General features: G+C 43.3%; 1 protein-coding gene across 1 annotated transcript; it reads left to right on the top strand.

Moving 5' to 3' along the window:
* The first annotated feature begins 30,818 nt into the window (after positions 1–30,818).
* KCNU1 (potassium calcium-activated channel subfamily U member 1) lies at positions 30,819–120,258 on the top strand. The gene is made up of 27 exons (XM_080982340.1): positions 30,819–31,045; positions 31,919–32,014; positions 34,672–34,733; positions 39,398–39,488; positions 43,704–43,815; positions 44,859–44,934; positions 47,233–47,308; positions 47,426–47,596; positions 49,035–49,126; positions 51,800–51,910; positions 53,204–53,309; positions 54,872–54,954; positions 56,170–56,239; positions 56,626–56,778; positions 59,617–59,729; positions 60,232–60,300; positions 61,608–61,694; positions 63,618–63,727; positions 68,185–68,287; positions 94,583–94,682; positions 101,207–101,431; positions 103,364–103,538; positions 111,478–111,564; positions 112,960–113,081; positions 116,400–116,600; positions 119,486–119,586; positions 120,045–120,258. The coding sequence occupies exons 1-27, from the start codon at positions 30,863–30,865 to the stop codon at positions 120,214–120,216; spliced, it is 3,147 nt and encodes a 1,048-aa protein (XP_080838466.1). The 5' UTR covers positions 30,819–30,862; the 3' UTR covers positions 120,217–120,258.
* Positions 120,259–144,179: the final 23,921 nt, after the last annotated feature.

Here is a 144,179-nt window from a genome sequence, read left to right as displayed (position 1 = left end):
TTTGCACTTTCCGTCTGCATGGAGGGAGCCTGCATCTGACAGAATGGTCCTGTCAGGAGGGGCTTGTCCCCCACAGCAGGGAAGCCCTGGAGTCCCAGGCATCTCTCCCAGGCTATCCAATGGGCCATCGACCCCTTTTGGCATGTTCCTGTCTCTATATCAGGTGAGGCCCTGACTTGGAAATAAATCTGACCCTGTACTTTCCCACTGACTTCCAATCCTCCCTTCAATGCTCCAAATCATCAAAATCCTACCATTTATTAATCTCTGGGGTTTAGGGGTGTCCTCTGCAAATCCATAACAGTATTTTGCCTGCATAGCTTTTACTGCTACTGTTGCTATGAACCAGTGTATGATAATAAAGTAAGGAAGGCTTATTTTTTTAAACTTCTCAGCTTGTGGTCTGATTCTTTCTGAAGTGGGCAGTTGACTTCATAGCTGGACTTCCTCCAAACAAGGTTTTGCAGACTTCCGGGGTGGCGCCATCGGCAATGGCGGACTCCCTCTGAACTGGAGGGACTAGCTCCGTGCGAAACGGGTCTTTTCCGCTACGGCGAAGCGGGGACCCTTTTAAAAATCACAGGCGGATGAAGCCTGTGACCATGGGACTCGGCGGGCACCCTTAGCGCCCCCCCAACCCGCAAAGGAACCCACTAACGGGCTCCAAAGCGAAGAGGGGAAAGTGGCGCGGTGCTGTGAGTCAATTGCTATTTCCGTGGAGCGAAGCCGCATAGCCGTTGCCGGAGAGCGCTGCCTTTTTCCTGGGACAATTTGGCTTCTAAAATAAGCACCCGTGAGTACTTAAACTTTGAACAATTGGACTTTAAATAAGGACTTGCGAGCAGAAAGGAATTGGACTTAAAAATTTACTTCAATTTGGTACTGAAACGGGAAAGTCTAAACAGGAAGTCAGCCTTCCGTTTCTTTGTAGACAGAATAAAGCAAAGACAACGTAAACTAGAGCTCAGAAAATCGCTTCTAAAGGATTGGCTTTCATCATTTAAAATCCTCGAACCCCCCTTCGGCAGCAGGAGAAGAGGGGGGATCTTTTTCGGACTGTTTAAACCTGCAGAAGTGAGTTTAAAGTAAAGTAACTTTCCACCGTCCTGATCCTGGAGCGGGGTGTCAGGACTGACGTTTGAAGCTCATTGACCAGAGACAAACGTTTTTGACAGATAGCTAAAAGAAGAGAAACATAGTGATTCCACTGTTTCCTTTCGTATTTTAAAGGAACAAATATTGACAAAATATCTCAAAAAAGAAACTTTGTTGTAAGAACAAATAGAAGTTTTCCCCCTAGAGGGAGACTGGGAAACTGTAACTAATTCCAGGGAGCTTGCAGCTGTCACAGATTACAATCATGGGAATAGGCTTGTGACCTTGTAGGACAATGTATTCAGAAGCTCTGTTGTGTGCTCTCTGCAAAACAAATGCTCTACTGGAACAGTTAACTGAGAAGACGGATTTGATGACTAATGCGGTCAGAATTTTTGAACAGGCAGTGGGAAACTATATGGAGCCCACCCAGGAATTTGGAGTGTGCCCTGACAGAACAGATGAGAGAAGAGGATGTTGCGGAATCTTGGGCGCCAGAGATGGAGGGAGCTGCGGCCCAGCAGGAACATGAGCTTTTGGATTTGACAAATGAACTTGGAAAAAGCCAGATTAGGAAAGATAAAGTTTGGACTGGTTTGGAAATGGGGGGTTGGATAGACCCCCCTATGCAGGGATGTTTGGACTTTCCGAGTCTGGCAATGGGCTGTGAGATGTTTGGAGCTGTGGGGGCTCTCAATTTGGGAGGGATTCTGAAACATGTTTTTAAATACCACATGGAGTTTAGTCTGGACTATGGAAAAGGGGCTGATTTGTTGAAAAGGGTCAAAAACATTACCAAGCTGGAGTTCCCAAGAGTGAAAGGTGAATATGAAGAAGAGCTGCGGAAGGGACATGGAAGAGACTTAAGGGCCTCGGATATAAGGTTACCAGGTTAATGCGCTAGATCGATGGGATAAAAAGGACTGACAAAACCCGGGACCAGGAGGAAGGGACGCTGGATGAAGATTGGATTGTTTCTATTTCTTTTTTTTTATCACTAGGATTGTTTTATAAAATTGATGACTGTTAGAAAAATGTTGGAACGAAATTACTTGGCTCTAGCAAAAATGTTTAAAGAATTAGGCAAGAATATTATGGTTATGAGAAGTGGGTAAAAATGAGATTTAAGTTTTAAGTTTTAAGGTTTTTTATAAGATAAGATGAAAATAGATTAAGGTAATGCAATGACAGAATATTATGAAATATGGAAAGGATTTGCTGCGATAATTATTAACTGGGATACAAAAAAGGGAGGTGGAGGAGGTCAAAGAAAGAAGGTAATGAAAGTTGAAGATTTGAGAATGATGGTTTTATTTTTATCTGTTTGTGGTGTATTTTTGTTTTTTGAATTTGTATTGTTGGATGTGGCTTGTTTTTTTTTTTTTTTCTTTCTCTGCTTGGCTTTTTCTGTAATTTTAAAATTTTTTTCAATAAATATCATTTAAAAAACAAACAAACAAGGTTTTGCAGACAAATTCCTAAGCTTTCAGTTTTGCTGTCAAGGAGGGGATTTTAAACCTCTGTTAATCTCACATTTGTCGGTATCTGGAGGGATAAATTTCCATTAACGTATACTCTTCTACCTGTTAAAACCAATTCACACAGTGACAAGATCTTGAAACTTTGGGAAATTCTCTTGAAAATGAACTAGAACATGTTTGGGAATGATGAGTCTGTAGGTTGACATTTAATGGAATGACCCCATGACTTCAAGGTGTGATGTGTACACAGCCTTAGAGTTAAGAGAATAGAGGCACAGAAAGGCCATATTGTTCAACCTAGTAACCAACCAGATATTCACAACAGTAAATATAATCTGGGGACCACAGCTGAGGATCTGCCAAGCTATCAACAGCTGTGGACAAGTCAAGCCAGTTAGCCAAGTCACATGCACCAGTGAAGGATGATGCTAATAATAATAATAATAATAATAATAATAATATTTCTATGCCACTCCCCTCCTCTGGGCCTCAGGATCCTCCTATCTTCACAGTTCCTATTCATGCTGAGTGATGGGCAAGTATCCTGGCAAGAATCTCACCATCATCTGACAGGCATCACTCTTGCAGGGCACTATAAGGCTTGCTTGCAAAGTGGCACTTTGTGACATCATCTGGCAAACAGCTGGTGGGTGGCTGCTGGGTTGTCAGGGAGCTGAATTAAGAAAAATAAAACCAACAGGGTCAAAGGGTGCTGGGATGAAGCCAACGTGGGTCAGGCCAGGGTGTGCTGATGTCAGGATTGAAGAACCTTCATATAAGAATCTGCCGCTGTCTGAAGAGCACATTCTAGCAGAGGCTGAAGAGAGGGAGGAGGGAGAGAATGGAATGCAGGTTGCCAGGGAAACAAGCAGACAGGAACTAGGTGTAGTAGGGTCGGGTGATAGAGCGAGGGAACCTGCAGAAGGTGACAGCTTGTCAGAAAGGGAATCTGAACCAATCAGGCACAGACTTCGCTGCAGGGGAGGCCTACAAGACAGACAGAGAGAGAAGCAGCGCAAGAAGAAGACGTACTTCCCGTTGCTTCTTCCGTAGTAAGAGAAAGGGAAACCAGAGCCCAGTTGAATCATCTTAGGCTGTTATGGAGGCTGCACGGGAACAAGCTACAGGACTTTCTGTTTGTTCTTTGCAATAAATCATCCTTTTTAATTAGCCAGATTTGTGCGTTTTAAGTGCTGCTGACATCCTTGTTCTGCATCTTGCTCCTCCACCTGTTTCTTTAGCTGTTTGATAGAATCATAGCATGGCAGAGTTGGAAGGGATCAAAAGGGTCATCTAGTCAAACCCCCAGCAATGCCAGGAACCTGCCCACAGCCAGCCCTGGCTGGGCTCCAAACTCTGACCATCTTCTTACCAGCCAGATGCACAGACCCCTTGCAATTCTGCATGGGGTGGAGATAGGGGAGAGAAAAACAGTTTGTCCTCTCTGTCTCGGGACATTGATCTGAGAGCCACACCATGCAGTCCTGTCAATATCTCAAGGGCCATCAGAGGGAGCCGTGAGGGAGCTTGTTTTCTCCTGCTCCAGAGGTGTTCAGGACCTGAAGCCATGGCTTCAAGTTACAAGAAAGGAGATTCCGACTCAACTTCAGGAAGAACTTTCTGACAGTAAGAGCTGTGTGACAATGGGAAGGAATCCCTCAGAAGGCAGTAGACTTTCTTTCCTTGAAGGTTTTTCCGCAGAGGTGGGATGGCCACAGCGGCGGAGCAAGCTGATCAGATGCCTGGGGGTGGGGCCAGCTGGGGCAGGACACTCTGCAGGGCCTCCGAGGCGTCTGCCTGCCTCCTCCCACTCAGCCCCCCCCCCCGAGCTAAGGGGGAAGCAGCGGGCGGACCATTTGGGGCAGTGTGGAACCTGTGTGTGCCCAAACCACCACATCACTCCCAGGAGAGATGCATGGTTTGGACGCGCTGCAGGCCACGCAGTGAGTGCTGCCCGGCATTTTGTCACCCCCCCCTCAGTGATGACATGTGGGCCAGACTGCCCCCACTGCACCCCCTTCCTCCGCCCCTGGGGCCACATGCCCCCAAGCACTGCAGTACAATAAGACACATATGCCAAGAATGTTTTAAGAGGTGCCCTGGAAGTGTGATCCCTTTGAGCTCGATAGATTTAATATCACAGCTTCGAGTGTGTAAAAAAACATGCTGACACATTTTCCTCCCACTCTGAGCAGCTGCTGGCATTATGGAATTAGGTAATGCATTGGTCAAGCCTTGTGCTGAACCACTTCATCAGAAAAAGCCCAGCGCTTGATTGTTTTCGCAATCCCCATTGCTGCAAAGCTGTGCTCTTTACAAACAGCTCGCCTTGGTGGGTCTGGTGAGATCAGAGATCAGCTCAGGAAATAGTAAGGGAGATCATGCTAACAACATTTACTGCATGTCAAAGACTCCATGACACTCTTTGGGAACACCAGCAGAATGCATGGGATGCAGAACACTGATTCAGTACTGTTCACTTCCTCACTTATCCTCACTAGCCTTGTTCGTTTCCTTTTATAGCTGTTTAAGTAGAATCTGATTGACTGTTTGGCTCACTTTCAAACCCTCAAATGCTTTGAACTGCATGGCTACTTTGCAACACCAGGATACAAGATCTCTTGAGGCCTCTGCAATCGGTGCCCCCACCTGTTGGTTCCAAGGGCTGATCTTCATGCACTGAAGGGATTTTTGTCATTATAGATAGAGGGGAAAGTGAGAGAGAGAAACATAACTGAGTGATGCATTGCAATTCCAACTCCTGCTTAAAATGGCACAGAAAATTGGAGTGTTTCTCTAAGGCTTCATTCTATCTTCCTGACATTTTATTACCTGTTAATTTTTGTGTTTTATATGATCTTTTGCATGATGTAAATGCCACTTCTGGGAATTTAGCAGAATCTAGTGGAAGTGTAACACTCATTTCTGTGTTGTTTCCAGAAAAAAAAAAAATCCATTTGCAACCCTGGAATCCTGGAATATCACATGATTTTTGTGCTGTAAGTTTCCCACAATTTTCATGGATCATGCCCCCACCACTCGTATATGGTATGTGGATGGTATTTTTAAAATATTTCCTGGTGAAACAAGGGGGGGGTGGAAGTGAGTGTGTGTGGAAACGGTGGGGGAGTGGCGAGACATCTGATGACATTTGTTGCTGTGTTGGGCAACTCCCACTGATGTGAATGAAATTCAGCACAGCTTGATGGTATATTGATCAAAAAGCCACAGTTCCAAAGCTCAGCAGGTACTGCAGTGGAAAAGGCAAGTTAAAGATCAGGGCAGAAATGGTAGCATTATAACCAGTAAAAACAAAAAAACAAAAACCACCTAATGAAATAAACCCCATGTCTGAATGCAGCATTCTTCAGGATCTGAATTTGCTCATGGAAGAATTTGGCTTCCTCCATTTACAGGACATACGGCTGTTGCCAACTTCCCTCTCACTGCCAATGGATCTGCCCACTAATACTTGAGAAGTTTCTAACTGGGATTCAGGGCTGTCTCTACCATGAGACAGAGTGAAGCGGTTCCCCCAGGTGGCAGGCGCTGGTTGGCAGGAAACGTGGCAAAGTTTTTGAGGACAGAGTGGTGTGTCTGCCCAGCATCCTCTAAGCTGGCCTGCTACATAGAATTGTAGAGTTGGAAAGTGTGGGATGTGAAACACATAGCAGTCAAGTACAAATTCCTAGAAAGGACATGCTAGGAGATGATCTGTACCAGCCAGGAGAAAACTTCCTGTTTCCTCCTGAACTGAGACAGACTTCTCTCTGCATGTGACTAGAGGCGGGTGTGGTCTAATCTGACGCTCTCTGCCTGGGAACAAGAGCAAGGCAGGGAACACACCTCTTTCTCTTTCAGTTCTTCTCCATTTTGTTTTTCTATGTTTTTCTTATGGGATAGTTCCACATGTGTATATACCTTTGTGACATAAGTCTGCCTCCAGAGATCTAACTGTGAACTGAATGAATGTGAGTAAACTACTTTTATATTGACTTTAATAAGATTGTCGGGTTTATTCCTTTTTAAGAGGGACAAGAAGGGATCTTACCAGGAATCCTTATTTAGAGACAAAAACTAGCCTGCAACAAGCAAACCGCTGTGTGTTTAAAAAGGGAATGTTTAGAAATAGAACTTGCTAATGCAAGTTAGGAGGGATATCATTAAATGATATACCCTCTCCTGCCTCTCTGAACATTCCCACAGAAAGGACCCCAAGGGTCGTCTAGTCCAACTGTTTGCATCACATGAATCCTGTCCACACCCACCCCTGGTTGGGCTTGAACTACCAACTTTCTGGTTAACAGCCAGACAAACTGACCCACTGTGCATGCAGTGAAAGACTCTGACCTGTCTGTAACACTGAAATAATATTCCATTGCCTGTCTGATAGTTTCTCTTCATGGAATGGATAGATATGAGGCACTACCATGTCCACCTCAGATGGCAAAAATGTCTTGGGCTCACTCTGCTCAGACTGGTCACTGGGAACATATCAGATTGATTTGACTGTCTTTTAGTCTAGTTCTGAGTTCTGTGTTTCTGAGGCTTACCAATAAGGATTTAAACTGGGGCAGGAACCTTTTTCAGCTCAATTGTCATGTTTCCTTCAGGGTAACCTTCCAATGAGGCACAGGCCAGAGACAGAAGTGGAACAATGAATGTTAGTTTACACTCTCCTCTCTCTGTCTCTCACGTTTCTCTATCCTCCATCAAGAGTACAAGGAAACAAAGCTCAACAACTTTGGTTGGCCCTCATGCATGTTCACTTCATCAAATCTGGCCCTCTTTGAAAAAAGTTTAGGCACCCCTGACGAATAAGCTAAACAAGCTATAACTTAGGGGCCCACTCTTTTGGGAGCCCCAATATCTTTTTTTACTATTAATATACTTCTTCTTAATTGTACTTCAGTTCAAGAATTACTTTGATAAAATACATATTTTGTTATGTGCAAATGGCTTTAGATACCTATTAAGTCCATAAAATACCATATAGCATATATTCAACACAAAAAACAGTGACAATTTGTTGTTGACAAAGGACAGCTGGACATATAAAGGGCCCCATTACCTTCAGTAGCTTAAGGCCTCATCAAACCTAAATGCGGCCCTGCTGCCAACTGAGGTGAGGTGGGAAGTGACCGGAAACCAGGTCACTTGTTACAGAACTCCTACTTCAAGGACATTTGCCAGGCACCTGTGTAGCTATTTTGGGGGCATGTGAAAAAGACAGTTTTAAGAGTATCCCTTTCAGGAGTTTAATCATTCTGATTAGCTGTTTCAGTTTTCTGTTACTTTTAATAGCTCCAGACTTAATATTGTTTTTACTAGATTTTATGCTATTTGTTTTACATTGTTTCAAGCCACCTTGGAATCCCGTGATGGAGGACACTATACACATTGATTAAACAAACATGTAGAGGAAACACTTAATCTCATTTTGGAATTATCAGGTGCAAAACAAGTCATGCAAAAATAAGATTGTATAGCCACTGTTAGAGCAAGAAAGTGGCTGTTTGGGGCACATACAGAAAAGATCCCACCGGTTTTGTGGCTGTGAATACCATTAAAATCAGCATCTCTCAATAATTTGAGGAGAATGGAAGGTTCACAGAGTGCAGGATGTAGGGCAGGGCAGGGGGATAATAGTCCCAATTCTCTTTCTCCATCTGCAAAAAGAAATAAGAAACTATACCATTTGCTCCAGCCAAACTTTTTTAATTGCATGTTTTGAGGTCTTTATTCTAAAGGGACCATTTAAATGTGAGATTTCCTTGCAACAAAAAGAGTAATCATGATAAATGCATCCTTCCCACTATTATTTTTCCTCGTAACTCCTGGCCTTATCCATGCACAAGATCTTTGCAGAGGCCTGAAAATATGGCAGGGTTGCAATGAGGGGTAGGCAAGCAATGAGTGGGGCAGAGAGAGAGAGAGAGAGAGCGTCCTGAGGACTCATAGGGTGCAATTTGTGGGCTTCAACATCTCAAAAGTTAGTCTCTGTGGATGTTTGGAATATAACCACCATTCTTAGAGTACATCGGCCCTTCACAATGAATGCCACATTAATACAGTAATGAGGCAAGCAGGGATGGGGCCTGATGCCAAGTCTGTATGTAAGAAGAAATCTCCTCGCATTAAAACCACAAGGCAAAGCCATTTCCCCTAATTGCAAACCTACCTGTATGCAGTGGAGCACCTGCCAATGGGAGCAAAATGGTGCCACTCAAAAATAAAGCAGGGGTTTCTTTCTACATAGCCTATATGGGGAACCCTCTAAGTATGTAGTATATAAGTTTGCAAATCAAAAGGAAAACAAGATCAGCAAATAAGCAGCTTGACAGGTGCCTGTGATTTTCCAGGGTATATTGAATGTTTAGGTAGCATTAAGGGAAAACAGACGGAGTGGGAGATTATTTTCTGATTTAAACTATCCTTAATTTTTGAATACTCAAACCATATCCCCATGCTTTATTAACGTATTGACAGACAAACATAAAACCCATCAGGTGTTTATTAAGGCTAGAACTATTGCCTGTTATGACTTCTTCACCCATCAAGATGACTAGAAACTAATGATGAGAAAGCTGCATTGGATGCCATAAGGTCATGGAAGATTGGATTTTGTGCAGTGGGCAAGACTCTCACAGGATTTGCTGTGTGGGTGGGGGTTTTGCTTTCTACTTGCAAAGCTGCTGGGCATCAGCGTTTGAAGCACCACTTCTGAGCCACTGTGAACCCTTCTCTGTGGTGCCTGCGATGCCTTAGGCATTTGGCCCCTTATTATTCCTGGCATATATATATATTTTTGTACCCTCATTAGGCTTGAGAGGCCCCATCAGATAAAAATACTATTTCCAAATCAGCCTGATTGAGGCAATCAAGCTGCTTGCACAAGGCTTTTTAAAATCCTTCATTAGCCTCAAGGATCCCTTTTTATATGAATGCTGCAGCCAAGGAAACTCATTGACCAACTCACATCGACCCTAAAGAGCCAAAATGATGGGCTGAAAGGGTTCAGAGATGGTTATGCAGACTGGAAACTATGCCAGTCAAACCACTGGAATTGTTTTGAATGTGTTCATCAGAATACACTTCCTTTAGATCTGCATATCCATAACTTGATCTAAAACTGCTGGGTTTACATAGCCTCCAACATTTCACAGATGAAAATAGGGGTGCATTTGCAATGCTCTTAAGATGTTACAGCTTATTGATCTTCCAGAACATGGCAGGGGTTGCATCAGCTAGCAGTAGGGGGCAGGAAAAGGGTAGAGAAATCCCATTGCTTAAGTACCAGGGTGATGAGGAGTAGTCATCCCTGAGACTGGGCCCAGGCCCAGACCCTTCAATAAAGTCAGCCCACCCAGGGCCAACCCAGAGATTACCTGACCCATGATGGATCCATTCACAGCAACTCGGGCTTTCAGAGGATCTCCTGGGTGCTGTGGCTTTCCCAATCGCCAAGACCATGTTAAAAACTAGGCTGTGGGACAGAGATTGCCAGGAACTACCGTATTTTTTGCTCTATAAGACTCACTTTTTCCCTCCTAAAAAGTAAGGGGAAATGTGTGTGCGTCTTATGGAGTGAATGCAGGCTTGCGCAGCTATCCCAGAAGCCAGAACAGCAAGAGAGATTGCTGCTTTCACTGCACAGCGATCCCTCTTGCTGTTCTGGCTTCTGAGATTCAGATTTTTTTTTTTCTCGTTTTCCTCCTCCAAAAACTAGGTGCGTCTTGTGGTCTGGTGCGTCTTATACAGCGAAAAATACGGTAATCTCAGCTGCAGAAAAAATATGTTCCCCTCTTTATTTTCAACTCTCTTGGGCGCAAGAATTTAACCTGAATTATTTACAATTTTTGTTTAACCCACAAGAAAGAAGGGCTTTTCTGCTGGCTAGGTTCAATTCTAATCCTTCTAACCTCCTTTGGGGTAGGTTTGCGGGTATGGCAGAAGGAGATAGGATCTGCCCATGTGATGCCCACCTGGTGGAAACTCTAGCTCACATGGCCCTTAAATGTAAAATGTGTGATGATCTCTGCCAACAATTTCTAGACCATCTATGTATTCCAACATGGAAACCAGAGATAAAGGTTATACACTTCTTATTACAGGGGAGAGACCAGGAGCTCACCAAGACAGTAGCTAAGTTCCTCTATTTGATGTTTTGTCGCCGAAGGATGCTACAAGATCCTGCCCTTGCTGGAGACCCACAGAGATGAAATAGATTGCTCGCCTCTTCTTCCCTTTGGCAAATGACTGTACTGTTGAAATGGTGACAAGATCGCACTGGCCTATTTATTCTGAATGTTTGTATGTGATGCCAATAAAGGTTTGGTGATGATGATGGATCCATCCCCAAAGCAATTCAGGGGCAAGGCTAAGGGTTTTTTAAACTCCATTTTCAACACATGGTATAAGGCAGGGATAGGAAAAAGGAGACATAGCCATCTCCTTCTCCACCCCTCCAACCAAGAGCAGGAAGATTTTGTCCTGGGGGTGGGGGCCCGCAGCAAGTGACACTATGCAGGATCAAACCTCCCTGCTTACCAACTGTAATGTAACTTAGAATAGATGCATACTTTAAAACAGATTTTTTATTTGTTTACTTATTTTTTCAAATGCAATATGGCATGCGTAGACCAGATGCACAGAAAACAAAAACAATCTAACGTGGCAAAATTCAATTGTGCATAGAGTCAGAAATCTGAAGAGAGTCTGATTACATAAAGATCGGGGGGTGGGGGTGGGGACACTGTCAGCGCTGAAATGCAAGACCACAGATGTCTTGGCAATATGTCTTTCCAGAAGGAGTTCTGAGGACTTGATGGTACTAGAAGCCCCTTCCTGCCTAATGAAGGGCTCCCATGGCTCTATAAAAGGACCCTCTGATTTATCGCCTGAGAACTCAGTTTTGCTGTATTGCCTTCTCAGCTAAGACTATGCACCACACTGTTTGTTTTTTTAAAATCATATTTATTAAAGTTTCAAAAAAGGTTACAAAAATAAGAAAAAGGGGAAAAAAGAAAAGAAAAAATACAAAATACAGAAAAATAAAAACACTTAAAAACAAATCAATCTTTCCATGTCTTGTCTTTCATTTACTTGTTTCCCTGACCTCCTCACACCTTCCTTTTTTGTATTCCAGTTCAATTAGTTAATTCAGCAAATCCTTTCCCTCTTTGTTTTTATCTTAATCCTTTAACTTAATATATTATAACTTTAGATTCTCACCTGTTAACAATCCATTTTTACATACTCCTTTGTAACATTGCTGCTAAAACCACTTAACTTCATTCTGACATCATTCTAACATTCATTAATTTTGCAGTATTTCTGTAAATAGTCTTTAAATTTCTTCCAATCTTCTTCCACCGACTCTTCTCCCTGGTCTCGGATTCTGCCAGTCATTTCCGCCAGTTCCATGTAGTCCATCACCTTCATCTGCCATTCTTCCAGGGTGGGTAAATCTTGTGTCTTCCAGTACTTTGCAATAAGTATTCTTGCTGCTGTTGTAGCATACATAAAGAAAGTTCTATCCTTCTTTGGCACCAATTGGCCAACCATGCCCAGGAGAAAGGCCTCTGGTTTCTTCAGAAAGGTATATCTAAATACCTTTTTCATTTCATTATAGATCATCTCCCAGAAAGCCTTAATCCTTGGGCACGTCCACCAAAGGTGAAAGAATGTACCTTCAGTTTCTTTACATTTCCAACATTTATTATCGGGCAAATGATAGATTTTTGCAAGCTTGACTGGTGTCATGTACCACCTGTATATCATTTACATAATATTCTCTCTTAAGGCATTACATGCCGTAAACTTCATACCTATGGTCCATAACTGTTACCAGTCAGCCATCATTATGTTATGTCCAACATCTTGTGCCCATTTAATCATAGCAGATTTCACCGTTTCATCCTGAGTATTCCATTTCAACAGCAAGTTATACATCTTTGACAAAATCTTGGTTTTGGGTTCTAACAGTTCTGTTTCCAATTTTGATTTTTCCACCTGGAAGCCAATTTTCTTGTCCAAATTATATGCCTCCATTATCTGATAATAATGAAGCCAATCTCGCACTTTATTTTTTAGTTTTTCAAAACTCTGCAATTTCAATCTGTCTCCCTCTTGTTCCAAAATTTCCCAATATTTCGGCCATTTGTCCTCCATATTGAGCTTTTTCTGAGCTTTCGCTTCCATCGGTGACAACCACCTTGGGGTTTTATTTTCGAGTAGGTCCTTATATCTTATCCAGACATTAAACAATGCTTTCCTGACAATATGATTTTTAAATGCTTTATGTGCTTTGACCTTATCATACCATAAATATGCATGCCATCCAAATACATTATTAAAGCCTTCTAAATCCAAAATGTCTGTGTTTTCAAGAAGCAGCCATTCTTTCAGCCAGCAAAAAGCTGCTGATTCATAGTAAAGTCTAAGGTCTGGCAGGGCAAATCCACCTCTTTCCTTTGCATCCGTTAGTATTTTAAATTTTATTCTAGGCTTCTTGCCCTGCCAGACAAATCTAGAAATATCTCTCTGCCACTTCTTGAAGCAATCCATTTTATCCAAAATTTGCAATGTTTGAAACAGAAACAACATTCTAAGCAATACATTCATTTTTATCGCAGCAATACGGCCTAGCAGTGAAAGCTTCAAATTTGACCAGATTTCTAAATCTTTTTTCACTTCAGTCCAGCATTTTTCATAATTGTCTTTAAATAAATTGACTATGCACCACACTGTTGACCTTCTCAATGTGACAATCTAATAATGTGAGTGTTGAACGGAGACGTATATGTCCAGTGATGGGTAATTTCCAGGTGAGCACAGAACCATTAGCAGAAAAACAATCAAATTTTTATAAAGCAAATCCTACATTGCATTAGGAAATATCAATAGTACAGCTAACCCTGGGTCTAACAAGGCTATGCAGATGCTGCAAAAATCAATGCCAAAGGGGGCATTAAAGGTAAAGGGACCCCTGACCATTAGGTCCAGTCGTGACCGACTCTGGGGTTGCGGTGCTCATCTCGCTTTATTGGCTGAGGGAGCCGACGTACAGCTTCCGGGTTATGTGGCCAGCATGACTAAGCTGCTTCTGGTGAACCAGAGCATCGTACGAAAACACCGTTTACCTTCCCACCGGAGTGGTACCTATTTATCTACTTGCACTTTGATGTGCTTTCGAACTGCTAGGTTGGCAGGAGCAAGGACCGAGCAAAGGGAGCTCACCCCGTTGCGGGGATTCGAACTGCCGACCTTCTGATCGGCTAGTCCTAGGCTCTGTGGTTTAACCCACAGCGCCACCCACGTCCAAAAAGGGGAATTAGCAGCCATTATTTCCAAATTTTGCATATAAGAGGAAAGAAAAGATACCAAGAGACTGGCATTTTAGGGGCACTACCTTTTAAGTATAATTGTTTAATTCACAGTGAAATGGAGAATGCCTGTGTATTTTTAAGGATGGGGATTTCCTGTGGCATCATACTGAGATATTTCTGAGCTCTAACCGAGTCAACGATTAACTAAGAATATTAAACACCTGAGCATTTAGCTTTGGGTCACATAAGGATCACAACTGCAAATTCTCCATCTCGAAGGGAGTTGCCAGTTAGTCTTTCTCTGGATGCCACAAAGACAACAAATAATGTGATAATGGCTCTCTAGGAGCTCCTTAGGCTGCATTCAAACCAATGCAGGCAGGAATGGGAAAGAGACACAGTTTTGATTTCTGGAAGAAGTACAGTTATTTCTTTTAAGACACTGAGCCTGTGCTGGACATGCAGAAGGTATTGTATGCAACTATTTTGGATGTGCTCACTGGAAGGACAGATCGTGAAGCTGAGGCTCCAATACTTTGGCCACCTCATGAGAAGAGAAGACTCCCTGGAAAAGACCCTGATGTTGGGAAAGATTGAGGGCACAATGAGAGGAGGATGACAGAGGACGAGATGGTTGGACAGTGTTCTCGAAGCTACCAGCATGAGTTTGACCAAACTGCGGGAGGCCGTGGAAGACAGAAGTGCCTGGCGTGCTCTGGTCCATGGGGTCACGAAGAGTCAGACACGACTAAACGACTAAAGAACAACAACAATTTTGGATGTATCACTATTTTTTTTTGTTCTGTTTTGGAAAAAAAAGTTCTGCAAGTAAAGTTTTGAATAACATTTATGGGTCTGGACATAGTTTATTCCAAACAGAGCCAGTTTTTTATGCATCCAGTTGCTCCAAGCTGTGCAATATTAATATCTGCAATACTACCAAGTCAATGCTGTACTGTTTTCCATATCAACTTCTTCCTGAAGACAGGTTTAACCAATGTAGCATCCTGATGAAAAATGAATGCATGCCTATGTTCTACCTCCACTGCTGGGTGCAGTATACCTTTGAAACTGAATGCCAGGTGCAGGGATTCACAAGTGAGGAGAGTAGTGTTACGCTCAGCTTCTCCTTTCAGGCTTCCCATAGGCAACAGGCTTGCCACTGTGAGAACAGGATGCTGAAGTAGATGGGCCATCGGCCTGATCCACCCAGCTGTTCTAATGTTTGTGTCAGGGACCGTGCTGAGGAGGGCTGTACTGAGGAAGAATGGTGGGAGCCACCCCCTCCCCTTATCCTGATCCTGAATCTTCCCAGGAGCAGGAGGACAGTATAGATTTGGAACAGTGGTTTGCAGAGGAGCATAGTTCAGAAGGCAGAAGCTGGAAAATACTGGATGGGGAGCATCTAGCAGAAGAAACACTAGAAGAGAAAGGGTTAACTGATTCACAGTCTCTGGACAGCATTCAGCCCCCATCCCCAAAGACACGGAGAGCTCAGATAGTTTTAGAATAGAAAGCAGAGAGGGTACAAGCTCAGATTACAAAATGTAGGAGTGACGTAGATTAATAGGTATGCGGGGGAGTAAACCTTAATTTGGAGCACCGCCATTTCTAGGAGAAATGTTCTTTTCTCTCTCACTGTGATTATTAAATAATCTAACTGGTAAGACATTCCTTTCATTTGATCTTATCATTCACGGCCACAGGGGAGGAAGCCAATTCCCCGAAGCCTGCCACTATAATGCTATATTTGGTTGAGTTTTTTGTTGTTTGTTCACCTGTTGTGAACAAGGGGTTCACCCATTGTGATAAAAGTGGGTCTTCTCTCCTCCACCCCAACAATTAGAAAAAAAAATGCATCTTGAATCCATGTTTCGTGGTACTAAACCTCTTGAATATTAAAAGAGCATTGTACATAAAATCACTGCTGAGTGGACATGGACAGTGAGAATCAAAAACAAATATTAACAAGTTATCAGCTAGAAATAAATAACAGAAAGTCTGTTGGTGTTTCCTTATATCAAGGCGCAAACAAATATTCAAGCCTACTTTTGGGGGGAAATGTGAAATACACAGACCTACCTTATTAAATGGGTTCTTCAAAAAATGAAAAATACCTACCACTGTGTGTAGAGATGTGCAGATTTTTCTGCATGCTGCCAGTGACGGTAGAAAGAAAGTTTTAGTTTGCTAGCACTCAACAAAAACTGCAGGCGTTCTTCAATGGGGCTAAGGACAGCAGAGCCACCTAGCTGTTTTCTTTATTGAGTGTGACCTTGCAAGTGAAATTGACTTTGGGAAATAATTCATGATTTTGCAATGAAAAAATCCAGAAAAACAAAGCTTTGATGTCCACTGGTTTATTTATAAATGTTTGCAGCCGTATTGGTCCATTAAAATTGTTGGGGGGGGGGGAATCAAAACATCAACAGGAAAACCTTAAAAAATCCTTTCATTCTAATAGTCAACTCTTCTGCAATATAATGGCTATGTTAAGCCAAAACAGCCACTGCCAAAGCAACAAGAGATGGTGATATCTTGGGTCACGGTATAACATCCCCCTTTAGCTAACATTCATCATCATCATCATCATCATCATCATCATTTATACCCCACCCATCTGGCTGGGTTCTCCCAGCCATTCATGTGTACAGTTGAACATGTAAAAAGTGGTGGCATACCTATAAACTTGGATACATGTGTACCATTGTATATGATGGGGGTTCTTGATTGCATGAAACCTGAACATGCAAAGGGACCTCTTTTAGGCATTCCATTGAATGTGTGGATGTTGAAGTATGACCAAGGAGCTTTGGGCTGTCCTGTCCATGAGGCAGAGAAGTGAGGAGAAGTGGTTGTGGAACCCAGAAGCTGCCACCACAAACCCACATCACCCTGGTAAGCGAGGGTTTAGCCTCAGGTGGATAAATGGGACAGGCTACCTCTGAAGGGAAAGTTTCAATATCAGAGGACATAGCTGGTGAGCATGCCTCTGCTCCTCATGCACATGTTAAGATAAATATCTGTGCTTTTGTCTGAGATCAATGCCAATGTCTTTAGTTTCTGTTGAATGTTTCTACTCTGCAATAGACTGGCTTCCATTGGTTGTTGTTTGTTTGTTTGTTTGTTTGTTTGTTTAATGTGATTTTGCTACTTGGTTAAACATATATGGAGGGGAGAACGGATTGTCCAATAATATGTGACTTTGCATTCATGCACATGTGCTTACTTACGCATGCACTAAAGACAAGGTGTATTTGTCCCCATTCAGTGAGTTCAATAATGGCAGCTTTTTCCCCAAATTCAGGCTGTGTGTCAACTGAGTCCTTTTTTGTTTTGTTTCTACCAAGTGTTTGTGTGAAAATGCGTACACTGGTTGATTTGTACACGGCAACCACAGTGTATACCCATATAGCAATTCATGTGTACAGTACAACGATTGCGCAACTTGACTATTTGTGTACACAGGAAAATGGTTTGTACACTCACTGAATATAATACGTGACAACTGTTAATGTAATGAGATTTCTGGGATGGCATTCTTTGATTGGTATCATTGTTACAGCCTGGTGGAGAGTCATAAGAGCACCTGTTTGTCCTTCTTTGGCAGGGAATATCATCATCTTCACAAGGAGAATATGAAACATGAAAGAGAATATATATATATAACACTATAAATTCCCCACACCAATGCCTTTGATGCTGTGTCATATCAGGAGCCTTGCCTGCATTAACCGGAGTAATGGCCTCTCGGAAAAGATATTAACAAGAAATTTTCCTCTTGGAGCTGGTGGCATTAAGATGAGGTGCCCTGGCTATTACACTGTCAATTTGTTTAATGATTATTAGAGAAGTAGGTGATTTCTATTAAAGAGAACTGACAGACTGCCCATTAGATATAGATGCATGTTTATTAAACTGGAAACTGGGAAGGAACAGAGCCGACTGGGTTATTTGCTTCCAAACTTCGGGCTAACCTCTTTATTTTCTAATCTAGAAAGTTTAGGTGTCTTTTTTCTTTCTTAAGTGACTTGAAAGGAAAGTGCTTAGCCACATGACTTTTATGAATATATGGAAGGATGCTAAGGGTAGGTGTTTATTTTAATCTGAGTGCCAAAGAGGATGGAGGATAATAAGAAGATTCTAACAGAAACTGGGAATGTTGTTGTTGTTGTTATGTTAAATTTTCAGCTGAGCTGAGCTGAAAATTTCAGTCTTTTTTATTTATTTATTTTTTGCCATTTGATGGATGAGTGGACAAGATGGGGCAAACCTCCAAAACATGGGAGGGGGAAGAAAAAATAATTAACTAACATTTTCAGTCAGGATTGCTCTTACTTTACTTTACAGCATTCTCTCAAGACATCTTTTCTCTTGTTGTGTACAATGCCCTAGTAATGACACCATAGCACAATTCCAAGGAGAAGTATTACATGTGTTTCATAAGCAGGTTTAGAGGGCAAGGACCCCATTGCTCTTCCCCACACCATAGACCCATATTTATCCAAATGAGATATTAAAGGACTGGAATCCTTTATCTTCATTAATAATAATTAAATTTCTAGCGCTCCTTGAAATCTTTGCAGAGTATGTCCTTCTGACAATAGACGGCTCATCAATATATGCTCATTAGGCTCTACAGGTGCTGTATGGGATGGGAGACACATTTTTTGATGACTTCATCTAGGAGCTGTAAGTGATCTGGCTTTTTTCCCCTGGGGGTATAATATATAATAATAATTTATTATTTATACCCCGCCCATGTGGCTGAGTTTCCCCAGCCACTCTGGGCGGCTTCCAATCAAGTGTTAAAAACAATACAGCATTAAATATTAAAAACTTCCCTAAACAGGGCTGCCTTCAGATGTCTTTTGAAAAGAAGGTAGCTGCTTAGTTCCTTCACATCTGAAGGGAGGGCATTCCACAGGGCGGGCGCCACTACCGAGAAGGCCCTCTGTCTGGTTCCCTGTAACCACACTTCTCGCAATGAGGGAACCGCCAGAAGGCCCTCGGCGCTGGACCTCAGTGTCCGGGCAGAACGATAGGGGTGGAGACGCTCCTTCAGGTATACTGAGCCGAGGCCGTTTAGGGCTTTAAAGGTCAGCACCAACACTTTGAATTGTGCTCGGAAACGTACTGGGAGCCAATGCAGATCTCTCAGTGGTCCCGGCGGCCACTCCCAGTCACCAGTCTAGCTGCCACATTCTGGATTAATTGCAGTTTCCGGGTCACCTTCAAAGGTAGCCCCACGTAGAGGGGATATGCATACCCCCAAACGTTTTGTGAATCTTTGTACTTTTGTCCATTTACTGTATTTATTTTTCCCAATTTGAACTATAAAATGGTGGTTTTCTTTTATATATATATAATAATTTTTATTGGTTTTTACACATATTTTCCAGCATAAAATATCATAAACATTAAATCAAATCTTTAGCTATCATAGCCTAAGACTTCCTTCAACCCCATCTAATGGTTTTCTAAAATCATTTCTAATTCTGCATTTTATTACTATAAATATTGCTATAAATCCAAATCCTAAACAAACTCATACTTAATCCCTTTTGCAGTAATTTATATAATTCTCCTCACAAAACTTCTTGTAACCCTACAAACGATGTCAATTGATTACAATTGTCTTTCAGATACATCATGCACTTCTTCCAGTTCTTCAGGAAAGTCTGGTCCTGCTGGTTCCAAATTTTCCCCGTTAGTCTCGCCAACTTGGCATAGTCCATCAATTTTGTTTGCCACTCTTCTTACGTCGGTATTTCTTCCTGTTTCCATCGTTGGGCTAAAAGTATTCTTGCTGCAGTGGTCACATATAAAAACAGGGTTTTTTTATCATTCTTGTGGATTTCTGTACCCACAATGCCAAGTAGAAGAGCTTTTGGGGTTTTTTTGCAAATGTATATTTCAACATTTTTAAAATTTCATTATAAATCATTTCCCAGAAGTCTTTTACTTTTTTGCATTCCCACCACATGTGATAAAACGTAACCCCCTTGAGTCAAAATGAGAGTACCCCTAAACATTTGTTTTTAAGAAAAAAAGCATTGGATTTAACTGAAGAGGAGGCAGAGCTCACTACTGACAATGAGTCTTGCCCTAGTCCTTGCTCTGCCCATGGCAATGGCCCTGTGGTGAATGCAGAGGCAACCAGCAACTCCAGTTAATTGAATTTTAGAATTCAAATTCTGGAGCAGAAAATGACAGATTTTAAACTATTGCTTCTCAGATCAATTGGGGTGGGTGGGTGAGACTTTTCAAATCAATTGGGGTGGGTGGGTTTGGATAGTGCACACAGCTCTTATGGCAGCAGTATCTGTACATGTGTCCTCCTCTACTGATACCTGTAGAACCATGTTCCCAGTGGCGTTGCAACGAGGGTGGGGCGGGTGGGTCTCCCTGGGTGCCATGCCTGGGGGGGTGACAAGGCACCCCATGGGGGCTCGCCCCACGGCGGCAGCACGAGCAGCCATTGCGCCACTGCAGCCGCAAGCAGAGGATCCCAGCACTGTCCATACGGTGCTGGAGCTACGCCGCTGGCAAACCACTATGTACAGGGCATGTGCAGCATCGCTACATACAGCGCACGCGTCGTATGTAGAGACACCGCACATGCGCCCTACGTAGCAACGCCCTGCCCCTGGTGTCACGACGTCTTCATTCGCCCCTGGGCCCGATGTCATGTCACGAGGAGCCAGGGGGACGAGCCAAATGCCTTCTGAACACTGAGGGGTTCCACCCCCTGGAAAACAATTGGGGTGCCCAAAACTGCCTTGGTCCCCAGGAGTCGGTGCCTATGGGTGAATCGGAGATCTGGGAATGGATGGAAAAGGAGCTCTCCAGTCTCACCTCACCCTTCCATCTTCTGGTGCAACCCTTGCCACTGTCGCTGACAGCCTGTGGCATTGTGAAGCATGGTAAAATAACAGAGCTACCTTTCCATCACCTGCTGTTAAACCCAATTCACTTTTAACTAGTAATAAGTTTCTCTGGGTTTGTGCTGTGAGCCTTTTACTTACTATACAGGAGAAACTTGGGCCTTGTGGTCTCTCATTTTCTTATAACGTGTATCTGGAAAGAAAGATTCCCTGCTTTGCTGTAAGCTGCAGAAATGTAGGTTAAATACAGCCAAGGAAGGATGAAGAGCATGCACACCACACTAGGATACTCAAATAGCATTTATGCCTCCACAAAGATTACCTCAAATCTCTATTTAGCAGAGTAAGACCAGCCTTTGAAAGACTAGATCAGAAATAATTCAGTAGCAGAGGAGATAACACAGAGCATAGGGCTACACTGGGGTGGCCAATGTGGTATCGTCTAGCTCCTGTTGGACTACCACTCCCATCTGCCCATGGCCAGAGATGGTGGGAATGGTTGTCCAACGACAACTGGAAGGCACCACATTGGCTATACTACATTATATAACAGCTGACACTGCTTTCCCTATGAATCCAGGTAATGGCTAAAATAAATACTGTGCCTATAAACTGAAGAATATCTTTGTGGAATTGTGTGTGTGTTTGAGTGACAGAACTTTTACTTATCTGTTGTCTTCCCTGTAGCCCTACCTAGGCATTCGAACTGTAGTAGAGGCACAGGGCCTTCCATCCTAACCATAGAGCATAAATAATTTGAAGGGAGGGTTGCCAGCACATTTGACTCTAGACTCCTGCCCACAATTGGGCAGGGGCATAGCATGGGGGGGGCAAGATGGGCCATAGCCCCAAGCACATTATTTTGAGGGGGCACAAGCCAGGTGTCTCAACGCAGAGATCCCTACCTTCCACTGGGGGTCTATGGGCCACAAAGCCTGGTCTGGCCATCGTGTCTCTGCCCCCCTTGCTGACTGGCCACCCAGCCAGTGTTGGGGGGATGTGTCTGCCAAGAGCCATGCCAGCCGGCTGGTCTCCTCCCTGTGTGGGTGGGCAGGCAGCATAGTGCGGCTCTATGGATCCTCTGTGCCCCACACCTGCCCGGCTGCGGCAAGGGTTAGGCTGGTCTGGCGGGTTTTGTTCACCCTCCACACCCAGCTCCTGGTCTTTGTCATGGGCCAGGAGTCAGCTTCACTCGCTGAGCAGCAGCCTGAAGGAGCAGAGGGTGAAGTGACTCCACCTGCTGCTGATCAGCCTTCTTGCTCCTGATGAGACCCTGCTGGCTCCAGCTTTCTTAAGCAGGATTTCCAGCCTCAGTCAGTTGCTGGAAACAACACTTGTTGTTCCTGACCAGATCTTCCTGCTTCTTGTGATCTAGGACCAGGGGTGGAGATACCTGCCCCGGCACCAGGAGCGGTGGGGGGGGGGGCTAGCCGGCCCTCACGGCAAGCGTCCCTGGCTGCCTGCACATCAAGTGTGGGGGAGTGCCGTGCCGCCCCACCTGCTGCCCGTGCGGCGAGTGTTGATGGGCACCGCTAGCTGCCCGCGGCAGCATCGTCCCTAGCGGCCCACCGCCCGTGCAGCAAGCATGGGTGTGGGTGTGATGCGGTGATGTCACCCGCCTTCATGGCTGACACCCGGTGCGCACCGCACCGCACCACCCGCACCCGCCTTCCTCTGCCAGTGTCTAGCACCAGGGCCTTGCAGAGCCAGGCAGAGGCCCGGGCCAGGTAGATAATGTGCCCCCCTTGTTTTTACCCTGGGGATAACTAAAGTCTTATAAATAAGTATATAAATAATTTTCACAAAAGTTATGCTGACAAATAATTTTATTTCAAGGCTTGAACCGTATCTGCATATAAAGACAGTGCATCCCCTGCAATTGTGAATATGCTGACCGAGGCCCCCTTTGGAATCGGGGGCCCGGGCCAAGTGGCCCATATGGTCCCCCCCCCCCGGTCTGGGCCTGTCTAGGACCCTTGTCTTTCTTGACCCCTGGATTGTCTGACTACGTGAATTGAGATACTCCTGACCTTAGCACTGGACTGGACCTTGTATATGGCTTCTGCCTCCAGGCAGGTACCCTCTGAGACTCGGCTGGCTTCTCCCTCCACTGAGCTGTGCCATGGCTGGCAGGACAGGACTGCTGCAGTCTTGCCTTCTGTATGCATGCATGCGGACACTCCAGATGCTAACAAAGGATGGAACACCACTGCAATTGGGGACAACAAGGGGGAGGAGTGGTGAGAATGATTGCGCACACCTGCTTCCGCAAACAGAACTTAAGAACGTCTCAATAGGGGTGCATTCAAACATGGGAAATATTGTGTTGGTTTTCCTGGTCGTGATGGTAACTTTTGGTCCCCTTTTCTAACAATCCTTTCACACTGCAGTACCTGTTGCTTTGTGGACCTGTGGCTTTTTGACCAATATACCAGCATGTCGTGGTAAACTTCATTCGCACCAGTAGATGCAGTGTGCCACAGTGGGATTGGACAACGTCACTACTCCCCCACCCTTTTTGCACATGCATGCTTCTCTGCCCTCATCAATATGGCAGAAAAGAACTGTGTGCCGATGTACTGCCCCAAATTTCGTCACTTTACTTCTCCAATTTTGTGGGTTAATGTGGTTGGAAAACGGGTTATTTCTGGAACCAATTAACGTGGAAATGAGCACTAAACTTCCGCTATATTCTGCTAGATTTTCAGAAGTGGCTCTTACGTGTGAAAGCTCAGAGATAATGTAGAAAGTAACAATTAGGGAGACATGGGGGGAACAAAATAAACTGCTGTGCGCTTGCAACCTAGGGTTACACCCATACCATTCAAACACATCACAACATGTTTGTAACACTATTTCTGCAATGTTAAAGTAAAGGTAAAGGGACCCCTGACCGTTGGGTCCAGTCATGGACAACTCTGGGGTTGCGGCACTTATCTCGCTCTATAGGCTGAGGAGCCAGCGTTTGTCTACAGACAACTTCCGGGTCATGTGGCCAGCATCACTAAGCCTCTTCTGGCAAACCAGAGCAGCGCAGGGAAACGCTGTTTACCTTCCCACTGGAGACGGACCTATTTATCTACTTGCACTTGACATGCTTTCAAACTGCTAGGTTGGCAGGAGCTGGGACTGAGCAATGGGAGCTCACCCTGTCATGGGGATTCGAACTGCCGACCTTCTGATTGGCAAGCCCTAGGCTCTGTGGTTAGACCACAGCCCCACCCACGTCCCATTTCTGCAGTGTTATCAACATTAATCATTATCATTATGAAGTTGAAGAACTCCTTGTCTCCATCACTGCAACCTCCTTGGCTTCACCCCCATTTAGCCACCAGGTACACAAACACACATTCTGCCACAGGCCTGGGAATAATGGCAGGGGAAAGGAGAGGCCTGGGGAAAGTCCCAAAGACTAGGGAGGTCTGGAGGACAATATTTGTCCTCGCCTGGCCAGAGGCTCCAACTTGGGCCCCAGATTATGGATGCCCAGTGGTGCAAATCATAACATGACATTATGATGTCACACCACACCATGACATGATGTCAGGTTGTGCATGCCGCAGTGGCACCTGGGGAGCTCAGAAGTCATGTCCGGGGCACCCCCCCCATATGGTTGGCACTAGTGGATGTGGGGTTTATTGGTTTAGTATTCCATCTTATAATGCTAGCACCATTTTCTAATGTTCCCTTTACACTGCAGTAACTGTTGCATTATGGATCTGTGACTTTTTCATTGATATACCACCAAGTCACACTAAACTTTAAGCAGCAGGGGTGGGGATGAGGGTAGGAGGGGGAATTGTATGCCAGGATACTGCCCCAAATTTCAACACATGAAATTGCAACACAAAGCTCAAAGTGAACTGCGTTGCAAATTGATCCCTCACCTCTGTAAACAATTAACATGGAAATGAGTGCTAAACCTCCAGTAGATTCCACTAGGTTTCCAGAATTGGCATTTTCCTTGTGTGAAAGTTCACATAAAAAATGGAAAATATCAGGTAAGGGAATGCCAGGAAAATGGAATAAAATGCTGCCTGAATGCAGCTTAAGACTAATGAAAACACGAAAAAGCCCTTTCCAACCTTAGTCCTTTATTTCTCACAACCTACCTTCAATCACATTTGTGAGATAGAGTTTGAGTCTAATAGGAAGAAAACAAAGGCTACATACACACCATAGACTTAAACTGCAATTGAATCACACATCCCGCTTATCAGAATCCTGGATACAATATTTTTTAAGGGTGCAGTGAATTGTAGCTCTGGGAGGGTTAAACTACAGTTACCAGGATTCCTTGGGGCAGAGGTGGGGCGCTTTAAATGTGTGGCTGCCAAATACAGTTTATCTGTGAGTTAACTTTAAAAAAAAGAAAGAAAAAGAAAACAACAACAAAACTGTCCTTGTTACTTAATGGACAATTTCCATTTGCATGTACTGAAATCAATGATTATACAAGCAGCAATTCATTTCTGGAAAGATTGCTAACTACTGATTGTCTTTTATATATTGAAGTAAATGCAAAGTCAACTGCGACACATCCCTCCGCGCATCACCAACTCTGCAGTAAATACAACCTTGCAGCATGAAATCAGAGTAGGAGTAGCACTGTCTCTAATAAATCACACACATTTCCCTCTACACCCTTCCTGTTTGTGTTTTTGCTGTACAAATTTGTGATTTGTGACTGACTTGTTTGCACTAAGAAGTGAATGCTGGTGGCACTTCCTTTTAAAGGCAGGAGAATGCTGCCATCCAATGGTGAGCCCTATATATCAGCCTGCCTTCACCAAAACAAACTGCAGATGATGGCTGTGACTATAAACCAAGAATGGTGCCCATTTTTGTGCTTGCATTGGCATTAAAATGCAAGTTATCGGGAGAGCTACGGATACTGGTGGTTGAATAAGCAGACCACTACAACATTAAGAGATAGGAGGAAGTGTGGCCTGATTGTGGGGGAGATACAGCTGCAAGATTTGGAGGATTGCTGTAATGAGTGTTATCTGAAAACAGAGACTATGCAAATATAACAAAGACTACATTTTTTAACTGTTGCTATATCTGTATTGTCCCTGTTATACCTAATTGCAAATTCAAATGTATCCCTTTGACTTCCTTGATATTGTATGTGGGCTGGAACTGGTCTGTGACCGAAATAAAAAAAATCTTTCTTTCTTTCTTTCTTTCTTTCTTTCTTTCTTTCTTTCTTTCTTTCTTTCTTTCTTCAGAATTAATGTCTTATTACCTGCCCACTCTCGAGGTGACTTGAGAGACAGGACATTTGGTTTAAGGTTATATTTATTAATATAACATTAGGATCTACAGTCAACAATCCAAACTTAAAAAGTGCAGGCAGGTGGAATCTGTCTGAAACAAGGTGGGGGAATATCCCTCCTTTCATCCTGGGCAATATTTCCCTGCCTCACCTCTTTCTGTAAGAAACGCTATCATCTGCGTGAAGTTGCCCGAGCCTTAGGATTGCTTTCTGAGGCCATGCTCTGTGTCTCATCATTTGGGTACGTTTGGCCACTTCTATGCTGTCTAAAAGGAGGATAAAGATTTGCGGAATATTTTCCTACACCTTGTCTAAGGTAATGAGGAGTTTAACATTCCATGATTCTTTGCCCCCTCCCAATTGTTGCAGTCGCTTAACATCTTATCTACTGCCTTCTAGGATTCGGTGGTGAGGTTCTGCTGTGATGATGATCAACTGGTGCCATGATATGTCTTTTAAGCACCAGGCCTTTGGCTATTAAATAATCCATGGCCTGTTATATTCGTGTGAGGGAGGCCATTGTTGTTATTATTAGTATGCTATTTATCATTATGCTCTGTATTATGCTTTTTAATATTCCATAAAGTATGTTCTTAATATTGTACACCTCCTTGGGATCTTTTGATAAAGGGTGGTATAGAAATCAAACAACAACAATAATCAGTTTACTGTCCATGTTATCAATAACCAGACCTTTCAGTTCCCTAGGATGACAAAATATTTAAAAAAATATAACAATTGTCCAATAGCACCTTAGAGACCAACTATGTTTGTTCTTGGTAGAAGCTTTCGTGTGCATGCACACAAAAGCTTATACCAAGAACAAACTTAAAAAGGTAAAGGACCCCTGAGAGTTAAGTCCAGTCGCAAACGACTCTGGGGTTGCGGCACTCATCTCGCTTTACAGGCTGAGGGAGCCAGCGTTTGTCTGCTCTGCAGACAGTTTTTCCGGGTCATGTGGCCAACATAACTAAGCTGCTTCTGGTGCAACAGAACACCAAAACCAGAGCAGAGCACGGAAATGCTGTTTACCTTCCCGCCAGAGCGATACCTATTTATCTACTTGCACTGGCATGCTTTCAAACTGCTGGGTTGGCAGGAGCTGGGACCGAGCAATGGGAGCTCACCCCGTCGCAGGAATTTGAACCGCTGACCTCCTGATCAGCAAGCCCGAGAGGCTCAGGGGTTTAGACCACGGTGCCACCTGCGTCCCAAGAACAAACTTAGTTGGTCTCTAAGGTGCTAGTGGATTATATATACAGTGGTACCTCGGGTTACATAAGCTTCAGGTTACTTATGCTTCAGGTTACAGACTCCGCTAACCCAGAAATAGTACCTCTGGTTCAGAACTTTGCTTCAGGATGAGAACAGAAATTGCACGGCAGTGGCGCGGCAGCAACAGGATGCCCCATTAGCTAAAGTGGTGCTTCAGGTTAAGAACAGTTTCAGGTTAAGAACGGTCCTCTGGAATGAATTAAGTATGTAACCAGAGGTGTGTGTGTGTGTGTGTGTGTGTGTGTGTGTTGACTGCATCAGACCAACACGGCTATCTACCTGAATCTAGAACCCTAGGATGACAGTTTTCACTGCAGTGCCCCATGGAGAATCAGGAGGTTACACGGGTGTGCATACATTGCATATGAGCAGATCCACCATTCAGTGACTCATCTTTATAGAGATGGTGGTGTCCACCTTTCTACTGAAGGATGGGATTTATTTATCAAGGATACACATAGGGGCCTGTCTGACCTTGTGCTCTGCAGGTGGGTAGAGGGTAGCCCAGCTTAAGATCTTGTGGCACATAGTATGAGCAGGGAAGGAGTTTAGCTTAGCACCCCTGATGAGCACCCAAGGGCACCATCTCAGTGTAGGGATGTTCGTTCAATCTACCCCGACTCCTCACCAGGAACAGAAGAAAAAGACCTTGAGCACTAGAACAGGCTTCCTTCGAAATGCTGGGATACAACTCTTGGATGCCCACCTCAGCTTGATTTCAAGTGAGCAGACATAGAGGGGTACTAATCCATTAACTATCTAAATCTGGGACCCTGAGCCAGGATTGGGTTGCCCAGATGAAGGGCTGGGGAGTTCTCAAAGCACCTTCATCATGTTAGGCTTCCTACAGTTTCCTAGATTCATTTTCTCTCAGTGCCTTGATAGTTAATAAAGTTGTGACGTTGAATCCCAGTCACGTCTTGCTTCTGGGGTGGGGACCACCCGTGTATTTGCATGCATACAATCTAATTCTAGAAACTTGCTTTTCAGCAGATGTTGGCTTGAGCATGAGGGTATTCCACAATGGAGAGTTGATGATAATTGTGCTGGGTCAGCTGGAAAGGACACACATGTGGAAATATAAAGAAGAAGAGTCGTATTGCCAAAGTTACAAAATGGCTACTGTCGGCACATTGCTTTATTCACACGGTAACACTGACTTGAACTGGCCCCCTTTGGCTTTCACAGTGGGGAGGAGATGCATTCAGTAATAGCTATATTTAAAGGCCACAAAATATTGCATTCTTTGCCCATCAGCCCTCATGCTAGGGAACTGTTTTGCTACTTGGTTTTCCTGGGCATGTGTCCCCTTTTCAGACAAAAATCACCATTTCCCCACTCAACTGTTCTGATTGCATGAAGAGAAACCTGATTGCGTTATTATTCATCCATTGGTTTCATAAAAGATTTTTTAAAAACCTCTCTATGAACCCTAGAGATTTTGATGAAATTATATTCCAATGGGGAGTGAACAGCTGAGATAACTAGCTCCATCTGATCCCAGCAGCTGCAGAAGTGAGGCTTGAAGCAGGGGAAGGAGGAAAGAGGGATGTTCCGTTATATCAAGCGATATGTAGAATATAGTGCATCATCCTTTATGTCTCCATTGTCTGTTCCCTCTGCCCAAGGCCTAGCCTGAGACTCAAACTTGTTGTGACACACAGGGGGCTTGTTCTGGCATGGTGGGAGCTACCGGGGTGGTGGGCCCGGGCACAATTGGGGGGGGGGGACACAGTTTTGGGAGGAATGCCTGTTGCCTCCTCACGCTGGCCCTGCACCCTAGCCATGTGCCACTTTGCAAGAGCAGCTGTGTTTTGTTTTGCTGCTGGTGAGTTTGCCCAGTGCAGTGCAGGGGTCTCAAGGCAACTGCAAGTGGGGGTGGAGGATGGTGGAGGGGCTGCCTGGGCCAGAGGAGGGCCATGGCAGGGTGGTGGGTGGGGAGGGAGCTAGCAGCGAGAAAGAAGCACAGAGTAAGGAGGAGAAAAATCAGCTGCTGCTGTGGAGGCTGCTGTAGCTTCCCTGCTCTTGTGAAGGAGCCAGTTGTGGGAGCAGGGGGGAGGCAGGTGGTGGTCAGGGGGAGTGGCAGGGAGGAAGCATTGAGAAGGAGCTTCTGCAATCTGTGCAGCCCACTCACCACCTGTTCCCTTAACCTTCCCTGAGCCTCTCTCTTACACTCTTACAGAGACTGAATCCATTGAATGAGTGCATCCAAGTCCTACCTGTGTAAAGGTAAAGGTAAAGGTAAAGGGACCCCTGACCATTAGGTCCAGTCGTGACCAACTCTAGGGTTGCAGCGCTCATCTCGCTTTATTGGCCAAGGGAGCCAGTGTACAGCTTCTGGGTCATGTGGCCAGCATGCCTAAGCCACTTCTGGTGAACCAGAGCAGCGCATGGAAACGCCGTTTACCTTCCTGCCGGAGCGGTACCTATTTATCTACTTGCACTTTGATGTGCTTTCGAACTGCTAGGTTGGCAGGAGCAGGGACTGAGCAACGGGAACTCACCCCGTTGCGGGGATTCGAACCACTGACCTTCTGATCTGCAAGTCCTAGGGTTAAACCACAGAGCCACCCGCGTCCCTTACCTGTGTAGACATACCCAAATAGAGACTTAATGCAGGGTTGAGGGACCCCGAAAGTCACACTTCCCTGCTCGCTTCTTCGCCTCTCCTGTGAGGGGTTCCAGCTGCCTCATTGTCCAGGTGGCAGCATCATTCATTGACTGCGAGGAGCCTCTGGGTTGGGGTGGGACAAGGGAGGAAGGAGCAGCACAACTGTCAACACCAATGTGATTGCCTGGTGTGCACCTCCATCCCAGTTTCCCAGTCCACTAGGGGGGCACAACACTTCCCCATGCTGGGCACAGGCAACCCACGCTATGCCCCTGGTGACATAGGAGATCTGTCAACTCTTTTTATTTTTACTTCTAACGGATCTGAGAGTTGCTGAAGGATTGTGAAAGGAGTGCTGGGGTTAATTCTTCCCATATTCCATTTGTCAATTGGTGTTGTTTACCAAAGTTACTATGGGTCCCTCTTGAGGAGAACATTCCACTCCCCTGAGTCTCACATGGAGATACGTTGGGCTCACTCTAATGGAGGAGGAAGCCTTGACAGACTTCCTCCTGAAGGAGGAGAAGAGGAGATGTTTGTACCTTAGTGGGTCAATCAGAAAGGGGATGGGTCTGGCCCATAAAGGCGTATTCCAGCCAAGTGAGACCACCACACCTTGATTGCTGCGGTGTCTCATCCATCCACCCTGGGACAGTGTGGGTTTACCCAGTCACCCTTTCGGGGCTAAGTAGGAAGCAGCAGCTGAGACAACTTTCTTTGTGTAATCCACATTGTTCCTTTTCAGTTGGTTTTCCATAAACATAGCTGATGTCTACAGCTTGCTCTGTGAATGACATCATATGTTGGCAGTGACATCACAAAGATTCTAGAAAGGAAGGGTATTTCTTAGAACATCCCAAGTGAACAGTAGGAAAAAAGCAGAAGAGACAGCACAGGAATGAGATATGTATTATCATGAAGTGGGTGGAAGCTGGGATGAGGAAATTGGGAGCCACTGCACTGAATATGTTCAGCTGGCCTTTATGTCCGCCTGTCTGTCCATTTTTGTGGGAGGCATCCTCCTCATCTTGATGTTCAGAGTAATTGAATACACATTGAAGTCCTTGTTTAAATTTGCTGGATTTAAGGTAAACACACAATTGGATGCTGAGCAAGGAGGGTTTGCATGCCTGGACAATATACAGCAGATGGAACTAGTTACAGCAGGTTACTAAGAACCATCCTTGGGGAGGCATCTTGGTTCTTTGGGGTGGGGGGTGCTTTCTCACTCCCCAACCACACATCAGGGATAAAATATTGGTGCGATTGTACTCAAATATACATTTCAATTTATCTTGTGTGATGTTCTGACAACATACAACAACATACATGTGCAACAGTAAACAGCTCATGAGCATGGCCTTGGGAAATATAACCGAAAAGGCTAAGAAAAATGTAAACAAATTGAAGAAACAGAAAGCTGGGACTGGCTGTGAATTATCTAGTTCTGCTGCTCATGATTGCTATCCAGTTGTTTGTTGTATGTTTTTAAAGAATTGGGGAGTGTTAGTGGAATTTGCGTAATTTTCTCTATTTGTTTTTATTGTTAACACACCAACACGCTGAGGGGTTTCCAATATTTCCAGAAACTACACTTCTCTCACCCTCTTTTACACTTGTGTCTGTTATTTAATATTCGGGCTTGGTGCTCCAATAGGAGATCTGCCTTGCTCACCAGAACGATCAAAATGAGCAGATGTGTGCTTAGTTTTAAAGCCATTTTCCCCCCGCCCAGTTTCCTCAAAAGATTCTGCCCCTATTTAAACACCTGGTCAGTGTTCTCATGTTTTTACAGAGACAGCTGTGCAGATTTCCGTTGTGTGGCGAAGTGGGGATGTGGAGAAGTAGCAGGGGCATACACCAATAATCTGAGAGATGAGAGCACGCTGCTTGCCTATAGCACAGCAATGTGGATTGTGGCCCTTTTCAAGGACTCAGCTCCTTTCTTTCCCCCTTAATAGACTCGAAGGATGCCTAGGTTAAATCTGTGGAAGAGACACTTTCAAGTTTGGGTGGTCAGGATGATCTCTGCTCAGACTGTTGTGGGACGTATACTGGTGAGTTGTTTAATTAATATGTACGCATTGGCAAGGGAAGTAAAATTATTATTATTATTATTATTATTATTATTATTATTTATTTGAATTTATATACCACCCTATACCCGGGGGTCTCAAGGCGGTTCACATAATAAAATCAAGCTATAAAACTACAAACTACATAATAAAAATAAGAACAACAACCCAATAGCTTCCCCCCCCCCACACACACAAAAACACATTTTAAATTGGCATAGGATGTCAATCAAATCAACCAAAGGCCTGGTTAAAAAGGAATGTTTTTGCCTGGCGCCTAAAGGTGTATAATGAAGGCACCAGGTGAGCTTCCCTCTGAAGAGCATTCCACAAATGGGGAGCCACTGCAGAGAAGGCCCGTTCTCATGTTGCCACCCTCCAGACCTCTTGAGGAGGAGGAACATGAAGAAGTACTGATTATTTGAATATACATGATACTGCAGTAGGAGAGGAGGCAGGGCTGCAAGATGATAACCACCCCCATACACAGTTCTTGTGTTCAGGCACCACAAAACACCACCACTCATGCAAAATCAGAAGGTACAGGCAGATTCAATAAAATCTCAAGGTTTTCCAAAGTACAAAAAGAAAAAGAACGTTAGGAGAAAAAACCCTATCCAGAATACTGCAGTCGGAAGCAGTGTCCGGGCAGAATTCATCAAAATGTCTGGGAAAATCCAGACATATGGCAACCCATGTCGGCTGTGTTGTTTTTGCCGATTTCCCATAAAATAGCTCAAAAACATCAACCCTGGGTATGGCACTCCACACTGTAACTTTATGTTGCAGGTTAAGTTTGTTATTTCAGTTAGTGATGTGTGAGGTTCATTGTGGTTTACATTGGGGATTGGCTCAGATATAAGCTGGACTACTTTCCCACCAGGGATGCGGGTGGCACTGTGGGTTAAACCACTGAGCCTAGGACTTGCTGATCAGAAGGTCGGCGGTTTGAATCCCCATGACGGGGTGAGCTCCCGTTGCTTGGTCCTGTTCCTGCCAACCTAGCAGTTTGAAAGCACGTCAAAATGCAAGTAATGTAGATAAATAGGTACTGCTCTGGCGGGAAGGTAAACGGTGTTTCCGTGTGCTGCTCTGGTTCTCCAGAAGTGGCTTAGTCATGCTGGCCACATGACCCAGAAGCTGTATGCCAGCTCCCTCAGCCAATAAAGTGAGATGAGTGTCGCAACCCCAGAGTCATCTGTGACTGGACCTAATGGTCAGGGGTCCCTTTACCTTTACTTTCCCACCAAACCCTAAAAAATAGCTCAGCTTATTTCCAAGCCAAGCAATATTTGACCTCCTCTGCTTTGAGGTCAGCATTACATGATATGGAAGCCCACATGCTCCACCAAAATCTCTGTTGTCGAGAGTTCAAGGCCTATAATGACAATGTACTGCAATATATGGACAGATTGCGCTCTCCCAAAAGATCACAAACTTACATTCCAGTCCTAAGCCTCATAGATTTTACTTCCAGCTAAATGTTCTTTGGATTGGAGCCGACCACTTCTGATCTTAAATAGCATTTGCTTGGAGGTAAGCTCCATTGATTTCAGTGGAATTGGCTTGTATTCTGAGTAATAGCATTTTAAGATCAGAGTGTACCAGAGCATTCACACCAGTTTTTCCCTCCTAGTAGATGCCTCATATTCTGGACAGAGTCAGTGATTAGTGCACCACTTCCAACTTCAATTGCAGTCATGCTGTCAATCACATCAACCTCCCCCTCCCCAGAGTTTTATGAATGCAAACATGTGCAACCTGGACATGCTACAATTCCTGAATTAGTTTTAGAAATTATAATTTAAAACCAAGATTCAGAAAGAGTGGACAGCAGGGCAAAGTTAAAGAGAGAAACAGTTTTTAAAAAATGGAACCAGGGGAAGTTACAAATCCCAAATTCATATAAAGTGTGGCAATGAAACTGCTAGCACATTTGGCAAGCTAAGCAGGGTCTGTTATGGTTTCAAACTGGATGGGGGACCATGTGTTGAGATTCCTGCATTGCAGTGGGTTGGACTAGATGACTCTTGGGGTCCCTTCCAATTCTACAATTCTATTATTCTATGTGTGCTGTGTAAAATTGAATGCACTGTGTAAAATTGAGGGTTGTTTTATGTTACCCTAAGATTTTATCTGATGATGGTTGCAAATAATAATAATTTATGTTGTGACATCTGTGTACATTCCTGGACATGTTTAATTTCATGTGCTGAAAAATATATATATAAAAACAAACAGTGCTTGATACAGATTAATCCATTTGTACCATTCCTGCATAGTACGAACTGTGTGATGAACATATGCTTGGAAAGAGACGGTGTATCATCACAAAATAAAGTGTCCAGTAATCTGCACATGAAAGCCATAAGGTGTACATCCAACCAACATTTTAGTGAAGTTTAAAGGAAAGGATGGGGAACTTGTGCCCTCCAGTTATTGTTGGACTTATTTTTCACCAGCCACAGCTAGCATAGGCAACACCCAGGGATAATGGGAGTTAGAGTCCAAGTGGGTCTGAAGGGCTACAGAGTCCCCATCCTTGTTTTAAAAAGAGAGTAAAATGGTTTCGCATCTTGATATTTGAATGGCATGATTTAGAATCAGCTGGATTTTCATATCAGTTTCCACTGTTTTAGGTCATACTGGTGTTCCTGTTTAGCATTGGATCACTCATCATTTACTTCATCAACTGTCAAAGGTAATTATAATTCAGAAATCTATCCTAAAGTGTATTTTTAATTTGTTGCTTTTTTAAAAAAAACAAGTGATATAGGTATTCAAAATATTTGTATCCTCTTTTCTCTTGAAATCACCAAGATGGCAAAAACACAAGCAACAGGGAAGGATAATAATAATAAAATATAAAATATAACATAATAAAAATAAAATAATAATAAAAAGGCAATGTTAAAATTCATATTGAAACTCTCAGTAATCCATCAATCACATTAAAAATCAAATGCACAAATTATATTGGGAAGGAGCACTCCAAGAAATGCTCACTAGAATTATATTTGGAGGCAAAATGCCCCCAAATATCTATCTATGCGGTGAGCAGAGGTTGAAAGGTGAGCAAAACATGGAGCCAGGTGGTCTTCCCTTGGGGACACAGAAAATGCCTTCTCCCCCCAACTATTTGTCATATTTCTGATGTTAGAGGAATCTGTAGCAGGATTCAGGCTGACCTCAGCCCTCATAGGAAGCTCCCTATACCAGTCAGAACCATTGGGACACCTGGATTGCTATAGTTCAGACAATGGTTGGCAGCAGTTTTCCAGTGTTTCAGACAAGAGTCTTTCCTAACCCTGCCCAGAAATGGTACAAGGCAGCTCCCTATGTTTCTGAGCCAGACCATTAGACCATCTAGCTAAGTCTTGTCCACAATGGCTGGCCTCAGCTCTCCAGAGCTTCAGGCAGGAGTCTCTCCTGGTCCTACCTGGAGATGCCAGGGACTGAACCAAGGGTCTTCTGCATGCATGGTTTTGACCTTTAAAGCCCTTCACGGCCTAGGACCCTCGTAGCTACAGGACTACCTCTCCCGGTATGCCCCACGGAGGACCTTAAGGTCCATAAATAGCAACACCCTAGTGGTCCCGGGCCCTAAGGAAGTCAGATCAGCCTCAACCAGAGCCAGGGCCTTTTCAACACTGGCTCCGGCCTGGTGGAACGCTCTGCCTCGTGAGACCAGGGCCCTGCAGGATCTGATTTCTTTCTGCAGGGCCTGTAAGACAGAGTTGTTCTGCCTGGCCTTTGGCTTGGAGCCAATTTGATTCCCTTCCCCTCTTTCTTTTTCCTTTCTCCTCCTGTGATGAGGCTGCATTTTAATGTTTTAATGTTGTATTTTAATCTTGTTTTTTAAGTTGCATTTCAATCAACTTGTTTTTTATTGGTTGTTAGCCGCCCTGAGCCCGGTCTTGGCTGGGGAGGGTGGGGTATAAATTATTATTATTAGAATCATAGAATCATAGAATCATAGAGTTGGAAGAGACCACAAGGGCCATCGAGTCCAACCCCCTGCCAAGCAGGAAACACCATCAGAGCACTCCTGACATATGGTTGTCAAGCCTCTGCTTAAAGACCTCCAAAGAAGGAGACTCCACCACACTCCTTGGCAGCAAATTCCACTGTCGAACAGCTCTTACTGTCAGGAAGTTCTTCCTAATCTTTAGGTGGAATCTTCTTTCTTGTAGTTTGGATCCATTGCTCCGTGTCTGCTTCTCTGGAGCAGCAGAAAACAACCTTTCTCCCTCCTCTATGTGACATCCTTTTATATATTTGAACATGGCTATCATATCACCCCTTAACCTCCTCTTCTCCAGGCTAAACATGCCCAGCTCCCTTAGCCGTTCCTCATAAGGCATCGTTTCCAGGCCTTTGACCATTTTGGTTGCCCTCCTCTGGACACGTTCCAGTTTGTCAGTGTCCTTCTTGAACTGTGGTGCCCAGAACTGGACACAGTACTCCAGGTGAGGTCTGGAGTTATATTTTGCATAATTATTATTATGCAAAGCAGATGCTCTGCCACAAAGTTATGGCCCTTCCCGATGCCAGAGATTGGGTCTTTTGCATGTGAAGCATAACAACAGAAGAAGAGCTCTTCTGGCTCAGTCTCATCCAGTCTAGGATCCTGTTCTCACTTGGCCAACCAGGTGCCCATGAGGAACCTGCAAGCAGAACCTAATTGCAACAGCAATCTCCTTACATGTGTTTAACCACTGAGCTGGAGGTTACTCTTGTTCAGACAGGCTCATATGTGAGTAGACAGTGATACTCTTGTTCTAGGCCATGTAGGGTTTTAATTAAAGCAACAACCTCAATACTTTGAATTGATATTTGGAACTTACTGGTAACAAACACAGAGGAGACAGTAGTGGCACTATGTGGTGTGTTTGCACAGTGTGTATGTTTCGGCTTTCACATTCAGATTAAAGTACTATATTCCATACTTTATTCAGAAATTTAAAATACAAGGTATTCTATCAAAGTCACTAATACTCCAAATTGAGGACCCACATGAGCAGCTGGGGAATAAATGGTGAGAAAACAGCTACTGTATCTGTTAGATACTTGCAACTGAAGCATATGGTCCAGCTAAAAGATATAGGGTACAGGCTACATCTTGAAAAGTGGGATTTTTTTTTCTGGGTTGGAAACAGCAACATCATATTGAAAAGCACAAATCAAAATGGCTTTGGCAATCTTGTTCTGTCATTCTGCACTTGTCAAAAACACAAAATGTGGAAACTGTCAAAGGTGCCAAATGGAATGTGAAATTCAACTTGTTGATATTTGGGAGGGGACATAGCATGGTGATGCAGCATGAGGGTGGTTTTCCTCAGTTGCTGCCAGTTCTGAATATCTCATTAAACCCAAATTTGCTTTTAATGACAAATCTTGCACCAGTCTACAGTGGTACCTCGCAAGACGAATGCCTCTCAAGACGAAAAACTCGCAAGACGAAAGAGTTTTTCATTTTTTGAGTTGCTTCGCGAGACGAATTTCCCTATGGGCTTGCTTCGCAAGACGGAAACGTCTTGCAAGTTTGTTTCCTTTTTCTTAAAACTGTTACAGTAATACAGGGTGCATTGCTTGAAGAGGTGCAGTTGCGACTTGACTTTCGGGAGCAACTCATAGCACGCAGTGTGGTAGCCTTTTTTGAGGTTTTTGAAGATTTTTTTGAAAAAATTGAAACCGTGCTTCGCAAGACGAAAAAACTCGCAAGACGAAAAAACTCGCAGAACGAATTAATTTCGTCTTGCGAGGCACCACTGTATACTGGTTGAAGGAAGAGAGTCAGGCATATGTCACACCTTAATATGCTTTACAAGCATATGCTTTGCAAACAAAAGGTCCCTGGTCTGATCTCTGTCATCTCCAGATGAGTATTTCCCTAACCCTTCCTCAAATCCTAGAGACTAGATACAGCATATTATAGTTCCATTGTTCCCATGAAAAAAGGTCAATGTAGTGATGAGTGTCATAAAATGGGCCAGATTAACCACAGCATAGCATTCCACTCAGACTTCCATTATCAAAACAAGGACCATTCATTGCCCATGTCTCCAATCGCTCATGACTCTACACTGGCTGCTGTGTGGTGCCCTATTCAATAGCCTGGCTTATATTAATTTGAAAAGCAACTACGGCATGTTGGCCTCCTCTTTGGTTAAAATTAGTGCAGTAGCAGCAGCAGCAGCAACAACAACAACAACAAATCCAGCTCCTCCTGTGATGAACCCCCAAAATCCACCTCTCTCCTTACCTAATCTAAATTACAGAAAGCTTCTTACTCTTTATACAGAGCCAGGAACTTCAGCTTATCTCAGGCACCTGCCCCGTCTCCTAGTAACTTAACTGTTTCAGATGGATTGACTTAAAGCAAAACAGCACTCCCCCTCCATTGTCCTACAATATATATCATAGAATCATGGAATTATAGTTGGAAGTGATATCAAGGGTCATCTATTTCAACCCCTGCAATGTAGAAATCAGAGCTAAGGGATCCCTGCCAGGTGGCCATCTAGCCTCTGTTTAAAAACTCCCAGTGAAGGAGAGTACAGCACTTTCTGAGGTGCCCCTTCTCAGTTTCTGAATTCCCACTGAATGGCCTTTGCCCAGAAACAGGAGTCTTCCATGTTTTTTTGCTAGCTTCACTTCTAGAATAAGTGTTAGTGCTGGTTCTGGCTCCAGATGGTGACGAACCTATGACCAAAAAAAATGGGGGAAATCATGCCAAAGTCATATTTGGGTCTGCCAACTTGAATCAGAATGGTGCCTGGCATCCTATCATTGACAAAGATTGCCACCCCCACCTCTGGAATGCTTGCATTGGTTGTGGTGACAGTATCTTGAGATGTGGTCGAATCTATGCCAGAAGGCTGGTGAAGTCATGCTAAAATCAGGTTTCAGTCCATCATCTTGATTCAAAATGGTGCCCTAAATCCAAACATTGACAAATACTACCACCTCTTCACCTCAGGAACCCTCATGCTGAGTTTGGCGATAGTATATGAAGTGGCATCCAAATCCAAAGAGAGCAGAGGAACAAACAGACAAACAAACCACGTCCCACAATATTTATTTCTATCCCAAATTTCATCCAATGAGCTCAGGGTTATGTATTTTAACCTTTTAATATTTTGTTGGAAGCTGCCCAGAGTGGCTGGGGAAGCCCAGCCAGATGGGCGGGGTATAAATAAATTATTATTATTATTATTATTATTATTATTATTATTATTATTATTTACATAGAACTCTGGTCTCCCTGGTCTCAGTCCAAAAATCTAACCATTAAACCACACTGACATGGGAATTCATATCGGCCTGTAAACAATAATGAATCCCTTTCCCTCTCTTCTCCAGTGTTAAACAGTTCTGTCTCTCATTTGAAGACCAGACAGTTTTTGTTGACCTCTTCTTCAATTTATTCTTCCTCTTTTACTTTGGATTGCGGGTAAGAAATATTTTTCTTTTATAAATTAATAGGGAAAGTCATGGCCATGCATAAAGGAATGTGCAGATGTTAGAATAACATATGGCAAAACTGAGGAGATGTATCTCCCCCAACACTGCCCCAACACTCTCAGTAGCAGGTGAAGTACTAAACTTTTTTCCCCCCAAGTGGCTGGTGAAAAGTCACTTCATGAAATGCATGATGGGAGACATCTGTCAGCAGGGCTGGCCCATCCATGAAGCAGGGTGAAGTGACTGCCTCAGGTGGTCAGATCCACAGGGGCAACAGATTCTGCTTCTGCCACTCTGGTGCAGTGACATCTGCAGTCTGTTCCTTGGAGGCCAGGTATTCTGCCTCCTCAGCAGTCGCCCACCCAAGCTGCCTCTGCTGCAGCCTCTCAGTGACCAGGAGGTGCTGCTGGTCTCATCCCACCCAGAGGAAAGAAATAACAGATGCTGCCCTGCAAGGGGACAGCTGACCTAGAACCTCATCAATGTGATCAGGAGCCCAGTTCATCCACAGCTCATGTGAAAGAACCTGTGCAAATGAAGCCAGCCTCTGTATAATTGGGAACCCCCTTTGGCTTCATATACACTCGCGCGCGCGCGCACACACACACACACACACACATATATATATATATATGCTTTATTGTTCAAACTTGCATCTGTACATCAAAGACATAAAGGTAAAGGTAAAGGGACCCCTGACCATTAGGTCCAGTCGTGACCGACTCTGGGGTTGCGGCGCTCATCTCGCTTTATTGGCCGAGGAAGCCAGCGTACAGCTTCCAGGTCATGTGGCCAGCATGACTAAGCCACTTCTGGCGAACCAGAGCAGCGCACGGAAATGCCGTTTACCTTCCCGCCAGAGCAGTACCTATTTATCTACTTGCACTTTGACGTGCTTTCGAACTGCTAGGTTGGAAGAACAGGGACCAAGCAACGGGAGCTCACCCCGTCGCGGGGATTCAAACCGCTGACCTTCTGATCAGCAAGCCCTAGGATCAGTGGTTTAACCCACAGTGCCACCCGTGTCCCTGGTGGGAAAGTAGTCCAGCTTATATCTGAGCCAATCCCCAATGTAAGCCACAATGAACCTCACACATCACTAACTGAAATAACAAACTGAACCTGCAACATAAAGTTACAGTTTGGAGTGCCATACCCAGGGTACTGCTAGGTTGGAAGAACAGGGACCGAGCAACGGGAGCTCACCCCATCACGGGGATCTGAACCACTGACCTTCAGATCGGCAAGTCCTAGGCTCTGTGGTTTAACCCACAGCGCCACCCGCGTCCCCTATCAAAGACATATCTTCCTTATTTTGCATATGTCAGTTTTGTCAAAATGAAAATCCAACAAAAGAATGGACAGTTTGAAAGCACGCAGTGCAAGTAGATAAATAGGTACCACTCTGGCGGGAAGGTAAACGGCGTTCCCGTGCACTGCTCTGGTTCGCCAGAAGCAGCTTAGTCCGCTGGCTACATGACCCAGAAGTTGTACGCCAGCTCTCTCTGCCAGTAAAGTGAGATGAGCGCCGCAACCCCAGAGTCTTCCACGACTGGACCTAACTGTCAGGGGTCCCTTTACCTTTACACTATATTTAGTACATATTTTGACTTCTCATCCTTTCCCAATTTTTCCACTCTAATAAACCTATTGCCTCAATATATTAGTCATGAAATAATAATTTTCATACATATATAAATCTGTTTTCTCCCTTTTAATCTATATTACTTGCAGAGGTTACTCAAAGGCTGCTACCAATTTCAGATTTCAACAATTATCCTTTAAATATCTCCTTAGAGGTTCCCAGTTTGAAATGAACTCCTGTTTTGACTTATCTTTGATCTTTTCTGAGAGACTGTCTAATTCAGCATAGTCTACTAGCTTTAGATTTACGAAAGCTACTAATTTAGAAATCTACTAGATTTAGATCTACTAGCTTTCAGATTTAGTGGGAATTTTGTCATTCTTCCAATGTTTTGCTATAAGTATCCTTGTGGCAGTGGTGGCACACAGAAAGACTTTTCTTATCTTCCTAACAATGTCTGGACCTGGAATGTCCAATAAAAATGATTCTGATTTCTTCAGAAAAGATGCATTTAACATTGTTTTGAGCTCTCTCTCTCTATATCATTCCAAAAGGTCTTAATCTTTTTACACACCCACCACATGTGGAGGAGAGTTCCACCTGGTTCTCCACATCTCCAACATGTATTTGGAACATTTTGTACATTTTGGAAAGCTTACAGGGGGTTAAATACAATCAATATAGCATCTTTTAGAGGTTCTCCCTTAATGTAAAACATGCCGTAAATTTCCAATTAGCTTTCCATAGATGAGGAACCACTTCTGGACTTTTTGTGTGAAAAAGAAAATGAATACGCAATATTTGGGCTGGGAGATTGAGATAATACTGGTTTGTAGAAAGTAGAATAGTTTGATGTTATCGTGGGGCAAATGCTTTGAATAATTCTTTTTATATAACTTACAGGGGGAGAATCAGAAACGCTTTTTCTTTTCTTTCCCAAAATTTATCTCCCCATTTTCAGACCATCTTAGGTCAACCAGATGTTTTTTAGATTAAATGGCTGGTGGCAGATGTTGATAAATGCATCAGTTATAGGGTGGCACTTTTTGCTCAAGCAGCAAGAAAGGGCAACCTTTATGGATAGTGCAACTGTCAAACCCTAAGGATGCTGACCAGAAGGAATGTTTTTTTTAAAAAAATAAAAAATAAAAAATCTGGAAATTGTAGATTTGTCTTGGTCCAGTGCATGCAACGTCTTTCATTCTGAAGCTGTGTGATTTGTGCTTATATTGTATTGTGATGGCCATTAACCATAAACAATAAAAATCTATTGGAATAATTCTTTTTATATAAATAACAAGGGGAGAATTGGAAACCCTTTTTCTTTTCTTTTCTTTTCTTTTCTTTTCTTTCTCTTTCTTTCTTTCTTTTTTTCTTTCTTCTCCCTCTCTCCCTCTGCCACTTTATCTTGTTGAATCAAGAAAAAGCTTTATGGAAATAAATAAATAAATGGTGGAAAAATGAAAATAGATTCAATTTATCCCCCATTCCTAGCCGGAAATAATCATCATCATAAGAATTTTATTATTTGTACCCCACCTGTCAGGCTTTGGAGAATGGCTTCCTCCCCCCTTTAGACGAGCAGCAGCAGAACAAAGCATTTAGAGACCCTTACCAGTTTAAGAGTGTTTAATGATCACAGCAAAAGAACACAGCAGCCATTCTTGGAGCTAAGGTGCTCCCAATTAAGTTTTCCTCCTCCTCCCCCCCAAGTCACCGTCACTTCCCCTTCTTGCAACCTGATCTCGCAACCACTGAGCCTTCTGCATAGCAACCTTATCAGCTCTCCTTGCCTTTGGAGAGATAGGCTGGGCACTGTCTAGAGAAGGGGAGTCAATTATCTCTCTCTCTTCCTATTCTGCTTCTTCTAACTGTTTCACACTCAGCTCTGCCCAGCTGCTGTTTTCTGAATCGTGTCCCTCTGCAAACCAATTCTCTAAATCTATACTGCTCCACTGTTCCTGAGCAGCTTCAGGATCCTGGTAAAGAGCAGGGAGGGGGAGGGTCTCACCATTCCTCTTCAGAGTTGCAATCCTCAGTCTGCTCTCTGACACTGCCCATCTGACTAGGTTGCCCCCCCCCCCACTCTGGGCAGCTTCCAGCATATACAGTGGTACCTTGGGTTACATACACTTCAGGTTACAGATGCTTCAGGTTACACCACTAACCCAGAAATAGTACCTCGGGTTAAGAACTTTGCTTCAGAATGAGAACAGAAATTGCGCAGCGGTAGCAGGAGGCCCCATTAGCTAAAGTGGTGCTTCAGGTTAAGAACAGTTTCAGGTTAAGAACGGACCTTGAGAACGAATTAAGTTCTTAACCTGAGGTACCACTGTACAAAAAGTAGAGGATAGGTCAAGGATGCAGGATTCAGTATAATAACCTTCTCTGTACTAGCTTTTCATATGAAGGGCTAAAATCTGAAGCGAAATGGTGGGTGATCACCAGCTGGAAAGCAGGCAAGAAGAAAGGCTTTGAACAGCAACTTCACCCAGTCACCCTCCCTGAAATGGTGTACATAGCTAGTTTGGGAGGATGGATATTGGATGAGTGGGTGGGCGGAAAGACAGCTAGACAGATATGGTCCTTGTGTCATCTGATTTTGTGCAGTTTTTCTAGTTCTTTGCAGCAAGTGACAAGTTGACCTTCTGGGTTGAACTCAATTCCATTGTGGACTTCTTCACCATTACTCCGGTCTGTATCTCTTTCTATTTAGGAAGAAACTGGCTTGGTGAGTACACCAATATTTCCATTAACTTGCATAGAAAACAGCATAAATTCCCAAGAAAGACTGAGGTAGGGAAAATACCACTCAGTCTCTCTCACTCACACACACACACACACACACACACACACACCAAGGACCCTCTTACCCCAAGGACGGTTGACTGGAGCAAGCTTCTGTCCCCATGAGGGATATGGTAGGCTTCTCCTTTCCACAAATTGCTGTAATTGGAGTGCTCTGAGAACATAATTGTTGTGGTTAAAAGTTAGATCTGCCCATCAAACCTAAAGAACCCCCCCTTCCCTGTCAAGCTCTGAGCATTTCCTCAATCTGTTTGGTTTTGTTTTTCAGTAGGGAAAAACCACAGGATTTGAGGGAGGAGGCGAAGCAACCTGCTCCGGTACCCGGAGCAGCGCACGTCCCAGTGGGCGTGGCATGCCACCTGTGGGGGCGTGGCACACGTCCTGGGGTGTGTGGTGCACATTCAGGGGGGTGCGTGCCATTTTGTCACCCCAGGGTGACACCCCCCTTTGGAATGGCACCCGGAGCAGACACACCCCGCCCCCACCTTGGAACACCCCTGTGTGAGGGACAGCTGAAGCCCCGGGTTACTCAAAAGCTTAGGCTTTCCCTGCTCCAACTTTGGGTGCCTTTTTAATAGTGCAGCGCAACACAGAAATATGTGAACTTTCTGAAAATCAGCCCAATTGACCTTGTATTTCAGGATACGAAAGGAACTGATGCACATACTGCTAGATGACACTGTAATTAGCTATGAAATACTACCAAATACTCAGTACATGCATGCTGACCATCAAATACTACCAACTCTTCTCCTCAAAACCCTGTTTCCATCAGGAACCATTGCTATACTCTAGTAGTCCACCTCACTAAGTTCAGTGGGACTTACACCTAGGTAAGGAAGCTTAGGCTTTCAACCTAAGCGTAGCAGACCAGATAATAACAGGAGTTATGCACAAATGCTCACCAATACAAGGACACCCACCCACCCCCGCTCACAAAGCCTCACTCTGCATCCTTTCCTGTAGGTTTACGTTTCTTGCGAGCACTCAGACTGATGGAACTTCCCAAAATTTTACAGTTTCTCCAGATTACGACGACTGCGTAAGTCAGACTCACATCATACCACCTTTCTCATAAGCAATAGATTTCCCTTCTGTCCCTCCTTCCCCACCTTGGGATTTTGATAGCCTGGGCAGCAAGTCAATTGCTTAGTGTGGAGTTTTGCACACAGGATTGTGATTCAGACAGCTTTTGGTTGGGAGAGACACAGGGCCGGATGTCGGTTTGATGAGGCCCTGAGCTACTGAAGGTAATGGGGCCCTTTATATGTCCAGCTGTCCTTTGTCAACAACAAATTGTCGCTGGTTTTTGTGTGTGTTTTTTTGTTGTTGAATATATGCCATATGGTAATTTAAGGACTTAAAAGGTAAAGGGACCCCTGACCATTAGGTCAGGACTTAATTTAAGGACTTAATTTAATTTAATTAATTTTAATTTAAGGACTTAAGAGGTATCTAAAACGATTTGCACATAACAAATAGGAGCCTACACAACACAAAACACTGTTCCTGTATGTAGGTTTTATTTTATTTTATTTTTATCTTATATTTTGGAAATGTACATCCAGGGTTTTCTTCCTTTAAATTTTTGGGGGGCCCCAAGGGAGTGGGGCCCTAAGCTATAGCTTGTTTAGCTTATACGTAAATCCGGCACTGGAGAGACAGCACAAAACCAAAGATAAATCAGTGGAGGTTTGACTAAGGACTCCTACTTCCTCCTCCCTCCCTCCCTCCTTCCTTGGAGGTTTGTAAGCAGGGGTTGGATGGCCATCTGTCATGGATGCTTTAGCTGAGTTTCCTGCAGATTGTAGGGGGTCGGGCTAGATGACCCTTGATGTCCCTTCCAACTCTACAATTCTACAATTCTATGATTCTAACTTCTCCAGCAGTCAGGGGCCAGTTAGAGTGTTTCATCCTTGGAGTTCTGCGGATCCAATTATATTCCACACTGTGCTTGTGGAATGTCCTCCTGACATCACCATGAATCCTGTATAGAGAACTCGTTATCTGAGGCTGTATACACACAACATTTAATTCTCAGTATCAATGGAGACTACCTTCTATGTAGTCCTCACACAGTCCAGATCTGATGTATATTTTGCCCCTCAAAAGTGCTTCTTGGGAAACTGGTCTCATTCCAAAAATAAAAGCTCAAAGCTCATTGCAGGTGACTTCTGCATTACACTGCAGTTTGTCCTGGCTACAGGTGTGTGTTTAAACACACATGTGCCCAATGGCATTGCACATAGGTGTATGCCAATATCACAATCCCCATTTCCTTCTTGGTTCACCTTGATAGCAAGAATCTAGAATCAAATTAGATTAAAAGGAGCATGTTGAGGATGAGCATGGATGGTTCCTGGGACTGGCACAAGCCTGAGACTGGTCCAAGATCAGCCAGCAAATTTTCTTGATGAGTGGGGATTTGACCCCTGGTCTCTCAGGCTTTATCCCAACACTCTAATCACTACACTGGCTTTCTAACTGAGTGTGGTTTCTTATGTAGTCAAAAGGGCTTCATCCATGCATCAGAGGGTCAAGGAAAGCTTTATGATTTGGGAAACAACAACAACTTTAGGGGGGAACCCTAAACGGTCCATTGAGGACTGAACATGCTCAGTGATCACAGAATCCTAGCTGACTGGGGAATGGATGCATAACCTGGCAGTAAGGATGGAATGGTATATCCTGGAAGTGGGTATGGCTGGCTTGCTAGAACCCTGCATACGCTGCACTGCAACATTTTGTTACATGCCCTGCATGTCCTTTGGGAGTCCTACTGCGCATTGGTAAAACACCAAACACAAAAAGTGTCTTTATTCAAGAGCACACGCAGTTGTATTAATTGCTTTTTTGTAGTTTTTCATCAAAACACAACTGCAAGTTGCTTAAAATGCAATGGATGGGGAGATAAAAAATGAACTGCAGGAACTGAAAGCTATGTCAAAATGTGCTGTGTACAACATATGAAAATTGAAACAGAGCAGTAAAAAAAAATCTAATGCGTTAGTGCCATTTCGGATGCAATAGCAGAAAACCTAGAACTCTGAAATCTGGAGAGAAATTAAGATAAAGAGGAAAATGGTATTTTGTTGGGGAATTCATACATACAGTATGTTGTGATTATTGGTGGTTAGTCACTTTGTGTGAACCACAGGCCAAATGGCAGAATGTAAAGCATAATTCATGAATGGATCTATATTTATCTCCAGTTGAATTACTTATGATAGTGGTACGGTGCCCAAGTGGGATTCTACCCATCTGAGTAATGTTAGGAGGAATAAGTAGAGATGACTTTGGCACTTTGGCACTCAGGTCATGTCTTCCCTTGCCGCTTTAGCACTGCAGTCAAGCTGTCCAAACTCCTAGCTGTCTCTGTCAGCACTTGTCTCACAGCTGCAGGATTTCTTCATTGGGTACGTAAAGCAATGGCTGCAATGGCTCAGGCTTTCAGGTGAAATTATTTTTTTACACAACATTTTTTTCTTCTATTTTAATTAATTTATTCATTATTATTTTTGTTTCTTGCACAGATCGAAAACTCTGGTGATCCCTGGGCATATACTAAAAATTCCCAAAGCCTGACTTACTTTGATTGCTTATACATGATCATGGTAACCATGTCTACAGTTGGATATGGCGATGTGGTGGTAAAAACCTCCTTAGGGCGTTCATTCATCATTATTTTCATCATTGCTGGCTTGGTAAGAAATTTCTTAGCCCTTTCAGATCTGCTCTACAGTCTTCTTCAGAATCCTGTATCTGAGGTCTTTAGTTCTACCTAATTTGATGCATTACAGAACAGCCTTTTTTCATTGGCACCTTTAAGTAGCAATTCTCAAGTGCATAAACCACTATAGTAACTCATTTGCCAAACTGACAGATGACATGATGGAGGAGGCCACATTGCTGAATAATCTCAAGGGGAGGACTGAGATTCTCAAAGAGTTCAAGAGGAAAGTTCCCTCCCCCCATTTCCTCAAAACCTTGGTCAGAATTTCTGTCTGAGAAATTTCAGTTCATTAAGTGTGTCAGGTCAATGACATCTTATGTGTACTAGGAAGTGCAGGAAACAGTCTTCTTTTGAATCAGACCAACTTAGCATTGTCTTCACTGACTGGCAGTGACCCTCCAGAATTTCAGGCAGGAGTCTCTTCCCACCCTACCTGGTGCCAGGAGTCAGAGTCAAGCATAGGTTGAAACAGTGTCTGTCCCTTTAATTTCAAAGAAACCAAAACAGTACAGACCTTGTGATCCCAGCAACTCTTCCCAATAGGCCTTACTCCAACGAGGTAGCTGTGAGGACTGAAGCTCCCCACCTTCCCACCACTCTCTAAGGCAGGCTTCCTCAACCTCAGCCCTCCAGATGTTTTTGGCCTACAACTCCCATGATCCCTAGCTAGCAGGACCAATGGTCAGGGATGATGGGAATTGTAGTCTCAAAACATCTGGAGGGCTGAGGTTGAGGAAGCCTGCCCTAAGGCTCCTCCTCTCCAGGGTCTTTCCCAAGCAGCTGCAAACTCCATCTATACACAACCAATCTCTGCTCTGCTCTTTTCATTTCTCTGCATGTCCTAGGAGACCAAGGGGGAGGAGAGCTGGTTGCAGGATGAGGGGAAATTCCCTGGTTTCTTCCACAGCCTATCTCAACGCTGCCTCTTGGCCAACCTTCTCTCCAGTCTCTGCTGCAGCCTTGGAGTTTGAACTGCTCTCTGCCAAAGTCTCTTCCTCCTCACTAAATCCTGTTACCACTTCTACTTCTGACGCTTCCACCTCCCAATCTGCTCCTTCTTCTCCCTCTGAGCACGCATCATCGTCCCGCCACCAATCCCCTGGCTCTGAGCCTTCTTCCCCATGGGGGTCCCTTGGGGGTCTCCCAACTGGTGCCTCCCACCACTTCTCAGCATCCAGCCAGTCCGTGATACCTGAAGGTTGAACCCAGAGCTTCCTGCATACAAAGCAGATGTTCTACCACTGAGCCGCAGCTCTTCCCAAGACTTCTAAATGTATGGTGAATAATAGCCTCATTGCTAACATTTATTTTTTTCTTCCTCAAATGTCCTTGGGTTTCCTATTTATTTACTTAAGAATTTTCATCCCGGCATTTCATTTAACTGAGCTTGTATATTTCCATTGTCCTAGATGCTTTTTGCAAATTTGGTGCCTGAAATGGTAGACATTGTTGGAAGCACTAAACTACACAAGGGTTCCTATGTGGCTGTGAAAGGCAGAAAGTGAGTAAATTCAAGTTCTCCTTTATTTTAATTGCTAAAACAACAACAGCAGCTCGGAATGTGAAAGTTTATTGTGACTGCTATTGCTTGATCATACTGGCTGCTGTTGAGTAAGAGGTTGTGAGTATTGGATGCCAGTTCATTTCTGAGCCCAATTCCTGGTGCTCCCCTTAATTATAAAGCCCTAAATGACTCAAACCCCAAATATCTGAAAGAACTCCTCCTTCTCTACGGGTGCTTCTAGGTTGTTCCACCACCCTCATAAGTTTGGGGAGTTGTGGTCAGGGATTGGGCATTTTCTGCAGCAGCTCCTAGGTTGTGGAATTCCCTCCCCACAGAGGTTGTGTCTGGTACCCTCTTTATACTGTACATATGCTGAAGGCACATCTCCTTTCCCTTGACTTTCACATGTGACATAGGTGTCTTCAGGACCTACCCTCTTCCTGTGACTGTAACCTGCTCTAGATGTTTTAATATTGAATGTTAAATGGTTATAATTCACTCTGGAACCTGCTGGTGAAGGGTAGATGTCAAAAGAATAGCAATTTAGGGCACATAGACAGTGGGATGTCTTTGCACACTTGTGTCTTCTTAAGCGTCCCGCTCTACTCTTCTTCCATACAGCATAGGTGTCTGTTGTAAATGGAGGGGGGAAAAACCATAATCTTTTTCTTTGTATACAGTTTTATTATACATTTATTATTTGAAATGTAAGAGTGCAATAAAACAACTTGTATTCCAAAAGCACTTAGTCCACATTTAAGTTTAGTTGTTCTCTCCCTCCAGCCCATCCATCTCTTCCTTAGAGAATTTTAGGTTTCTCGTGAGCATCGTTTTGCTTTCCCAATGCCCTTTCCTAACCACACGTGGGGTTTTAAAAAATTTTTTAAAGAGATTTTATAAATAAATAAATAAATAAAGTCAAACTGAGGCAAAATAGAGAATATAACCAAAATGTTGCTAGGAAGAGGAATCCTTTTGAGCTGCACTGCTGGGATACAATCCTAGGGACATGAATGGTGAAATCCAAAGCCATGCTGAGCTCAAACCAATGGGGCAGAAACAAAAGGGTGTGTGTGTGTGCATTTCTCCATATTTTCATCTTTTAGTGCCTCTCCCCACCAATTTTTCCTCCCATTGCTCCCAAACAGAAAGGAAATCAGTATGCCAATTCCAGGGCTGCTGCATTTCCAACTTGTGATGGAACCACGTCAGGAGAGTGGGAGAGCTGTGGATCCAGTGGCTCTAAAGCCTTTCCCAATCCACCCTGGAATGAAATGATCTGCTTTTGTTCTTATCATCCTTGGAACTGACAGTGGATTCAGCGGCAAAGCAAGCCGATCGGGCGTCTGAGGTGGCGTGCATGGCCTGCACCCAGGGGCGGGGCCAGCCACCTGCAGGGTGGGGTGAGCCGGGGCAGAACGCTCCGCGGGCCCTCTGAGGAGTCTGCCTGCCTCCTCCCACTAAGCCTCCCTACAGCTGAGGGGGAGGCGGTTGGCAGACTGTTTGGGCAACACGGAGCCTGCAGGCGCCCAAGCCACCACGTCACTCCCAGGAGAGACGCGTGGCTCAGGCGTGCCTCAGGCCCCGCGGTGAGTGCCACCTGGCATTTTGTCACCTCCCTCAGTGGTGACACCCGGGGCAACCCACCCCCACCGCCCGCCTTCCTCTGCCCCTGCATGGATTGACAAATGTGAAGGAGGTTTTCACCGCCACGATGGAGTAGTCTGCAAGCATAGACCTCCTTCTATGCAGGGCACATTGACAGATCTGCAGTATCTCTTGGGTTCTGTGACATCTTTCCAAGGACTTTAGGATTGCTCTCTAAATATGTGATATAATGATTATATCATTAGACATAACATCATATGAATAAAAAGCCATACATTATATGAATGAAAACATAATTTCATCAAGATTATTTTTGTATGGTGTTTTACCAATCTGCAAGTGCACTTTTTGAAAAATCAAAATCTGAGTAAATATCACAGCAAGCAGAAATAGAGTGGGATTCATGAGGAATGCAAAACAGGGTGGATCAAACCAACAGAACACTAAAGCAATGGAGCAGGGGAAATCTTTTTACCCCTGCTATTTGAACAAGAAATGCTGTTTTCTCTAAATGAATGTAGATTAGGGCAGTAGAATCTTGCTTTCAAATAATATTTTCTATGCTCTGGTGCAGCATATAAATCACAAAGCACTGAAGCATAGTTGAGTCCCAGCCTGACAGCACTACATGCAGATGTTTGGGGGTGGAGCAATGTGAAGTATAGAACTTTAGATTTCAACCTACTTTTGTCCCTTCATTAAATAAAAAAGTACCTTAGATATTGGTTGATAAAACACAATTACTTTTAAAATAGATAAATAGCAAAATCAATCAAATTTAGACAAGGAGCTTCTATATGCCTACTTGGGAGTAAGACTCATTTATTCAGTGGGGTGTATTTGTGTGTGAACATGCATACATCTCAATTTGCAATATTTATTGTATTATTATTTTCTTAAGAATTATATACTGCTTAATTAACAAAAGCTTCTAAGCAGACTTCAATATAGATTTGGATTGTCACGGTGGCAGCTACGTTGGTCTGCAGTTTCCTAATTTGTAGTGCTGTGCTACATTTTCCAGACAAGAAAATGATCTGTGGACATTTCTTCTTCCTGCAGATATATTGTGGTCTGTGGTTATATCACTCTGCACAGCGTAACTACTTTCCTAAGGGACTTTTTAGCCCCAGCCTCTGGGCAGGTTGCCACTGAGATTGTCTTTTTGGGAGAGTAAGTATATCACATTGATTTCAATGGGGGGGAAAATACAATACCATCCAGATTCCTGGAGTGGAAATTGCATTAATTCTTGCATCTACTAGCAACACAACTACCATTCTTAAGTACCTTGCATTGTATGAATGTATAATGCTAACCTTCTTTAGTGCTGCACCAAATGTTTAGGGTACAAGCAAAGCAAAGCACTCAGCAAGTGTGGCTGACTGTCACAATGAAATTGCAGTGAGAAAGCCTATCTCTTACTACTTTATTGAGCAAGTAACACAGGAACAGCCAAAACCACTCCTCTTACCTATGGATGCATAAAGTATCTGAGCTGGTACCTGAGTAACATCCATAGCTGTTGTGCCACAGGTCAAAGGCCCAACCATAGGGGGACACCCCCCCTCCACTTATTTTAGCAAGGATCCCTTTTCTGGGTGACTGACAGAAGGAGGTAGGGTTGGAAGTACTTGAGAAATACAAACAAAATCCTCTTGGTTAATTTTCAATGGGGCCTTGCCTTGCTGAAAGGGAATGATGGGTTTGAACTTTTCAGGATGGGCAAAATGGTTACTTGATTTAGTACTTGCTTCACTCTTGTTGCTCCAGCTACACACACACACACACACACACACACACACACACTTTCTTCCAAGGGTGTTACTGCAGATGTTTAGAATTGTACTGAAAAAGCAATCATATATTGTTGTACATACCCCAGTATCTGAGTGGTGAGAGACTCCAGGGGTGCCCCAGTGCTTACCCAGGGTTCAGTTTCCTTGGGATGAAGGTCAACTGAGACTCTGATGTTTATAGCGTTTATGGTTTTATTTATACACGTGTACAACCTGAGCATAGGATAGAAGGTCTCACAGCATTAACATTCCAACAGACCTTGCCTCCCCATTTGGTTCCTAGCCCCCCAGGCATACACTTGGATTCAGCACAGCCTAGAAAGTCAAGACTTTCTCACTAGCTTCCAACCTAGTCAAAACTCAAACACCAAAAACAAATTCCTCTGTCCTATTGTCTTCCTTCATCAGATGACCTGGCATCCAGCCAAGTGGGGGTGGCGGGGAACGCTTCCCTCCTGAAAACATAATCAGTTGTCACTTTGGTAAGACATCTCTTTAAGATGCTGATGAGGCCAGCCAAGACCATCACCTTCACAAATGAATTGGTTTAACCAGTTCACTAGTAAATTCTAAGCATGGACACAGAATCACAGGCCTATATATACATATTCATTCTCAGGAATTGATGGACACCTTCATTCTCTCTGCATACATTTCTCCTATCTAGAAATGATCCAGGTCTGGAACTGGAAACTATATTCAGATGTTATGCTGCATATTCCACTTTCTTCCAAGGTTCTGTGATGAAGACTGAAGATCTGCAGAGAGTTCAGGTAGGACTTCCTCCTCTTCTTCACAAACAGAGTCTAATGGGAGAGTGCCTTAGCTGTGAATTCTCTTTTGCAGAACCAAAGGAATGATAGAAATATAGGAAGCTGCATTATACCAAGTCAGACAATTGCTCATCTAGTTCAGCATTGTCCATACTGCAGCAGTTGAGGTTCCCAATCTTAACTTTGAAATGCCAGAGATGAGTGTGGGACCTTCTATGTGCCAAGCTGATTCTATACTACTGAGCGACAGCCCTGCTTGTAATTTGCAGGTGTTTACTGAGTTTGAGTTGGAAATAATCTTCCTGCACTAGGAAAGTAACACTCCATTTTGAGTTGATCCCAAGTCCCTGTGAGTCTGGGGCAGAGTTGAAAAGGAATGCAGAATGAGCAGAACTTCCCCCCAATATTTATCCTGCAAAGCTTGAGTAGTAATTATACGAACATCCAGTAACTAAGAGTTGAAAACTTTATTAGAACCATGGAATAACTTTTCCTGCCTGGGCATAAAAAAACAACTGTCAACAGCCAGAATGGAAACTGAAACTAAACCAAAGCATGTGATTTGTTCCTAAGGGGCAATATATACAGTACAGTATATAGTTATTATAACTATATTGTAACGGCAGTGGCTGCTGATTCAGTGTAGATACTTAGATAGGTGGGTCAATGGTTTCATCCATTATTTGGCAGCTTCTTCTAGTCCAAGGATGAGGAATCTTTGGCCCACCAGATGTTGTTGCACTCAAACTCCCATCAGCCCCAGGTCGTAGGCCAGTGACCAACAAGAATGGAAGTTGGATTCCAGCAACCTCCAGAATGCCACACACTCCCCATTCCTACCCTATTCTGTTGGGAAACATTCACAATTGCCCACTACAGATATTTGCCCTTGCAACTTACCATGCTCTTTATATGAGCGTTTGTTTCTTTAATGTATTGCACAATTGAGCTGAATTTGGAATATGTGAACTGATGGAGGGAGGGTCGAGAAGCAAACATTCACACACACACACACACACACACACACCAAGTGCTACCACACCCTCCCATTAGGTTGTAGGGGTTGTCAGCCTGAGGTTACTGAGGGGAGCTCTGATGTAGCAGTGAAGCTTAAAATCAAGGAGGAAATTTAGAAAAGCAGAGAAGACCTCAGGCTTCACTCCTGAGAAATAATTTCAATATTTTTGTCCTCCCCTGAAAAAGAAAAGAAAATCACCAAAATGTCCTTTTTCCAATTTGCTGCTGCCTGTGAATGAAGTATCAAATTGGAGAGGATGACATTTTCCCCAATCCCTTTTCTTAGGGGAAGCAAGAAGAATTTTTGATAGTGGGAGGGTTGATAAGGGCAGAGAGCAACTCCTATTTGCGAGTCATGCTCAGCTCAGATTATAGCCAGACTTTTAGTAACAGCAGTGCTTGTACAAAGGTGAAGCTGCAGTCCTGTTCAGATGTATGGGTGGACTAAGCCCAGCTGAACACAGTTTTACTTTAGAGTAAATATGAATAAGATTAGGCTGCCAGCTTACTTCTAGCCTCCCCTCTCTTCTCTTGTTGGGAAATAGATGGGGAAAGCTGAAGCATGTCTTGTCTTGGCTGACACATGTTCTGCCAACCCCTATATTGAGGATACTACTAACATCATGAGGTAAGATGGGGGGGGGGGGTTTGCTGGGGGGGTAGTGTTAAGTATAATAGTTTAATTGTGCATTGAAATAGAAAATGATTCTCTACGTATTGCTAAAGAGGTATGGGAATTGCCATAGGAGTTAAAGAAAAGCTCTCTGATGGGTTAGTGTTTAACTGTTAAAGTATCTCTGCTCTGCTCTCTCATGTGGTGTTTAATTTTAGATCACATGAAAAACTTATTCAGTTGCAAATAGCCATTTTGAGGAGAGTTGTTCTTTTTCTGAAAGCCACAGAGGACAAAGGATGGGATAATGATTTCTCTTCAGGTGAACATCGCCTTAGGCTGGAATGCAGGCGACAAGAAAGACAGAGCTTTGTTTTTAACTCTGATCATAGTTATTTTATATTTGTAAGAAGCTGAACCTATATTTAGACAAACGTGATTTTATACAACTTTCTGGATGTAACATTGATTGTTTTGTGTCTGTTTTGGAACAAGTTCCGTTAGTAAAGCTCTGAAACCATAAACCCAAACCATCTTAAAAAATTGTCTTGTAGGTTGCTTATTCTTTCATTTTTTTGAATAGGAACAATAGTTCTACTGACCAGGTGATATGTAGGTTTTTCTAGAGCTAAACTCTGCTTTTCAGATTCCTTTTTCATGTTTTTATGTAGAGCAGATACAGGCCTACTTCTAGTACACCTGTGTGTGGAGTGAATCACATTAGATTGCTTGTGGAGAATTACACAGTTGTGAATGCATCTATCTATTTAGGTATTTGTAAGGAAAACTCTGAACATAGCCATCTTCTTGATCTACCAATTTTATTTGCTAAAACCTTACTCTCTGAGAAGAATATTTTTAATGGAGGGCTATTCCTTTATGTAAGTCACTACCTGCAATTTGGAGTGGCTGAAATGAGATTTAGGCTTAATACATTAGTGAGAACTGGGTCTCAGTCATCTGTATAATACATACTGTATCAAGATTAAGCATGGAGAAGTCTATCAATCCTAGTTTCTCTCAGTTTTTAATTTTTCCAATGATAAGTTTAGTTTTCACATTGGCTTATGATTTTTATTTTTTAAAAAAAATAAAAATACCTTCAGCATGGATCTCAGAAGCAGAACATTCAGAGTAGAATGTGTTAGTGAACATGTTTCATTTCTTCTGATTCTGTGGGTGGGTGGGATTCATGGTTCTGGAACTACAAGTATTTTATTTTTCATGCAGGGTACTGTCCATCAAGAATCACTTCCCAAACACCAAAGTCATAATACAGATCATCCAGTCGTCTAACAAGGTTGGGCTGTCTATTTATCTGTGGTGTATATCAGCTTCAGACAAATCCCAAATCCTAAGCCAAAGTGTGGTAACTCAGAGATATTCTTGGAATGTCTCAGTCACCATCCCAAGTTGAAGTGAGGTTGTTCCAAAGTGTCATGTGATGCCTTAGTGACTCAGACACCAACAAAATGCTGCAAATGAATGTAAAGCTATGTGGTTAGAAACCAGTGGTGGGAAAATGTTTCCAGCCTGAGAGCCACATTCGTTTCTTGACAGCCTTCCAGGGTGGGTGTCACTTCCTTAGTGGCCACATAGTCCTCCTGCTTGTCTGTTTTAATTGGAAACTTAATATCCTGCTGTTTCTCATCCTTCCACATTTCCCCCCTTTTTCACCTGAAACAGGTCTACCTTCCAAAGATCCCCAACTGGGACTGGAGGAGAGGGGATAGTATAATCTGCTTTGCTGAGCTCAAACTTGCGTTAATAGCACAGAGTTGTGTGGTGCCCGGCTTGACTACACTGTTGACCAGTCTGTTCATTAGGGAAGACTCCAAGGTAATTCATTTTCCAATTCTTTAATGGGTGTTGAGTTAACCAGAGCATTCCTTACTGCAGATTTATCAGTACAGCTGTTCCACTGTTTACAGTTAAATAAATAACAGATATATATTTTACAGGTTTGGACATCACCATGGGCTAGGGTGATTCTCCATAGAACCTGCAGCCCTCTAGATACCTGGATAGCAGCTAGGGATGCAGAAGGAATTTGTTTGGTCTGCTTTTTGCAGTGGACTCTCCTTACCTGACACTCCCAAACTTACTTGTACAGTGGTACCTCGGGTTAAGTACTTAATTGGGCTAGGTGTTCATCAGTATGCGGATGATACCCAGCTCTACCTCTCTTTAAAATCAGAACCAGTGAAGGCGGTGACGGTCCTGTGTGAGTGTCTGGAGGCGGTTGGAGGATGGATGGCGGCAAACAGATTGAGATTGAATCCTGACAAGACAGAAGTACTGTTTCTGGGGGACAGGAGGCGGGCAGGTGTGGAGGATTCCCTGGTCCTGAATGGGGTAACTGTGCCCCTGAAGGACCAGGTGCGCAGCCTGGGAGTCATTTTGGACTCACAGCTGTCCATGGAGGCACAGGTTAAATCCGTGTCCAGGGCAGCTGTGTACCAGCTCCATCTGGTACGTAGGCTGAGACCCTATCTGCCCGCGGACTGCCTCGCCAGAGTGGTGCATGCTCTGGTTATCTCCCGCTTGGACTACTGCAATGCGCTCTACGTGGGGCTACCTTTGAAGGTGACCCGGAAACTACAACTAATCCAGAATGCAGCAGCCAGACTGGTGACTGGGAGCGGCCGCCGGGACCACATAACACCAGTCCTGAGAGATCTGCATTGGCTCCAAGTACGTTTCCGAGCACAATTCAAAGTCTTGGTGCTGACCTTTAAAGCCCTAAACGGCCTTGGTCCAGTATATCTGAAGGAGCGTCCCCACCCTCATCGTTCTACCCGGACACTGAGGTCCAGCACCGAGGGCCTTCTGGCGGTTCCCTCACTGCGAGAAGCCAAGCTACAGGGAACCAGGCAGAGGGCCTTCTCAGTAGTGGCGCCCTCCCTGTGGAATGCCCTCCCACCAGATGTCAAAGAGAACAACAACTACCAGACTTTTAGAAGACATCTGAAGGCAGCCCTGTTTAGGGAAGCTTTTAATGTTTGATGTATCACAGTATTTTAATATTCTTTTGGAAGCCGCCCAGAGTGGCTGGGGAAACCCAGCTAGATGGGCGGGGTATAAATAATAAATTTATTATTATTATTATTATTATTATTATTATTATTATTATTATTATTTCCGTAGGTCCGTTCTTAACCTAAAACTGTTCTTAATCTGAAGCACCACTTTAGCTAAGGGGGCCTCCCGCTGCCGCCACGCCACCGGAGCACGATTTCTGTTCTCATCCTGAAGCAAAGTTCTTAACCCGAGGTACTATTTTTGGGTTAGCGGAGTCTGTAACCTGAAGCGTATGTAACTCGAGGTACCACTGTAGATCATATAATAATGCATGGCAGTATATTACATTGCACACACATGTGCGCGTGCACACACACACGCACATCTCACATCTTTGCTGTCCCCCCTCACTTTCCCCCTTTTATCTCTGTATCACTATACACACACACACAGCTTTTTTGCTGTCCGTAGACTCAACGCACACAGTGCAACAATAGCATATATCAACAGTTAATAAGGTGTAAGTTCGGCCTTGCTAGGCAACAGAGGAGCTTTAGCCTATACATACTGATTTCTGATTTTTACTGCCTCTGAGAGGAATTTTGCTACAGCCAGTGTAATAGCATCAATCTTATTCTCGAGGAGAACATTGACATGAAAAGAGCCAGCAATTCCAGGTTGTTCTGTTAATATTGGATTGATTAGGTGCTGTCTGACCTGTTTATACAGACTACATTATAATAAAATATGCTTCATACATTCAACATCCTGGGAACATGGGCACAGCCTATCTTGGTATGAGACACCAGCCAATCTTCCCCTCAGTACTTCAAATGGCAAAACAGATGGTGATAGATACCATCAAATATATATGGCGATAGTTAGATATGATCAAATATATATTACTATACAGTGGTACCTCAGGTTATGTATGCTTCAGGTTACAGACGCTTCAGGTTACAGACTCCGCTAACCCAGAAATAGTACCTCGGGTTAAGAACTTTGCTTCAGGATGAGAACAGAAATTGTGTGCCAGCAGCGCAGCGGCAGCGGGAGACCCCATTAGCTAAAGTGGTACCTCAGGTTAAGAACAGTTTCAGGTGAAGAACAGACCTCTAGAACAAATTAAGTTCTTAACCCGAGGTACCACTGTGTGTGTGTGTGTGTGTGTGTGTGTGTGTATACTGTGTGTGTGTATATATCTCTACACACACACACCATATTTTTCTGTGTATAAGACGCCCCCATGTATAAGACGACCCCTATTTTTTTTAATCCAAACTTAAGAAAATACACTATGCACTATCTGTATATAAGACGACCCCTTATTTTAAACTTCGAAAATTTAGGAAAAAATAGTCTTATACACTGAAAAATACGGTGTGTGTGTGGTCATATATATTTGAATGCAACAAGGCTAGAACAAGGTTTAATAAAATAAATGTGTGTTATATCTATTTATATCAATGGTACAGTAATGTTCTTGAAGCAGTTAAACAACAACAAAAATAGTGTTATGAAATTGACAGTGAAATCAAAGTGTTAAAACAGCAAGCAAACAACAGACTTATAAAATCAGAGTGCATTTCATCTATCTTAGTTGTTAGATGTTGTTAGTTGGCCAGATGATGATGACAATGATGATATTTGTTACAGAAACTGATCACTTTGAATAAGCACCTACATGAAATAGAAGGCCAGGATTATAAAGTGATGACTCAGCTTCTATCCAACGATTTTATTGACATGTCCTTCAAAGACGTGGCCAAGTAAGTCCAGGATTTCCCACTACCACTGCCTTAGTTGATTAGTAAGAACATGAAATCTTTACTGGGTCACACCAGACTCATCTTGTCCAGCATTCTGTTCCCACAGTGACAAATCAGATATCTATGGGAAGCCCACAAACATGACATGAGCACAACACTGTCCTACTCATGCTTCACAGCCACTGGTATTCAGAAGTCTTGTTGCTTATGGGCCTCATTCCATCCAGGGGTTTGTGTTGTAAGCAAAGCAAGCCAATGGATGGGTCTAGTGTGTGATTACATGGTCTTGATCTTCACTCATGCATAATAATCATTTTTCCCAAGTAGAGCTCATGGGACAGCTCACTCACATTGTGTTTTACCTGTTGCGCAAATGTCTCCAGCAGGTTTTAAGAACTGATACAGTTTTCAGCAATGGTTGCTACTCTGAATCCCCCAGATTCCCCTCCTTTCTTCACTTGCTTGTTCCTTTGTCAATAACACAAACTAATCTCTTTCTTAGATTGTGCTTTTTGAAGCTGGATCTCATGCTGCTTGCTATCGAGTTTCGATCTGGCATGCAAGGAAATAGGTGGGCACCTATCCTTCTGAACTTCTTGCATTTAGCAGGATTAACTATGATATCGCAAAATCTTTGGGTTGGAATGTCACCATGGCCAGAGCAACCTGCCTAGGACCTGAGCAGGACAGATTGCTGTGAGACTACAGAAAAGCAGAGGAAGGAATATCTGATGTATAGATAAACTGGGACAAGAGAACCACATTGGGCCTCAGAGTAGCCATGCCAAGGGGAGGCTGTACATTACAAAATTGCCCCAACCCTGCTGGCATCAGATCTAAAGCATCTTTGTTCTTCCAACATAACCCCTCCCGAACACTTTTTTCTTCTCATCTCCAGCAGAAGCCCATGGGGCTTATCCATACTTGTCCCACTGCTTTCCTCCAGGGAAAACTGCTTTTTAGAGCTGAATTGGAGCAAATTGCAATCAGGACTTGCCCTGGATTGTCGTTTGTTCTGATCTATCGCTAAAGAGTGGGTCTTTTCAGGGGTGACACAAACAGAAGTGTGGGCGAGCTTTTGAAAAGGCAAAACACCACTCCACTATGTCAGCCTGGATAGCTCAGTTGGTTAGAGCATGGTGCTGATAGCACCAAGGTTTCAGGTTCAATCCCTGTATGGGATGGCTGCATTTTCCTGCATTTCAGAGGATGAATTAGGTGATTCTTAGGGTATCTTCCAAGTCTATAATTCTATGATTCTATGTTTAATGCCTCTGTAGGGAATTCAAGTGGTGAAACTCTGGATGTGATAGCAGATTCACTTACTTTGAGTAGAGATGGGGTACTTACGCCCCTTGCTGGACTACAGATCCTATCTTTCCCTGGTGCTGGCAGGGGCCTGGTGAGAGTTGGAGTCCAACTACATTTGGAGGAAACAGGTTTTCTGCCCCTGATTTAAACCCAATTCAGTCTCTGCCTGCTTTGTTTGGCTCATTGAGTAGTCACTCCACTCGGCAGATGGAACAATCAGATTAGTTGCTAAGGTCTGGGCACTGCATCCAAGGCTTCTCTACTTTTTTCTCTTTTTTTGCTCATGTAAATATTTGCCTTCCATAGAAGAAGTAAGTCACCAGGATAGAATATTGGAGTTATTTTGTTGGAGACACTGAATTCAGTAAATTGGGGGAGCTCTTCAAGTTATCCTGGACAAACCTGCATTTGCACCCTCCGTTTGCCCTAAAGATCATCTTTCCCCATCACCTCCTAGTCTCTGATTCTGCATGTAGCAGCTGTACAGATTTAATACAAATGTTTAAACAGTAAACTAAGGGAGGCTTAAATGACATTTCTTCTTGTTCTCAAACTGTTTTACAATAGCATCCTGATCAATCCACCTTCCATTATTAAACTCCATTTCGACACAATGGGCTTTTTCATCGCCAAATCTGCAGTGCAACTCAGAAGGTAATTTCTTTAATTACTTGCATCCATATTTGAACTATATTCTAAGTTGTTAAACATTGGAGTGGATGTCAAACATTGGGCAGGTGTTTTTTGTAACAGTGTTATTTTATGCTGTGTTTCACAACCAAAGAAGGGGAACTCTCATCGTTTATATATACAGGTGAAAACAGATGCGGATGAACCTCACATTTAAATGTGAACCTACCTAATTTGCAGTTTCCAAACAATATGCAAACCCACACAATTCTGCCCTTTGAAATTTGCACAAATTTTGTGATTGCATTATTTAAAAAAAAAAAATGCTACAAAAGGCATATTGTCAGGGAAAGCATGCAACAAAATGCACATATCCTCCCCCAACACAAAGACAGCCTTGACTCATGCACAACACATATAATAGGTGTGGGGAACTTTTGGTCTTCCAGATGTTGCTGAACTATAACTCTTATCAGCCCAGCATGCATGGTCAATGGCCAGAGATGATGGGAATAGGAATTCAGCAATATATTGAGGGTCAAAGATTTCCCACACCAGACATATAAGGATATACATTCCTGAATGACACGCCTGACCGCCATTTCTCTCCCCCCCACACATTTCACTACTATTCCCAGAATTGGGAGAGGTGAAATGAAGTAATTTTCTCCACCATATAACATTCTTACAGGCCTGTATCTTTTCCCATAAAATGAATCAACATTGCAGTCCTTTCTACCAGATCTCTCTGTACCTTACAAAGCATTCTGTCCCCCTAGCTTTCCATCTTTGTCCACCATGGTCACCCCCAGGACTTTGATTCCAATCTCCCCTCATCCGATGCACTTCACAAATTTATAATAACATTCTCTTCATCCTCACAAGACCCACCGTTCCTTCTCCCTCCTCTCCACCCCCAGGCCTAATTTCCCTAACTGTCGCTTTCCCAAAAGTCAAATTCCCTTGACACTTTTGTCCAGACTGTTCAGAACTATCTCTTTCCCCTCCCTTGCCACACACAACTAGATACATTTTTTTTCATTATCACCTATTTTCCACATACAACTAGCCTTATGAAATATATTAAAAACCAAAACAGAAACTTTATTCTGGAAGCATTTAGAAAATTAAAATAGGTTGAGGTACACATATTCTGGAAGCATTCAAGAATTCTTACTTTTTCTATTTTCAATGAGTTTTATGGTTGCTTTTTAAAAATGTTATATGCATTGTGAACCTATGTTGAAAAGCAGGCAAAAACAAAACAACAAAAGAAAAGACAGCCAATGTGGGGTTAAAGGTAAAGGGACCCCTGACCATTAGTTCCAGTCATGGCCGACTCTGGGGTTACGGCACTCATCTCGCTTTATTGGCCGGGTCATGTGGCCAGCATGACTAAGCCGCTTCTGGCAAACCAGAGCAGCACACGGAAATGCCGTTTACCTTCCCGCGGGAGTGGTACCTATTTATCTACTTGCACTTTGATGTGCTTTTGAACTGCTAGGTTGGCAGGAGCTGGGACCGAACAATGGGAGCTCACCCCGTCGCGGGGATTCGAACCGCCAACCTTCTGATCGGCAAGTCCTAGGCTTTGTGGTTTAACCCACAGCGCCACCCGCGTCCCAGGTGTGGGGTTAGAGTGGTTCAAATTACCAGTTCAAACCTCCACTTGGCTGGGAGCTCACTGGGTGACCTTGGACCAGTCACTGCCTGTAAGCCTAACCTACTTCACAGGGTTGCTTTGGAGACTAAATGTGGGGTGGGTGGGGTGGACCATGCACACCACCTTGATCTCCTTGGAGAAAAGGGTAGGATATAAATGCAATGCAATGCAGTAATACTGACCACAAATAAACAAGGAAATGCATACATAAAAATAACTGTTCTGACTCATTTCTGTCCTGTTAAATTTAATCCAGATGTTTTTTCTTTTCCTTTGTTGTCTAGGGCACGGTATTACTGTAGACAATGCCACAGTGACATTCTGAATCCAGAGCTAATTGTAAAGTGTCGTTGCAAAATGAAAGTCCCAAGAAAATCCTCAATCTCCCTTTCTGGTAAATTCTCCCTACATTTCAGACTGGACTAACCATGTATAAGTCAGAGGTGGATTACATAGCTAGCCTGCAAGTCCGTCATCTACCAATTTTATTTTGATATAAAATGTATATCTCCAAAGATACGGGGGAAAGGAGACTCTTGTGCTCATAGCTGTGTGGTTAAGAAACACCACATGCATGGCAAAAGGCAGTTTATAGCAGTACTAGACTAGACTACTGCAATGCATTCTATGTGGGGCTGACTTTGAAGATAGTTCAGAAGCTGGAGCTTAATTTGGTGGCTAGACTTATAACTATGACAAGGAGGACCAAGCTTACAACACTGGTACATCTACACTAGCTTGTGCTTGGTTTCCATACCAAATTCAAAGGGCTGATTTTAACCTGTCAAGTCTTATATAGCCCAGGACACCACTACCCTTTCCCATATGAACCTGCCTGGACCCTCTTGCCATCTTCAGAAGCCCTTCTCAGAGGACTCCATTCGGGGGAAGGTACAGAGGGAGACAGCACAAGAAAAGGCCTTTTCAGCAGTGGCTCTCCATTTTTGGAATGCTCTTCCTAGGGAGGTGAACCTGGCTCCAGGTCTAAGATCTATTTGGTGCCCTCGCTGAAGTAGGGTTTTTGTTTAGTGGGAAGGATGAGCTGCCACTGCAGTCCAGTGTGTGCAGGGGCATCAGAAAGTGGTTGTAGGGGCATGAGATTGCCAATTGGCTAGCCATCCTTTACCAAGCTGCTGTCAGCGAGCCAATTGGCTACCCAATTTTAGGACCACATGCCTGCATGGCGCTGACTGAAGCACCCTCTGCTTCCATAATCACTGCCTTCTGGTGTTTAGTGATGGGAATTCCTCCTGATGGTTACTGCAAAGGGAGATGGCTGCTTCATTGTTTGGGCTGCTTTACCAGCTACTGCTGAGCACAATTGTAGCCACTTGGGTCTTTGTTACTGGGAGCCATGCTTGTGCTAAGTTGCTAAAACAGCGCAAGGCAGCCCTCAGCAACCTGGTGCTCTACACAGCTTTTCTGAAGCTGTGTTTGAAGCACAGCTCCCATCAAGCCCATCCTTGCTGGCTGGGGCTGATGGAAGTTGTAGTCCAAAACATCCGGAGGCTACTAGGTTAATGAAGATGAGCACAGAGGCTCACCAAACAGGAACATTTATCTCCCAGAGATATGTGAAGCTGTAGTTAATGCCAGCTTTAGAGAACTGTTACTCCCACAGAGCTTTAGAGAACTGTTACTCCCACAGAGTGTTTGAACTGGCCATGGTCTGTTCAAGGATTTATTCTTAAACATTCTATCTTTTATTTGAACAGCAGATGGCAGGCAAGCCCCATTGCTAACCCGACTGTTTTGTTGCCTTGGTAGATTTCGCAGGAACACACATCCTCAGTGAGATCTCAGAAGTGCACATCTGTGGACTTGTTCACACATTACATTCATGAGAGATAGGGGTGGGAGGGGGAATTCAGTTCAGTTCACTTTTAACATGAACCTACTGGATTCACACTTCCCCAAACCAATCTGTGAAGCGAAAGACAGCTATCCTTTGAAATTCTCACTTTCTCTGAATTTTGTGCAGTATTTCCCCAACCACATAATGTATATATTAGGGGAATGTGTGCATTTAAAAATTCATATATTAGTGAAAATAGAACACATTACATTAGAGGAAATTGGCTGTAATAATATTTAGGGTTGGATAAACATCTTACAAAATAAATGTGCATGTTTATGAGGAGAAATCTGCACTAAAATGCTGAAGAAGTCTCACGAGGTCTAGCAAACTGATATGCAAATGTAGAAAACCCAATGTAAGCATTTGCCTATCTTCAGACGAATGTGATTTCTCTATAGTGTTCACTTTGGTGTCGGTTCCATGGCTACATAAAATAAAAAAGCTACTGCTGAGCCCAGTGTGGTTTCTTGTAATTCCACAGCATTCAATTTCCGCTGAAGGTCTAGTAAGTTCTCTTCCACACACCAAGCAAATGGAGCATCTTTGGCCAATGACTCAGTGGCTCTGGGACAGTGGACAGGTGGGGCATAAGTTTCCCACAGTGCCCTTGCAAGATTCTACAAGAAGTTGTATTATCCCATGGGAGCTCACATGGCGTGGGAAAGGCCAAGTGCTTAAAAGCTTCACCCACAAGTAGATTGGGCACTTTTTGCCCGGTGAACTATCGCACCTGCCCACCTGTGATGTTAGTGGCCTCACTGAGCTCCTTGGGTCAGTGATTAACAGGAGCAGAAAGGGATTTTTCTCTCAACATCAGTTGGCTCTTAATGAGTGCTTCATCATGTTAAGCGTTCTCAATATTCTGTAATAACTCTGTGTGGTTATGGTATTGGGTAGGATCATAATAGTAAGGTGGGGGGAATAAGGGGCCTGGAGGAAATATAGGTTCAGGGTATGCTCCTAGCTGAGGTGGAGCCCTGCCAGGTCAGAATGTCTCCCCTGATTGCCCAGTGGGATCCTGGATATTGTCCTGTCCTGTATGGCAGCCAGGGTCTAACACCAGGCAACTTCCATGGAAGGCTGCACTGGACTGTGCAACCGCAACCATTGAACGGAATGCCATTCCAACAGCAAGTGCAGATGGGAATCAATAATTGATCCTTTAAATATTCTCCATTCCTTATTGACTCTCTTCCTGATAACTTTTATATTTAAAGAATACTTAAAAAATCATTATAAGAATGAAATTCTCTTAGCAGAACTAGACCGATTCTTGCAAAACAAAAACTGTAAATAATATTATGTTAGGATATATGAAGATAACTGAATGTAATATGAGGCTGTGCATTATAAAGGAAAGAATAGACACAATAAATTAAAATTTTTGGAAGTCTTTTAAAAGTTTATTTATAGAAATCTTTTTTCTTTTTCCCCCTTTCCCCCTTCTTTTTACGAAATTTTATTTGTATGAACATAAAGGACAATTTGTTATTATATTTGTACAGAATAATTGTATAAAATTATGTACTTGTTTTTCCTTATCTTCTTCTTCTTCCTTCTTTTTTCTTTGTTCCAGCTTTGGTATTGAATATTGTTGTATATATAAACTTCTCTTTTTTTAGTTGAAACGAATAAAGATTAATTAATAATAATAATAATAATAATTGATCCTTGCCCTACTACCATGTCAACCCCTCTTACCTGCTTTATAATCACTAAAGTTTCACCCAACACTGTTATCTGGTGTGTGATAACAGTGTGAATATCTCCATGAAGCCCCCTCCCAAAGTGTGTCTACCTCTTTCTAAAGGCCAGTATCACTAGCTGTTCCTGCTAAAGCTCAGTACTGCTATCACCTCCTTGCCTGCCAGCAGGCTTACCAATTGGGAGCCAACATGGGGTGGGGGGTCTTCCCAGAAGATGCTCTGGAGATCATGGCGGGGAGCAGGGAGGGTGAAAATCACCCTCCATGCTTCCTGCCCCCGCCCAGTGCTTGTCGGAGGCGGCAGAAGATGGCAGCCCCCTCAATACTGGGGGGGCTCAGCCCCCTGCCTAGAAATATTGAGGGGGCTGAAGCCCCTTCTGCCCTCTATAGCTGGTGCCCCTGCTTGCCAGACAGAGAACCATCAAGGCACCAGACATTGACAGAGGCGGAGGAACGGGGGTGGGTGGGGGTGGGCTGCCCCGGGTCTCACCACTGAGGGGGTGACAAAATGCCGGACAAAATGTCCCTCCTGGGAGAGACATGGTGGCTGGGGCGCGCCCAGGCTCTGCGCTGCCCAAACAGTCCATCTGCTGCCTCCCCCCAGCTGTAGGGCAGCTGAGTGGGAGGAGGCAGGCAGAGTCTGGAGGCCCCCCGGTGCACCCCCCCCACTCACCCCACCCTCACCCTGCCCCTATGGGTAGCTCGTCCCGCCCTGGGTGCACCGCCCCAGGCCCCCGAGCTGCTTCCTTTGCCGCTGGACATTGGTAGCTACTGTTCCTTGACTTCATAGTACCATAAATGGCATGCTCACCAGCTCTGGTCCAGAAAGGACAAGGTGAACAAGCAGGTGGGGGGAATTGTGAGGAGGTACAGGGAGCTATTGCCAGTACGCCCACTTCCTGGAACATGGGTCTTAGCAAGTGCCCAACCATGTTGATGTTGACACCAACTTGGGATGATCTAATTGGTTGAACATTACCATTTCACTTGGCTTACGGCAGGCTTCCTCAACCTCGGCCCTCCACATGTTTTGAGATTACAATTCCCATCATCCCTGACCACTGGTCCTGCTAGCTAGGGATCATGGGGGTTGTAGGCCAAAAACATTTGGAGGGCCGAGGTTGAGTAAGCCTGGCTTAGGGGCTACCATGAACCTGAAACTGGTAATGAGATGCTTCTACATGCACTTATTTGCCACTATCAAAATGACTTTGATTGACCCTAGGCTACTGAAAAACAATTAAGACTAGCCAGAGAAGAAATGGCCTCTTAATGCTTTTTATTTCAGATAAGTTGAAAGCAGCGCAGGATTCGAGCAGTCTAGTAGTCTCACGCTCCCTTGGATATTTCCCTTTCTTGAATTTCCCCTTTCAGACTGACAGTGAGGACAGGTAAGATATTGGGGAGATCTATGTGTGCACCATGTGTGCACCATTTCCTGGTCTGAATTCCTTGTGAATTTGTGTGAGCATGAGATGGGAGAAAGGAGGTTATGTTTCTTTTAAAGTTATGATGTCTAAGCCTTCTTTGCACTTTACATCTAATGCGGGGGGCAGCTGGATCTGACTGGCTGAAGTTTGTCACTATTTATGGTGGGCATTTTGAAATTTGGGGATTCTGTGCCGCATTATGAGCTGAGCCCAGATCAATCTGAATTCTGGTTTGAAGTGGGGTTCTCACCCAACTGCCATTGGTTACATCTCTCTGCCAGGTCTACCTCTTTCTGAAGCAAAGGTCAGGCTCACTAATGATAGGCTGACCCCCCCCCCCATGGGGATATTTTATTACTGCTTTTTAGGGGGACAATTCTCCCAAAAATTCCAGAAGGGATTTGGCACATCCTGTAGGTGTGAGGAACCTTTGATATTTCAAATGCTGAACTTCAACCTCCACCCCTGGTGGCCATTGCCCATTCTTTCTTGGGTTGATGGGAGCTGTAGTTCAGTATTCCCAAACACCTGTCTTACTAGGTCCCACTTAAGTTCCTGTGGGAAGAACCTTGTGTCCCTTTCCACAAGCAACAGTTCCTCATATGCCTTGGATAGGACACAATGGACTATAGCAGGATATCTATCCAAAGGCATTTCCAGAAGTGAAAACAGTGGAGAGCTACTGGGAGAACCTTTATCACAATGATGTAGATGTTACTTTTTAAAATAGTTATTATAAAGCCATATAAAGAAGAAGAAAAGCCCTTGGCCACCTCAAAAGGTAAGCAAAGGAAGTAGCAACCCACTCCTGAAAAATCTGGAGACTATTCTTCCCTACCTTCATGACCAAGTGGTTGCTTTCATTTATACCCCAAGGAGCTCAATGTTAGCCCCCTCATTTAATTCTCACAGCTGTAAGGTAGGTTGGGCTGAGAGGCAGTCACTGGTCTAAGGTCACCCAGTGAGTTTAATAAGTGAGTGGGGCTTTGAATCCTGGTTTCCCAGCTTCTAGTCCAACACTCTAACCACTACACCACACTGTCCCCCTGATTTCACAGGAGGGTTTCATTTCCCCCAGTGAATGGCAAAAAAGACATTTTCATTTATTGATTTAGACACTGTTTTAGTATCTTCCTTTAATGAGTTAAGTAAGTGGTAAAATATTGGAGGAGAGCAGCTTAAATGCCCCCTCCTATATGTATGTGTGTACACAGACAGACATGCACAAGGGCGTTCTACCAATTTGTTCAGGAGGAGAGGAATTCGTCATTAAGTTTACAATACAGTCTCTCCCCGCCCCCTGTGTCCACAGCATAATTTGAAGAAGGTGGGGAGAGAGAGAGACTCTCTCAACCTGCTGAAATATCATTATTAAAATGTGCATGAAAAGTCAATTATGCCAGAGGGAGGTATTTAAGAGAAGCGAGTTTCCTTACTGTGGGATTACACCTTGGGGATTACAGAGATTGCTGAAATCTTTGCAGCTGTTTAACTTAAAAGAGGAGAGGATTTTCACTGTCAGATGTTCTCTATAGCCCTTGCAAGAGGAGGGCAAGGACTGAAGGAAAGCCATTGTTCCCGTGGCCCTTGAAACTAACTCCTGCCTTCAAACAGCAGAGGAGGAGATTACCGCAGCCAAGGTTTGCCCCGTACAGGGCCAGATTAAGACCTTTAGAGGCCCTAAACACCAAAAAGATCACAGTTCTCCCCTGCCCCCACTGGTATGCAACTCAAAATACAAACATTACTAAAGAGGAGACTGAGAGGTGATATGATAGCCATCTTCAAATATCTGAAGGACTGTCACATGGAGCAAGCTTGTTTTCTGCTGCTCCAGAGGGTAGGACCCAAACCAATGGCTTCAAGTTACAAGAAAGGAGATTCTGACTAAACACCAGCAACAACTTTCTGACAGAGCTGTTCAACAGTGGAATGGACTTCCTTGGAAGGTAGTGGATTCTCCTTCACGGGAGGTTTTTATTTTATTTTTTCCCAAAAAATTATTCATTTTATAACACAATTGAACAACACAAACAGAAAAACAAACAATACAAACAAATTCTTGACTTATCCTTATTTTTTCTAAACATTGTTAGGTGAGCTTTCCCAAGTCCCCACTATCTGATTTTCATTTTAGCTCATCTTTAGCAGTTTACATATATCATAATTTTTAACCATTTTTTAAATCACACTTACTTTTACCTTAAAAATCTTCACATTTTATGCCTTACAAATAATATTTTAAAATACACTATATACTACTTCTAATCCTACCCTAGACAGCATCTGAAAAAACAGAGACATCACCTTGCCAACAAAGGTCCGTATAGTTAAAACTATGGTTTTCCCAGTAGTGATGTATGGAAGTGAGAGCTGGAACCATAAAGAAGGCTGATCACCGAAAAATTGATGCTTTTGAATTATGGTGCTGGAGGAGACTCTTGAGAGTCCCATGGACTGCAAGAAGATCAAACCTATCCATTCTTAAGAAAATCAGCCCTGAGGCTGAGGCTCCAATACTCTGGCCACCTCATGAGAAGAGAAGACTCCCTGGAGAAGACCCTGATGTTGTGAAAGATTGAGGGCACAAGGAGAAGGGGATGACAGAGGACGAGATGGTTGGACAGTGTTCTTGAAGCTACCAGCATGAGTTGACCAAACTGCAGGAGGCAGTGGAGGACAGAAGTGCCTGGCGTGCTCTGGTCCATGGGGTCACGAAGAGTCGGACATGACTAAACAACTAAACAACAACAACAACAAAACCCTATAGCCTATATCCACTTCCAAAGCTATTCTAAGATTTAAATATTAATATGTTTTTTTTTCAAATATTGTTTAAACTTCTTCCAGTCTTCTTCCACTGTCTCTTCTCTCTGGTCTCAGAGTCTCCCAGTCAGTTCGGCAAGTTCCATATAGTCCATCATCTTCATCTTCATCTCAAACGTTTGTTGGGGGAGACCTAGGTTTTTTTTGTGGGGGGAGTTATTTTTCCTGTCTTCACGCTTTTTATGATGGAGGACCGCTGTAGCCACCCCCAACGACACGTTCTCAAGATGGAGGGGGAGGGAACAGCTGCAGTTGCCTGCGGTTCCTGCGCAATGTTTGCCATTTTGCCAAAGGTTGCAGGCAGCTTTACCTGCAGCAATTGCATGTTGATTGCCCTCTTAAAAGACAAAGTCCAGCAACTGGAGGAACGTGTAGCTATGCTCCAAAGAATTAGAGAGCTGGAGCTCTTCTTGGAAGCAACAGAGCACACCGTCTCCACCAAGGAGGAGACAGGGGACTCCCCTGAGAAGGACGCTAGATCACCAACACAGGAGCCAGATATATGGAGAAACGTGACTCAAAGAAGTAGGAGGCCCAGGGTTCGCTCTGATTGTTTAGAAATACACAATCGCTTTGAGGTCCTCTCCCCTAGCATGGAAGACGAAGAGCAGACTCCATTTGAGGATCTCTCCCTCATTACAGTCGATCAGGTATATGAAGACGAGCAGCAAAGTCAGTCCTCAGGGAATGTGCAGGCGACCTTGGAGCGGACAGCTCACGGAAGAACCCCGACCAAACCTAAGAGGAGGCGTGTAGTGGTGATAGGGGATTCCCTTCTGAGGGGAACAGAAGCAGTGATCTGTGGGCCTGACAAGATGTCTCGGGAAGTGTGCTGTCTCCCCGGGGCTAAGATCCAAGATGTAACTGAACGACTGCAAGGAATCATAAAACCCACTGACAAATACCCCTTCCTCTTGGTTCATGTGGGAACCAATGACACTGCAAGCAATAGCCTCCAGAAGATCAAAAGAGACTACGAGGCTCTGGGCAGGAAATTGAAGCAATTAAATGCACAAATTGTCATCTCATCTGTCCTCCCAGTTGAACGACGTGGCCCAGGGAGAGAGGGGAAAATAGTGGAAGTGAACAGCTGGCTTCGCAAATGGTGTAAACAGGAACGGTTTGGATTCTTAGATCACAGACTGCAGTTTCTTGAAGATGGACTTCTGGCAAGCGATGGGCTGCACCTCACAACGGTTGGGAGAAATGTTTTTGCCAAAAATCTCAGAAACCTCATCAGGAGGGCTTTAAACTGACTAATGTGGGGGAGGGAGACAGTGCTCCTGAAGGTAGGAGTCTATCAATTGATGAAGATGGTCATCCAAATGTCATAGACCAAATGGAGCAAACAGCACACAGACCTAGTGGTGGGAGGAAAAAATCCTTAAATAAGAGACACGGGGGAATGATTAATGGACTTCAATGTCTGTACACTAATGCGCAAAGCATGGGAAATAAACAAGATGAGCTTGAGCTCTTGGTACAGCAAACTAAATATGACATAATAGGCATCACTGAAACCTGGTGGGATAAGTCCCACGATTGGAATGTAATAATGGGGGCATACCATCTATTTCAGAGAAACAGACCAGACAAGAAAGGAGGAGGAGTGGCGTTATATGTCAGGGATGTGTATACCTGTGAAGAGATCCAAGATTTAGAACCTCAAAGCCAAAGTGAGAGCATTTGGGTCAAAATTAAGGGAGAGAAGAATAACAGTGACCTCATTGTGGGAGTTTACTATAGATCCCCAAGCCAAACGGAGGACATAGATGATGCCTTCCTGGAACAGATGGCCAAGCATGCAAAAGGAAGGGAGATAGTAGTAATGGGGGACTTCAATTACCCGGATATTTGTTGGATGTCAAACTCAGCCAAGAGCATAAGGTCAAACAGATTCCTCACTGGCCTTGCAGACAACTTCATTGTCCAGAAAGTGGGAGAAGCAACAAGAGGAACAGCCATTTTAGATCTGGTCCTAACCAATGTGGATGACCTGGTTAGTGGGGTAGAAGTGGAAGGATCATTAGGCGCGAGTGATCATGCTCTTCTGAAGTTTACTATACAGCGGAAAGGAGCAGCCAAGCATACTAGGACTCAATTTCTTGACTTTAAGAAAGCTGACTTCATAAAACTTAGGGAAGTGCTGGGTGAGATCCCATGGACAGTAATACTAAAAAGAAAGGGAGTTCATGATGGCTGGGAGTTTGTTAAGAGGGAGATACTAAAAGCACAACGTCAGGCAATACCAATGAGACAGAAACATGGAAGGTGCCTAAAGAAGCCAGGGTGGCTATCTAAAGAACTTTTAACTGAGTTAAGATTTAAAAAGGATGTGTACAAAAAAATGGAAAGGGGGGGAAACCACCAAAGAGGAATTCAAACAAATAGCCAGCACGTGTAGACACAAAGTCAGAAAAGCTAAAGCACAGAATGAACTCAGGCTTGCTAGAGAGGTTAAAAGCAACAAAAAAGGCTTTTATGGGTATGTCAGTAGCAAAAGGAAGAACAAAGAAACAGTGGGGTCACTCAGAGGAGAAGATGGTGAAATGCAAACAGGGGACACAGAAAGGGCTGAACTCCTCAATGCCTTCTTTGCCTCAGTCTTCTCCGATAAAGAAAACAATGCCCGACCTGAAGAATTTGGAGCAAATGATTCAGCAAAGGAAACACAGCCCAGAATAACTAAGGAGATAGTACAAGAATACTTGGCTAGTTTAGATGTATTCAAGTCTCCAGGGCCAGATGAACTGCATCCAAGAGTATTAAAAGAACTGGCAGATGTGATCTCAGAACCACTGGCAGTCATCTTTGAGAATTCCTGGAGAACGGGCGAAGTCCCGGCAGACTGGAGGAGGGCAAATGTTGTCCCTATTTTCAAAAAGGGGAAAAGAGAGGACCCAAATAATTACCGCCCAGTCAGTCTGACATCAATACCAGGGAAGATTCTGGAGCAGATCATTAAGCAAACAGTCTGTGAGCACCTAGAAAGGAATGCTGTGATCACCAATAGTCAGCATGGATTTCTGAAAAATAAGTCATGTCAGACTAACCTGATCTCGTTTTTTGACAGAATTACAAGCCTGGTAGATGAAGGGAACGCAGTGGATGTAGCCTACCTTGATTTCAGCAAGGCATTTGACAAGGTGCCTCATGATATTCTTGTAAAGAAGCTGGTAAAATGTGGTCTTGACTATGCTACCACTCAGTGGATTTGTAACTGGCTGACTGACCGAACCCAAAGGGTGCTCATCAATGGTTCCTCTTCATCCTGGAGAAGAGTGACTAGTGGGGTGCCACAGGGTTCTGTCTTGGGCCCGGTCTTATTCAACATCTTTATCAACGACTTGGATGATGGACTCAAGGGCATCCTGATCAAATTTGCAGATGACACCAAATTGGGAGGGGTGGCTAACACCCCAGAGGACAGGATCACACTTCAAAACGACCTTGACAGATTAGAGAACTGGGCAAAAACAAACAAGATGAATTTTAACAGGGAGAAATGTAAAGTATTGCACTTGGGCAAAAAAAATGAGAGGCACAAATACAAGATGGGTGACACCTGGCTTGAGAGCAGTACATGTGAAAAGGATCTAGGAGTCTTGGTTGACCACAAACTTGACATGAGCCAACAGTGTGACGCGGCAGCTAAAAAAGCCAATGCAATTCTGGGCTGCATCAATAGGAGTATAGCATCTAGATCAAGGGAAGTAATAGTGCCACTGTATTCTGCTCTGGTCAGACCTCACCTGGAGTACTGTGTCCAGTTCTGGGCACCACAGTTCAAGAAGGACATTGACAAACTGGAACGTGTCCAGAGGAGGGCAACCAAAATGGTCAAAGGCCTGGAAACGATGCCTTATGAGGAACGGCTAAGGGAGCTGGGCATGTTTAGCCTGGAGAAGAGGAGGTTAAGGGGTGATATGATAGCCATGTTCAAATATATAAAAGGATGTCACATAGAGGAGGGAGAAAGGTTGTTTTCTGCTGCTCCAGAGAAGCGGACACGGAGCAATGGATCCAAACTACAAGAAAGAAGATTCCACCTAAACATTAGGAAGAACTTCCTGACAATAAGAGCTGTTCGACAGTGGAATTTGCTGCCAAGGAGTGTGGTGGAGTCTCCTTCTTTGGAGGTCTTTAAGCAGAGGCTTGACAACCATATGTCAGGAGTGCTCTGATGGTGTTTCCTGCTTGGCAGGGGGTTGGACTCGATGGCCCTTGTGGTCTCTTCCAACTCTATGATTCTATGATTCTATGATTCTGCCATTCTTCGATAGTTGGTAAATCTTGTTTCTTTCAATTCTTTGCTAAACAGAGGTTGGAAGACCATGTGTCAGGGATTCTTTAGCTAGATGACCATTTGGGTGCATTCCAATGATTCTATAAAGTGCTCTACTCAGCTGGTTATGTTTCATCCCAGCTCTGATCTCGGTTATCTTAAGAAGAAAAACAACAACCCACAAATTGCACAATGTGTACTATATGCATGAAAGAAGATCAAATCAAGTACAGAAAAAATATATCAACAATAAAACATAGACTGATTGCAACACGTAACAAGATCTGATTTCCTTGCGTTATTTCGATCTGTGTCAGTAGGCTGCTATAGAAATAAGCAATTTTAAAAGAACAGAAAAATGGGGGAATAGTAGTGGAGGGCAAGGAAGTCTAACTAAATTCTGATTTCCCCCTCAATCCAGAGAATCTCCATAGTTTCAGTTTTTGAAAAACATCAAGTTGGTAGTCCTCGTGATCATAGGCAGAGACGCTTGGAAATATATGGACAGCATTGCAATTAACATCAAAAGATCAGCACTAAGCAACCATATTTTATGCATCATATATTACAGAACATGCCAATATTCATTTACTATATTTAGGGTAAAGTTCTGTGGGCTGTTTAGCTGGCTGTAAGCCTTATTTAAGGTGGCAAGCTGTGTATATGGTCCCTCCCCCACATTTTATCTTTACAATAACCTCGTGAAGTAGGATCAGTTGAGAGATGGTGAGCAGGTGAAGGTCCCTCAGTGAGCTTTGTGGCTCAAATGGAGACCTTTCAGTCCAAGTTCACCACTGTAGCCTGTACACTGCAATGCCTCTCAATCGCTTTAGAAGGTAATTCGCTGGATTTTTTATTTTATTTTGCAGAATGAGTCTGGTGTTTTCTCCCCACCAGCACCATTGCAATGCCCTTGGTAGCTTTATTCATTAATTAAGATAGTGTTTGTTGACTGACTTGCCTTCTTTATATGTGCACCTCTCCCTCTCTCTTTTAAAATATCTGAAAACAGCACTTGCAAGTTTATCTGAAGAAGAAGAAGAGGCTTGTGATATCATATATCCCATAGCCAGAGTTGTGTACAGTGAGTGCCTGTCCCAAACATAGGGAACTGTTTTCCTTAGTACTAGAGTTCAATAAATATTTATATATAGCTAGCTATTTTGTTTTGGGCAGAATGCAGTGGGTGCATTTGCACACTGGCACTGTTCATTCAGAGGATGTGGTCACATCTAGACCATACATTGGAAGCATGTGGCTTCTTCCAAAGAATTTTTGTGGGCTGCTATCAGCAGAGATTCCACTAGAGGTACTTCCACCTGTGAATCTGGAGTGAAGAAGCCAGTGTGCCATACTGGAGGAGTGGGTGGAAGCTGTCAGAGGTGACTAGGGCTAGGAAGAGGGACGCACCCACCGTATCCAAACCCTGATTCCAGCTCAGTGCAAAATGGGTTTAGATTACAGCCTAAATCTAGGATTGACTAGTAATGAAGAGCATTTCCTTTCCCTATTACTACTATTAACTGCAGTAGTATTAATTGCAGAAGTATTAATTGCAGTAGTATTAGTATTTGCAGTTCTGGTGTTGTGCCTGCTCTTTTGCTCATACAGTACCCAGTGTGCTGTAGTTTTACAGCACAAAAATACACAAGAAGATTTAAACGTTAAACTAATCAATGAAAAGCACAGCACCAGTTTAAAAGCAGCAGTGGAAAGATAGACAAAACAGCACCAAAAGTATATATCAAACCCTCCCGGTGGTGGTGGGGAGTTTCAGCCTCTGTCTAAAAGAAATCAGAGAAGGAACCTAATAAGATGTTCCAGAAGCACTGCAGCAGCACTGAAATTAAGGGACAGGTATCATCTAATCTGGCTCATTTTTGGACACTGGATAACATCCAGCTTTACATAATGTGCTTATATGCTCTGACAATCAAGATTTTGTAGATGGTGGACTAGGACAACAATTCCTGCCTGAAACCCCGGGAAGCCTCTGCCACTTCATGTTGACAGTAGTGAGTAAAAAGCAGCTTCCTATGTTATTGTTGGGGACGTGGGTGGTGCTGTGGTGTAAACCACTGAACCTCTGGGCTTGCCAATCGGAAGGTCAACGGTTCGAATCCCTGCAAAGGGGTGAGCTCCCGTTGTTCAGTTCCAGCTCCTGCCAACTTAGCAGTTTGAAAGCACGTCAAAGTGCAAGTAGATAAATAGGTACCACTCCGGCAGGAAGGTAAACGCTGTTTCCGTGTCCTGCTTTGGTTTCACCAGAAGCAGCTTAGTCATGCTGGCCACATGACCTGGAAAAACTGTCTGCGGACAAACGTTGGCTCCCTCGGCCTATAAAGCGAGATGAGTGCCACAACCCCAGATTCGTTCGTGACTGGACTTAACTGTCAGGGGTCCTTTACCTTTTAATGTTATTGTGTAAAGACGAAATCAGCTAGAGCTGGTGTGGTGAACATTTGGCTCCCGAGAGGTTGCTGAACTACAACTCCCATAAAGGTCCCTCCATGTCAAAACTGTATGTCCTCAGATTTCCTCCCAAATTGTTTGGCCTTTCATTTTGCTTCAGGGTTTCAGCTTAAATGTCACTATTATTATTATTATTATTATTGCTAAATTCCTGGAGCAAAACTCAATGAACAAGTAGCTATGCAAAGGTATTTGTTTACTATTTAATATATGTGAAACCTGCTCATAAAACAAGGTGTTGTCCAAAATCAATCAAAATAATACAACAGAAAACCCATTACTCTAAGCGATGTAACCTCACTTAAAACTGAAATACGGAAAGACTGATGCAATAAAACAACTTGAATCACAGCAGCTAAAAGACAACCAGGAAATATAGGAGCTGAATCTACATGCCATACCAGAAGAACTGAAATAACGAGATTCTAAAATGCTTGGGGAAAACAAGGAAGTCTTAGCATGGCACTGAAAGGACAACAGTGTGGATCCCTAGTGAACTTCACTGGAGAGATAATTCCATGGCTTGTTTGGGCACCGAACAGGAACCCTCTTTCATAGCTAGTCTCTGAATTTCAGAATTGGGGGCTCTGAGAAAAAGACATCAGCAGATAACCACAAGGAAGAGAGAGGATGGGGAGCCTTTTCAGCCCCAAGGCCCTGTTCCATAGAGGACAACATATCAGGGATTGCTGGGGATCAGAGTCATACAAATGCAAAAGATGTTACTCTTATTTTTATCCGGAAGGTAGACACTTTTGTCTACCTGGGCTCCACCATATCCAGCAAGCTTTTCATTGACACTGAGCTGGACAGTTACAGCAATGGCTGGCCTCTCCAAAAGGGTACGGGAGGATGTGATGCTAATGACCAATACCAAGATGAAGGTCTACCAGGCTTGCATGTCGAGCAAGCTGCTTTATTGGAAGTCAGTCGTGGGCAACTTACAGACTCCAGGAGTAACGCCTCAATGCCTTCCATATGCCATCAGGAAGATTTTGGGCATCACATGGCAGGACAGAGTCTCAAGCAAATATGTGCTCTCCCAAGCCACATTCCAAGCATGTTCACACTTCTGTCTCAGCAATGTCTATGCTGGCTTGGTCATGTACACAGAATGGAAGATGGCAAGATCTCCAAGGACATGCTCAGTGGGAAGCAGGTTTCAGGCTCTAGGACTGTTGGCAGACCAACTCTGTGTTATGAAGATGTCTGCAAATGTGACATGAAGGCTGACATTAACCCCGCCACATGGGAATCCCTTGCAGACGATTGCAATGCTTGCAGACAGACAGGTCTTCTATCCACAGCAGTGAACAGAGGAAGGAGGAACGCAGGGAGGGATGCAGAGCATCTGCCCCAGCACAACTGGACACCTTCATCTGCCCCCAGTTGCAACAAAACAGGTCTCTACCATATCTGTCTCTACAGACACAGCAGGTGCTGTGACTTTACCCCCGAGGGCGAACTCTTCCGTTGTCTCCCAAGTTAGATGGATGAAAGCAACAACATACAAAAATCAAGGGTTTCTGACATGCACACATGGCTCTAGCTTTCATCTAGGCAAGCAACAGGCATCATCCCAGTTCAAAAACTCATTCCTGTCATGCAGAAGCACTTGAGGAAGGTGTTGACCAAGAGCTGTGAGGAGTGTTGTCTGAGAAGGAGCCATTTCTTGTTGCAAGTCCAGAGAGCCCAATAGTTGGGACTGGAGGGATGCATTTGGCCCCCCCGGCCTGAGGTCCCCCACTCGTGAGGTACAGGTGTGTGCATACAGGAGAAGCCTTCCTCTCTTAGGTCAGTGTCATCAATCTTAAAAGTTATAATTTCCACCTGATTATGATCCCATAGCGATCATCAAAGGCTACAGCTCGCTTCCATTTAATCCAGACATGGTCAACTTTCAGCTTCTCCTTTTTGAAACCTCCCTTAGGCTGCAATTCTATACACAGTTACTTCCCTAGGTGTAATGCCCTCACCCACTGGAATGTTAGTGAGAAACTGCTTGTTACTGCATTTGAAGGTATTCCAAAAGTGTTAGGTGGAGTTAGGGAGTGTACTGGACAGAGTTTGTTGGAAAATAAGAATGTAAGTAGAATGAGAGAAATCTTTGTTCAAGGGTAGCCAGCCAAGCACATTCAAGATGTTTTTGGAGCTCAGTGCCCATCAGCCCAGCCAACATAGTCAATGGTCCAAGATGATGGGAGTTGATGTCCAACACCTGAGTTGTTTCGTATCTCATGATTTATAGTTTGTTTCCATTAACATCTTGTGAGAATCATTGTTGCTTATTAACAACATCTCTTTCTTGTTGAGATCTTCAGCAATTTTTCTTGTTTCTGCACAACTTTCTCTGCTTCTCCTACGAGTTGGAAGAGAAACTTCTACCATAAACTCTGCTTGTGCTTGTCATAAGCTCGGCTGTAGGGCTGGGGAACCTGCGACCCACCTGGTTCTTTTGGTTTCTGACTCCCATTAGCCCAACCAGCATGACCAATGATCAGGGATGATGAGACTTGTAGTTCTGAAACAACTGCAAATTCTCAGGTTCCTCCATCCCTGCTCTACTGACCTCAGTGTGATTTGATTCAGAGTTAATTTATATAGAATTGCCCTGCACATGAGATTACATTTTGGACATGCTCTTGGGAGATGTTTCAGCACTGCAACCAGAGTCTCTCTTCCTCACCCCACCCCAACCCATTGCATGTAATAAAAAACAACACCAATGTATAAGTGTATCTGTACACCACCCTCTGCCATCACCTCCATTTGTTGCCTGCTACTTGGAAAAAGGAGCAGAAATAGTAATAGGGTGATTTCATTTCCCATATCTCATTTTCTACAGTACTATACTCAAGGCAGCTTACAGCCGATTGTTGTTGTTTTTTAGTCGTTTAGTCGTGTCCAACTCTTCGTGACCCCATGGACCAGAGCACACCAGGCACTTCTGTCTTCCACTGCCTCCCGCAGTTTGGTCAAACTCATGCTGGTAGCTTCGAGAACACTGTCCAACCATCTCGTCCTCTGTCGTCCCCTTCTCCTTGTGCCCTCCATCTTTCCCAACATCAGGGTCTTCTCCAGGGAGTCTTCTCTTCTCTTCTCATGAGGTGGCCAAAGTATTGGAGCCTCAGCTTCAGGATCTGTCCTTCCAGTGAGCACTCAGGGCTGATTTCCTTCATAATGGATCGGTTTGATCTTCTTGCAGTCCATGGGACTCTCAAGAGTCTCCTCCAGCACCATAATTCAAAAGCATCAATTCTTCGGCGATCAGCCTTCTTTATGGTCCAGCTCTCACTTCCATACATCACTACTGGAAAAACCATAGCTTTTACTATACGGACCTTTGTTGGCAAGGTGATGTCTCTACTTTTTAAGATGCTGTCTAGGTTTGTCATTGCTTTCCTCCCAAGAAGTTACAGCCCATAGAAGTGCCTAAACATACAACAAAAATCACATTGCCGTTCTATAACAATTTTTAAAACACCCTAAAGAATTAATAAAATTCAGGAATTCATTTATATACAGGTAATATCTAGAAAATATCAGAAAGCAATAAAACAAAAACAACCCAAAGGATTACCACCAATTAATAATTACAAATCCTTTCCGAAAATACAATGGACAAAATCATGTCATGTCATGTGACATCCCCCCCACCAGTGCCTACCAAACTACCTCTAATTATCCCCTACCACAAGCATTCATTAAATGCTAATATGTTTTTGATCTCTGAACCATTAAACACTTTCTCTTTGTTCCAGGGATAATTATAATGTTGTGGGATAATCTTTTAATGGCTTTCAGGAAACTTAACCCTGGGATGAATTCCTCCACTCAAATTCCACAGGTGGCATTTAACTAAGCCTTATTCAGAGTATACGCACCAGCACAACAAAGTTGGGTCCATTAATTTCAACAGGTCTACGTTGAGTAAAACTTAGTTGACTATAACCCCTTGTGTATCTTCAAGCTGTTTCTTGCACTGCTAGGACAAAATCTTATTTGGTTATAGGAAGTTTTTCTTCTAGGAAAAAGGTGCCAGTACTTGCCATGAAGTTGTTGCAGTAAGTGCCACACTTTTAACCACTGTTCCCCCCCCCCCGGGGGGGCTGGCACCTTTTCCCCCCAGATGTTTGGTTACTCTCCTTTTGGTGAAGCCATCAAGTCTCAAATTTCATTTTGGTTACATTTACAATCTGGGCAGAGGAGGGGTCATTTGCTAATTAAGATCAGCTTTAGCCAACCTGGTGCCCTACAGATGTCTTGGACTATGACCATGCTGGTAAGGCTGATGAGAGCCATAGCCCAAAACTTCCAGAAGCCACCAGATTGGGGGAGGCTGCATAAGATAGTAATCATACAAAGCTAGCTACAGCAGCACACACTGATTTCTATCTTGAGTTTTTAAAAACCCAAAATCTTTTAACCAAACCAAACTTTCGTTTTTAAATGGGGGAAAAACCACACCTAGGTTAGAAAAAGTACACTTGTGTTCCATCTTAATTGAAACTTATCTAACACCTGGATAATTGCTCATAAATACCTGTTGAGTTGCCAAGGTACAGTTATAGCATGTCAGTCTTTAATAAATTTCCAGGACCTCAGATCTCACCCTTTGATGATACCCATGAAATCCTGGTCCAAAGGCAAGGCAGGGGGTGTCGGTGGAAAGGTGGGGAGAGAGAGAAAAAGTAATAATACTAAGCACTCCTGCATTCACTTAATCTGGGAGAATACATTGCACTCTTTATGAATGCGTAGGAGAGGCTGTGCAGGAGTCTGCAGAAAGGTCACTGATATTTTTGGAGCGATAAATCACAAAAGGGGGGGAAAGATTTGCATTTTGGCTGTATAACATTCAGGGACGGATTAGAGAGAGAGAAGGGAGAATTCTTTGAAGTAATATTTCTCCGCTGACTTGTTTTATTAGCTCCCTTTTAACATGTTACATTATTGCTTATAGAATTTCATTTACTTGGATTGGCAGCTTGATAAATATGTCTATTGGCGATGATTTGGATTGCTCTGGGCATTAATATTATTAAAACCTGTCACAAGGAAATGTCTGAAAGATGACTTACTGTAAAGATTACAGCACAAAATAAATCACACAGTGGTATTTGTTACCGTTTATGGCCTCTTGGAGCCGAGTCAATCCCTTTTTATGTTGCATTATTTTTCAAGTTTTTATAGCTTTACATTATATATCGCTGTCAGAAATGAACAGATGGGGTGTCAAACATGAGCTTTCTGAATAATTCCCACCCTCGGGTTATTTGTGTGAAGGACAAGTGTAAAACTCTGTTCTCCAGGAAAGGGAGACAGGCAGGGGTGGGTGAATGTGTTGTTACATTAAAGAAAGCTTCCCCTCCACCTCCCCCCCCCCCCCGTCAGCTGGGACAGGGTGGTTTTAACTTCTGACCTCACCTGGCTTTTCCTCCACAGCAGAGCTTCTTGGGAAATCCAAGCTGCCTGCTTTTTTTGCTGGAGGAAAATCTTCATTGCAAGCAAAACAGGCCAGAAGGCAACACCTGGCACATCAGAAACTGGGGTTTGCCACTTCCCCACCCCTCTTTCTTTCTGGGATGGAATCTGTCTGCCAAATCATGACTGCCATTTGTAGTGCAGCCGATATGATCAAATGTGCCATTGGCTCTTTTCTCTGATGCATGTAGGAAGGGCGCTAATGATGCCCCTTCTTCCATAATTTGTTTTGTGTAAGGAGAGGGATAGCACAAGCCTCAGGCTCCTTCAGCCGTAGACTCAGCCTTGGCTCAGTTAGCTGTGCTGTTTTGCTTAGCCTTTTTCCATTGCTGTTGTTTGCCTTGCCTTGCTTTGCTTCAGTCAGAAAGAGCCGCAGGACTCCTTCCTCTTAGCCTCTTCTTCTTCTGCCATTTATATGTCTCTCTGCAGCCACTAGGAATGGGCAAAATCTGTCAGTTTTGGTTTCTCTCAGGTTCTTGTCTACCCCCCCTCCCAATCTTAAATTCAGTCATCCACATTTCAACATCAGTTTGGATTTATTTTTTTTAAGTCCCTGCGTTTATCAACATTTCTCCTAATAGGCACATGGTTTTATGTGCACTTTTGCCTAATAAACACATTTTTACAAAGCAATCTTATAATGCATTTTAATGTTTAATGCATTTATAATGCCTTTTTAATGTTATCCTGGATGATACCTGCACACTTCACCCTGGTAAATGCATTTTTGTACACATTACCTGGCTAGCGTACGGCACTGCAAAATTCAGAGAAGTGCTGGTTTCAAAGGATGGTTGTGTCCAACTAAGTTCTGCTTAGAGCAGACACACTGGAATTAATGGACCTTAAATAGTCATGTCCCTTAACTTCGCTGGGTGTACCCTGAGTAAGACTAGCATTTGATACAACCCAAAGCCTGGTCAAATTATGTTGCAAGTTGCACTGATGGCCTCTGGATTATACCATGGATTTGGCAAACATGCCCTGCCCCCCAAATTAAGACCACAGAACCTATTGCATGTTGATTCCGACAATTGTATGGATTTCCATGACTTTCAGCCTGTAGGGTTATATATGTACATGGGAACACCTTGTATTTCTATGTTCTGCCTTAGCATACAATGAGAAGTTTAGAAAACAAAGCAATGGGGTGGGGAAAGGAATGTGATGTGATGTAGGGCATGCAAGAGGCTCACATGTAACTTCAAAGCCCATATATAGCAATGTAGGGGATCTCAACAACTAAATATCTAGGTAGGATCTCTCCAACAAGTAATCACGTGCTGTGGATAAACTGGTTATCTGAACCCACCCTGCCTACTCCAAGCGCATAAAGATGAGTTGGCTAATTGGTTTTGCCCTGTGAACTTGTGCAAACCTGTCTATTTATAATCTGGCCAGCTCCTTATTCTGTGCTAAGGACATGGAGAATGGCTCAACCTCCTGGCAGTGCACACTTTATATTTTAATTACCCACACTAATTTATAACATTTACACATATACCATAAATCACATCATAATGATCCTTATTTAATTGCTGGACTGGGAACTCGAGTTAAACAGGTATGAAGGGGATTAATAAGGAGATCCAGGCTCCAAGGATTGCAGCTGGCTGCATTCTCGATTTAGATTGGGAGAACAAAACATAAAGCCTTTAGGTAGGACCAAATTTTGAACCCTTTAGTTCAAGATTAGCAGTTTAGTCTGGACAATTGCACAACTCTCAATTTTATTCCTCCTTTAAAGCACAGAGTCTTATCCTCCCACATGTAGAAAGGGGCTTTAGCCTCCTTATTACATTAACAGTTCAATGAAAAGTGGTAAAAGGTAAAAGGCTGTTGTGGCATTCAGGTGCTCACATATGTGACTGACATAGCTGGGCACCTTTCAGTAGGGGCTGTACCACAAGTGCCGGGAGCCCCATTCCTCCCTCCCTTGTCATTTGACCTCTCCAGGGGCAAAATCAGTAAGATAAATGAGTTCCCCTTGTTCCCCCCACCCTCTCTATCTCTCTATCTCTGGGCTCAACCACACTTCTGCTTGTCCATTGCCTGGAAAGCAAAGTGTGGACATGGATCTCTCTCTCTCTCCCTCTCGTTCTCTCTGACCTGGAGCCATCTGGGCCCAGAGGAAGAGGCCAGTGAGTAGGGAACTGCAACAAAACTGGGGAGGGAGAGGACAGGGGGAGGGGGAGGTTCCACTGAGAACAGCTTCTCCAAGCTGCCCCCCCAACCCCCCAACCCCTGTAATGAGCACTATCCACCACCCTGTTGACAAGCAAAATTTTAATTAAATTAACCTACTAACTAGCCATGCAAATACATAGAGAAGCTGTCAGAAATGTCTCATAAATGACATGCTGTCAGTAGAGATGACTTGATGTCACCCTCTCTCCTTTCTGAAATAGGTAAATATCTAGGGTTTAGGGTTGCCATATTTCAAAAAGTAAAAACCAAGACCACCCAGGAAGTCATCGAGCTTTTTTAAGGAAGCCGCCAAAGTTGTTGAGCTTTTCTTTACAAACCCGCCAAAAAAACCACAATTTGACTTCCCTAAAATCCAGGACAAAGCGCCGCCTTTTGATAATTCCTCTTGGACCTCAATTCCGCCTTTGAAATCCTGGTAATCTCTGGGAAAATCTAGATGCATGGTAGCCCTATTAGTGTTGCCATATTTTAAAAAGTGAAAATCCGGACATTTCAGTGATTTTTTTGCCCGGACACTGTTTCCAACTGCTGTATTCTGGATATGTCCAGGAAATTCCAGGTGTATGTCAGCCCCATAAATATCCACACTGCAACATTGCTGCTTCCCTCTTCATTGTCTGCCTTTTCTTCTTGTGCCCAGACTCCCCACCCACTCACATTGTCCCTGGCTATCATTTGTATTCCAATTACATACATAATACATACATAATTTTATTTGTATTCCACCTTCCCATAGTTAAAATCATGCTCAAAGCAGCTTACAGCATGAATAAAATACATAATTACGCTCATAACAAAAGTAATCATCAGCAATAAATAAAACATAGAAAGTACACAACCAAATCAAACTAAAATAATTATAGAAATAATGTCAAAAACAGCAACACTCTTCCCCACACAAGAAACACCCCTAAACAATGCTTTGGCCCAAGAGTCTTTTCAGCAGCCTCAATTTTGTAGCTGGAGTCAGTCAAGGCCAGGTGGAGAAAGAGCAGCAAGGCAGGGAGCAGGTCTTGCAAGACTCACAGCCAGGATGGATTCAGGCCCATAGTGTTTATTGCACAGCCTGCCACATCCCTTGCACCCTTCTCATCTCTTATTAGAGCAACAGTAATCTTCTACCAACTCCACCCTCTCTCTCTCTTTCTTTTCCTCCTTTTCAGTATTAATCCCAATTAGATTGCATAGTTTCTGTGCTACATCACAGTGTCACAGTCTTTGCCCCTATGAAAATAATACACAACCTGCACCTAGTTTTTGCAAATCAGGGATGTGGAACCTATAGCCATCCAGATAGGAGCGGCTTCCCTGATGGGTCAGAGGGGCAGCAAGAGCTTCCCATCTGTGGCATCACTGCCACATAACAGGAGGGAGGGAGACAAGGTAATGGAGGTGGTGGTTCTGGTAGGAGCGTTAGATTGGTTCTGTAAGTGCACCCTTGCAGCCCCAAACTTGTTTTGCCTTACCTCTCCCAATATGTGGTAGCGACACTGCTGGCAAGAGAGCTTTGTTGTGGCTCCATGGAACTGGTGAGCTGCTCCTGCCTCCAGTTGTTGGGGCTGATGGGGTTGAAATTCTGCAACATCTGGAAGGAAGGAAGGTACGCAACCCACCAATAAATGGTAGAGAATAGCCCCAAGACTACTGATATCAATCCCTTCCTTTGAGCTCCCATGTCATCACGAACACTGTAAGAGGGAATGTCTTGGTTGTCTTTAGTGTGAAAGAGAAAGGAAGTCATGATAAGCTTAAGGGGCTGTTGCTGTAGCTCACCCAAGGCAGATAGAAGCATATGGTCTTCACTAGGATTCAGTCTTGCTACAAAGAGGCAGTGTTGATTTGGTGGTTATAATCACTAGTAGATTATTGCAGCTGGTTTTGTGATTGATTTTACCTGTCCACAGAGGCTTTTTGCTGATTAGGGGTTGGAATGCTCTAAATAATTATCCTTTTTCAATTACAAACAGCGCCTTTATATATGTGCTAATTTATTAAGTTTCGCACAGTGGGTAGCAAAACACTTTGCTGAGTTGTTCTAAATCAAGTGGCATTAATTTGTGGCAATGGTGAGAGGCGGCAGCAAAGGCAATGGATTTTAAAAAAACCCACAAACAAACCCTAGCACTGAAGTGACAAGGGAAACTTCTTTAGCCTTAGGTAAAGAGGATTTCCACACATTCACTTCCCCTACGTGCTGTTCTGAAAAGTAGTGATGAGGTGGGATTGAGAGCCCATATAACATATATGTTGGACAGAACTGGGATACCCATGTTCAAACTCCTGTTTTGTTGTGAAGTTCATTGGTGGAACAGTTAGTCTTCCTCAGCCTAACCTGCCCTACAGTATCCTTGTATGGATAGAATAAGGAGAGATGGTAACATTCGACCCTGAACTCCTGTAAGCAAAAGTTTATGATAAATAACAGGGCACCAGAGAACCACCAGATGCAAACAAGGAGTGGGCCTCTGAACCATTCATCGTTGTAGAAGAGAGGGTTTTGTGATGGTTTTTCACCCTACTGCTCCTCCCCAAAGTTCACCATCCTCTGTACAACATGCAGTAACGTTTATAGATCTCTGTTGTTCCGTTATTTCTATTTATTTTATTATTTAGTCAATTTGCCAGTCACTTTATCTTGGCCACAGCAATCCAAAGCGAATAACAACCAAACAAACATACAAGAATCCCCACATAGATACATTAAACCCAAGAGGAAAGAGAAATACATTAAAAACATCTCACCCACTTCTGAAAGGAAACAGATTGTTAAAGGTCTGAAAGTTTTTGCTTGATGTCCTTGAGGTGTTGTGGTCCTTTCCTGAGCTGGTCAAACCCAGCACTTTGAATTTGGCTCAGAAACTATTTGGCAGCCTGTGAAGTTGGGCCACGATTGGCATTATATGCTCAAATCATCTTGCCCTGGTGAGCAAGCAGGCTGCTGAAATTCTGCACCAGCTGAAGTTTCTGAACCATCTTTAGAGGCAGCCCCACATATAAGACAGTAGTATAACCTAGAGTTTGAGGTTCGAGGACCCGATCCCCCCCACAGTGGAATGAATACACAAGGACACGTGATATAAGGTTAATGGGCAAGAAAAGGCCACAACTTTATTGATTACAGCAAGTGAAAAGGTATTGGCTTAGGCATTGGATTACGTCAGCTGACTCCACCCCCTCAGAGAGGGGTGAGTCTGAAACAAGGGGGGGTTTATTCACCAGTAGGTGGAGCCTGTTGATGCTAATCCAACTATAGGCTCTCCCCTGATGTCACCGGGGGTCGTGCCATGGCCTCCCGCCAAGTAGGCATCGGACAGAATACACGACCGCCAGATTCCTTTAACGGAATACCCAAAAATTGACGACATAGGCGATGGCCACACCTAGCCCTTTGACACCACGACACATTATTCCAATGCCTAACCTACCCACCAATACCACGAAAGTTGTGACGATTGCTACGAGGTAGGTGAAAGAACCAAAAAGCCTAATGCCAAATGGAAAAATTCCTACCAGGCCCCCCGGACAACCAGGGCAACCAACCTAAGGTCCATAGCAAGGCCAAGGAAAACTAAGACCCTGAGCTCAAAAGGAGTGGAGGGTGGGTGAATCGCGACGGGTCGACGAAGAGTGAGGCTGAGGAGGGGCTGGTGCCGCAGTATTAAGGCTGCTGTACACGCCCCTCGGAGGCACCTGGTTGGGTGCCTGCCGATGGGCGTGGGCGCCAGCCAGGTGAGTGGGAGGCAGGGGGCTAACACCCTCTGCTACAGGCGGGGCTCAGGCTCCTGCCCACAACCACTCCCCTCTCTTCAGGAGGAGAGTCTTTTTCAGAACATACACAATGAAAATTTGGCTATTCCTGACCAGATAAGGGTGCAGCTGGGCTTGCCGGTGCTGCTGCTCCTTGATGTTTCTGCCTTTTCACTTGCTCCTTCTGAGAAGTGTTAGGAGCAGGGATGAGGAATAAATTCAGTATTTTAATGTAAAGCTAATGTTTCACACAGTGAAACAGTATGTGAACTGAAACATAACCATCTTTTGAAATTCGCATTTCTCTGAATTTTGCAATGTGGTTCTCCAAGTAACTAATGTAAATAAAAATGCAGAGGAGGTGCCTAAAAATGGATCCATTCTTGAAAATAACAAGCAGAAAGAGAGTAAATTAGTGAAAATGTCTGGAAAAACTATCAGTTTAAGGAGAAATGCATGTTAAAATTCTGACAGGATTTTTTTTTTTAGGGGGATGGGAATCACAAACTGATGGGAAACTACAAAAAAACCTGATCTTAGGAGCAGAATAATGAGAAAATTAGAAAAACTGAAATCAACAGATTTGCCAATCCCTAGTCAAGAGTCAGGGAAATGAAGGAGTCTCCTGCACTAGCTTTGCCATAACTTTGTGGGCAACTGTGTGGATTTTGTCCCAAGAGAGAAAGAAAGTGAATGGTCACTCCTTGCCCAAGGACCTGCAGCTGGCACTGCTTGGTAGACGGCAGTTTCCTAGCTTCCTATTTTAAGAGCTAGATTTCAAAGACAATCTTAGGCTTTAACAAAACCAGATCCAGGCTTGTGAAATTTCCTTGGAAGACCAGGCCATCAGTTATCCCCTTGTGCTCTGTATCTGTGTGTACTTCTGCTAAGCCTACCTTCTTCCTGCTTCATTTTCCTGGAGATCCTCAGTGCAGATACTGGGGAATCACCAGAATGATTCACTGCTCTCCCAAGAAAAGTAGATTCCTGAAAATCTCACATCATTTGCTGAGAATATGGCAGAAGGGAACATTAGTTAAGACACAGAGAGATAGATGAGCATTCGCTCCCTCCCCGCCCCCCGCAATGATATCTGGAGAAGGATGCCTTTTTGATGAAGTGTGTTTCAAGCAGTCTTGCCTTTTTATTTCCCTACCCAGGGCTCTGACAGGTGTTTCCTTCGGGGCATAGATGCTTCCTATAACATTTTGAGTGAAGGGAGATATCATCTGTGACAGCTTGTGTACATAGATCATGGTTTTATGATGATGGAAAAGTGTGCACTGATTGATTTGCTGAGCTGGGCTGAGTTAAAAGAGCTTGCAACAAGATATCTTCCCTCTTGCCAAAACACAATTTAATCACCACCTGACCGATCCATCATCCAGGCAGGAGGGAGGAGGTTTCAAATGCTGGGGAGGTGCCATATGACTAATGGACAGAAATGTCTATTCTTGGCATGGAAGGACTGAGATACACTGCTAACATATTCTCCCATATTATCCACTAGTATCTGATATTCGGGGAAGGGCTGTAGCTCAGTTGTAGAGTCTCTGCTCTACATGCAGACTGTTCACCTAGCCTCGCATTTCCTGTTCTGGTTGGCAGCAGCCCTCACGTTTCTCAAGCTGAAAATGAGTTGGGAAATTTGGAGTGGCCATCTGAGCATCCTGTCAGCTATGGGTACAATACAATCTACTACTGAGCTATGGACAAGGGCCATCGTTCAGTTGTATGGGTACAATACAATCTACTACCAGCTATGGGTACAATACAGTCTACTACTGAGCTATGGACAAGGGCTATGTGTGTAGAAATTCCCAGTTTCAATCCTCCGCACCTCCAGGTAGGTCTAGGATGTCCCTTGCCTGAAACCCTGGAGAGCTGCTACCCATCAGTGTAAACAATGGCCTGACTCAACATAAGGCAGCTTTGTATGTGTTTCCCTTTAAAGAAGCTTATTTGAAATGACAAAGAACATGCCCCTCTACTGTGTTTTGCTTTTTGCTTTGTAAACTTGAACCCAGACACACATTCTAGCACCAGCTATTCATTAATGGCTGGAAGGGTATTTGGCAAAGAGCTGTCATTAATTTCTGGTGCCATTAAGGGCTCAGCTTGTATAACTCTGAGCTGGTTTCACGATGAAAGGGCATTTGTAAACCCTGGAAATCATTTAAGGCAACAAGGCACTCTGTGTATCTGCATGCCCTCTTCTAGAAATGAAACATGCAGCCTCAGACCTATGCATATTTATTTGGAACGGAGCTTCACAATGATAAATGAAATGATTACCTGAAATGTTTACTTTCAGCTAAACATGGATAGGATTGCAACCATAAACCCATTCAGGCTTTCAAATAAACACATTTGGACTGAAACTGGGGAGAGGGGGCACATGTGCTGAGTGTACTGGTTTAACCCCCCCCCCCCCCAATATTTGTACTTTGAGTAGAAAGGTCTGAATGGGTCTTGTAAGTGCTTACACTCCTTCCTGTGATCAGGAAACCAGGGTTCTTGACCACAAGGAAACTTGTAAATGTGTTTAGCCAAATGTGTTTACACACTCCCATTAGACCTTCTGGGAAAGTTGCAGCGGACACGCTCTGGAATATTTGGGGCGTGGCTGACATGTATGGGCTCATTTCTCCTTCCAGGTTTAAGCCCTTTGTTTGTTCTTTTGAATGCTTGAATTATAGCTCTTAGGAAATATAGGTCATGATATTTGTCCATCTAGCCCAGCACTTTCTTCTTGGACTGAAAGCAGTTCTCAAGTTCTTTGGCAGAGGGGTTTCAAGGAACCTGCTACCAAAGGATGGACAAATCCGTCAATTACAGTTTCTCCCAGTTTCTTGTATTTCCCATTGTAAATTCTGTTATCCACATATCCACATCAGTTTGCAACCCATTTATTTTTTTTAAAGAGCCCTCATGAAAATTCATCAACATTTCAGAGTGCATTCCCTGTAATGTGCAAATTTTGGTATGCTGTTTTGTCCAATACACACTTTTTGCGCTCAGTTTCCCCCATCATAATGCATTTTTCTGCATGCTATTTTCACAGATATATTCATTTTGATGCTCACTTTCCCATAATATATATACAGTGGTATCTTGGAAGTTGAACAGAATCTGTTCCGGAAGTCCATTCGACTTCCAAAACATCTGGAAACCAAAGTGCAGCTTCTAATTCCCAAATATATGTACAGTGGAGTTTCCTGCAGCCAATTGGAAGCCGCGTCAGACATTTGTGTTCCAAAGAACGTTTGCAAACCAGAGCACTCACTTCCGGGTTTGCGGTGTTCAGGAGCCAAAATGTTTGACTCACAAGGTATTAGGGATCCAAGGTACGACTGTATTTCAGTACACATTAATTGATTAGAAAATTCCATCATGAAATATAGAGAGCTGCAAATTTCAACAGATAAGCTACATTTTGGTTCCCATATTTCATCAGAAAGTGCAAAATAGATAGGTTTGCCTTGCAGTGTGAACTGAACTAAATGCCTCCTGTATCCCTACTGCTACCTGATCCTTTTAAACTGGAGGTGATTGGGATTGAAACGGTGCCCTTTTGGAAACAAAGCTCATGCTTTACCACTGGGCAGTGGTCCATTACTAAATATTACTGGAGGGGCATTATTTCTCCCAGTTCTGCCTCATATTTGCTTCAGCCACTCCACCCAAGTGGCGCTTGCCACATGTTCAGTCCCTCTCCTGCATGACATTTGAAGTATAGAAAAAATTTCCCTTGTTTTGCACAACACCCTGTTTGCCACTTCATTGACTAAGCAAAGAGAAGCCTTTTGTTTCACCCAAGCAGTTGGCATCCCATTGGTTTATTTCTGAAGGTTCTCAGATAGCAGAACTTAGTGGGGAACTCAGACCCTGGAGAGCTGCTGCTACTAAGATAGTTGGACCAGTCTGTACTTATGCTGGTTTGTGATGCAATAGCTTGGTCAAACACTGAGATACTGGAATGGGATCCGATACCTATGTTCAAGGTATGATGCAACATTTCAAGTCTTAATACCACTTCAGTCAGGATATGGGTTGCTCTGTGGTCTAAACCACTGAGCCTCTTGGGCTTGCTGATCTTTGGGTCAGCGGTTCGAATTTGCATGATGGGGTGAGCTCCCATTGTTTTGTCCCAGCTTCTGCCAACCTAGCAGTTTGAAAGCACACCAGTGCAAGTTTTTAAATAGGTACCACTGTGGTGGGAATGTTTCCATGCTTTCTGGCACTCGTCATGGTGTCCCATTCTGCCAGAAGCGGTTTAGTCCTGCTGCCCACATGACCCGGAAAGCTGTCTGTGGACAAACACCGGCTCCCTCAGCCTGAAAGCGATATGAGCGCCGCACCCCATAGTCACCTTTGACTGGACTTAATCCGTCCAGGGGTCCTTTACCCTTTTACCTTTTTTACCAGTTCAGCCACTACATCTGTTTTCCGAGGAAGCGAGTAAGATGGAGGAAAATACAAGATACAATCCAACATGTTATTTCCCTAGAACAGCTCTGAGTTGTGATTATCTCATTTATCAATGAAGCTGCTTTTCTGGAGAAGTCCTTATGGATGAGGTCAATGTGATGTTAGCCAGATCACATTTCTTTCCTACAGCATCACCCTTAGTGGCATCAATATGATTTGCTGGACCCATTGCCTTGCACCCTGCTGCCTACTTGCAAAAGTAAACACTGATATGCACATAATGTGTACAAGTTTTTGGTCATTTTGAAACCTGCAGCTGCTTTCTTAGATGAGTGGAAGGCTCAAAAATAAATCAGGGACCACAGACAAGCAACACCGTGTCTGTCAGACAGCATGTCAACACTTTAACCATAATTGTTGGAGGGATGCAACAACATGCTCTTCTGATTGTTCTTGCAGCAAGCATTTCTAGATGAAATTATCCTGCTTTCCTCTCTCTAGATGCTGTTCTGGGGTTCTCCAGCAGATTTGGGGGAGGCACGCCCAGGGCAACACAAGGGGAGAAATGGGAAAGCCCCATTGTGCCAGTAGGATCCTGTTGAGCCCTTCCTCCGTTACCTTCTCCTCCCTCTTTCTCCCCTTTTGCCCATTTCCAGATAGTAAGCCCTTTGGGTGGAAAGAACGGAGCCTTCACATTCTTTGCACAGTGTCATGTACATACAGTAGATGGTGCCATGTTGCTGATGGTGCTATTGCTAATATTATTACATCACCTGTTATTTTGTCCCTTTTTATTCATCCAGACCTTCAGAAATCTTGGATGATGAACACGAAAAAACTACTCTAGACTCTTCAGGAATGTTCCATTGGTGTAAAGCTGTTCCTTTTGACAAGGCCCTCTTGGTAGGTGCACTATATGTAGGGTGGGTGTTCGCTTATTAACTTGTTCTAGCCAGCTGCCTGTGCCAGTAACACCTGCATGGCATGCACAGATTTGGAAAGGGAAGCTGGAGGCAGCCTCATGTTGGGGAAAAGCTTTGCCTGCCAAATAAGAGTTATTAATGCAGTCCCTAAGGCACCATGTCGAGCCCAAAGTGTGATGGGGTTGCCTGGGGAAAACACCCCCTCATTGTTGGACTTGTTGGACTCTGGCGGGCAGACAGCAATAAGCATTGGTAGCACCCTCAACCATAGGAACAGTGCATAGGAACAGGGGAAGCTACCTTATTACCACATCAGATCATTGGTCCATGTAGCTCAGTGTTGTCTACACTGATTTGCAGTGGCTCTCCAGCATTTTTTTTAAAAATGCTCTCTTCCAACCCTATCTGGAAATGCAAAGGATTGAACCTTTTGCATGCAAAGCAGGTGTTCTACCACTGAGCCAGGCCCCTTCTCCAATATCTAGCTGGGGAGCTAGATCAGCCTTTCTCAACCTGTGGGTCCCCGGATGTTGTTGAACTACAACTCCCATCACCCCTAGCTAGCAAGGCCAGAGCTCAGGGATGATGGGAGTTGTAGTCCAACAACATCTGGGGTCCCACAGGTTGAGAACCGCTGAGCTAGATTAAGCCAACATTTAAATTTCCAACAATGCTCCTAAATGACTTTACATCTTGGGTATTGTTGGAAATTAAAATAGCACTTACATCTAGCTGTCAGGTATCATTCAGCACACTGGGCTGGATCTATTTATTTATTAACTATCAGGATTTATATTCCGCTTAATCACCAAAAACATCTAAGAGGTTTACATAAAACAATATAAAATATTCATTAAAGAATACTGAGAAAATCAAACCTTCAATAAGCTGACCTAAAATTTAGCAAAATGTAATTAAGGTCAGTTTTTTTAAAAGCACAATAAAAATAAGATTGCATGTTAAAATTACATGCCTGGCTTAGCAGGTACCGGAAACAACATAGCAAAGGTGCCTGCCTATTCATTTCTTCTCCACGATTTTAAAAACAAGAGAATTTTTTTAACCAACTGACAGTCAGAATCCAGCAGCATGACAATAGTTATCATTTAAAAAACTCAGGGAAATTGAAAAGACCATGCAGTCATATCATCAAGTACAGTGGTACTTTGGTTTACAACCGCTTTGGTTTACAACTGCTTTGGATTACAACCACGTCAAACCTGGAAGTGTGTGTCCCTTTTTTTTTGGATTACAACCCATTTTTTTTATATTACAACCAATTTTTGGGGGGAGGTCTCATTGGCGAAAGCGTGCTTTAGGTTTACAACCGGACCTCCTGAATAGATTATGGTTGTAAACCAAGGCACCCCTGTACTAAGTTGCACATCTTCCCAAGCATGTTGCAATGTCTGCAAAGATAGCATCAGTTCCTAACACATATTCATGGGAGGGCGAAGGACCACTGGAGATGGGAGGTATATGAAGATTTGTTTTATGTGTTGCTTTGGGTAATACTTCAGTCTTCTCCAGATTAATGAAATACAACACAAAAGGTAATCTTGAGTACAACCAGTTTTCTCAAGGCACAAATGCCTGTTGTTAACCCAGAGGACATCCAATAAAGGGAAGTGGAAGCACCATCAAACTACCCATGCACAGTACTCTGTACAAATTTTGAAATTTAAAGAAGAACATGTGAGAATTCCTAAATCACTGGTTTCATTTCAGAAACAAAACTAGTCAATTTGGAAATGAACTAAAGTGGGAATTTTTTTTGTTTTGTTTTTTAGAAGCATCCTTAGCCCTTCTTCTGTCTCCCTCCTCTCTCCCCATATCTCTTCCCCCCCCACCCCAACCTCACAATGCCTATGATAACAATGTCTCACACCGAATGTAGCTGACATGTAGAAAGGAGTCTATGAATTGAAAACAGAGACGTTATATGTACCTTTGTTATTCATGAAAATATTTTAATAAAAAATAAATTAAAAAAGAAGAGGACTCCTTAGTTCAGGTCAGAAACTGTCTGTTCAAATGATTTCTACCACACTTACAATGTGTGCTTCTCTCCCCCTCCCCCAGACGCCAACTGCCTTTCCCCTCACCATCTCCTCATATCCTAGTCTGGCTAGGTTGTTGTTCAATAGTTCCTATTAAAAGGTCTATAGAATGGATCATTTCCATTGTTTAGCACCACTTGACAGACTAATAATTGGATTTAAGGCACGTTCCACTAAATACAGCTTGAGGTTTCATTATTCAATTTAGACTAATCCAATTAGTTAAGATGATCATTTAATTTGGCTATGATTCTAATCACTCATCAGCCAAGTTCCCATGACATGAGTCTTTTATTGCCCTCTGAAGAAAAGAAAAAAACCATTGTGAAGACAGTGTTTTATGAATGTAATAGTTCGGCAGCTCTTGATTGGGAATGTGGACATATACTTGGGGTTTGTATAGTCTCCGTGATTTGGCTTGTATCTGTGCATTTTTATTTTTTAAAAAAGCCAATCTGTTTCTGAGTCACCCTGTGCTCTCTCCACTGAGATCTGTATTTTGGGTTCTGAGCTGCTCCATATAAAATGAATGTTCCCCCATTCACTATGACAGAGAATATAAAAAAAGCTATAACCTTTTACCCTTTTGGCCAAAGTGGATGAAATTTACAGGGACAGGAACCCCTCCAGAGTGAATGAAGCCTGCCAAATTGCAGACTAACATGTTGTTGGTGTGTGGGTGTGTTTGTGTAAGAAGCAAAAGTGATTCACTTTCTACCATAATATAACCAAGAGATAGCCAAGTGGTGTGTAGCCTTGCATGTACAGCATATTTCGTTTTTTTTTAAATAAAAACTGTGCTACTTCGCACTGACCTTTCCCTTCTGGTGTTGCTTGTGGCCTTCAATATAGGCCTTGCAGACCTCCAAGAGGTAGCAGTAGAGTTTAGAAGAGTTCTGGTTCCTTTTTGTTAAAGCAGAGCATTTTACCCTTTAAAAAAAGAACCTCTGTGGTTGTTGTTTTTGAAAGAAAGAAAGAAAGAAAGAAAGAAAGAAAGAAAGAAAGAAAGAAAGAAAGAAAAGACTCTCACCAGCTAGATTTCCACAGATCTGATGCACATCCCTAGCATATACTATGTATACCAATCATGGAAAGATTCCATCAGTTGATACACAGAAAACATCCCAAAATGAGCTGGGTTGTATGATGCACTGAAATCAAGAAGTACATCAGATCTCAAAGCAGGAACACCATTTTTTGTTGGTTAGCCTATGAATTGCTTAAATATGCTAGCAGGCTTCAGGGTACCTTGTGCTTTTCAAAGGGCATTGCCACTGGGATGTTGATGGTATTCAGTTAAGTGTGAAACTCATTGATCTTAGTGTCAGTGAAGTCCTTAATCTCCAGAATACATTCATGACCAGTGAAGAACATGGCCATGGCGGAATGCTCATTCACCTAAGAGTTTTGCCCAGTGGCAGCTGCCAACCACAAGGTGTCCTGTGCTGATTTCCAGTTGCACTGATTCCACAGGTTGAATCAGACCTATGCATCCCACCCACCCAAAAAAGCCTTGTTACCATAAGAGGTGGCAGTTTGGCTTCCCTAAGTAGTTTGTTGTTGTTCGTGGAATGAATGCCCCATAGGAATGACACTGTCTCATGTCATAGCATCCTTCCTATTGGAGCATCTACCCCAGGAATACTGCTGAGTTGCATGACATAACATTATTCTCATTGGCATGCTTAGTGGGCTGTTGAGAAATGTTGCTGGACATCTCTCATTGAAAAATTCCAACAACAACAACAACAACAATAATAATAATTTATTTATACCCCGCCCTTCCCGGTTTAAAAACCGGGCTCAGGGCGGCTAACAGCAAATATAAAACATTGATTAAAATGTGACTTAAAAACAGCATAAAACAGCATAAAATACAACATAAAATGCAGCATCAATATCAATAAAATTCAAAAATTCAGGAGTCATTTTGGGGAAAGAAAAAAATAACAACCCAGTCATAGACATCAAATGATCAGCAGGGCTAACTAGCCAAGTTGATCCTACTAGGGCCAGCAAGGAGACCAGGGAAGAATTTAAATGTGGGCTCCCAGAAAGGGTTTCTTCATAGAAGAGGAAAGGGGAAAAGGGAATAGAGGATCAGACTAATGCAAATTGAAGGCCAGGTGGAATAGCTCTGTCTTATAGGCCCTGCGGAAGGAGATCAAGTCCCGCAGGGCCCTAGTCTTGTGGGACAGAGCATTCCACCAGGTCGGAGCTATCACTGAAAAAGGGGAGGAATTGTGAAAGTGCGTGTGTGTGCTAGACCAGTGCTAGGCACAACATATATTTCTGCACCAGACACAAAGTGTCCACCCCCATCGTTGAAGTTCTTCTTGGTATGGGACCTAAAAGTCCCACACAAACCCAAGATCCACCACAATGAGTGAATTTAGAATAGGCAGATATCCAACTGTCCCAGTTGAGCCAGTGTAACTCTCATCCCAGTTTAGCCAGGGCTCAGCTGGCAGAACATATGCTCGTGTAAGTCCCCCAGAAAGTGGTATGGAAGGGTGTGATGGGACAAGGAAAGACTGACACCTGTTCACAGCCTCTTTCAGTTCAATCACATGACCTGGCAATCTGGTGGACGCCATGCCAGTAAAAAGGGTGCCAGACTCAGGCCAGTTCACATGGCAGTTGCCCAGCACCTGAACAATGTCTGGAATAGGTGTAAATTACTCCAGTTTAATTTCAACTGACATAAATTTGGTCAGCTTTTGATAGGATTGCTCTGCCTGTATCTGAAAGACTGCCTATCCAAGCCTTCAGATCATCAAGTGATGTCTTTCTTCTAGAATATCCAGCCACTAAGATACAGAAAATGGCAACAACAGAAAGGGCCTTTCCAGCAGTGGCCCCTCAGTTGTGAAATGTCCTTCCCAGAGAGGCTCAACTGTTGCCTACTTTAATGGCTTTTCAGTACCAAGGACAGACACACACACACACACACACACACACACACACTGCCCACAGGACTTTTAAAATGTTAACATTTAGTTTTTAAAAGGCAACATATGGCTATTTAGCTCTGTGATATTTTAATTATTTCAGCTTTCTGTTCAAATTGGTACTTCAATGTTTTAATTTCTTGATCTCTGCATTAAAGTGATTTATTTTGATTTCAAAATTGTCTTATTTGCTGCTTCTTAACTTGTTTTATCATAACACTGATTTTGAATAGGTTTTTGTTTCTTCGTTGTTGGTTTTTTAAATGTACATTGCCCAGATAATTGCTTATGGGTGTCTGATCAGTTGAATGAATTTGATTTCCTATGAATCACTGGTCTTTTAAAGAAGAGAAGTGTCAACATTTAAACTGAAATCCACGTTCCAAACCACAGAAGTTGAAATCCTAGAATATCACACTTGAAATTCTGATCTTGGGAGGGGGAGGGGGAGGGGGAGGGGGAGGAGGAAGGGGAGGAGGTTCCCCTCCATAAGCAAAAAAATACAATTTGGAATAGTGTGATACATTCTGAATTTCAGATTTGGGCAGAGAAATTAAATTGGTATCCTCCCTTCTCAGTTTGTTTCAACCACCAGTGTTTGACCTGACCTCTGTTGCTTTCCCTTGCTGTCACTATCCTTTTGCCTGCCCTTTCCAAGAAAACTGGTAGGACTAGGTGGAAGGAGAAGGAACCAAAGACTCTTGATAGTCACTCCCTTTGCTCCTCTCCCTCTCGATAATGGTATGAACTGAGTCCAAGGGGAGAAGGTAAATAATATAATAATATAATATATAATTATTTATTATTTATACCACGCCCATCTGGATGGGTTTCCCCAGCCACTCTGGGCAGCTTCCAACCGAATATTAAAAACAATACAGCACCAGACATTAAAAACTTCATTAAACAGGGCCGCCTTCGGTTGTCTTTTAAAAGTAAAGTAGTTGTTTATTGCCTTGACATCTGCTGGGGGGGGGCGTTCCACAGGGCAGGCGCCACTATGGAGAAGGCCCTCTGCCTGGTTCCCTGTAACCTCACTTCTCACAGTGAGGGAACTGCCAGAAGACCCTCGGCGCTGGACCTCAGTGTCCGGGCTGAACAATGGGGGTGGAGACGCTCCTTCAGGTATACAGGACCGAGGGTGTTTAGGGCTTTCAAGGTTAGCACCAACACTTTGAATTGTGCTCAGAAACGTACTGGGAGCCAATGAAGATCTTTCAGGACCGGTGTTATATGGTCTCGGCGGCCACTCCCAGTCACCAGTCTAGCTGCCGCATTCTGGATTAATTGCAGTCACAATGAATGGCTAGTTGTCGCTGTGACAGAAGTGAGCAAGCATAATATTGAAGGGCCCACCAAAATCTGAAAGCAGCACATATGACATTATATCAAGGATCCCTTTCCCAACATGAGAACCCCCCCCCCTTTTCCTTTAACTGTTTTTCTAAAATAATGTTTCATTTCTTCATATAGTTCTGTTTTGTCCTGTTTAGAAGCGACGCAAGGGGCAATCCAATGATATGCGTGAGCACATTGTAGTCTGTGTTTTTGGAGATGCTACCTCTGGGCTGATTGGACTGCGGAACTTTGTGATGCCTCTGCGAGCCAGTAACTTCACACTCAGTGAGCTGAAGGATATTGTCTTTCTTGGATCACTTGACTATCTCCACAGAGAATGGGAATTCATCCAAAATTTCCCCAAACTATTCTTACTGAGGGTATACATATTCTTTACATATCGTACCCCTCCCCAATATTCTCATCTTAAAAATGCATTTATGTTAAAATCATGGAACTCAAAACTTCCTCAGAGCAACTCTAACGATACTGGATCATCAAAATATAAACATCCCTGACATTATTAATTATATAATATCTTCTCTTTGTGGGCATTTGGGATTTGAGTTGAACACAACTGATCAAAAGGAGTTAACATGTTCACATGGCATAATTTAAGGAGGCTATGCCTTTGGAAGTAAAAGCCTTGTCAAAAATGAAGAAACAAACAAGTTAGCAATACATAAACAGAGTGCTTTCCCATCGTGGTCAGCATGAATAGATGAAACAAACCTTCTCTATTTATTGCCTTAATGTTTCCAAACATCTACTTTATTGTAAGGGTGGGTAAGCCTTTTCAACCCAAGGGTCAGAAAGGAAACTGGCCTACCGTCTTTGAGTTATTTTTGAAAAGTGGGTGTGTCTGGTCACCTGCCAATCATTTTATGTCATTATGCTGTCACATGACAATGGAATAAGGGCTCACGGTCAGCACTGATTTGCTCTGACAGTCAGCCCAGCTTTGTTAGTTTGCAGGCACAGTTTGGATTCAGAGCATTCCTGCGAATAGATATATTTCCTCTGCAGATCATCAGAGCTGTCTGCAAAAAGGAAACACTCATTTTCAGGAGAGGGTTGAATCTAGCCTGCACCTGCAAATGTATTACTTCAGAGGAGCTTGCTGTCAGCACCAGTGAGCCAATCAGTGCTTTCAGTAAGCTCCACTTGCCAAGAAATTATTTTTCCCTTGCAGACTTAACTCTACCTGCTCCACACCTGATATCACATCAAGTGTGAGATGAGTGAGTGTGGACACTCATCAGGCCTAATTTGATCCCCACTCCTGCTTTATGGGATCTTCCATTTAGGCAGCTACTTTTCTTTGGATGTGATGAACAATTTCAGCCAATCTAATGCATGGTCACTTTCTCATTTAACTGACAGCACTTGTTGGTGTAATTTGCAAGAAGATCTTGCATAGGAAAGATGCAGCCAGCAGCTGCAACCTGAACAGCTTTCCTATCCAAGATCCCCTTTGGATGAGATGAACAAAAGTCAGTATTACAAAACTGATCACACACTGGCCTGGCTATGCTTGTTCATTACGTCTGAGAAGATTTGCCTCAGAAGAAAGAAAACCTTGGAACATGTTATTCCCAACCACCTTGTACAACAGCTGCTGGGTTCTCCTTTGGAACTTGGGTTTTCATTCCGAATCCAGTGCATTTGGCTCCAAGAGAAACATCATTTGACTTCCTCTTGAGAGTATCAGTGGAGCACACCTCATGAAATTCTTTTTACTATTAATGTCCTGTTTCTGTGCAGAAGCTCTCTGCTTTTTGCTTTCCTGTTCAGGTTCTGATGGCCTCCTGATAAAGCCTCCTTAATCTGAAATCTGCCCCTTGTTCTGAAGCATCACCTTTTTTTTCATATATTCAACAGAAAATAAGGGATGTATTTTAGTCAGTGTCCCTGAAATGGGACTTACCTGCCTTTATGGGATTCAAGTTTCTCTTGAACAAACACCGAAGCTTCTGAATACATGTTTGCCTGGCACCTTCATTATACACCTTTAGGTGCCAGGCAAAAACATTCCTTTTTAACCAGGCCTTTGGTTGATCCAATTTATATCCTATGCCCTTTTAAAATGTGTTTTTTTTGGGGGGGGGGTATTGGGCTGTTGTTTTTATTTTTATTAGGTATTTTGTGGTTTTATATCTTGATTTTATTATGTGAACTGCCCTGAGACCCTCTGGTATAGGGTGGTATATAAATTCAAATGATGATGATGTTTCAGCTGAAGCTTGGATTTTTAAGTCTTGCCAGTCCTTTGACCCTCATGACTTCCACTCCTTTTCTTTTTTCTTTACCAGGGCAGTGCACTTTCCTGTGCTGATCTCAAAGCAGCCAACATCCAGTTTTGTAGCATGTGTGCCATTCTCTCAGCCCATGCAAGAGGTCCTGGTGATCAAATCCTGGTGGATACAAAATCTATCCTGGCTACTCTGAACATCCGTTCCTTACATTTTAAAGCAAATTCATCATTAGGTAAGAAAGGGAAAGAGGATACATGGACTTCTCTCCGCATCAGCTCCAGAGGGTTAGGGGACCCCCTAGAATATATTCAGGGCCAGATTTAGGTTTCATGAGGTCCTAAGCTGCTGAAGGTAATGGGGCCCTTTATATGTCCAGCTGTCCTTTGTCAACAACAAATTGTCGCTGCTTTTGTATTGAATATATGCTGTATGGTAATTTATGGACCTAATAGGTATCTAAAGCCATTTGCACATGCAAAATGTAGGCACCCTATATATAGAAATGAGCAAACCAGTGATATTTTAGGGAGCAGGCTAGCAGGCATGGCCCATTACTTACATCATAGGCGCCTACACAACACAAAACACTGTTGCTGTATGTAGGTTTTGTTTTATTTGTTTTTATCTTATATTTTGGAAATGTACATCCAGGTTTTTTTCCCTTTAATTTTTTGGGGGGCCTCCAAGAGAGTGGAGTCCTAAGCTATAGCTTGTTTAGCTTATACGTAAATCCAGCACTGAATATATTTAGGGTGTACACGGGTGAAGGCAAAGAAGTGAACACTCTATTGCGCAAGCAGAAATCAGCTCCACTTGTGGAGGAATATTATCTAATAGGGAGCCCAATAACTTGGAAGTAGTAGTTATTTTCCTAGGTAAAGGAAGAAACTTGTTTCTGAAGGCATCGTCACATGATCATGTGGATAATTTACCACAGTTTTGAAGTCACTTTGTACTGTAAGTCGGGCGATAAGACTGACAGTGTGTGCGGGCACCTTCATAAGAAAGCTTTAACTGTGCAATGACAGAGAAAAATTGTCATGAGGTGACATTTTCCTGTCAAAAAAATATTCCATAAAGTCTCCCACAGAGAAGGTTAACTGTGATAGATGATGGGGAATAAATGCAGCAGACTCAGTTTTTGAGTGTTGAATCCAGCAAAGTTTCAGGAACTGGAAATTAGATCAGTGGTGCACTCCTATGCATGGTTACTCTGAAGTAAATCCTATTTAGTTAAATGGGGCTTACTCCAATAAAAATGGGTATGGTATTGCAGCCTTCAGTGGATATTTTCCCATTCAACAGAATAAATATGCATAGGATTGTACTGTTAATGTGCTTTTTAGTAAGGCTGAGAAGATTCTCATCTTTTTTTAAAAAAATAAAATAAAAAATAAAGACAATTAAAAACTTGCCTTTTAAACACAATTCTTCTCAGCTGCTGACAGACCAGTTTCTGAGTTGTTTTGACATACTGCCACCCTGCTGTTCCCATTCAGTTGTTATTTTAAACTTTGCAACAGTAGATAAAGTCTCTTTGTTTCACATCAAAAACTTTGCCAAAAATGCATTTTTTTGTCATGAATGTGATGTAGACTCATAATGTAACTCCCTTGAATAAGTCGGGAGGGTGTGTGTGTGTGGAATCAGGAAATGATGGGTCTGCCTTTTTTAAAAAAAGATGGTAATAACTAAGCAGGAATGGGGATTTTAAGGGGTTCAGACTCTGTTGCATTGAAGAGGAAGCTCAGATGTTCAAGAAACATCTTCACACTTATGATCTGGATGTCTCTGGGGCCAAAAACAACCAGTGGTGGTGCTAGACTTGTGCCTTCAAATGAGGGCATGCCTTAACCATTTCTACATTAGCAGAAGATGTGATTTTAAAAAATGTCAAAGACCTTTTCCCACCTGCTAGGCTCCATACTGGCTGGGAGGAAAATGGAACAGAAAGGGAGTACGGTACAGAGAATAAGAGGAATAGGTCCAAATCAAAAGTCCATCCACCTATCCCAGCATTCTGTCTCCAGGGCTGGCCAAAGGCATTTGGTTGCCTAAGATGAAGGACAAAATGCTATTTCCCTCCATTTCACAATGCAGAGGCCAACCTGACTGGAAGTCGACTCTTCTGCATTGGCGTAGGGTCAGTAGGCTAGCTTATGAGGTGCAGGGCAGATTGTGTGGCACACGCAGTTTTTGTTAGGGTTGTTGCAAGTGGAATCCCTGATCTGGACCTTGTACAGAGTAGAAATGAATGAGTTCTCCACCGCAAGAAAAAGTTTTACTGCCAACTGTTATAAACTAGTCACATAATAAATGTTGCAAATACAAAGTAACACATTGCTCTTAAACAAACTATTTGGTAACATGATCCAGCTTTCTTTAAGTTCTTAATACAGTTCAAAAACTTTCCTCTCTCTGGCCCCAGAAAGATATCCTATGCATGGAACTTGCTTGTTCAAGAACGCTCAGCTGAGTGGTTGGTTGTCTCTGGTTTTATCTTCTGCTGAGAGAGATTGCTGATTGGGTTTCCAGGGATGAGTCATCAGTTAGCCTAAATACTCAAACTGAAAACTCTACCCTCTTCAGTGCATACAATCATAACATTTTATGTACATTAAACTTTTATCTTTAACAGTTTTCTCCTCCAACAGAAAGGAATGGGCTGGGAAGATTATTCAGGGAAATGTGGTCTTGGAGATAACCTGGTCCTGAACTAGTTAGGTCTCAGCTAGTATTATTAATGTCGCTTGCTTACAGGATACAATGAAGGTACAGTGGAAATAACTTTGGAGCTTAAAAAGATATATTGAGAGAATCACAGGTAGGGCACAGACCTTACCTAAACCCAAGAAATTGTTTAGTGATAAGCTGAGCTTCACACAGTTTGTTGTTCAGTGGTAACTTCAAAAGACAAAAATTGGAATAAGATATTTTGAAAGTTCAAACAAACAGGGTAATAGAATCAGGGACGTGTGGTCTAAACCACTGAGCCTCTTGGGCTTGCCAGTCAGAAGGTCAGCGGTTCGAATCCCACCGACAGAGTGAGCTCCCGTTGCTCTGTCCCAGCCCCTGCCAACCTAGCAGTTCAAAAGCACACCAGTAGATAAATAGGTACCGCTGCAGCAGGAAGATAAACGGTGTTTTCGTGTGCTCTGGTTTCTGTCACAGTGTTCTGTTGTGCCAGAAGCAGTTTAATTATGCTGCCCACATGACCCAGAAAGCTGTCTGTGGACAAAAGTCGGCTCCCTAGGCCTGAAAGTGAGACAAGTGCCGCAACCCCATAGTCGCCTTGGACTGGACTTAACCATCCAGGGGTCCTTTACCTATACAAATGAAGCTTATATTCATCTTCTTGTCATAGCTTGTAACACAAATAACTCAGTTGTTAAAAAATGCATGTAAAATATATTTTTCAACTTAGGTATGATTAGCAAAGCTCATGGTTTTAAGGGTATAAATATTAGATCCCAGTTCAGAGAAACTCAATGACATTCTAGCCCAGGTGTGGGGAACCTTTGGGGTGGGGGATGGGGAACCTCCAGGTGTTACCGATCTACAACTCCAATGGCCAGGGATGATGGGAGTTGTAGTTCAGCAACATCTGAAGAGCCACAGCTTCCCCACAACCTGCCTTAGTCCCTCACTTCATTGAGGCTTCTTCTCTTCCTCATTGGGAAAGCTCAGAGGGATCATATGACTAGGATGTCTAATGAAAGACTAACTCCACTTCCTTAGGAATTCATAGTAAGCTTTCAAAATGTGCTTGTACTTATTTCAGCTGCTACACTGAGATTTTTGTTAAATGTTCTGTGCTTTCATACCATCTTTTTTTGTTGTGCAAATATTGTTTGATGTTTTGAAGTTCTTTATAAAATCTTTTTCTTTAAAGATTTTTCATCGGTGTAAAAACCTTTCAGAACTCACAATGAGCTCAGGCAGACACACTTCATTCATGGGAGATCTTATATGGCTCAGTTAGCTGATAACCTTCTGTTATCTAAATACAGGGGTATGGAACTCTCCTAATAGGGGGGGAAACATGACATTGTTTCCCATAGGAGGAAAAAAAATAGATTTCTCAGCATTGCTGTAATTAGTATCCTGTCATGTTCCATCACAAACAGGTTGGCAAAGCTAGGTACTGAACTAAATAATCTGTGGCATAATCTAAACATACAACAATAATTACGCCTGACAGCTTAATATGCTGCCACAATCCAAACATACAGTAGAAATGTGCAATTAAGTAATCTTTTGTAATAGCAGCCTGCCAAGATGAGAGATTTCAGGTATAGGGCTGTGTACTCCTGGGGAGCAAAAATATTGACATAAGGAAACTGTAGCCAGGGCATGGCTACCTTCATGTTAAAATCAAACACTGTCTCATCTGAATAGGTGCACTGCTGGAATTCTCATTTGATTTTCTCCACCAGTTTTTGGAATTGTATGGAACTTCCTTATTAAAGGAGCTTCTTTGTAATGTGGAGCTTCCTAAAATCTGGTCAGATGATTGTCTCATCAACCTGGCAGAAGCTCTCCAGGGTCTCAGACAGAAAAGGGTCTTTTCCATCCCCTGAGACTCAGCTCGGGATGCCAAGGATCAATCCTGAGGCCTTTTGCATTCAAGGCATGTTTTCCACCATGGATAGTTACCTGTCTCAGTCACCTGGCCTTGTTTCTGATATGTGATGCATCACCATTCTGTCTTCATCGTTGTCTTCTTCTTCTTCTTCTTCCTTCTTCTTCTTCTTCTTCTTCTTCTTCTTCTTCTTCTTCTTCTTCTCCTCCTCCTCCTCCTCCTCCTCCTCCTCCTCCTCCTCTGGCTTTTGTGCAAAACACTCTCCCAAGTTTGGGGTAAAAGGGGCCAAGGCCAGAAGTCAGATCCAGCTCCACTCAATAGGGCATAACCTCAATAGGGCATTACAGAACCCTCCTTCTCCTCCTCCCCTTTAAAACGTATATATTTTAGAAATATTTTTTAGAAATACCTTTCATAAAAGCATGAGCAATGGAGTGTCACACACAGAGATAGACAGACAGACAGACAGACACACACACACACACACACACACGTCACATGTCCTCCCCCACCATAACCACTTTAATCATGTAACTGAAATCTTAATACACAGTTTTCCTTATCAACAGAGCCACATTCAGTCAAAAGAATGCCTTGTGATTTTCTCTCTCCCTCCATTAACTTTATGCTGTGTGAGAAGAATGGACCATTAATCTAGAAATCAGAGAGTTGTCCATCAAATAGTAGAGATGGAGATGGTAGCAGCCAAGAAGATAGACTGTAGGTGACAAAGTGGGCAAGAACCTCAGATTCTCTTCCCCGATTCCAGGTGACTTTGCCCCATCTTGGCCCCTACTACGTTGTCTTCCTCATGTAACAACTTCTTTCTCTATCCTTCTTTCAGGCCTTTTCTATCTGCCCCTTCCTATGGGAGGAACTGTGGTTTACCATAAGTTTCACATGCGGAATGTCCCAAGTTCAATTTCTGGCACAGCAGGTTAAAATAATCCGGTGGCAGAGAAAGTGGAAGACCCTGGAGAGCTGCTACCAGTACTGGTCTAGAGTGACTGTTTCCAGTTTTGGTTAGCCATTCCCTAGTTAAAGATAGCTTGGACATAGTAATCCATGCTCTGGTCACCTACATGTTATATGAATGTTATGCACTCTTTTATTACATTTTGCCACCTGGCCCTCTGTTGTGGGACTGCGTTGTCCAGCTTGCACCATGCCCTTAGTTGGCAAAGGCAGCATCTGGCTTCTGCCAGGTCTTGCAAATCTGCCTACAGGACTCTGTGAGGGTCCTGCCAAGCTCACATACCTGCCTGCTACCTAGCATTGGGGTCTACCCTTGAAGATGGTTTGGAGGCTGTGGCTGGAATACAGGGCAGTGGCCATTTTAAGTGAAACCTCAAAAAAGATATAGAACACCTCAGTTGCACAAACCTTCCTTTAGCAATATGGCAAATTAATTATACTGCCCCCATAACTTTCCAGTTTCAGTCGTTCGGCCTATTTGTAGTAGCATAACTTTCCAGTTTGAGTCGTTCAGCCTATTTGTATTAGCAGCGATGTTTCGTCCCATCATTGCACCAGAGTGTGACATTGGTCTGTTACCTAGATATTCTCAAATAACTGAAATGAAGTCAGTAAAATACCTACAGTAAAGTACCTACAGATAAGGTATATGATACTTAATTGATAATATTCAACAGGGTGGATCTGCTCTCTAAGACATTGAAGATTTCATTGTGTTAGACAGGCGCCTCTTATAGCACTTTGAAAACATTTTCATCTTCCCGGTCTGTTTTTTTTTAACAACTTGCTGAGTGACTACTATAGGCCTCATTGACTTTGAAATTGGATTAACTGCTGCACAAAGGTGTCCCCCCCCTTGAATCCTGTAGGATTGTATTCGTCTATGTGCACTCCGAAATCTATTTTATAATTCCTTTATCTCGTGACAAAAATATCCCACCAACAAGTTTAATACCACCCAAATTCCTGCTTATACAGCCAATTCCATTTTTAATCCAATTTATTTCCACCTTGGTAGTGTGACCTTGTTTTCTTCATTAGCATATGGGAGGGAGAAGAAAATACACCAAATGCTTTCCTGGGTTTAAATCGAGAAATGGTGGGGGTTAATTCTTGCTTTATTTTACTTTGTCTGCAAGCAAATAAACAGGACTGTGTATTTTTTATGTCACAATCTGCAATCAGATTGTACCAATCCTTTAAACTGAAACTGTTCTTATATCATAAATTGGGTCTTTTTTCAGGTGTGTATATGTAATTTGAAATGAACACCAACACCCCTAGTTCCCACAGGTTATTCTAATGCCTTTGCAGTCACTGACCAGAAACATGGGAAATGGGAGCCAGCAAGTTTATGTCTAAAGTCTTGTGTTCACAGTGCATATAAATAAATATTATGCCAAAAAATCATGGGAAGTGTAGTTTGTTAATAGTGCTGAGAGTTGTTAAGAGACCCCTGTTATGCTCAGAGAGCCACAATTCCCAGAGCTCCCTGGGAAAAGAGATTGATATTAAATCCCTTTTTGTATCATAGCTTTGTGAGGGGAATAGGGGTTTCCTCTTAAAACTTTTAGCACCCTAAAATGTAAAGTGCAGATGGAGGTCTAAGTGAGCAATTGGGAAGAATACTGCCGGCCTGCATGAGAAAAAGTCACTTTTTTACAGGCAGGGTGGTGGGGATGGCTCTGGGATGACTCACAAACCTTAAATGGCTACAGCTTTGGACTGAGGCGCACTCCATTGTCTCTTGAGATAGATGGGTGCTGACAATACACACAAGCATACTGATGTACGTACACACACATGCATGCTGAAAGATGTCTCTTGCAGACTGGCTTTGATCTTCATTGAGCAATGAATATAACTAAGATAAATTCAACTGATGTCTTGCTAAATCTATTTGTTGAGCAGCTTTCCCATATGCTCAAGGCAAAACAGTTAGGAGAAAAATTGCAAAGCACACAGGATCTAAGCAGCACTGAAGCAACTCATCAGCTGAGCTGCAACCCATAGAAAAAAGATGCCGCCACTATTGGAGGCATTATACCTCTACATAGCAGTCACTAGGAAATTATGCATGGGAAAACTGTTGTTGCACCCAGGTCTTGCTTGGGGGCTTCCTATAGGAATCCAGTTGACCACTCTTGGTTGTATCCAACACTAGTCCTACTCCATTGAAGCTAATTGATATGACAATCTTTGGTTCATTAATTTCACTAGATGTACTGTGAGTAGAACATAGTTGGATACAACCAATGTGGGACTAGATGGGCTTTGGTCTGATCCAGCAGGGATCTTATTACTTTGTACCCTCTCTGGAAGGCTAGTAGAGAAGAGGAATTACGGAATTTAGGATTGACTTCATTTACAGCTTCAGGACCACTGGTTTGACTGACTGATATCTGATGACAATAAACAGCTCCAGGAAGAGCTTTCAAGTAGATATCTCAAATCTTTCAAGATAATGAAGCTTGGGAGAACAGCATGCAAAAAACAGAAGTGTCTTTTATAGTTACAGTAATATACAATAAGCACTTTTGGGCAGTCTCAAAATTTAGCTCTTTGAACCCTGACTTTCTCTTCTTCTTTCTTTTGCCTGCATTGTTACTGAAAGTTGCTCGAATGGAAATCAGTCAGGGAACAATTGATAATCCATCAGTGCACATCCTTTCCAAACGGACTCCCATCATCACTGAGCTGAGTAAGTTCTTCTTTGGGAACAAATTTCACCAGTGTTATGCCTGATGCATTATTTATTTACTCCTGAAACCTCTTTAGAATTCAAAGGCAGAAAATGACAGCGTGCCGTGTCCAAGGAACATAAAAAAGATTTGACTTAAATGTTAATTCACAGGCTTTGAAGAAGTCTCAATAGCTTATAAGGAGAATATATGTTACAAAGTGTTACAAAGACTCAGCATGAAACTAAAGCAAAACTTTTTTTTTCCATCCCTGCAACATCCACATGGATGTTTCTGGAGGATTTGGATGTGCTTTTAAGTTTTGGTGAGCATCTATTCCTTTCAGTCACCGTTCTTGGATCTTTTGACAGTTTGTAATGATTAAAACTACTGATGTGGCTGGATTTCAGAATTGGAGGTGGTTGAAAACAGCACCTCCACTTTGGAAATAACAAACTTTTTATGTTCCAAGCCAAAACCACTTTGCATTTGGGTTAGGCTTATACAGAAGCTCAGTCTGTTTAAATATTCCTCCATCCTTTCCCCAAATAGTTACTTTCCCCAGCAGCAACTGGGTCCTCAAGATACTTTTGGGCTGTGAAGGTGTAGGGGTCCATTCAAGACCTGAGGAGCAGGCCTTCACTCTCCACATTCGGTTGCTGCTCAAGGAAGATCGCCTTTGGGGAAAAGAAAGGGATGAAATGCAATAATTGAGGGATTTGGTTTCTGGGAAGGCTGGGGGCAGTGGAGGCCTGGCAGTGAGGGATTTGGAATAGTCAAGGTCTCCTGAGATATCAGAAACATTCACAATGTTCTTATATGAAAAATGCAGATTTAAAAAGTCACTTTATGGTGGCTTTTCTGCCCCAGTAATGATTATCTCAACTGAGAACATCTTTCTTATTTTAACTATTTTACTTAAGTAACTTTACTTACTTTCCAAATATTGCTTCCCAAATACTGTTGGCCTGCGTCTTCCACTGTATTAATATAAATATGGGCATGTGTAGTAGGGGAAATGTAATTAAATGTTGACTTGTTTGTTTTCACAAACCAGGTGAGTCTTAGTACTCAGCCTTGTCACAAAGCCCAAAAGACTTCTGATCTATCATAATATAATTAATCAAGTGCCACCAAGTTATAAATGCATCTAGCTTGCTTGCTTACTGATAATCATCACCATTATTTATTGTCACAAGAGCTCATTTCTTGATTGATCTCTACTCCTGGCCTCAGTAAATAATTTGGTCATACAAGTCCATTAAAGCAACCACTCCTTCCTTTCTCTCACATTATTTCCATTATTTTACAGCACAGGAAATTGTTGAGTTTAATTATGATAATTTCTATTGATTATATACAACCTTGGTGTTTGCAAGTGGCTGAGCTTCTGCTATTGCTTTGTCCTCTTTCAGAGATCGCCTCCAATGCACAATTCTTTGAACAGAGCAACACAAATGAATCTGTTTATGGAATGCAACAGATATCCAGAGGAACAGTATTTTCTGACAGCTTTTTGGATGCTGTAATGTGCACTGTAAGTCCCTTCTAGACCTTCCAACTTGAGTCTCATATTAAATCACCCATCTCTAGAAGACTGCTGGGTAGAAATGGTTAAGCATGATTCTCCACTGAATTGTTAACCTCTTCCAGCAAAGTTCTACTATGGGCAGAAATGCAGTTTGACTTGCTGTCCATGTTTGCTTTGTTTACAAAATGTATTATGCACTTCTAACCTAAAACATGCATTTATTTCGCATTAAAGCCAGGAATTATTTTTCTGAAATTTGGTGGAATGTATAACTAGGGTTTATAGGAGTAGGGTTTATTTTGACAGAACTATTTCTAGAATGGGCCCAGGGTGCAGTGTATTCCTGTAAGTACCGTATATAAGGCCAGACCTCTACCATGTTCAGCAATGGACAGCTTCTTCTGCAACAGACAAAACCTCTGGACGTGTACATTGAAGTCTAGAGCAGCTCAGGGAGCCTCTGTATAATGTTAGGTCTTTACGTGTGTGGCTATAAGATTTTCACATGGTGTAGGATAGTTTTCTTTGGTTCCTGAAAGGTCCTAGAGGATGCAAGGACAACCTGGTGACATCTCTAGATTCCTGGAATGGACTTTGGAATGGAGTTGGACACAATAAGAAATGCAAATTCACTCACTCAGAATACTATACAAATCCACTCCAATTTGACTTTAGAAATAGGCTAATGTTGTACTAATGATAGTTAGCACTAGATAACAAAGTTGTGTGGATATGTAACCAATTATCCATATTATTAAAAATCTTAAAGCCAGGTTTGAGTAGATTTCACCCATTTCATTGCTTTGCTGTTTCATAACTTGCCTCTGTCATGCATTCTACTCCTGAATTGTGGTGTTAAGTGGAGGAATTTCTAAAGTTCATGCTGGAATTAGAGCATGTGCAAATTTCTTAACATTTTCAGGGTCCAAAAACTGCCCAAAGACTGCCCAAAACTAATCTTGAACATTGGTGTGTGCGCAGTTTTTACAGTTGTGCATATTCTTGAGCATGGGTAAAACACCACCAAAATAATATTGATGTAATCATGCATACAATTACATCAAGACTGATTTTGTTGTTGTTACCCTGTTTAATCAATGTACAGTGCCTAAGCATATCAGTAATGTCTAGGTGAATTAGGATTTTTGCAGGAGTGCGATCCTTTTCAATGAGACTGAAGCTTCTTTTGAATGTACTCACATTTACTGCAGGGATGTTCTTAAAGAAACTCAGCTCTCTTTAGTTGTCTTTCTTTTCACTCTGCAAACTCAAACAGTGTATAACTCAGCAAATAAAATGCAGGTGACACATAAATCCGATTAATTAAGCCAAGTATGTAAATGAAATCCTTTTGATGTCAAAAAAGTTTAGCCATCATATGTTAAAGAGCTCAGCAAAGTATGTAAAATGTTGATTCCCTCTGAGCTAGATAAGCCTGGCCAAGAGAACATGATAATTCTGAAAAAATCCCTCCTCAAAAAGGCAGAAAAGGCTCAAGTAAAATTGAAGTGCAATTCACCAGCATGGCCTGTAAGTTTGCAAGGACCATTCAGTTATTTAAATGCTTTGCAGGTTTTATGGTATTTACTTTACTATCCTAATAACAATATGCCAGGTTCCAGCTCCTGCCAATCTAGCAGTTCAAAAGCATATCAGCACAAGTAGATAAATAGGTACCGCTGTGGCGGGAAGACAAACGGCATTTCTGTGCACTCTGGTTTCCGTCACGGTGTTCTGTTGCACCAGAAGCGGTTTAATCATGCTGTCCACATGACCCAGAAAGCTGTCTGTGGACAAATGCCGGCTCCCTCAGCCTGAAAGCAAGATGAGTGCCACAACCCCATAGTCGCCTTTGTCTGGACTTAACCATCCAGGGGTTCTCTATTTTTACCTTTACCTAAGCCAGGCTTAGGGACGCGGGTGGCGCTGTGGGTAAATCCTCAGCACCTAGGACTTGCCGATCATATGGTAGGCGGTTCGAATCCCCGTGGCGGGGTGAGCTCCCGTCTTTCGGTCCCAGCTCCTGCCCACCTAGCAGTTCGAAAGCACTCTTAAGTGCAAGTAGATAAATAGGTACCGCTTTATAGCGGGAAGGTAAACGGCGTTTCCGTGTGCTGCGCTGGTGCAGGCTCGCCAGAGCAGCTTCGTCACGCTGGCCACGTGACCCGGAAGTGTCTCCGGACAGCGCTGGCCCCCGGCCGCTTAAGTGAGATAGGCGCACAACCCTAGAGTCGGACACGACTGGCCCGTACGGACAGGGGTACCTTTACCTTTACCCTTAAGCCAGGCTGAAAGGAAAGGACTTCACCAACATGTACATCCTCTCTGAAACAAATAAATAACACTCATAAATAATGCTACCATCTACATGTCATATGAATCATCCCTTCAGATTCCCTAAATACCTTTAAGAGGTTGGGGTACTTTGCTGGTTCTTGATTTTCTAATCTTAAGGCCAGGCTTCCTCAACCTCAGTCCTCCAGATGTTTTTGGCCTACAATTCCCATGATCCCTAACTAGCAGGTCCAGTGGTCAGGGATAATGGGAACTGTAGTATCAAAACATCTGGAGGACTAAGGTTGAGGAAGCCTGCTTAAGGCCCCGCTTAAGGCTGTCATGAGAGATTTGGTGTCCCCTTATTTTTCGGAAATAATCATAGTCACCCAGTCATCTGAATTTAATAGTTTGTGGCCCTATACTGGTCTCCATGCTGATCCTCTATTTTCTTGCTCATACATCTCCACAATAATATGGAGATTTCCAGTGTCAGACCAGTGAGGATTCAGATTCCTCACACACATTAAGCTGATGGCCAATACAACATGCCCTGCACACTCAAGAGATATCAGTTAGAGTAGCAATCAAACTTTGCTTGATGAAATTTTCCAAGATTCCCTCAAAATTGTTCAGAGGTCCTAATCCTGCAGTCCTTATCCTGCCAGATATATTGCCTGGCAGAGAGGCTGTCCACCACAACCTTCCCTGCTATTCATTCCTGCTGCAAAATGCATTGTGAGTGCACTCAAATTGTGTTGTGTGACAATGAGGCCCGAGAACCCTGAGCAGTACCGTAACGATGTTAATATTTGAAAAGGCAGGCTGGATCCTTCTGAAAATGCACATGGACTCCACAGAAAATGTTCAAGCTTCTTGGTGGCAGGCAAATTAATATGAATGAGCATTGCTTGATTATAGGAAATTCGAAAACCATTGTTCTAGAATACCTACAGGAAGGCCCTATCAAGTCTAATTGGATAGACATTTGCTGTCTTTTGTATCATCTGGTAGAAATGAATGTTTGTCTTCTGTACATTTTCATTGCAGACCTACCATAATCACCATGTGTTGGCTTTACTGCAGTCACTGGTAACTGGGGGGACCAGTCCAGAACTGGAAGAATATCTGGCAGAGGAGGCTTCACTGAGTGGCAGTACTAGCAATGTGGTGCACTTTGGATCGAGGAACAGGTGTAAACTGGCACTTTTAGCACTGACAGATTCTCCAAGTGTAGCAGACGGACGACTGGTGAGTTGTATTTAGCTCATTTCCTTCAAGCTACCTCTTTTAAGTCTCGTTGATGTGCTTCAAACCATCATGAGCAAGTGAATTAGGAAGATAGGCAGCTGTGTTTACTGTTTTCTTGGATTTGCAATCCATAGACTGTTTTGAATCACATGCATGAGCTTTGTATCAGCAATCATATCAATAACCTCATTTTAAAAGGTCCATTTGAAGCAACAAGAAGTGCTTAAGTCAGTGAAGACAATGGGACAAAGGCAGATGAACCTCAGTTTAGAACATGCTGAGAAAGTGTGAAATTGGATGGAATAAGAATTGGTCTGATCCATCCATCCTTACCATGTTGGTGCCAATGCCTTTTAACATCTATATCTTTGGTTCCTTTTTTTAAAAAAAAATATGCTGATGATCCTGGGGGACCCCCTAATGATTTTTCTGCTAGTGGTAGCAATTGTAATGCACTGCTAGTTGTTGTGTGATTCTTAATTGTATTTTTATTGCTTCTTTTATTTCTTAAGTATCAAATTTTATTGTACTATATAAGAAATAAAAGCATTAAAAGCACAATTACAAATCAATATGAATTTTTAATGCAGTGGATGTTTCTGTTGTGCCCACCGGACTCACTTTTCAAGTGCAGCCACTACATCTGGCATTCTTCAAAAACATGCTGTGTGCCATCCAAATGAAGGTATCTGAAGAAGTGTGCATGCACACAAAAGCTCATGCCAGTGACAAACTTAGTTGGTCTCTAAGGTGCTACTGGAAGGAATTTTTATTATTTTGTTACATCCAAATGAAGCTCAGTTTGGAAAGGCGTGATCTGTATGAAGCCCTTGGGAAGTGGTGATCAGGGGATCTGGTGCTAGATATTACCAGTTTGTAGACAATGTGACACTCAGCCAGGGGCTGAGTTTTTGATTGTCAAGATGTGTCAGGCTTCAGGGAAGCTGATGCCTCCCATGGTGGGCAGCCAAGAAGAAGATAACAAGAAGAGTTCTTATAAGGTACCCTGACCATTAGGTCCAGTTGTGACCTACTCTGGGGTTGCGGTGCTCATCTCACTTTACTGGCCCAGGGAGTACAGCTTCTGGGTTATATGGCCAGCATAACTAAGCCGCTACTGGCGAACCAGAGCAGTGCACGGAAACGCCGTTTACCTTCCCGCCAGAGCGGTACCTATTTATCTACTTGCACTTTGACATGCTTTCGAATTGCTAGGTTGGCAGGGGGATGCGGGGGGTGCACCCCGCCCTGGGTGCCATCTCTGAATGGGGTGACAAAAAGGCACCCCCCAACTTGCCCCATCGCCCCCGAGGGATCTCACCTCTGCAGCCGTGCGAGAAGGATTGTGCCGCCGCCGCGCACAGAGGATCGCCCCGCTGCCAAGCACGGAGGATCACCCCGCCCCCGCACAGCGGATTGCCCCTCCCCCACGTGGCAGATCCCCCTCCCCCTGGAGTGCATGGCATGGCTGCCGCTCTGTGTGCCCATGCAGCCAACTCTGCTACTGTAAAGGTAAAGGGACACCTGACCATTCGGTCCATTCGCGGACGACTCTGGGGTTGCGACGCTCATCTCGCTTTATTGGCCGAGGGAGCCAGCGTATAGCTTCCGGGTCATGTGGCCAGCATGACTAAGCTTCTTCTGACGAACCACAGCAGCGCACGGAAACGCTGTTTACCTTCCTGCCGGAGCGGTACCTATTTATCTACTTGAACTTCATGCTTTCGAACTGCTAGATTGGCAGGAGCAGGGACTATCGCGGGGATTTGAACCACCAACCTTCTGATCGGCAAGCCCTAGGCTCTGTGGTTTAACTCACAGTGCCACCCGCGTCCCTCTTTCTGCTACTGTACTCAGCTCTATTTCTGTGCATCATTTAAGCAGGGGGAGTCTCTGTAGGACCTAGGCCAGGGCTTGGAAGCAGTTGTGGGGTGGATGAGGGCCAATATACTGGGATTGAATCCTGACATCCTAAGAGTGGGTGGTTCCTGGATTCAGGACTTTGGCAGGTCACCTGTTCTCTACAAGGTTCACTCCCTCTAAAGCAGCAGTTCTCAACCTGTGGGTCCCCAGATGTTGTTGGACTACAACTCTCATCATCCCTGAGCTCTGGCCTTCCTAGCTAGGGGTGATGGGAGTTGTAGTTCAACAACATCTGGGGACCCACAGGTTGAGAAAGGCTGCATACTTCAGGTGTGCGTCTGGATCCAACTTTGCCAGTGGAGGCACCGGTGAACTCGACAGCTACCTGACCCCATTGGCCAATGCATTATATGTGAGGCCACCACAATCCTGACTGGAACCTGTGGTAAAAATGCACATGCATATGAATTCATACAAAATTAAGAATTTTATTTTATTTTATTTTAAACCAGAATAACAAATGATTCCTAATCTATGTGTTCCACATTTTTTTGGGTGAGGGAGATGGGTGCTTTATAAATGAGGAAGGAGAGTGGATGAGGAGAGTTTCAGAGTTAGCTCTAGCTTCCTACCCTGCCAAGGAGAGTAATAAGTTTGGAAACTACTATTTCAAACCAGGGCCTTCAACCAGTAGTTTATGGGACATACACAGCAAGGGAGAGGCTGAAAGGCCCTGCAGGCCAGGCATTTATCCTTGCCATGGGCGCAGTGCCAAGCGCCACTACTGGTCAGTTGGCACTGTGCCCAGGGGGAACGCCCTCTACATTCCTGCTGCCATTGGCCAATTTGGTGGCAGAAAGACAATGTGGACTGCAATAGGCCAGTTCACAGGGGAAGCCCAGGGCCCGCCCGCAAAGCCACCCACCCAGGAAGGTACAAACAGACTTATCAATTAAATTAATCTTATCAAGGAATGTTGATATGGCATTAAGACAATATTGTCACTTTCCCCCTCTTCACAGCTCTTCTTTGGGGATATCTACAATCTAGCACTTGAGTTGCTTGGAATCCTTTGCTTTGGCCTCTACCGTCAGAAAGATGAGACCAGTCTGATTGAAAATAGGAAAGTATATTGCAAATTGAAACGTACAGATGCAGCTCCGTTTGAGTGTGTCAGTTTCAAAACAAATAAGAAAATAGTTCACATTTGCATGGATCAGTATTGGTCCAAATATTATTATTATTATTATTATTATTATTATTAATTGTATACCGCCCTTCATCCAAAGATCACAGGGCGGTTCACAACATAAAAATGCAAAATGAGAATACTGTACTACTGCATTAAAAGATTGTATCATGTATGTATGATACATTTTAGGGTATTATTACACAAGTAAGAATTAAATTTTCTCTTTCCCATTAACCCCTTCCCATTTTACGCAGATCTTTTGTACCATTATGCAAGTTTTTAAAAACACATTCAAAACCCCTTAATATATATGTCCAAAAAACAATTGCTCCTTTGAGTGTGTAGTTTTTCAAATTGTGATATTGCTGACTCTTTTTTTCTAAAAACAGATTTGTGATTGCTCGGCCACCTACCAATTTTGAGATCTACGCCTCTGATCAGTTCTTTTGCCTTGTCCCATTCAACACTTTAGTAAATGACCTGACAGCTGTGGTAAAGTCCATTCGAACAGTCAGAAGAAAGGGTGCTTTGCTGACACCAGACCAAATGTTTTTATCATGAAATATGCCAGCATCTCCCTTCAAATAAATACTTTGTTCTTTATGAAGTGTCTGCAACCATTTCTCCCCGCTTCCATCCTTTACCCTGGGGTATGATTTAAGGTTAAGCATTCCAGGATCCAAATCCAAAATTCTCACCAAGTATAGTTTAGACAAACCCATGTGATTGTTCCAGGGGCTTCTGGGGAGACCTCACATTTCATGAAGGGAGTGTGATTGGAGTCCGCTTGCATTCTCCTTGCATTCTGCTGCTCCCAGGCACTTCTACTGAAGAGAAAAAATGAGCTCTCTGTCAATCACTGCACCAGAGCCCATAGAGCCACAGCTGGGACGCTTTCCATGGACCCAAGGAACCAAATACCCCCCACTCTACCTTGCTGGTCCCATGCAATAGGGAGTGAACCAGGCAGGAGGCCCCTCTACAGGCCAGAGAGTTGGACTGGACACTGAGGTTCAAAGGGCCTCAGTCTACCTCTAGCCTTTGTTGGGTCAAAATCCTTGCTCCAGATGCTCCCTTCTCTGCAAGGCCAGAATGGAACGACAAGGACATTAGGAGTTTGTGTGTGTTTTCTGGTGCACCAGTGCATTTCACAAGGTCTGTGAAGGGTTGGTTAACCCCTGGCCTGGAAGCACATCACCTCCTCACTGTTCCTCCTGTTGATCATCTGACGAGTCAGGAAGGGGCGATTTGCATCCCCATAAGCTGAAGAGTGATGCCATCTCCCAGTCCCTGCTTATCCTGTTGCCAGCAGAGTGTTTTTAGTCTTCAGGCCCAAGAATGTTAGCTGCCCTTCTAAAGTCTCAAATCTGCAAGCACAGATGAAGTCCTTTATTATGTAATATCAAGCTCCCTACAAATATGTAAGCTACTTGTACCTTGAATATTTCTCTGGCCTTGTTCTGCAAAACTGATGGGGGGGGAGGAAAAGGAGGGTTTGTGGGTTCCCCTCCTTCCCTTAACACTAATTAGGTTTGAAAGACTGCAGCTTGAGTCCAGCCACCACATACTGAGAAGAAAGAAGCTTGAACAGCTGACGCAGAGTTCAGACTAAACTAACTGCAAACTCCCTGGAGATGTCCCAAGGTAAATCTGATAGTCTCTGTCATTTATAATCATTATCAGGCAACTGAGCTCACTGCATTTTTACGGGGGAGCCAATTAAGTGATCCCTGAGGCTGGAGACAAAGGTCTGCGCTGCTTTCTCTTTAAAAGGGGAAGCACTAGACTTTGTTTCAAATAAATAGCATGACTTTCACCGTGGAATTTCACAGAGATATTGGACGTAGCAGAGACTAAGCTGGAGAGTGTAAGAAGAGGCCTTATTTTTCAGGGATGGCTAAACATGTACATTTCTATTTCTCTCCGTTTCTCATTTTTCCAATCTTCAGTTTAGTTCTTCACACTTTCACATCAGTTTGAGAATTATGGGGGTAAGTCATTATAAATTCACCAGCATTTTAGTGATAATTTCTCCAGATACACCTGTCTGTACGCAATTTAGTCCAATATGCATGCTTTGCAATGCAATTTATCCAAAAATGCATTTTTTATGTTATTTTCATTTATTTACGCATTTTATGCACATTTTTCTACCAGTATACAGATTTTTTTGCACATCAGTTGACTGGAGAACTGTGTTGCAGAATTCAGGCATGTGCCAATTTTGAAGCACAGTTGTGTTTCGGTTCTTGTATGGTTTTGAAAATTACAGTGAATTACAGAGGTTCACATGTAAATGCAGATTGAATCAAAATTCTCCCCCAACCCAACTCACACATCTAATGGACAAGCAATAGGTCATAACCTCATCTTTCCAAGGGTTCAGGCCAAGGTCTCCCCCTGCTTTGCAAATGGACCCCTTTTCAAATAAAATATTGAGACTAAATCTCAAGACAGACAGGTTGTGAATCCACAGTGGTGACCAGAGGAGGAATGCAAAGAGTGGAAGTGCCCTGGTGCACCTGTAGCAGCAAAACTGGGTGCCTTCATTTGCCTCAGCTGCAACAAAACATGTCTCTCCCATATCAGTTTCTCCAGCCACAGCAGGCCCTGTAACTCTCCAGTGGTTTGACTTCAGCTCCATGGGTGCACTTTTCCATAGTCTTCTGAGACAGATGGATGCCAACAAAATCTCAAGAGTAGGGGACACAACCCTTCCTGTGACAGCCTTCCTCCTTTATTAATGGCATCTCCCCCTGGTTTTCCTCCAAGGACCTCAGGGCATCCTAGTCCAAAACATCTGGAAGACACCTGATTGGTAAAGTCTGTTACTGTTAACTTCCATTTCCAAATAATTCCCTTTTCCTGTGTAAGATAATTAATCCTTTAAATTTTCCAACACAGCCGTTGGGTTTTTGTTACCTGGATTCCTGTTTAATTCAGGCCCAAGAGATCAAGGTCACCCCTTTGCTATGCCCTTTGTCCATGATCCTAATCATCCATATCTTTTCCACAGCCATTCTGAATATGTGAAGGGAAAACATCTCCGATCATCACTCATCTCTAATTAAGCACGAGTGACAGTCATCGTAATGTCTTTGAGAGATTTTCACCTCAGGGATTCTGTTGGGGTAGGCAAGGTGAGCAAACTATCCTCAGGCTTCATTTCATTTGGAAGGGAAGCGATGGCTAGATGATCCCCAAAGTTATTTCAGCTTTGTACCATGTCATTCAAAAAATATCCCATTGGGTCTCAGAGTCGCTCCCTCTTTCAACCTTTTCACTGCTTCACATGCAACATTTTTTCTCCCCATGAAAATCATTTCCATGTAGCAAAAGCAAAACAAACAAAAAAAAAAACCCCTACAAATAAAATGTGCACTGCCTTGTGTGAAGTTGATGTGAGTAGTTATTTTGCTGTTGCCAGAAATATACACACATGCACCAGATCTCCTTCATATCTTCTTGACAAAATAAAAACCTCATGCCATCATCAATTAGTTATGCTGAGTGCCCAGTGAAATGAATGAGACTTAAGTCATGACTTCTTTTAAAAGAATACTTTTTATTCCACATTACAGTCCTGAAAAGCTATCAAAGCAAGTTTCTTCTTTTTTAAAAAAAACAAAATCACGCTGCAAAAATGATATACAAGTCTGGTATCAGGAACAAAATTGTCTGGATGGTGACTGGATTATTCAGATGGATTTCCTGCCCTCAATCTTGGTCTTCCTTGATGTTGTCCTCCAAGTCAAGGGAGGGGACTGAGCAGCTGGAACTTACTCAACCCATGATGGGAGGAAGTAATCCCTTCCTGGAATTTATCCCATTGATTTCATTGGCAATTTAGTGCAACTGACATAGTTTGTGTTGTTGTTGTTTAAAAAAGCTCAGCAGTGATTGGCAAGTTAGATCCTCCATGTTGTGCTCGGTCCTGAAACTCTTCCCTAACCGGCTTGTGGGTCGGGCTTGCCCCACTCCAAGCCAGTGGTGCCACAGTTATGCCAATGGCCTTTAGCCAATCAGTAGCGTGGCAAGGTTGGGGGTATCTATTTGGCAGCGTGAAACACTCGCCCACCCACCCATTAATTAGGTTGTGTTTGACCTTGCTTTGGACTTTGGTTGGTCACCTGTTTTGGAATGGGGGCCAGGTAGGAATTTTTTCCAATGTGGCAGATTGGCTGTGGCCACTTGGTTTTCGCCTACCTCTTAGCAATCATCACAACTTTCTAAGGTTTGGCGGTTAGGCATTGGTTTAGGGGAATGTGGGGAGGGGAGGTGCGGCCATCACCTGCACCTCCAATGAGTAGGGTATTCCGTTAAAGGAATCCGGGGGTCTGGATCTCATCCGAAGCCCAGAGAGGGGCTAGGGCCATGCCAGGACCCCAGGGGAACCCCAGGGGTGAGCACCAGTCAATAGACACTGACGGAGATCCCCCTGCTGGTTGTTTACCCTTACAGGTTTCCTGCAGGGTGGGGCAGGAGCCAGATATAGTTTGATACCAATGCCTAAGCCAATATCAGTCACATGTGTGTATTTTAATAAAGTTGAGGCTAAAATTTGCCTATTAACATTTAAACTAAATTCTGTCTCCACTGTGTCTTTATTTCCATGGGGGATGGGTTTTGGGGCTCGAAGCACAAATTCTCCTCTTTAGGAAATGGTCTCAGTACCCTGACCTGACAATGTAAAGGAGCCCATGGGGCAGTACGGAGGGTGCCTTAGTAAGACACGTATGTACAGTAAGTCTGGACTCCTTGGACTTTGCATAGCTCCAAGAAGACAACTTGCAAAGTGCAAATCAGATAGATTCACATTTAAGTGCAAACTGAATTGAATTTCTCCTCCATCCCAAGTTGAGATCATAGATCATGTAGGGTTTCTGGTCACATGGAATACCTGCGCCTTTGCAACACATGCAGATACTCTATCCACAAACTTTTTGCTCAGCCTATGTGGGTGTCAGGGGCAGAGCTGGTATGGGGCCCGAAGGGAGCAGCCCCTCTTTTCCATGCATTTAGCATATATGTGGAGGGATGCATGAAGAGGGCTATTTTCACATTACATTACAAGGCCTTTGTTTCCAAGACAGATAATTGTCAGGGACTGGGCAGAGGAGGAATGGTGGAGACCGCCTCCCCATCCTGAGCCTTCCAGGGAGGAGGAAGAGGAAGACATTATAGATTTACAACAGGGGTTTGCAGGAGGTCACAGCTCAGAGGCAGATGAGGGGGAAAGTTGGGAAATAATGGGAAAGGAGGAGGAAGGACTGGAATGGCAGCTGGCTGACATGTTGTTTTTAGAACGCATTCCGGACCCGCCATCTCCCAGAACCCAGCGAGCCTTAAAAGTAGGAGAGCAAAGAGCTCAGAGGGTATGTAGCAGCACCCGGAGAGAGACGGAGGGTGGAGATTCACTTGGGACAATGTCATTACCCAAGAGGCTGGGTTCTGTAGCCTCTCTCTGTAAATACTGAATAAACAGAGGACGGTAAGAACATTTCCTTGTTTTTATACTTTCCTGGGCAACCAGCTGGGAGCCGCTGACAGCATCCTGACAATAATGTTTGTTCAAGCACCAATTTTGGCATCACCAGTAAACAAAAAATTAAGGTAAGGTAAGGTAAGCAGGGAGTGTTAGAGTGTACACATTTCTGGGAATTAGGATCTGATTACTATACTATACTATACTATACTATACTATACTATACGTAATGGAGATGTAAAAAGAAGGAATGGATTTCATTCTGGAGGGGAGAAGATGGATTGGAACTTTATTCTCCCCCCCCCCCAAACCTCCTTCCATTTACTAAGTATCTCTTTATTCATCACTTTAATTACTTAATCGTAAATTTCTTGAGGGGGTTATTTAGAAAGAAAATTACCATCAAAGCTTGGCAGATATTCCAAGGCTTTTTGGAGTAAGGCCAAGCTGTTTCACCTGTGATTAATTAGATGGGGCTTTCCTCCTCCCCCTATAAGTGCCAGAGGGCTGCTAAATTCTTTAAGCAGTTACATGACTTCTGGCAGCTCCAGGATTATGATTGATGGATTAGTCGGCCGTTGCATGCTGCAGTCTTTTTTTCTTTTTAATGGTGTATGCACAAGCATTTGAAAATGGCAACAAGGTAGATAGAGAGCCTCACCAAATATTTTTAGCATTAACAATGTACAATCATTATTCTTTTGGTCAATGGGATCCTTTAAATCGGGACTGGGAAAACCTTTGGCCCCCCAGATGTTGGTGGACTACAACTCCCATCAGTCCCAACCACCATGAGCAGTGGTGAGGGATTATGGCAGTCCAACAAGTGGAAGGCCAAAGGCACCTCACTGCTACTTTACAGCTGTCATTCACCATTTACAGGTGATTCAGAGCTCTTTCCTCAAATCAGCACTTATTTTGCAAGGAAACCACCTTTTCCCCAGTGTTCAAACAGAAATTTGTTATGTAGGTGCTGATAAAGTACAATTCCTCAGACCTCACTATGTTAGCCTAGCCTGTACCTTGGTTGCTATTGTGAATTTTGTTTAGACAGTGGTTGCGTGGCTCTTACAAGCCCTTTGGGGGCAGTTCCACTGTCGACATGGCATGATGTGAAGACAAACGATGCAACCAACGGGTTTAAGATGGGAGGTCACTTGGAGAACCCATGGAGGCTACTCTGAATTCCAAGGAAGAAAGGAGTACTAGCTTTGTAATGAATAAAAGTGCATTGCAGTTCATGTATGTGTAGCTCCTTAATCTTTTAATTATGCTGGACTAACAAAGACTAACAAACTGTGCACTACCACACTTCAACTCTCCTTCACTGCACAGACCATTTTTATTTTTTTGGTCCTGCAAAAACAGCTTTCTCATCTTTTCCATGTTTTTGATCACACACAACTTTTAATTATCCCATTTATTCAGCCTATGCTTTGCTCCATCAAGCACATTCTGACTCCATCAGCTGTCTGAAGTACCTTGTTCCTGCGAAGAACCTAAATCCTTCCAACATCAAAAAGTAAGATGAGACCATTCACTTCGATGCTCCACCACACACATATAACGCGATTATTTCCGAGTCCTCAGGGTGATAATAGTATTATGCAAAAAAGCCCTTGACCAAATAATGCTTTTACCTTTCTTAAGCTGTGTTTCCACATTTTCTATCTCTTGCAAAACAGAAACACCTTTGCACATAAAGGAGACTCAGAGAAGAATAAGTGGTATATGACTTTTTATTAACTTCAAATGCTAGCAAAGAGTGAAGGACAGCATGTCAAGACCAGCTGGAATTAGGCCATGCAGGGGAGTGAAGCAGTGACCATATTCTCTGGTTTTAGGGATGCAAGATGGTATCCTTTTCCATTACACCCTGTATTCATTGCACTGATCTTCTTAAATGAAAATTATAGGAATTGTACCTTCTGCATGCAAACAATGTGCTCTGCGAATGAGCCTCCTCTCCCAATTAATTATGCACATGTTAGTGAGAACAAGTACAGTGGTACCTCGGGTTACATACGCTTCAGGTTACATACGCTTCAGGTTACAGACTCCACTAACCCAGAAATAGTACCTTGGGTTAAGAACTTTGCTTCAGGATGGGAACAAAAATCTGGTGGCATGAGGCCCCATTAGCTAAAGTGGTGCTTCAGGTTAAGAACAGTTTCAGGTTAAGAACGGACCTCCGGAACGAATTAAGTTCGTAACCAGAGGTACCACTGTACGTCTGAAGAAAAGCTGCTGGGTGCAATGAAGTAGAGATTGGCAAGCTGAGAAAGGGTTAATAATACACACAGTCACTCAATCACCCCTCCTAAAATGAAGGTGTCCACAGTAGTTAACAATATAGACACATTTATTTTTTGAAAAAATAAACTATATGATAAACAACATCAAATAAAACAAGCATTAAAAATGCAACAAGCAGCAGTAAAACAGTAAGGGTAATATACCCCCAAAGACGTTAAAAACCCACATACAATGAACAACACTATACAGTGGTAGCTTGATTGTCGAACTTAATCCATTCCGGGAGCCTGTTTGACTCCTGGAACCATTCGAAGACTAAGGTGCAGCTTCCGATTGGCTGCAGGAGCTTCCTGCACTCAATCAGAAGCTGCGGAAGCCACGTTCAGCTTCCGAAAAGCATTCGCAAACTGGAACACCCACTTCTGGGTTTGTGGTGTGGGGGAGCCGATTTATTCGGGAGCCAAGCTGTTCGACAACCAAGGTACCACTGTACATCAAATATCTCAAAGGTTCAGTGGAAAAGCAAAGTCTGGGTGGTAGTGGTGACCACCAGTGCAGTGGGAGGGATCTTGTCCTCATTGAGCATGGAATGTTACACACTTGAAACCCCAACCAAAGTCTCACTCAAACACCCCTGCAATGTAAAACTCTGGGGGCTGTTCTCTTTTTAAAAAAATAAATAAATAAATCATTTTTATTGATTTTCCAATAAAAACAGCCAATCAACATGTCCACATCAAAATTAAAAACAAAAATAAAAAGACCAAATTGTAATTATTAATTTTTCTGGGCTCCCCATAGTCTGGAGCTCTTGGGTCTGTTCTTAACATTAAGCTTCATTGTCTCCAATTAGGCTTGTAGTACACAGCAACCTCATGATGATTAGCAATGTGTTTTCTGACACTGCCTCCGTGGATCAGCAGCATCTCTTTGCTCTGTGATTGGAAATGACAAGCCTAGAAGAGGACGTCTCTCTGGGCCTTGGAACTGCTGTATATAACAAGCCAAACACACCCCAGGAAAGAAAAGAGAGGGGGAGAAACCTACCTTGACAAGCAAACAGTCAAAGCCACCCACACTGTCAGAATGAAAGATTGGAAATCCCCCAAAAGAAGTTCTAATCCCTGAGTGACAGATGATTTTGGGTTCCTTTCCTCTGATGAGGGATGAGATCTGCTATGGTTGGGCACCTCTTCAAAAATACCTTTACATCTCATTTCTGTCATCACTCTCTTCTCACCTGTCTCAAGCAAGACTCCACCTGGGTGCTTGCATCTGGCACAGCTATTATGTAATTAGGGAGGGGTTGTGTCTCCCTGTTTACACGGAAGTCTCTCTCCTGTGGAAATACCATGAGCTACAACCGCCCTGTGATGGGAACTCTTCAAAGGTGCTAGAATTTTCTTTCAACAGCAAACAACCCACCTTCTTGCAGGGAAAGTGAAATCAGCTTTTTCCTTTCTTTTTAGGGTTATGTCTTGATTCTGCTTCACATTCCTCTTTTCATTATAAGAAACGCAGAAAGATGTTTTAGCATCGATATCTGTGCCAAATTTGATACTCACAACCATTGGAAAACCCAAAATGTTATCCCAGATGAAGTGGGAAATTGCTATGAAGTTTCCCGAGAGAATGCCCAAGCGACTGAACGTTCCACACTGTGGGATGTCACAAGACTTAAGCATAAAACACAGAAATATGGACATTTGTCAAATTTCAGAAGAGGGGTTTGAAATCATTCAAAATCTTAAGAACCAGTTTCAAATTCTGAAGCTTTTTGTGCAAGCTTGGATCTTTCTTTATTTTAAAAATATTTTAAGAGTGTACAACACAAAAACCAGTAAATAACATTAATACTAAACTACAACTTAAAATCAGTAAAACAATAGTATTAAATCATATAAAAACAAGAATTCGGGGAATTCAAACAAATTAAAACTGTGCTCCAGTCTTATGGGTCAGGGAAAGCCTACTCAAAGAGGATTCTTTTACAAGACATCTGAAACAACTGATGGTTGCTGCTTCATGTACAGCAATGGGAAGACCATTCCATAATACAGTAGTACCTCAGGTTACATACGCTTCAGGTTACATACACTTCAGGTTACAGACTCCGCTAACCCAGAAATATTACCTCAGGTTAAGAACTTTGCTTCAGGATGAGAACAGAAATCGTGCAGCGGCGGCAGCAGAAGGCCCCATTAGCTAAAGTGGTACTTCAGGTTAAGAACAATTTCAGGTTAAGAACAGACCTCCAGAACGAATTAAGTTCTTAACCCAAGGTACCACTGTACAGGGGCAATAGCAGAAAATGCCTATTTTCAGGTCACTGCCCCATGATATTGTGTAGGGTTCAGTATCATGGGTAGATTTTCCCTGTATTATTCATTTGTTACAACTATACCCCACCTTCAGCGTGATGTACATGGTTCCCTCCCTCCTTCCCATTTAATTCTTTAGGCTAAGAGACAGTAACTGAACCAAGGTCACCCAGCGAGCTTCATGCCTGAGTGGGGATTTGAACTCTGGTCTCCAAAGTATAACCATTATACTATGATGGCTCTCATCACATCACACCGTTGAAGAGTGGTGTAGTGAACTTACGAAAGTGGTGATACATAAGTTCTAAGTTTGCTTGCAGGTCTACACAGGGGCTGGTGGCCTTTCAGATGACAAACTATTCAGATATTTTATTTTTATTTTATGTATTTTTTCCCTTTGTTTTACTTTTTCATTGTTATCATTCCAACCCCAATCCTTAGGAGCTCAAGGGTTTAGACATGCTTATCTGCTCCTATTACTCCCAGGGAGATTCATGGCTCAACAGGACCCCCTCTCTACACTGCAACACAGTGGCTCTCCAGAGAAATTGCTACCAAATAGTTTGTCCATTATTATGATTTATTTATTTTTTTAAAAAAGACCATCAAGTTACTTGAAAAGCACCACCACTGGGAGGGAAAAACTAACATTCACATTTTGCCAAATAGCATTTTGCTGAAGTTTACTCTCACTGAGAAAGCTGTTCTCTCCAGGCTTTAAAATTTTAATCTTTGCTGAGCTTACACAATGGGGGCTCACACAACCCCCTCCAGAGGTTGGAGAAAACCCAGAGAAGATGGAGGGTTCTCAGGGTGAGGAGAGGGAGAGAAGGTTCCTCTGCATGAGCAGAAGCTGTTCAGCTTGCACAGTGATTTTGCTGGGGACAACTCATTTTGTTAAAGGTATGGAGGGGGTTGTCAGGCCACATCGACTAGCACAAATCTGTGCATTGAAAGTACATTGGAAACAGTTTTCCATGCATAGCAATGGATGCACAAAGGCTCATCCGTGCAATGCGACAACCTGGCCCAAGAGGCGTTCTCCACGCACATGTTGGTATGCAGATAGAATTCTATCCAATCTTTGAACATATGGGTGTCAGAGGCAGTGCCGGATTTACGTATAAGCTAAACAAGCTATAGCTTAGGGCCCCACTCTCTTGCCCCCCCCCCATCACTATTAATATACTTCTTCTTAATTGTATTTCAGTTCAACAATTACTTTGATAAAATACATATTTTGTTATGTGCAAATGGCTTTAGATACCTATTAGGTCCATAAATTACCATATTGCATATATTCAACACCAAAAAAAGCGACAATTTGTTGTTGACAAAGGACAGCTGGACATATAACGGGCCCCATTACCTTCAGTAGCTTAGGGCCTCATCAAACCTAAATCCGACCCTGGTCAGAGGCATGTGAAGAGCTCACATCAGCACAGCAACCCCATCCCACAACCCCATCTTCTTTATAGGGAGCTATGCACAGTTAACAATGCAAAGGAACTGTTTACTGATTATTACATTTTACTCAGAAATCTCACCGCCCGTCAAATATTCTCCTGCAAACCAGCTGCTGATCTCCTGCAAAAGTTTGACCAGCAGTTTGAATTGTGCAGGAATGGGCAATTGCAGCATAGAGGAGCTGCAAGCTGGACTCTTAAATGCAGAGGATCTCAATACTGCTGCTGCTTCTGCTGCTGCTAAATTAGTGTCTTTCGGTCCATCTTTCAGAAGCAACATCCACAAAATGAGAGGCCAATCTTCTTTGAAGCACCAATGCTCTGGAGTGGCCCACTGCCCTGGGCCGTCTAATGGCCTTTTAGGCTTCCTCCATGTGAATAAAAGTTCCCTTTTTGAATAATAAGAATTATATGTTACCGGGGGTGGGGGGCATTAGGATTTTAGAGATGCTTAGGTGGGGCATGGTCCCCCTGCCCCCAAAAAAGGTTGGGAAAGCGTGTTCTCATCAAAGGAGAGCACGTGTTGCAGATGGGGCCAGGCAAAGCACCCCGTAGTTGCCAGGCAGGATAGATTGAAGGGACTTGGCTTGGATTGGTGGTGGTGTTGCTGGGGCAAATTTGATGTTGCCAGTTTGGGGGTGGGAACAGCGGTTATTTAAATAAGGTCCACAGCAAGCTGCTTTCTCTTTCGCTGTGGGCACCGGATCACCCGCCCACCATCCCTTGTTTGGGCTTGCGCTTTGACCTTGCTATGCCTGTCATGGGGTCGTCCGCCTTGGTGCGGGGGCCTGGTAGGAATTTTTCCATTTGGCTGATTAGTGTGTGCCATTTGGTTTTTGCCTACTGCATAGCAAATCGTCACAACTTGTAAGGTTGGCGGTTAGGCATTGGTTTAAATTGGTTGGTGGAGGGGTATGGATTGGCTGTGCCTGCCCCTCCAATGCTGCTGCTGCACAGGAATTCCGTTAAAGGAATTCAGGGGCTTACCATCCTTTCGTCCAAACCCCTGGAATTGGGTTTGGGCCGCGTAAGCCCCTGGGAGCATGCGGGGAGAAGCTGAGGGTCTGTGCCGCAGCTCCAGTTATCCCTGATCTTGTTCCTCCACACTGGCTTGCGCTGGAATCCGGGAGTCAGTGCTGTCCCCAAGGCGGCGGGGGTGGGGGACAGATAGTCCTAACCAATGCCTAAGCAACCACTCACAATTTGTATGTTTAATAAAGTTGTGGCCAAAATTATGCCGAAAGCCTTAAACAAAAATTTATGAGTGATGTGTGAGTTATTGGGGTAGGGGTGTTTTGGGGGACCTCAGCACGCAACCACTGTTCTAGACTATGGAATATTTGGGCAAGAGATCTTACTTTTGCTCCCGGTATTGCTTAGGCCTGGAGTGCTCAGTTGCCCCACCTCTTAAAAGCACTGTATAGTAGTAATAATTGTTGTTTTTGTTACTGGTACTACTACTGCTACTACATTTATATGAGGCAGAGTAGCCACATTTGGAAATCCACAGAAGCGTGGACCTTGATAATATGGTGGCCTGAACAAGGACAAAATGCGGCACCCCCCCAAAAATATTATTTATTTATTTATTCTTTCATTTCATTTCTATACTACCCTATACCAGAAGAAGAAGAGGAGGAGGAGGAGGAGGAGGAGTTTGGATTTGATATCCCGCTTTTCACTCCCTTTAAGGAGTCTCAAAGCGGCTAACAATCTCTTTCCCCTTCCGCCCCCACAACAAACACTCTGTGAGGTGAGTGAGGCTGAGAGACTTCAGAGAAGTGGGACTAGCCCAAGGTCACCCAGCAGCTGCATGTGGAGGAGCGGTGAATCGAACCCGGTTTACCAGATTATGAGTCCACCGCTCTTAGCCACTACACGACACTGGCTGCCAACCTAGTAGTTTGAAAGCACGGCAAAAAGTGCAAGTAGATAAATAGGTTCTGTCGAGAAGGTAAACAGCGTTTCCGTGCGCTGCTCTGGTTTCACCAGAAACAGCTTAGTCATGCTGGCCACATGACCCAGAAGCTGTCTGTAGACAAACGCCGGCTCCCTCGGTGAGTAAAGCTAGATGAGCATTGCAACCCCAGAGTCGTTAGTGGCTGGACTTAACTGTCAGGGGTCCTTTACCTTTTAGAGTACTTTAATAAATGGGTTTTTTGGGGGGGACTGCCTGCACTACCCTAAATCCGGTGCTGTCCACTGCTTCCCGATACCTACCCTAGATGGTCTGTGACTCCATATGAAGCACCCTTCCTGTGTTGCAGTTGTTCAGCCTGTCTGCCACTGGTGGTGGTGATTTTCTGACTAGGTTGCATTTGGGAATAGCAAGTGATCTACAGGAGCAATTAGAAGAGCAAAGGGTTAATCAGTCTCCCTCTACAGCCTCCCCTTCTCTTGATTTTAATGGCCTCAGAGTTTATAGTTTTAATAACAGCAATTATAATTTGAATCGGTCAGTTCTGGGGACTTAACTGTAGCACAAGATAAAGAGGAATCAAAGACACTCTGTTGCCTGCTAATGAAGCGATACCCCCTGCCAGTGGAACGCAGCATGTTCCATGTACAGGGTCAATTAGCTCTTGGTTGAGTCCTAGCACCTAGGGAAATGATTTAGAAAATGCTCAGATTTTCATTTTTCTCCTGCCATTGAGTGGTAGAAGGGTTTGTTTGGTCTGATTCCACAGTGAACTAACCCAGCTTTGCTCCCAAACTTGCCAGATTATGCAGCAAGATTTGACATTGCATAAACCGTGTGCATAACAGATATGCATTTTGCATAAAAGATACATTCATTTTATGGATGCATACATTGAACGCAGGTGGCTCTGTGGTCTAAACCACAGAGCCTAGGGTTTGCCGATCAGAAGGTCGGCAGTTCAAATCCCCACAATGGGGTGAGCTCCCGTTGTTCGGTCCCAGCTCCTGCCAACCTAGCAGTTCGAAAGCACATCAAAGTGCAAGTAGATAAATAGGTACCACACATGCGGGAAGGTAAAGGGTGTTTCCGTGTGCTGCTCTGGTTCGCCAGAAGTGGCTTAGTCATGCTGGCCACATGACCCAGAAGCTGTACGCCAGCTCCCTCAGCCAGTAAAGCGAAATGAGTGCCACAACCCCAGAGTCATCCGAGACTGGACCTAACGGTCAGGAGTCCCTTTACCTTTACATTGAATAGTATGCTCATGTTACCAGCAAAAGGTGCACACAGAATTCATGCAAGATGGTGCGGCAGAGCAAAACAGGACAGAAATGTTATACAAGAGCATTTTCCAGAATTATCCATTGCTAAAAATAAATTAAGGTCAATAATGCTGCAGCCCAGACTGTCATCTGTTCTCCACATAATGGGAACTTCGGAAATAAATGTCTTTGTATAATCTCATATTTGCCTCCAATTTGCTGTCAAGAAAAGTGGGGGAAAGAACACCGTGTGCCTTTTGCAATAATCTGAGTGTGGTTTTTTGTCATTGTGTGCAAACATTATCTTCAACCTCATTGCTGTTTAGCTGACTTGATGAAACATGGAAAGAGGATCTGATCTGCAGAAAGGCTGTGTTCTGACTAGGGCCAGAAGGAGCCTGCACCAGAATGGAAGCTTCCCGGTCTCAGCCAACATTGATCTATCTAGCTCAGTATTACCCATACTGATTTGGTAGTGGCTTACCAGAATTTATGGCGTATGTCTCTTCCAGCCCTGTTGGGACTGAGCCTGGAACCTTCTGCATGCTACACCACTGAGCTGCAGTCCTTCTAGTAGTTACCACCTGGTGCAAATTACAGCTTTTGTCTAACATGGCCCTTAATTTCTCCATATTTCATTTAGGATGCCTAAGTTTGGTTCTCATTGCAAGAAGACTGAATCACCGTTCACTCAACTCCAGAAGGGTGGCATTCACTCCGAACCCATGGACGGAATCGATGTTGCCCATCTTTGATTTTCCCAAACTCTGACCCACCTTCCTTTTGGTAAGCAGTCTGAACAGCTCACCTGTTGAATGGCAGAAACAAATTAGACCAGTTGCTGCTTCCTGACATCACCTTTCAATGGTGAGTTGATGGTGCAAACAAAGCATTTGTTTGCTGTCTGCAAACACTCTGGGGAGCATCTGCCTTTGCTGGAGCTGTCAATCAAAATTGTGTGCATGTTTCTTGGAATGGTTTTCAAAGGAAAGGGATGAGTTCAACCCGCAGCTCTATCACTGATGTGTCTATAATGTGATTTCCCCCTCTTTCCTCTCCCTCCACCATGGGGGCCAACTTACAGAACTTAACTTTAGACCTACTTAAAACAAATAAAGTTACATCCACTTAGTTGCATAATTTCTTATACTTGTCCCAACATAAGGCACAGTATCTTAGATTACAAATATTTTGCATCTTGAGCTAAAAATCAAAGCTCCAACTCATCTCTGTTCCAGCCTCCATTAGCCTGAGGCTGTTTACTGGAGAGGAGAGATTCACACATTCATTCTCTTCAATAACTTGAAACATAGACAGTATTCCATCTAAGATGGATGCCTGTAAATTGCACAATCTTTTGCATGTTATTTAAACACCTTGTGACTGAGCCACAGATATACAACACCACTTAAGGTTAAACCTGTTAGGCTCTCTTCAGCTTCAACAGAGATTTCCTGCTATGCTTCACAGTGCAATACAGGTATATTATATATTTATTTTCCACTTCAATGTACATTAAACAATTATAATTAACACAAACAGCTCAGTTGACAAAGCCGGCATGCAGATGGTCCCAGTTTCAGTCTCTGGCATTTCCAATGAAAAAGCTCAGGTAGCAGGTGGTATGAAAATATCTTCCTGTAACCAGCAGAGTGTATTATGCCATGCTAGGTGGATAAATTGTCTGACCCATTCAAAGCTTCCTGTGTTCATGTGATGTATAGAGGAGCAGTCTGGGCAAGGATATCTGAGCCAAACCCTTTTGTGAGCCGGAGTATATTCTATAAATGTACGACATCTTCACTACCTTGGCTGACATCTTCTTCCCAGTGACTTTGAGGACAAACCTTTTACCAGGGCAGCCATGCATATGAGTAGTTCTCTCATCATTTTTTTTTTAAGATTAAAAATAAAAAGGAAGAGGAAAGCTGGATGACAGCAGAGAAATAGAATGTGCAGCAGTGGGAAAAGAAGACAAATCTATCCCCTTTCCATCTCGTTGGCATTGTCGTAGGTCCATCCTCTTCTCCTTCACAATTGGACACAAGCAGCAGATAAAATAGAGAGAACAGTTCTAAGGGGTCCATCTCTTCTTTCTGCTCATAGCATCCATTTAGAACTATTCCCTACCTTCCTTCCTCTTTTCTGAGTCTGTTGGCCAACCAGAATTTGGCGGCTTGGAGAACAGAGAGCCTGGAAAGCATGTGGGCAGGTCTGACTATGGTTCAGCTGGGGGGCTGCCATTAGCACTTCCCGCAGCTGCAGCCATCAGTTTGCTTTGGAGGAAAAGGACAGGGCCACTCACAACAAAGTGGGAGTTTTTCTAGCCGCTAGTTTTATGGGGCTCAAGTTAATGGATTGGGGTGGGGAGAGTTGATAACAAAGCACCTTTGCCGAAGTTGATTTGGTGTCCTCCCTATGTGAGGCCCAAGACAATTGTCTCAGATGAAAATGCCCTATCTTGATTTACATATCATCTATTAATGTTGCATCCATCAATATCAGGCAAGCTCCTTCACTGTATTGTTTTTGGAGTCTCCTGTTTCTGTTTCGACAACACATCCAGACATGCAATTTAAAAATGTCATTTTATTATGCATATTTGTTCTAAAATGGCTGGTTTTATTATATTTTGATACATTTTATGTCAACTTGTTTTTAACTTTTCTGTTTATATGTATTTTAAAAATAAATATTTTGTCCTTTTTTTTTTGGAAAACTGCTTGAATTTTTTTGTTGATTCAGTGGTTTAATAACCTTGTTAAATAGAAAAAAATAAATCTAGCTAGATAAAGAATACTAGGGAATGTGGCAGCTTCCACATAATTCTGTTGACCTATTGGTTGGGCCTGATAAAGGTATTGTGGAGTTTTATACATGTAACCCGAAAGGGCATGCACATTTCTTTATTGACAACAAATATGCACGGAGCACAAATATTCATTCCTCTGTAACTAGGGAAGGGCAAGAAATTCAATTCACTTTGCATTTTAAGGTGATCCTACCTGGTTTGACCTTCTGAAAGTGTATGCAAAACAAAACAAAACAAAATTTGCACTTTTCTGATTTTTGTAATGCAGTTCCACACCCACGTAATGTGTGCAAACATACATTTACTAGGCTAAAGTGTTCATAAAAATGCATATAGTGGTGAAAATAACACACAAATGCATTATATTAGGAAAAAGTCGTTGATGACTTTTCATTAGGCCTTTAAAAAGCATAGCACAATGTTGTGAAAAGGTGGAAAACTGAATTTAAGATTGCAAAACCAAGAAAGTGAGATAAACTGAAATTGCAGATTTACTCATACCCACCCCTAAATTAAGGATTATCAATTGACACAGGAACCTATCAGAATAAACCCATATATATATATATATATATATATATATATATATATAACTTTCTTTTCTATTTTAACAAACATCTCATATCAATAACATACATGTTTCAATTCTTCATCCCCATCCCTCCCAGGCTTCACCCAGCTCCCATTTCTGGTTTGTTATCCCTTTATCATATACTGCTGTTTCAACCAGTCCACTATGTCATTTCTTCATCATTTTAAATGTTCTATATTTAAAAAAGTGTGGATGTTTATTTGAACCCTACCATCAAGTCAATGCTCTTTTTTTGTTTCTGCAAGTATAATGTAAAAGGTTCCCACTCTTTTTCAAAGTCCCTGTTTTCCTTTTCTTGTATTCTGTCTGTCAATTTTGCCATTTCTGCATAGTTCATCAGTTTCTCTTGCCATTGTTCTTTTGTTGGGACTAACATAAACCCTTAACAGCATTTGCCAATGTCCCTCCACCATCAAAAGTGAGGTGGATAGTCATCAATGGCCGGGCCTTTTCCATTGTAGCTCTGCAGTTTTGAAATGCCCTCCCCAAGGAGGGTAACTTTCCATGAAATATGATGGCTTTCCAGCAGTTAATATCTTTTCCTTTGCTCCAGCCTTTGGTTAATCCATTACTGTTTCTTACAATGTTGCTGCCATAAGGACTGTTAGCAAGTAATTATGAGCTATTATTATTATTATTATTATTAGTTAGACTCTCTGTGAAACTTCAGGGTGAACAACAGACGATCACATTTTTGTAACAAATACATAAATTGTTAGGCCCTTATTTCAGGAAGCTTAGAACATCAGTTTGGAGCCTTCCTCCTTGATACCCCAGTTTCCTGTGAGCAGAGGCAGCTTTCCTCAAAGGGATGCATTCAAATATAGGATACCCACAGTTACATGCAGATGTAGTGGGAATTATGCACCTTTCCCCTAATGAACAAGTATAGCCTTTGTTAGAATCATATACCCAAATCGCAAATGAGGACAGCTCCCGAGAAATAGAGTGGTGTTGACAGTGGAATCAGTGTGAAAACAAACAAAAGTTTGTTTCATTTTGGGAACATTATTTGCAGGCTCAGTTCCCAGAGCACAGAATCAACGGAAGAGGATGAGGGCATCCAGCACCTCTGAGTACTTCTTTCTCTAAATTAACCGTCCAACCACCCTGAGACATTGCTGCCATTCCTTGTTGCTTTCAACCATCCGGGGCATCAGTTGCAACTCAGCAGTGTCATTTACAAAGTGGAACTCCCTTAATCCCTTGAGCATGTTGCTCCACTCTGACATTTCGAGGACATCTGCTTTGCAAGAGTTATGCAGAAGTAATGGATTAGAGTTTAAAATAGAAGCATTTTATCCTTGTGGTCGTGATTGTTTTGGAGAAATAACTGTTGCGCAGGACATTCTCAATAGTCTTTCCCCACGTATGGAAAACACAAGCAGTGTGGCATGTTCATACAAATGAGTGCTGTGCCAATAAAAAATCTGTACTGTGTTTTATTTCAAGTGCTCTCCATCAATTAATGAGGAAAAATAGCATTCAAAGGAGAGAGAATTTTTGGTGAAATATTTGTGGGTATTGTGCAGAGTCTTGCCATGCTTGCTTCACTTTTGCAGTGGGCGGTGGGTGCTTGTAAGCTGGGGCAGACTTTGGTAATATGGTGCCCTGTACAAGGCCAAAATTTGATGCCCCACCAATCCCTTACGCCATCTTCCTAAGGCCAGGCACCAGGCTTTGGCAAGGAGGCAAGAGGGCTCTGGCAAGGTCCTAGAACCCTCCTGTCTCCTTTTCAAAGCTGGGTAAGTGCTAGCTAGGCTAGGGAGCTAGGGAGAATGCTAGAACCCTGTCAGAGCCCTCCCATCTCCTTCCCAAAGCAAACAATTTCTAAGCTTTGGGAAGGAGGCAGGAAGGTGTCCCCTTGGCACAGTACACTGTGCAGGGGAACTGGTTGTGCTGCCCTAAATTGATAATAATAATAAATTTTATTTATACCCTGTCCTCCCCGACCAAGACGGGGCGGCTAACACCAAATATATAAAATACATTAAAAACGCAAAATCAAACGATTAGTTTAAAATACAATTCGAATCACATTTAAAATAAAAATGAAATTAAGTGGGAACCCACGAATCATAACCGTAGGGGTAAGGAATTAAAATTTCACCAGGCCTGGCCACTTGTGCTGGTCCATATGGGCCGATAGAAATAGCCAAAGAGGCCACTTACATACAGTGTCCCATAGAGAGAAGGGGGTCAGACTGGACCCCGGCCAAAGGCCTGACGGAAAAGCTCCGTCTTGCAGGCCCTGCGGAAAGATGTCAAATCCCACAGGGCCCTGGTCTCTTGTAACAGAGCATTCCACCAGACTGGGGCCAGGGCTGAAAAGGCTCTGGCCCTGGTCGAGGCCAGTCTAACCTCCTTGAGGCCTGGGACCTCAAAAGTATTAATTTTTGTGGACCATAAGGTCCTCCGCAGGGCATACCAGGAGAGGCGATCCCATAAGTACAAGGCTCCTAGGCTGTATAGGGCTTTAAAGGTTAAAACCAGCACTTTAAACCTGACCTTGTACTCCACCGGGAGCCAGTGCAGCTGGTGTAGCACTGGATGAATGTGGCCCCGTGGCGAGGACCTCGTAAGGAGCCTCACCATGGCGTTCTGCACCCACTGGAGTTTCTGGGTCAGCTTCAAGGGCAGCCTTGCGTAGAGCAAATTACAATAATCTGCCTGTGTGGCATGTGTCGTTTCTTTCATTGTACAAATCATCTCTTTGGTGACCTGCACTGTGCTGCCTTCCTGGGTGCTCACCTTTTCTGAAACTCCCATGTTATATTCAGTTCTGCTTTCCCGTAAGCAGAGGAAGGTGGGAATGCTGCCCAGTATGGATGACAGCTGACAGCTATGGCTGAGTGAATCTGTGAGTTTCAATTGCCCTCATTTTCTCATTTTTCCACCTTTAAGTTCAGTTCTCCACATTTCCACATATGTGTGCACTTTTTTATTTAAAAAGTCCTCATGAAAACTCACCAGCATTTTAGTGTGAATTTATCTTAATACATACATGGTTGTATGCGATTTTGCTGAACATAAAACATTTCTTGCAAAACAATTAGGTAGGTTCATCTTTACATGTGAAGTGAAGTGCATTTATCCCACATCCCCAGGAGAAATACACACGGGGAGAATTTCTAGGGGTTTTTTTGGGGGGGTCACACTAAAATGCTGATGAATTTCCATGAGGGCGTTAAAAAAATGTAAACTGATACGGAAGCGTGGAGAACTGAGTTTTAAGATTGGGAAAAATGAGAAACAGAGAAAGCAAAATCAACAGATTCACCATTCCTAGTCCACTTTAAAGATAAAAAGAACTACCTGTATAAGAAAGGAGAACCTTGACATGGTCCATCTGTGTTTAGCAACTGGGCAACAAACTGAGCTGGCAGGCATGTCACTTGGTCACTGTCTTCTTCCCTCCTATGTTGCATTTGTATTTATATTATAGTAATTGTTTTCAAACCTGTAACTTTACTTTAGCATATGCAAATGTTACGCAAATATGTGACTGCTTTTGTCCCCGCTCATTTGGCGATGCATATGTGGCTACCCTATGTCTTATATACATTTTGGTGAGCTATACAGTGGTGGTGCTGGAGTATTGCAGCATGAAGCTGCCCTAGAATAATGTTTGGTTTTGAAGCAGCAAGTGGTGCAGGTGTCTAGGGGCCTTTAGGCCCTTTTACTATCAAGTAGTATATACATTTAATGAAATAAATAAATATTCTTGCCCATCCCTTTGTTGTTGTTGTTGTTTAGTCATTTAGTCGTGCCCGACTCTTCGTGACCCCATGGACCAGAGCACGCCAGGCACTCCTGTCTTCCACTGCCTCCCGCAGTTTGGTCAGACTCATGTTTGTAGCTTCGAGAACACTGTCCAACCATCTCGTCCTCTGTCGTCCCCTTCTCCTTGTGCCCTCCATCTTTCCCAACATCAGGGTCTTTTTCAGGGAGTCTTCTCTTCTCATGAGGTGGCCAAAGTATTGGAGCCTCAGCTTCACGATCTGTCCTTCCAGTGAGCACTCAGGGCACAAGAATGGATAGGTTTGATCTTCTTGCAGTCCATGGGACTCTCAAGAGTCTCCTCCAGCACCATAATTCAAAAGCATCAATTCTTCAGCGATCAGCCTTCTCTATGGTCCCTACTGGTGTTCAATTAGTTTCAGCCTAAATTAAAAGTCCTAGCTGGTCAAGGAACCACATACCTGAAAGTGGGGTTACAGGGAACCAGACAGAGGGTCTTCTTGGTAGTGGCGCCCACCCTGTGGAACACCCTCCCTTCAGATGTGAAGGAAATAAGCTGCTATCTTATCTTTAAAAGACATCTGAAGGCAGCCCTGTTTAGGGACATTTTTAATATTTAATGCTGTATTGTTTTTAACACTCAATTGGAAGCCTCCCAGAGTGGCTGGGGAAACTCAGCCAGATTGGCGGGGTATAAATAAATTATTATTATTATTATTATTATTATTATTCCTTCTTCAGCATGTTCCTCCCCAGTCAGTGAGATCAACTGCAAAGGCTCTGCTTTGGACTCCATCCTTTTAGAAGATTAGATCAGTGTAGGTCTGGGGCAGGACCTTTCTGATGGTGGTATCAGTGTTTTGTTCTCCTCCCTCTGTTATTTTCACCACTGAGAAGAGTGAGAACTGTTTGGCCACTTCTCTCTGTTGCATTCCTCTGCTTGGTAGGGGTAACTACGGGGGACCAGAAATATTTTTTTAAATGGTTGTATTAGTGTTTGATGAATTATTATTTGGTTTTCCCATTCTTATGCAATGATTTGGGTATCACAGTAGAAACACACACACACACACACACACACACACACACACACACAAATGAACAATAATGGTATTGGGTTTCTTTAAAAAATTGTACCAAATCTCATTGCAGTTCCAAATGAGCAGTCCACTTTTTTTCTTTCTTCCCCAGGCTCATCTCAGCTGGGAGTTAGCGAGACCTTTCGGTGCACATTGCTGATATGAAGATCTTAAATATGTCAGCTCCCCAGTTCCTTGGGAAATGAAACAGCATCTCCCTTTGGTCAGCAGCAAACATCCAATGGATTTATTGCCCCCAGTTTGCAATAAAGTTCTCAGCAGCTGCATCCGGCACCCTCTGCCACCCAACACACAAACACACTCACACTCCTCTCTCCGTTTGCTTTGTTCTGCTTGCGCATAATGTCAACTCATAAACCTTTCATCAAGTCAACCAGGTGGAAAAAACCCATTACTGAAAGAAGTACTCATTCAGGTTCTGGGGCGGAGAAGAATGGGGCCAAAGGAGGCCGGGAAAGTTCCCCGATGGCTTTAAAAAATAGCTGTGTGTGCTCTTAGCTGAAAAGCCGGCTTTGCTGTGCCCCTCAGGTGCTGCTGGGCCTCTGAGAAGGCTGACACATCAGTCATCCTGGTGACAGGATCTGGAATGCGCTGTGTACATAACCAAAGAGGCAGCACTTTCAGCTTAATATGGGGTGATGAAAGGAAGGTTTCAGCACAAGACGGCTGTGCCAGTTCAAGCACAAACACTTGTACATTTATGGGGAAGGCTTGAGATTGGGGAGGGTAGCTCTTCCCTGCAAAAAGAGATGTGTTCAAAATTCCTCTGGCTGCAGCTCATCTGTTGACAGATAATGTTAGTTACCTGAACTGGCCTATTTCAGCAGGTTCTGATAAATGGGCAGGGTGAGACCACAAATGGAGAAGAACTGGAAGCAGCGGGCTGCTATGGTTAATACACAAATTCAGAGTGAGTCTCTGGCAGATAGAAAGATGACCAGTACAGAAATGCAGAGGAACCCAGGACTGGGGTGTGCGTGAATCCAATCCCTGAAATCTCGGGGGAAATCGGAGCACATGGAATTGGAGTCAAAGTGACTCCAAAGCAATCACCACTATGTCCCATCCCTCCCATGCAGTAGCAGTCTAGACTATCCGCCTCTCTGTCCATCCTGAAGCGGGTGGGGGGGAAGAGGCAGAAAGTCACAGATCCAAGGTCCCCTTTCCTTTTCAACGTCTGTGTGTGTGTGTTTTGGATGTGAGACACTAGAGGTGGGCATTGTAAAAATCCCCCTTCGCCAATCTGAAAAGAGGAGCCTAAGTTTGTTCTTCTCCACCAGGCAGGTTTTTCCGCACAGCCAAGATCTAGCTACTCCAGTCACCTCAAACCTCAGCCACTCCTTCCCACCCCACTGGTCCCCCTTCGCTAGGCCCCACTGAGGTCCAGCACTGAGGGCCTTCTGGCGGTTCCCTCACTGTGAGAAGTGAGGTTACAGGGAACCAGGCAGAGGGCCTTCTTGGTAGTGGCGCCCGCCCTGTGGAACACTCTCCCATCAGACGTCAGGGAAATAAACAACTATCTGACTTTTAGAAGACATCCGAAGGCAGCCCTGTTTAGGGAAGTTTTTATG

This window comes from Podarcis pityusensis (genome assembly GCF_964106645.2).
Source record: "Podarcis pityusensis genome assembly, chromosome: 15".
Taxonomy (NCBI): domain Eukaryota; kingdom Metazoa; phylum Chordata; class Lepidosauria; order Squamata; family Lacertidae; genus Podarcis; species Podarcis pityusensis.
The sequence above is the reverse complement of the archived record's forward strand: the minus strand, read 5'-3'. Positions and strand labels throughout refer to the sequence as shown.

What these genes read in the sequence shown, in the direction of transcription:
- KCNU1 (XM_080982340.1), top strand. Translation starts at nt 30,863, where the DNA reads ATGTATTATCATGAAGTGGGTGGAAGCTGGGATGAGGAAATTGGGAGC. An exon ending in AAGATCTGCAGAGAGTTCAG is followed by an intron (nt 53,310 to 54,871) that starts GTAGGACTTCCT and finishes GTTGGGAAATAG; the next exon opens with ATGGGGAAAGCTGAAGCATG. An exon ending in CTTTTGACAAGGCCCTCTTG is followed by an intron (nt 94,683 to 101,206) that starts GTAGGTGCACTA and finishes TGTCCTGTTTAG; the next exon opens with AAGCGACGCAAGGGGCAATC.